Source organism: Lissotriton helveticus, chromosome 9, assembly GCF_964261635.1.
Source record: "Lissotriton helveticus chromosome 9, aLisHel1.1, whole genome shotgun sequence".
NCBI classification, from domain to species: domain Eukaryota; kingdom Metazoa; phylum Chordata; class Amphibia; order Caudata; family Salamandridae; genus Lissotriton; species Lissotriton helveticus.
This window is the reverse complement of record NC_136070.1, coordinates 1,229,782,353-1,229,926,531: the sequence shown is the minus strand read 5'-3', so window position 1 is coordinate 1,229,926,531 and position 144,179 is coordinate 1,229,782,353. Positions and strand designations below refer to the sequence as shown.

At 47.2% G+C, this 144,179-nt stretch overlaps 1 protein-coding gene across 1 annotated transcript; it reads left to right on the top strand.

Moving 5' to 3' along the window:
• Positions 1 to 25,718: 25,718 nt before the first annotated feature.
• Positions 25,719 to 131,995, top strand: TXNRD3 (thioredoxin reductase 3). Its single transcript, XM_078661727.1, has 16 exons — positions 25,719 to 26,083; positions 50,790 to 50,850; positions 60,014 to 60,123; positions 93,259 to 93,366; positions 94,777 to 94,849; positions 98,164 to 98,283; positions 98,712 to 98,854; positions 99,603 to 99,718; positions 103,170 to 103,395; positions 103,621 to 103,713; positions 106,268 to 106,344; positions 115,531 to 115,687; positions 117,252 to 117,359; positions 122,114 to 122,209; positions 126,039 to 126,173; positions 130,730 to 131,995. Exons 1-16 carry the CDS (start codon positions 25,988 to 25,990, stop codon positions 130,790 to 130,792), a joined length of 1,782 nt encoding a protein of 593 aa, XP_078517853.1. The 5' UTR covers positions 25,719 to 25,987; the 3' UTR covers positions 130,793 to 131,995.
• The last annotated feature ends 12,184 nt before the right edge of the window (positions 131,996 to 144,179 follow it).

The window sequence follows — 144,179 nt, the reverse complement described above, 5'->3', positions numbered from 1 at the left end:
TTTCTGACTCTCGGCGGTGGCGGCGTTACTGCACAGGTCTCCCCCGCTCTGCCGGGGTACTCCGCCTTTATGGGTTTGTCGTTGGCGCTCTCAGGGCGCTTCCGCGTCACTCTGACGCGCCGCCGCGGTGCCTGCCGGGATTTGCAGTCTCCCGGAGCGGCGGCGCGGAGTCTGGTGTATTATGACTCTTAGCGGCGGTGGCGGCGAAATGGGCTACGTCCTCTAGCCCTCAGGTAAGTTTTTCTGACTCTCGGCGGTGGCGGCGTTACTGCACAGGTCTCCCCCGCTCTGCCGGGGTACTCCGCCTTTATGGGTTTGTCGTTGGCGCTCTCAGGGCGCTTCCGCGTCACTCTGACGCGCCGCCGCGGTGCCTGCCGGGATTTGCAGTCTCCCGGAGCGGCGGCGCGGAGTCTGGTGTATTATGACTCTTAGCGGCGGTGGCGGCGAAATGGGCTACGTCCTCTAGCCCTCAGGTAAGTTTTTCTGACTCTCGGCGGTGGCGGCGTTACTGCACAGGTCTCCCCCGCTCTGCCGGGGTACTCCGCCTTTATGGGTTTGTCGTTGGCGCTCTCAGGGCGCTTCCGCATCACTCTGACGCGCCGCCGCGGTGCCTGCCGGGATTTGCAGTCTCCCGGAGCGGCGGCGCGGAGTCTGGTGTATTATGACTCTTAGCGGCGGTGGCGGCGAAATGGGCTACGTCCTCTAGCCCTCAGGTAAGTTTTTCTGACTCTCGGCGGTGGCGGCGTTACTGCACAGGTCTCCCCGAGACGACTCTTTTCACCCTCATAAGTTGTGAAAGTGGCAGATGTCTTTTGAGTGCTGGAGGATGAAAGCTGCCAAAACTTAATAGGTTGTTGCGATCTGTGCTTTTCCTATAAAGAGTAGTATCAAAGCTAGATTCTCCTCGGGTTACATTCACATCTAAGAAATTAATAGTTTTGTCCTGAATGTCCCAGGTAAACTTAATACGTTCATCTATCAAATTTAGTTTAGAGATTTCTGATGTTAGAGTTTCTTTTGCACCTTCCCAAACAATAAAAATATCGTCGATAAAACGAACATACAATTTGATATGTTGTTTCCAGATGTTTTGGCTCAAAATGTTCGTCTCTTCAAAAATCCTCATGAAAATATTGGCATACGTAGGCGCAGCCGAATTTCCCATGGCTGTACCACTCTTCTGGATGTACCATAGCTCACCATGCTTAAAGTAACTGTGCATGAGGGTAAACTCTAAAAGCTCCATCAAAAAAACTTTCATAGTGTCTTCATAATGGCTATGTAATAGCACTTTTTCCACTGCTTCAATGCCTGATAAGTGGGGTATTGACGTATAAAGTGCTTGAACGTCTATCGTAGCCATGTAGATTACTTGTTCTTTACTGATTTTTATATCCACCAATTTTTTTTAAAAATCTGTGGTGTCTTTGATGTACGAGTAAGATTCTACTGCGAATACTTGGAGGTATTTATCGAGAAATTTCCCTACTGGTTCATGTATGCTTTTGACAGTTGACACGATAGGTCTGCACGGAGGTTGATACAAATTTTTGTGGATTTTCGGCGTCATATAAAATGACGGGCTCCGTGGATCTGCTTGCGTGAGGTATTGTTTGGTCTTCTCTTTAATGGTGCCATTTTCTACTGCTTTCTGCAGGATTTGCATCAGGATATCCTGTATTTCTCTAGTGGGATTGTGTGTGATACTCATGTATAGGTTGGTGTCGTTGAGGTGTTGATTGACCATTGAGTCATAATATGATCGGTCCATAATGACAAGTGCGCCACCCTTGTCAGCTTTCTGGCATAGTATACTTTCATCCTGGCTGATGTTTCTGATGATTTTTAATTCCCCTGGCGATATGTTGCAATGTTTTTTACAGTGAGGGTTAATCGAAAGTAGATCCTGCTTACATAGAGTTTCGAATAAGTCAATGGTTTTATGGCTGACTGGTGCCATGTATTTACTCGATGTTTTGAGTCCTTTTAATTCATCTGTTTCTGCACCAGTGGTCTCCGTCACAACATTGTCAAAGAAGTTTCTGAGTCGTAATTTCCGAGTGAGCTTGAATAAACTCACTTCCAGTTCAAGGGTATCGGTTCCTGTGGTGGGAATGAAGGACATGCCTTTCTGTAGTGTTTGCAATTCTTTATTAGTCATAGATTTGTGTGATATGTTGATGACTAAATTGTTTTCATCCATTACTCCTGTCGTTATTTCCTCCTCTTGGGTTTGTCTCTCGTCGTTGGTTGGTCTTGCTCCTTTTCTACGTCTTTTGCCCCTCCTGGGTCTGCCCTTTTGTCTGGGCCTGACTCTAAAAAAGGCGTTTGTGCAGAGGTTGACGGTGTTTCCTTCGGTCCCTGTGCCTGTGTCTTCTGTTGGCCACTCCGTGTGGATGCCTCACTCCCTGTAGAGGAGGAATCCGTCTGTGAATTTTGTCCTCTATTGATCCTTCTTTTTGCATACACCTCCGCCCATGAATAAACTTCCTCAAGTTTGTAATCGAGGGTATCTCGGCGATACTTTCTGATTTTACGCTCATTCACCTCTTGTGTGTGTTTTACTAGTTGTTGGTTAATATCTTCCAGTGTCTTAGCCAGTTCTTCTGAACTCATAAATTTCTTCAGTTCTTCCTGAACTCCCTCAATTTCAGTGCTCAATTCTTGTAATATTTTCGACAACTCCTCAATGATTAACAGGATCAAATCTAGGCTGCATTTGTTCAAAATTGCATACCATTTGTCGACAAATTGCTTGCTATTTTTACATAAAGAGGGTTTTAGAGGGATCCTCAGTCCTCTTGGAATCCGTTGCGATTTGTGGTACCTAATTAAGGTACTGGCATGCAGTCTTTGATTTATTGTCTTTCTCGTTAAATATAATAGTTGTTTGATGTGTTGCTCTTTAGTTTTGTTGGTTGCGAATTCAGTGGTGTCTTCTTGTATCAGAGAGTATATACGTGCACTTGCATCTTCATCAAAGGCGAAAGTGTCCGCCCTACTTTCAGTCATGTGGGTAATATCATCGTATTGCATCTTTCTTGTGTGGCGTGCCTCGAACCTAACTGAGTAGGTACTAATCAAACAACGGAATCGGGTGATTCGAGCACTGCTAAGGTTAATAAATAATGTCAAGACGTTTACTGTGCTCCAGGAACGCCCTCTACTCTAGGGTGTGGCTTATACTAAATGGAAGTTACAAGTTCAATAATCAACTCGTATGCCTGGGCACAAGTATATGCTGCGTACCAGCAAAAGTTTTCAATGAAATGCTTAATCAAATACAGTTGTTGTGAGTTGCTTCTTTATTCGTAATCCATAGATTATCCAGACATCTTAATGTTACTCCACATTCAATGTCTTCATCAATGAATTTCTTAAGGTTTTAAACATTTAAATCGCCAAAAACATGGCCTCCAATGACCTCCCAATGCATTTCGGCGCAAGCCAGCGCCTTTGTCAAGGGATCTGCAAGTTTAAATGATAATAATTACCACCATATCTTAAGCAGTCAACAAAACTAACTGCACTAAAATAGTGCCACTCAACTGTTCCAAAATACCATAAATGCGACGATGTTTAAACAAGAAATGCATTGCATACTACACAAGAGGCTGTTTGAAAACGCGCTGCGTGTATCTAAAAATAACTCAACCATTATAAATACGGGGACACTAGCTGGGTGTGTCTACTAATGTACGGTACACCTAATCTCAATGTGGCGCGTCTGCAAGCCTAAATTAGGGCTACACAATAGCGGGTAGTTCTATGACAGTAATGGCGCGGAGCCGCGTTATCGGTTAAGATACATAACTCACTGCTGAAAAGACCACAGTACCTATTGTTCGTTGTCAAGCCTCTAAATGTGATTACGCTTGCCAGAATGAGTCGGAAATCCCGCTCTCGGAGGTTTGCTAAGCTCTGCTCAAACGCTTAACTCAATGCTTGAAAGGAATAAACTTCTAAGCCTATAAATGCAATTGCGCTTACCAAATTAAGACGAAGTGTCGCTCTCAACGGTTTGCTGAACTCCAGCTCTTCCAATGTCGAGTGGCGGGGACGGTTAAATAAATTAAGGGGAGGAGTTAAAGTCCTTGCCCAGCGCTGTGAATCTTGGTACTTGTAGGCATCAGCCTCACTACAAAAAATGTTATACTACGTGTAGGTGCGCTACGCAATGCATTATGGTATGAATCTTCAGACATTAAATCAAAGGCAAACATGCATAAAATATATACATAATACAGACAATCAAATTACAGATAACATTGAAACTCCACCCTTTCATTGAGCCCAAACGGTTTAAGGGTCCTAAGGCGATATATCCAGTGATTTTCTCTTCTAAGGAGCTGGACTTTGTTGTTGATTCCTTCATGTTTTTCCACATTTTCCAATATACAAGCTTTCAAATCTCTGATTTCATGGCCCAATTCCATAAAATGTACAGCGACCGTGGATTTAAGCTGTTTTGTACGGATGTTACTTTTATGCTCGTTCAAACGAGTTTTCAGTTTACGCTCTGTATGGCCAACATAGTGCAATTTGCAAGGGCAGCTTAAAACATAAATTACATTCATCGAGTCACATGTGCCGTTCACTCGTAGATTGATGTTATCTTTATATTCTGGGGGTGATAGCTGATTGCCCTTCTTTATGTTCCCACAATTACTACAATTCAAACAAGGTAATGTACCTTTCCAAATCCTATATGGATTAGTTTTAGTTTGAGTTTTCAACAATTGACCAATGTTTTTAGGGCGTGTGTGAGCAAACAAAGGGTCTAATTCAAAGGCTCCCTTAAAATCCGGTTCTATGCGCAAAATAGCCCAATGTTTCTTGATGATGTTTTTAAAGGCTGTACTTGCTGTAGAAAATTTACTTACACATGTTATCCGCTGCTCCTTCGAACTGGGTTTGCTACTCAACAAGGACTCTCTTGTTATTTCCTTAACCTTGTCTGTAGCTTCTTTTAGTATGGCTTGAGGATAGCCTCTTTTTTCGAAACGTGTGGACATTTCTGTCATCTGAATTACTGCTTTTTGTTGGTCCGAGACGACTCAGTCAGTCAAAGTTCTTTATTGCGATAACTTAATATCATACAAAGACAATGGCATAAAAAACAACAAATAACATAAATAAAAAGAAGCAGATTAAAAACAATTAAAAAACAGTTAAAACTTTAAAAAAGAGCATTTCAGATAAAAAGCAATGTACCATGTACAAATCATTAAGACTTTGTAATTGCGTGGTATTAAAGTACATTAATAGTAAAGTACATGATAAAGTGCAGTATCCCAAGGAATAATCCCCGAATAATTATTCTACTAAGATACACACTTTGATCTAAAATTCGTTAACCTGAAGTTGCCATCAGCCCGACTAGTTAATAAGCAAGTCTGCACTCTTGAGTCTGGTATTCCTGCTTCTTATTGCTCTTACCAGGAAATTTGCCACGAAAAACATGATCCTGGGAGTTTGCAACATTTGTAGGTAAATAAGAGCAGGTCGGACCAGAATGAATCCCGCTTCCTTAAGTATAGGAACGAGAAACTGCCTCCGGGCATCGTTATAATGGCTACAAAACATTATAAAGTGCATTGTGCTCTGATCTGAAAAAAGATCACATGAACATGGCGGGGCCTTTTCCGGGGTACTCCACTCAGAGTAAAAACCCAAGTTAAAATGAATTAGGTTAAGTCTAAAACGGGTTAAAATGAACCTGTGATAAGGGTTAGTCACCACATTAAGGTAGTTGTCAGGACCACTAGGTATAGCCAGCAGGAGGCTGGCCCTAACACAGGGTTTCTGTAGCTCGACTTCCTCCCTCTCCAAGGAAAGAAGGTCTTTCATAGCAGCCTTGATGAATACAACGTCATTGGATGTTATGGAGTCAATGGCTGTATATAGTTCAGGCCTCCCCAACCTACAAAAACTGTCCTTAATGTACTTTAACCATCCAATCTTGTGTACATTATCCAGGGTCAAACAGTCCCTTATTATGGAATGGTTTAGGGAAATTTCAGGATTAAGCCACAGCTTGAGCCATGCGATTAATGGGGCTATTCTAACCATATCGCTAATGAAGCCTTCTCCTATCTCCTGGTGGACAGTATAGGATGGGGTTGACTGCGGGACGCCCAAAACTAATCTGAAAAATCTGTTTTCCGCGGTCTGTATGGGGTCAACTCTTTTATGCCCCCAAAGGGAGCTCCCATATGAAGCTACAGAGATACATTTGGCTTTGTATATTTTACTAATAGCTTCAAAAGGCCTGCCCCCTAATCTTTTTGAAAAGCCATGAAGGGCCGCGGAAGTTCTAGCCAGTGTAGCTACTCTACTTTTTACGTGAGGGCCCCAACTACCTTTTTCGTCAAAAGTGATCCCTAGATAGGGGAAAGTAGTAACCCGAACAAGTTTTTCCCTTCCGCAGAGAAAGGTTTTATGGGCGAATTTCCTTGAGGCCAGACCCATAAGCATAATCTGGGATTTTTTTGCGTTAATTTTCAGGTCTAAGGAACCCATGAAGGATTCGAAAGCATCCAGCAGCCGTTGTAGCCCCACTCCTGTTCGCGCCAGAAGCACCGCGTCATCCGCGTACAGGAGAACTGGAGTACCCTGTTCCCCCGCACGTGGAATATCGCAGGTGACCCCTCTTAGGGCGGGCTCTAAGGCATTCACATACAGCGTGAACAGTAGAGGTGCCAAGATGCATCCCTGACGGACACCTCTTTCCGAAGCAAACACTTCAGTACATCTTCCATCAGTAGAGACTCTAACTTTAGCAGACAGGCCAGAATGCAGGTCGGACAGTAAGCTAACTATAGATCTGTCCAGACCCATCTCAACCAGTTTACCCCAAAGCTTAGATCTATTGACCATATCGAATGCAGAGGAGAGGTCCATGAACCCTAGGTACATGGACCCATCCTTAGCTCTGGTGTATTTCTCAATCAGTAGGTGGAGATTGAGGCACTGGTCCAGGGTGCTTCTCTTGGGTCTAAACCCGTATTGCACATTGCTCAAGATGTTGTTCTCGGAGGCCCATGTATTCAGCTTTGCTAATAGAACTCTCCCCAAGATTTTGACTGAGGAGTCTATCAGTGAAATGGGCCTATAGCATACAGGGTCCTGCCTATTGCCTTTTTTAAAAACCGGAATAATAGTTGAAGTTTTCCAGGACTTCGGGATGTTGTCACGGTTTAAGGCGTTAAAAACCCTGCAAAGCAATCTTGACCAGAAGTTGGGAAAACATTTAAAGGCATCGGCCGGAACACCATCCGGTCCCGGTGCCTTTTTTGTCAAAGTTCGACTAATGGCGTCTAAAATGTCCTCAACTTCAAAGTGCAAGTGGTTACCCAGTGTGATAGTAAACTCTTCATAAGCACTATTCTTAGCTAAAGACTGGCCTGAGTATATCTCTCTGAAGTGTTGAATCCAGTCCTGATCTGGAATATTTGCTTCCAGAGGGGAGTTATCCTCGCCTGTGAGAAGGGGTTGATTAACAATTCTCCAGAACTCCCCACTATTTTTTAATATGGCTGAATCTGTAAGTTGCGCCCAAGCTTCATCTTTAAGCTCTTTCTTTCTGGCTGCAATAGCTTTTTTATATAAGGCCCTACTAGTCCTAATAAGGTCACGATCCTTTGGATCGGATTTGAGGGCGTTAAGCAGCACAGAATGTGCTAGGGAACAACTGTGATCAAACCATCTTTTAGGAGGTTTTGTCTTGGTCTTACTGATCACAGAGAGCCTACCACTTATCTTACAGCATATATTGGTAAATGCGAGAATGACATCCCCATCATTAGCATCATTCGATAAGCAGACCCCAACCTCTTCCTCAGCGTCTAACAAAAGTTCCTGAATGAATGGTTCTGGGGTTATGCTGTCCCATTTGAGTCTGCGTCTTTGGTCCTTAACTTTAATTGGTCCATCCATAAAGGTTGAACCATGGATGCGTCCTAATAATCCACCCTCTCCTATATCCAGAGAAACTGGGTTGTGGTCACTAAAAACAGATATCACAGTTCTATACATAAAAACATTAGATAAAAAACATGCAGAGATAAAAATATAATCAATGATAGAGCCATTGTCTGAGCCCTTAAAAGTAGGGGCCCTATCCTCCTCCCCACAACTAGATTCATAAAGGTTCCATCTAGCAAGAAAGTTTTCTAGACATTCCCCCTGCTTGTTGTGCGCCAGATGAACCATTGCACTGTTCGGGGGGGATTCAACGTCATCACAAACACATGATAATAAGCACGGATGAATATTAAAATCCCCTAAAAAAATAATTTCAAATACATTAACATCCTCACTGTAGACTGACAGGAAATCATCCAATCTACCGAGACTATATGACGTACAATCGGCAGCATTGGGGTTATAAAAATTAATAAACAAAATATTAGGAGACTCAGCATGAGACAATTCAACGATAAGGCAGTGTTCTGAACCTGAGGCTAGTACCTTAAGGCATCCCTTAATATCAAGTTTAAACAGGCTAATCAAGCCCCCCTTAGCCCTTCCTGCTGAGCTAGCCACGGCAGGAATACTAAAGTAGCTGAAGCCATCAAGAGAAAAGGTGTTGTTAGTGTCCCAGGTTTCCTGAAAGGCGATAACGTCATACGTGGATATAAAATCTAACCAGGTTGCATTATCTGCCTTTGTCTTAATGCCAGCAATATTCCAGGTAAGGATACTAAAAACAGGCACATTGATCCTAGGCTTTACGGGTTGTTCTGGCTGAAGTCAATCATTGTGGTCTAAAAATGAAAGGGGTGCAAAGCGGTTGGACAGTGAGAGGGGTTGAGCAAAAGGATTCTGAAACCCTTGGGGTACAGAATGATTCACTGTATTGCGAGTTTGTTCAAACCCCCATCTCTGGTGTGTATCAGGGTTAGAATCCCAGGCAAAAGCTGGTGTTTTAGGGTATGTGACATTCTGTTGTTCACCATAAAAGAATGTAAGTGTCAATGGTACAACAGAACCCTGCCTGCGTTGTGGTGGGAGTAAGTTAATTAGGATGTTGGGTAACACCCCTGTGTGAGTAAAACTTACTGCTACGCAATCCCCCTTAAATTTTTTAGGGCGATTGCCCAGCCATGAGACCCTTTTGGCTGTTTTAATTTCCTGGGCCAGCTGCCGCCCACCCCCTGGAGCTAATCTCATATTTGTTGTTAGCCACTGTAGGGCTTTATTAGACAGGGACGATGGAAATTCCTCAGTACCAGCTTCTAGTGGTGGGACGTTCGCCAGAACTAGGACGACCGGGGAGGCTTCAACTATAAATTGAAGTGGGTCAGTTGGCTGGTCTTGAGCAGGGGGTATCTCAACCGTTAAGGAGCCCTCCCCTCTACTGGTACCTAAACTGCCAAAAGGTTGGTCAGGAAGCTGGGATGGTGAATTACTAGGGGCTACAACTGGAATCACCCTCTCTTGATCATCATCCTGACTTCTACTCTTACCCATATTTACCACAGCTGTCTTAACACAGTCAACCCCCTCAGTTAATTTGTTCATCTGCCCTCCCAATTTTTTAATCTCGGATTGAAGTTTATCGATTTTAGAAAGCAAAGGCTTGACGATGGTTTTAATTTTCACATCAATTAACTCAGTGAGTCTATCGAATAAGTCCTCATCAATGGTATTGGTAGTCTTTGCACGCCCCCCTCGAGTCTCCTTAGGAGGAACTTTTGGGGTATTAACCCTCTTCCTCCTAGTCCCAGATCTCAGACCACCTCGCCTAGGTGGATTTTTATTTTTCCCGGAATCCGAACACGAGGGAAATTCAGTAATAGAGGTGTCATCATCGGTGGGGGATGCAAGAATTTCCTGGTCCTCATCGCTGACCACTTGATTCCCAAGGTCCACTAAGAGAACCTCGGAGCCAGATCCAGATGGTACGTTACTGGTCATGGGGCTGGATTCCAGTGGTTTCGGACACATATAACTGGCATCAGGGAAGGTCTGTAAAGAGACTATATCATCCGGTAATGGGATTAGGGAGGGGGATAAACAACGTAGGTCAGGTGACTGACTAAGACCCAATGAATCTCTCCTTTGGGAGTTGATTTTTTCCACAGTCTGGACCAAATAGTTCTTCATATTATTAGCTTGTGGACCTTGATTCTTTTTCGACATTATAGCTAATGTAGCGCAGAGCCTAGGCAACTAAATAAAAAGTACGTAGGGCTGTTAGAAACAATACAGTCTTACTTGGTCCGTTGATTGCCTCTTGTGCTTCTGACAGGGATTCTGGCCCTGCCCCTGCCTTCTCCTGCCGATGAGGGCCGTAGAGGGCCCGCCCTTTGCCCGGGCTTCGCCCCGGGCGTCCCGCTCGCGTCCCGCGACGCGGGGGTACTCCGCCTTTATGGGTTTGTCGTTGGCGCTCTCAGGGCGCTTCCGCGTCACTCTGACGCGCCGCCGCGGTGCCTGCCGGGATTTGCAGTCTCCCGGAGCGGCGGCGCGGAGTCTGGTGTATTATGACTCTTAGCGGCGGTGGCGGCGAAATGGGCTACGTCCTCTAGCCCTCAGGTAAGTTTTTCTGACTCTCGGCGGTGGCGGCGTTACTGCACAGGTCTCCCCCGCTCTGCCGGGGTACTCCGCCTTTATGGGTTTGTCGTTGGCGCTCTCAGGGCGCTTCCGCGTCACTCTGACGCGCCGCCGCGGTGCCTGCCGGGATTTGCAGTCTCCCGGAGCGGCGGCGCGGAGTCTGGTGTATTATGACTCTTAGCGGCGGTGGCGGCGAAATGGGCTACGTCCTCTAGCCCTCAGGTAAGTTTTTCTGACTCTCGGCGGTGGCGGCGTTACTGCACAGGTCTCCCCCGCTCTGCCGGGGTACTCCGCCTTTATGGGTTTGTCGTTGGCGCTCTCAGGGCGCTTCCGCGTCACTCTGACGCGCCGCCGCGGTGCCTGCCGGGATTTGCAGTCTCCCGGAGCGGCGGCGCGGAGTCTGGTGTATTATGACTCTTAGCGGCGGTGGCGGCGAAATGGGCTACGTCCTCTAGCCCTCAGGTAAGTTTTTTTGACTCTCGGCGGTGGCGGCGTTACTGCACAGGTCTCCCCCGCTCTGCCGGGGTACTCCGCCTTTATGGGTTTGTCGTTGGCGCTCTCAGGGCGCTTCCGCGTCACTCTGACGCGCCGCCGCGGTGCCTGCCGGGATTTGCAGTCTCCCGGAGCGGCGGCGCGGAGTCTGGTGTATTATGACTCTTAGCGGCGGTGGCGGCGAAATGGGCTACGTCCTCTAGCCCTCAGGTAAGTTTTTCTGACTCTCGGCGGTGGCGGCGTTACTGCACAGGTCTCCCCCGCTCTGCCGGGGTACTCCGCCTTTATGGGTTTGTCGTTGGCGCTCTCAGGGCGCTTCCGCGTCACTCTGACGCGCCGCCGCGGTGCCTGCCGGGATTTGCAGTCTCCCGGAGCGGCGGCGCGGAGTCTGGTGTATTATGACTCTTAGCGGCGGTGGCGGCGAAATGGGCTACGTCCTCTAGCCCTCAGGTAAGTTTTTCTGACTCTCGGCGGTGGCGGCGTTACTGCACAGGTCTCCCCCGCTCTGCCGGGGTACTCCGCCTTTATGGGTTTGTCGTTGGCGCTCTCAGGGCGCTTCCGCGTCACTCTGACGCGCCGCCGCGGTGCCTGCCGGGATTTGCAGTCTCCCGGAGCGGCGGCGCGGAGTCTGGTGTATTATGACTCTTAGCGGCGGTGGCGGCGAAATGGGCTACGTCCTCTAGCCCTCAGGTAAGTTTTTCTGACTCTCGGCGGTGGCGGCGTTACTGCACAGGTCTCCCCGAGACGACTCTTTTCACCCTCATAAGTTGTGAAAGTGGCAGATGTCTTTTGAGTGCTGGAGGATGAAAGCTGCCAAAACTTAATAGGTTGTTGCGATCTGTGCTTTTCCTATAAAGAGTAGTATCAAAGCTAGATTCTCCTCGGGTTACATTCACATCTAAGAAATTAATAGTTTTGTCCTGAATGTCCCAGGTAAACTTAATACGTTCATCTATCAAATTTAGTTTAGAGATTTCTGATGTTAGAGTTTCTTTTGCACCTTCCCAAACAATAAAAATATCGTCGATAAAACGAACATACAATTTGATATGTTGTTTCCAGATGTTTTGGCTCAAAATGTTCGTCTCTTCAAAAATCCTCATGAAAATATTGGCATACGTAGGCGCAGCCGAATTTCCCATGGCTGTACCACTCTTCTGGATGTACCATAGCTCACCATGCTTAAAGTAACTGTGCATGAGGGTAAACTCTAAAAGCTCCATCAAAAAAACTTTCATAGTGTCTTCATAATGGCTATGTAATAGCACTTTTTCCACTGCTTCAATGCCTGATAAGTGGGGTATTGACGTATAAAGTGCTTGAACGTCTATCGTAGCCATGTAGATTACTTGTTCTTTACTGATTTTTATATCCACCAATTTTTTTTAAAAATCTGTGGTGTCTTTGATGTACGAGTAAGATTCTACTGCGAATACTTGGAGGTATTTATCGAGAAATTTCCCTACTGGTTCATGTATGCTTTTGACAGTTGACACGATAGGTCTGCACGGAGGTTGATACAAATTTTTGTGGATTTTCGGCGTCATATAAAATGACGGGCTCCGTGGATCTGCTTGCGTGAGGTATTGTTTGGTCTTCTCTTTAATGGTGCCATTTTCTACTGCTTTCTGCAGGATTTGCATCAGGATATCCTGTATTTCTCTAGTGGGATTGTGTGTGATACTCATGTATAGGTTGGTGTCGTTGAGGTGTTGATTGACCATTGAGTCATAATATGATCGGTCCATAATGACAAGTGCGCCACCCTTGTCAGCTTTCTGGCATAGTATACTTTCATCCTGGCTGATGTTTCTGATGATTTTTAATTCCCCTGGCGATATGTTGCAATGTTTTTTACAGTGAGGGTTAATCGAAAGTAGATCCTGCTTACATAGAGTTTCGAATAAGTCAATGGTTTTATGGCTGACTGGTGCCATGTATTTACTCGATGTTTTGAGTCCTTTTAATTCATCTGTTTCTGCACCAGTGGTCTCCGTCACAACATTGTCAAAGAAGTTTCTGAGTCGTAATTTCCGAGTGAGCTTGAATAAACTCACTTCCAGTTCAAGGGTATCGGTTCCTGTGGTGGGAATGAAGGACATGCCTTTCTGTAGTGTTTGCAATTCTTTATTAGTCATAGATTTGTGTGATATGTTGATGACTAAATTGTTTTCATCCATTACTCCTGTCGTTATTTCCTCCTCTTGGGTTTGTCTCTCGTCGTTGGTTGGTCTTGCTCCTTTTCTACGTCTTTTGCCCCTCCTGGGTCTGCCCTTTTGTCTGGGCCTGACTCTAAAAAAGGCGTTTGTGCAGAGGTTGACGGTGTTTCCTTCGGTCCCTGTGCCTGTGTCTTCTGTTGGCCACTCCGTGTGGATGCCTCACTCCCTGTAGAGGAGGAATCCGTCTGTGAATTTTGTCCTCTATTGATCCTTCTTTTTGCATACACCTCCGCCCATGAATAAACTTCCTCAAGTTTGTAATCGAGGGTATCTCGGCGATACTTTCTGATTTTACGCTCATTCACCTCTTGTGTGTGTTTTACTAGTTGTTGGTTAATATCTTCCAGTGTCTTAGCCAGTTCTTCTGAACTCATAAATTTCTTCAGTTCTTCCTGAACTCCCTCAATTTCAGTGCTCAATTCTTGTAATATTTTCGACAACTCCTCAATGATTAACAGGATCAAATCTAGGCTGCATTTGTTCAAAATTGCATACCATTTGTCGACAAATTGCTTGCTATTTTTACATAAAGAGGGTTTTAGAGGGATCCTCAGTCCTCTTGGAATCCGTTGCGATTTGTGGTACCTAATTAAGGTACTGGCATGCAGTCTTTGATTTATTGTCTTTCTCGTTAAATATAATAGTTGTTTGATGTGTTGCTCTTTAGTTTTGTTGGTTGCGAATTCAGTGGTGTCTTCTTGTATCAGAGAGTATATACGTGCACTTGCATCTTCATCAAAGGCGAAAGTGTCCGCCCTACTTTCAGTCATGTGGGTAATATCATCGTATTGCATCTTTCTTGTGTGGCGTGCCTCGAACCTAACTGAGTAGGTACTAATCAAACAACGGAATCGGGTGATTCGAGCACTGCTAAGGTTAATAAATAATGTCAAGACGTTTACTGTGCTCCAGGAACGCCCTCTACTCTAGGGTGTGGCTTATACTAAATGGAAGTTACAAGTTCAATAATCAACTCGTATGCCTGGGCACAAGTATATGCTGCGTACCAGCAAAAGTTTTCAATGAAATGCTTAATCAAATACAGTTGTTGTGAGTTGCTTCTTTATTCGTAATCCATAGATTATCCAGACATCTTAATGTTACTCCACATTCAATGTCTTCATCAACGAATTTCTTAAGGTTTTAAACATTTAAATCGCCAAAAACATGGCCTCCAATGACCTCCCAATGCATTTCGGCGCAAGCCAGCGCCTTTGTCAAGGGATCTGCAAGTTTAAATGATAATAATTACCACCATATCTTAAGCAGTCAACAAAACTAACTGCACTAAAATAGTTGTGCCCAGGCATACGAGTTGATTATTGAACTTGTAACTTCCATTTAGTATAAGCCACACCCTAGAGTAGAGGGCGTTCCTGGAGCACAGTAAACGTCTTGACATTATTTATTAACCTTAGCAGTGCTCGAATCACCCGATTCCGATGCCGGTGGGACTACCATAGAGGGCGAACCAGCCAGCGGAGTGCCCGGGACGAAGGAACATAAGATGGCGGCTTGAAAGTGATCGGCGGCGGCGGACAGACGGCGGTTCCATCCCGGAGCCCAGCTGCACGGGATTTGCGGTACTATAGGCGAACGTGCACAAGACTGGGCCCGATTTGGCGCTCCGGTAGATCCGAACTTTGGGGGAACCGGGGCAGAGCCCGAGCAGCCTGGCGAGATTCCGGCCCACAGAGGCCAAACTTTATGCCCCGGCTTAAGGGCCTACAGCCCCTGGGAATAGCGCCCCACCGACTGGAGAAGCGGCGAGACGACCACCACGAATAGGGGGGTAGCGGACCAGAGAGCCCGCGACATCTGCGGCGGTTAGCTGCGGGACTGCAGTGGGGCCGCAACGACAACGACCGGCAGCTATCGGAGGATCCGACCCCGAGGCTCTGGGACCCGCAGGTGAGAGAGCGGCGAGGGAGGCACGCAGGGATTGCCCGGGGGCCCGCCTGGCCCACTCCAACGCAGCCAGTGGGGGACCTAGACGACCTCAGCGGGATCCTACCTGACTGGGAACTATACTGTGTGCCCCGAACCTAGACCCAACTGCCCTGCGGGTGCACCCCGGTCCCGAAGACTGACAGAACGAAGGCAGGCCCACTACCGGACGGCTGGTGCAGAGCACCAGACGAGGGGAGCGCCGTCAAGCGGGGGCCCCGCCTCACCAGGGACAGTTACACCCGGACCCCGACATCAGAGCCTCCTACCAACGGGGGTGCGACATCAGCCTAGGCGCCCGGCGTGGCAACTGGGGTAAAGCTGTAGAGACCCAAACAGAGGCTCGAGGCCTACTACGACACCACCGGCGTGGAGCCCCTGCGCTTACCAGTGTCGTGCCCTAGGAGTGGGCGACGACAGGAGGGACTGCCCCGCCCCGGGGAAGAAAACTCGACTCCCCGGCTTTGGGGCCTGCTCCCCCCCTGCGCACGCAAGAACCCGACCTGAGGTCCGGCGCAGCAACCAGTGAGGCACACGTCCGCAGCGAGGAACCGCCTGGAGGAACAGCGCCCCAAGTAGGTAATCGGGAAACCGGAGCCAATCGTAAAAAGGGATCCGAACACAGCTGGGCTCCACCACTGAGAAGGGCGCCCACAGCAACTCCTACTGCTCCCCTGAGAGGTGAACGCACTGCCGCACCAGCGGGATCCCTGGGACCTAACGGACACCTCCGACAAAGGGGCGACAACCTCCGCAAAACGTGAAACGCAACCGCCTGGACAACGCGCACTTCTGCCGAGGGGCGCGCATCGGCCATCTGCTGCGAGAACCGGCTGCCAACGACTGCCTTAGCGGTGCCCGCTGATCCTACAGGGGCGCGATGGGTAAGCCGCGGGGCCCAAAAGGGGACGGCGGCCCGACCACGGACACTCCAGAGACCACTCAGCAACCCACGTCGGAGTTGCAGCTGATGCAAGACAAGATCCTTGAAGCCATTGCAGCCACGAAGGATGCCTTTCACCGAGACATTGCTCAGGTATCGACGGGCCTGGGGCTCCTACGGGCTGACCATGGGAAATTGGCCGACAGGGTCAAAGGGACAGAAGTCACTCTGAAGGAACTCGCGCCGGAACATAAAGCGATGACAAGGAAGCTTACTGAAGCGTTGGACCGCATACAAGCGCTGGAGAGGCGGGCGGAAGACGCCGAAAATCGCAGTCGACAGAACAACGTGCGCCTAGTGGGCCTTCCAGAGAAAAAAGAAGGGGCAGACATGATGGGTTACCTAGACGAATGGCTGAGGACAGTGGTGGGCCCAGAGGGCCTGTCCCCCTTCTTCACTTTAGAGCGAGCACACCGAGTACCAGCCAGACCCCCGAGTCCGGGCCTACCCCCTCGACCGGTGGTGATCAAACTACTTCACTACAGGGACAGAGATTGGTTACTACAACGAGCAAGAGAAGTGGGTCCCTTCCAAGTGGACAATAGTAAAGTCACATTATTCCCGGATTACACCTTTGAAACTCAAAAACTACGTGCCTCCTTCCTATCCATTAAGAAAGAACTGCGCACAGAGGGGCAACAATAATCGCTCTTATTCCCGGCCAGGCTCCGAGTAATAGTGGATGGAAAAGCTTTATTCTTCACGACATCGGCGGAGGCGTGGGCCTGGTGGGACACCTATAGGGTTGGGACGGACGGAGCCCGCATCGGAGCTGAAGACGAGCTCCAAAGGCGCCCACCGAGAAAATCCAAAAGACTCCGGAAGCGTAAGCAGGAACGGAACAAACCGACGGAATCTCAGACGGGAGAGGAGCGGAAAGCAGCACTACAAGCAGTGAAGGAGGTTTCGGGCGCAACATCAACGCCACTGGAGAGAGAATCGAACTCAGAGGAGTTAGGAACGGGCTCGGAGACTGAACTATCAGAGGTGGACAGCACTAGGGGTCCGAAAGTCACCCCACAAACAGCGGAAGAAATCTTCGGCAGCTGAAAGTGAAACGTGAGGGACCGGCTGTGGCAGAAATAACTGGTATGGCGCACACGAACACTAGAGCAGGCAGCCGTAAGACTGAATTACGTGAGTCTGGATGTATACTGAAGGGCGGGGGAACAGGGAGGGCAACTGAACGTAGCGGAAGCTAGTACACGCACCCAGAGGCCCATAAGGCCACTGCAGTACAGACTACGGAGTAAGAAGGATTGAGAGCACGTTGCTCACCAGTTTGGATGGGGATAACTCTTTTACAGTTAGGTCCTGTTCTGGGGGGGGGGGAGCCCAGGGAGGTTGGGGTGACTCAGGGCAAAGTTGGGGCAGAGGGGGGAGGGACTGAGCTGGAGGGAAACTGGGCTCAGAGAAGGGGATTTGAGGGTTTGCTGGGGGGAGGTGGGATTGATGTCAAACCTGTTATCTGGTCACAAAGGGACATGGACCTAGTCCAAAACCGACAGGACAATGGATAATGTGGGGTCGTTAAAATGTGTGCCCTGGAATGTGCGGGGTCTGAACTCAATGGCGAGGAGACACAAGATCCACTCCTACCTGGTCCGTAGAGGGGTCCACATAGCCTTCCTACAAGAGACCCATTTAACTAAAAAGGAAGGTATTGCACTGCAAAGGCGATGGAGGGGGCACCTGTTCTGCACCGCGTACTCAGCGTTTGCTAGGGGAGTGCTGGTTTGGATTCGTGCGGGGGTTCCATTCCAGGTTACTAGGCACACTGTAGACCCATATGGGAGATTTGTAGCAGTCGAGGGCTTACTCAGGGGTCGCCATATTGCACTCTGCAGCATCTATGCACCAAACGTGGAGCAGGCATCCTATTTCACTAGGCTTTCCAGAATGTTGGCTACCTATTTCACCGGCCTGTGCTGATGGGAGGGGACTTCAACTCTATTGCGGATACCACATTGGATAGATCGCACCCACCGCTGCATACCTCCCCAGTACACAGATTAGCGAGACATAGATCAGACTGGCAAGGGAAGTGGGACCTGACAGATGTATGGCGAGTTCAACATCCAACGGAGAGGGACTACTCCTTCTACTCCAGCATACACGACCTCCACGTTCGCTTGGATGCCTTTCTGTGCTCTCCGCCGGTACTGCCGATGGTAACCCGGACCGAATATTTGACACGCACGATATCGGACCACAACCCTTTGCTCCTCACACTAGATTGGATGAACGAAGTTACACGGATTCCGACGTGGCGGCTTCGGCCTGATACGTTGGATGACCCACCGTTCCGCGCAGCGTTGGGGGACAGGATCTCCCAATACTTTGCGGAGAATGAGGGTACTGCTTCCTCCAGAGCTACGGAATGGGACGCGCTAAAGGTAGTGGTGCGGGGACACTGTATAGGGAAATTCGCGGGTGCACGTAGGGCACTAATGGATGATTTAGACAAAGCTGAGCGGACGCTGAGAGTAGCAGAAAAAGAACGACCCAACCGCCCCGAACTCCAGGAAAGGGTATGTGCAGCGCGAGAGGCGGTAGCGGTGGAGGTGGAGCGCCTCCGCAGCTTTGACTACAAAACATACCTGACCAAAACTCTTGCTGAGGGGGATAAAACGGGGACACTCCTAGCCTGGCTAGCCAACCCCAATAGGGGCAATACCCCGATACTATCCCTAAAAGGGTCGAGTGGCGAAGTCTACAACACTCAACCGGACATATTGAATTGCTTTATGGCATACTATGAACGACTGTATAGCAGAGACCCGGAGAACCGACACGAGGCGATAGATGCCCTGCTGACCGAGCTACGGCTTCCTCACCTAGAACAGGAACAAACTGATGCCATCGGTGGCCCGATCACCTTAACAGAAATTAGGGGGGCCATAAAGGGAATGGCGCGCAATAAAACACCAGGAATGGACGGACTGCCCATCGAGTTCTATGGGAAATACATAGATCTACTGGCCCCCAGACTTCAAATAATATATAGTGAAGCCAAACAGAAGGGTGAGTTACCCCACTCGATGCGCGAGGCGATTATGATTCCCCTATTAAAACCACGTAGGGAGAACACAAACCCAGCTTCGTACCGACCGTTGTCAATGTTGACAACAGATTATAAAATCTTAAGCACAATCCTAGCCACTAGGCTGGTGGCCCATATGCGAGACCTGATCCATAGGGACCAGTCGGGATTCATTCCGACCAGAAACACGTCGCACAACATCCGCAGGCTGCTTCGGCTAATAGCGAATCCTCCACCAAACGCGAGAGCCCCCATGGTGTTGGCGATCGATATAGAAAAGGCCTTCGATAGCCTGGAGTGGAGTTACTTATACAAGGTGATGCAAAGTTTTGGCCTGGGCGAGGATTACATACAATGGACTAAGGTGCTCTATGCGTCGGCGGGTGCTAGAGTGAGGGTGGGAGCTTTGATATCAGATCGGTATGAGGTACACAGGGGAACCAGACAAGGATGTGCACTCTCTCCCCTATTGTTTGCTCTTGCGGTGGAGCCTTTAGCGGCGATGGCTAGAAGTGGTGAGTATTACCGCGGATTAGAGGTTGGAGGGACCCACCATTATATATCGTTGTACGCAGACGACCTCCTGTTGTTCTTGGAAAACGCCGAGGAGGCTGTGGAGGGTGCGGAGGAACTACTGGCGCTCTTCAGAGACATCTCTGGTTTAAAAGTGAATTGGGCGAAAACTTGCCTCTTCCCCATCCGAAAGGGTGAAAAGTGTTCCCTGGCCTGTCCCGGACTACGCTGGGAGCCTGACTGCCTGCACTACCTTGGGGTATATATCTACCACGAGCCCGCAGATTTACTGGACGGCAATATAGACCGCTGTATCAGAGCGCTGCAAGGTACCTTGTCCTTCTGGGCCACCCTCCCTTTATCCGTGACCGGCCGGGTATCATTGCTCAAAATGATAGCCCTGCCACGATTGTTGTACTACTTTCGGACCCTTCCCATATGGATACCGGGAGCGATTTTTAAACGCCTAAAGTCCCTGATGGTGTCCTTCCTGTGGGGAACAAGCAGGCGGAGAATAGCGTTGGCGACTCTGACCCGCCCGAAGAACGAGGGGGGACTGCAGTCCCTGACTTCGAGCTGTATTACCTGGCAGCACAACTACAGTTCTTCACGCAAGAGGTAGCGAGGGTATACCGGGGCCCGGAGCAGGAGAGGGACACTGGCACCCCCCGCCACGTGCTAGCTTATATAACCTTACAACAAAAGCTGGTACTTAGGGGACTGTCCCACGAGGAACGGACGCTGAGACTATGTTGGAACCGCATGCAAAAGCGTGCAGGCCCTGACCACCCATATGCACCCGAAATCCCGATAGGCATGATAACTGCGCTGCCACATGGCGGAGACTGGTCGAGACTGCGACTTTGGGAGGAGGCTGGACTACAGATGGTGGGAGGCCTCTATGACGACGGAATACTAACACCCTACCAGACCTTACAAGAGCGATACGACCTCCCAAAAGGCGACTATCTACTCCATGCAGCCGTGGTGAGGGCTATACAAGCGCACTGGGGGGAAGGACTGATGGAACCCAAGACAACGTTAGCCTGCCAATACACGATGATGGCAGCAGGGACGTTCAAGGCAGTTACATGCCTTTACTCCAGAATGCATACCGACAATCTGCAGCCTCTTACGCGCCTCAAAACTCAATGGGAGTCTGACATACAGAAGGAAATCCCAAATACAACGTGGTCCCAACTAGTTCAGAGAGTCAGGAAAAGCACCAGAAACGCCCGCTTCCAATTGATACACCTTTACATTCTTCATAGGGCCTACCTCACCCCGAACAAAATAGCAACGTATTTTGGCGCAGAAGACGCAGCATGCCCCAGATGCGCACAACTAAATGCAGACTTGTTACATATGCTGAGGGACTGTCCACATTTACATGACTACTGGAGAGGGGTGGGAGACACCCTGAACGAGGCGACAGACAGAGAACTGCACTATGACGGCGCGGTTGCTCTATTGCACTGGTTTCCGCACACACGCAAAAACAAATTATCGAGCAAATTCATAGACATGGGCTTGATTATTGCAAAGAGGGAGTTAACCAGGGGATGGAAATCAAGGGCGGCACCAACACACCAGAGATGGCTGAATGAGTTCCTGAAATGGGCTGCGGCGGAGAGCACGATTAGGTACCAGCTGGCCCGACGTGGATCGGATGAGAAAGCTCAGGAAGCAGCACTGGCGTGGGAAGTCCTGGTTCAAGCTCTCAGGGATAGTGCAGTGGAGAGCGAAGAGGAGGGGGAGGACGTAGATCCAAGGACCCTAGGGGAGGCAGCTCCAAGCCAAGCACCTACACCAGGCACACGAACACAATAACCGACTCAAGCCTCCTGAAACTCCAAGCACAGTTAGACATTCCGACACCAGACACAGGTACAGACACCAGGGGGGAGGGAGCGGGGAGTGGAGAAGGAGTGACACATCTCAGTTACGATAGCGGACACGATATGCGTTTAATGGGTGTTGGGGGGGGGGGAAGAGAAATGTTAAAAGCAGAAAGCGGTAGACCGCCTGGGTTAACTGCACTAACCAGTTGAATCTACAGGAGGCTGTCGAAGAGTGGAACGCCGCCCGGCCTCCGGGATGTGGGTTATAAGGCTGTGTGAATGCTAACCGGCTGGAACTTAAGGGCCTACGGTCCCGCAACGAAATAACTGCGAATATGTTGTATTACTTATACTGAACTCTGCAATAAAAATTGTTTTTAAAAAAAAAATTAAAAATTGCTGTTAGTCAGGCGGCAGCCTTTCAGGATGCCTGCCTGAAGAGTATCTGGCAAGTTGGATATTTCTGCGAATTGCAAATTGAGTGAGTGTTTAATGTAAATACATATCCCACCAGCGGGTCTGCCAAAAATGTTGCGCTTTTTCGCGGGTTTTCCAAACTCAGCATATCCTCTCAAGGAGAGAGGATACATTTGCCAGGTTTCTTGTGTGCAGATGATATCTGCCTCCTCCATGAATGACACCGCAGTTTGTTTAAGTAACAACCTCCGGAGCCCAGCAGCATACCATGACATGATTTTCAGGCTCACTGGAGGACGTACCTTCTCTGAGGGCTTTAGGTGCATGTTTATCGAGCATCGGTGGAGGTGGTCCCAGGCATTAAGACAGAGACCATTAGGTCTTGGAATTTAAAGCAAGCGGCAACCAGGACCAATCTTTGTACATGGATCCCAGTGTGGTGCATGTGCGTGTGCCCTGGATTGGATTCATAGTTATCTTTATAGGGGTTCTGATGGATTGACCAGTGTTTATGCCCCCTTTAGACCCCTGATGGATGGGCACCATTTTTGACGCATGAGTGGAAAGCGCCTGCACGCATGAACTCTCCAGCAGATTGAGCCATGTTTCCCGTCGGGGGGTATGCCGGCAGTGTTTTTAGTATAAGAGGATATTTTTGTGGGCGCTTTGGTTTTATCTTTATGCCCCAGCTTTCCAGGAGCTTGTGCTGGCTTTTCAAGGTCTCTGCCATAACCGTGCTCGTGAAAGTTAACTCCGTTGTTTCATTTTATTCTTCCTCAGTTGGGGCCCACAGTGCCCTTCTATATCTGGTGCTTGCAGCAGTTTTAAGATCTTCTTAACATCCTGTTTGGTACAGTTGGGTGCCACAGTGCCCTTCTATTTCGTGTGCTTTGCAGCAGTTTTAAGATCTTCTTAACATCCTGTGAGGTACAGTTGGGACCAACAGTGCTCTTCCATTTCTGGTGCTTTGCAGCAGTTTTAAGATCTTCTTTGTTATGTTGTGTGGGCCACCCCATGTTGGTGTTTCACAGAGGGGGGGTCCCACACTGTAAGCCTGTGTGTGCCGCAGTAGTGGTATGGGCATCACCGGAAGGGGAGAGAGATTAAAAGTGGTCTGCGCCAGAAGATCCGGGTCAGAGACCAAGACAGCAACCAGCGTATGAGTGCGATCATTTATCCACTTTACTGCCCTCACACACTGGCCCTGCAATTACGGTGAAAGAACCCCTACCGCTCACCGTACAACACAACAACTGGCGACGAGGGTGTCCATCTCTACAAGGACCCGCGGCGCCCGTGTCTGCTGTTTGTCTCGCCTGCCCCGGCATCAGAGCGTTGTCCAAGAGGAAGAAAGTGAAGCGCATGAGACCGAGGAGTATGTCAGACTAGTGGTTGAACGCTCTCGGCCCCTTCCCATACTGTTAAGCGACATCGTAGAAGCAACCAAGCTGGACGAGTGCTAGGAGGTGGCAGTTTCGGCTGTAGCATCGGGAAGGTGGCATCTCATTCTTGAGAACCTGGCATGCAGAACTGAAGAGGCACAAACGGTGCTCAAGGCTCTGCACAACGTCCGCTCGGAGTTGGCTGTGTCTCCGGAAGGCTGTTTGTTGAGAGGTATTCGCCTAGTCATCCCCAGGTCACTGCAACAGTGAGTGGTGGATTTAGCTCACGTCGCTCACCAAGGAGTAGTGAAAACCAAATCACGTCTGCGCAGCAAGGTATGGTTTCCTGATTTGGACAATATCTTATAGCGGACTGCCCGCTCATGCTCCGTCTGTCAAGCTGTTGGTCCAGCTGAACCGCCTGCACCAAATGTGACAGAAGACATACCTCCTCACCCCTGGCACAGGGCGAGTGCTGATTTTGGCAGCCTACCTGATGGCAGACACATGCTTGTCGTCATTGATGATTTTTCCAAATATCCCGAAGTGGAGGCACTAGAATCAACCACGGCAAGCAACACCATACCTCGGATCGAAAAGATAATGGCCACTCAAGGGCTCATCAGGGAGCTGCGCACAGACAATGGACCACCATTCTCTAGCCACGAATTCACCGAATACCTGCAGTCCTGAGATGTTCGACACCAGAAGATCACACCCCGGTGGCCCCAGGCCAATGGGGAAGCAGAACGTTTTATGCGCACTCTAAAAAAAATCCTGAGAATAGCTGTCGCCCGAGAACAAAACATGGAATGTGCCTTGTACATTTTTCTGAAAGAGTACAAACTAATGCCTCACTCTACGACCATGCTCAGCCCTGGGTCGCTGTGCAACCAATGGGTACTGGAAGATGTTTTCCCTCATGTGACACCATCCTCTGACTTACGTGATCAAGTTGCTGAACGACTGCGGAAGCGGCGTGCCAAGAATGATCACATGTCCAAACGGCGACATGCCAAGAGTCGATCGTTGGTAGCAGGTGACATGGTGTTGGTGAAAAATCGACATCCACAAGGAAAGTTCTCACTTCCATTCGAACTCGACCCCTGGGTCGTCCAGACAGTAAAAGGGCCAGGGGTCACCGCAAAGAAAGGCAGTGAGACAATCACAAGAAACATTTTGCACTTCAACAAGTATCAAAGTCCTGTGCCTCCGAGTGTGGTGACGCCAGATGCCGATGGTGGCGAGTCTACCTGCAAATCCAACACCGAGAACGACCGGCCGCAAGATGGCCTAGAGGGATCTCTACCCAGTGCGCCCTGTGACATCTCTCCGGGGACACCCAGAGCTGAAGTCTGCCTAGATGGGGATGAACGTCGAGGAGGACGCAGATATCATCTCCGGGCCAATCCTTCGGTGTCGTCTCGACTGAGAGGTTTTGTCATGGACTAAGTGTTATTTTCTCTCTCTCTCTCTCTTTTTCTTTTCTCTGCCCAGTCAGTCGTTTTTGATGTTGCTGTTTTTCTTTTGCATATTCATGACAAAGGAGGAATGTTAGGTTGTGTGGGCCACCCCATGTTGGTGTTTCACGGAGGGGGGGTCCCACACTGTAACCCTGTGTGTGCCGCAGTAGTGGTATAGTGGTATAGGCCTCACCGGAAGGGGAGAGAGAATAAAAGTGGTCTGCGCCTTAAGATCCGGGTCAGAGACCAAGACAGCAACCAGCGTGTGAGTGTGATCATTTATCCACTTTACTACCCTCGCACACTGGTCCTGCAATTACGGTGAAAGAACCCCTACCGCCCACCGTACAACCCAACATTCTTAACAGCCTGTTCGGTACAGTTGGGTCCCACACTGCCCTTCTATTTCGTGTGCTTTGCAGTTGTTTTAAGATCTTCTTAGAATTACTTTTTTACTCAAATGGGTATCATTTCTTATATTTACATGTTTTTCTCGTTTTCATTACTTGATTTCACTCGCGAGAGTGTCACTCAAAGTCGTTGAATTCCCACTCAAAATTACACTGAAATTATGAAAACGACACACATGAGCAATCTGAAACCTTGGCCGTTGATGCACATCTACATACCAGTAAAGTCTGTTTTCCCGTCTAGCGCTCTGATGTTTATAAATCGACTCGCAGCGCTTGGGAGAATTAAATGATCAAAAAAAACTAACACTATTTAACCATCAGTACATTGTTTGTAAAGTTGATTACAGTTGCTGAAGGGCGAGGGAAGCCGGGCGCAGCACGAGGCGAGCGGGCCGCAGGGCACGGGGCAGGGCTTGGGCTGAGGAGGAGGAGGGCCGCGGCCTGGAAGGAGGAGCCGCCGCCGCGCAGGGCCGGGCCTAGGCGGAGGAGGAGTCGCCGCCGCTCAGGGCCTGGGCTGAGGAGGAGGAGGAGGAGGAGGGCCGCGGCCTGGAAGGAGGAGCCGCCGCCGCGCAGGGCCGGGCCTGGGCTCAGGAGGAGGGCCGCGGCCTGGAACTGAAGGAGGAGCCGTCGCGCAGAGCGGGCGGGCGCACTGGAAAAGGAAGCGGCCGCCGCAACGCTGGCTCACTCCGCCTGTTCCTTCAGCCGCCGCGTTCTCGAGTTCCGGGTAGAGGCAGAGCCGGTGGTAGCCGTCGCCGCCATGCCGCCCGTGGACCTGAGGAGCCGCGTGCGGGGCATGATCGAGGCCCAGCGGGTCGTGGTGTTCAGCAAGACCAGCTGCCCCTACTGCCACAAGGTGCGCGGGCTCCGGCGGGAGAGGGGAGGCTGCGGGGCGGCAGGGATCCGGGAAAGGGAGGAAAGTGACAGGTGCCGGGGAGGGAGCGCCTCTCCTCAGCGGAGTCTGAGGTGACTCGAGGCACAGACGGGTGTGGGGGGCGCCCGAGCGGGGCATGAACTAACTGCCGGGGTGGGGGGAGCGGACAGGAAGAGCAGCGAGGGCCGGGAAGTGCTCCTCAGGCCGGGGACAGGAGGCGTACCTCAGTCCGGGGGGCACCAGGCGCTCCTCAGGCCGGGCGCGCACCTCAGTCCGGAGGCCAGGGGCGCTCCTCGGGCCCATGGTCTCCTCAGGCCCATGGCAGGCGGGTCTCCTCAGGTCGGGGGCAGGGCGCGCTCCTGCTCGTGACTGGAAGGCTCGTTGGCGGGTGACATTCCTGTCAGAGCTCAGGCCGACTTCCCGCCATTTGCTCCCCCTTCCCCCGCCTCTGTTAATGTGCCCGACTAGTGACTCTGAAGATCCTCGCTCTCTGTCACCATGGGGCCCCAGCCGTCGCACTGAATGTAGTTCTTGTGTAATCCTCTGCACTTTCTTGCTTCAGCATGCCCTTTCCCCGCAAAGGGTTACTCAATCCTTTCTTCCGTAGTTTGCACCATGCCTAGTAGTATGTCTCTCCCTCATCCTTCCATGGACCTCCCTCCCATCTGTGACCCACATATCTTTCTACCGCTTCAGTGGGGCCAGCCCTCCGCTCCTCCACTGTACGTGAATTCTTGCACTACAAGCATGTTTTCATCACCCTCACCCTTTAAGCGAATATATGATTTTTCAACGATTTCAAGTTCCACGCATGGCATAACCACGCGAATTTTACATCGCAAGTGGCTTTACCACGCTGGAATTTACAACGAAGGATTGTACCACGTCTTACCTGCACGTCTTTCTCCAGCAGCCCTTACTTCCATCTACCATGGAAACAAGCGTCAAAACACGTCTTCCAAAATAAATAAAGGACTTCTTTTTTGACGTACACTGCACGTCTTTGGGGGAGGCTCTTTCCTTTTACTTCATTAATACCACAGAGCGTTTTTTTTTTAAATCTAACTCGCTCCTTAATTGTTGTTATTTTTTGGGGGGAGAACCCTCCCCCAGCACGACTGGACGGAATACCACGTCTCCCCCCAACCCACGCTGAACGTACTTTCGTGGTATAGACGGTCGTGGAAGGCACCCACGTTGAAAAAACGTTTGCGTGGTAAGTGTACCGTGGTAAACGTTATGCGTGGGGATGCCTTCGTAGTAAATGATGTTTCCCCCTTTAAGCAGGGTTCATGCGCTGCCCTTCTGCAACAGGTTTCTCTTTATGCACTTTGCAAATGTTTTCGTCATCGTGGATGCAGCTAAAGTGAAAGCAAGTGCACGCCAAACAAACTAGAGTTCTGCCCTCGGACCTCTTAGTGTGTTTTATGCTGCCTCATTGTTAATGTGAGTTAGTGGGAAAGTTTTCAAAACGATTAAGTCGGGCAGAACTGGCACGTCACATGAAGTGTCACAGTATTTGATGTTGGGAAAAGATACAAATCAAAATAAATACAAGAACTTCAAAATACACGAATGCAGACCAGTGGTTTAAAGTATCAGAGCAGCACTTTCTCTCCAAAGTGGTTTCTCTAATCAAATACAGGGTTGTTTATGAGGGTTCATGTAGTTGGTTATATATGATCACTGCCTATTGATCTACAGCTCCTGGGAGGTGTTCTGCACACATCAGAACTCTGAAAGTGAACATATTTAGCTCTTAAATTCCTACTCTAAAAAAATGCAGGTCTGCTGAGAACCAACATACTGGGTGAGCTTTCCTTCAGGATCAGCAGGAGTGCTGGTTGTGATAGATTTGCAAAGATTCAGCTGGTCTTGAATATGGTGTATTGCTTGTAATGTGAGCCAAAGGAGTTCCATCAGATTGGGGATAAGATGTGCTGCATGTAGGATTCACCTACAGGATGCCAGTATGGAGTCTGTGAGGCCATGGATTACGTAATTACTTAAATCCAGATAATAGACTTCAAGGGCTTGAACAGTGGTTCTGAAGTTGCTTTCTGGAGGCTACAGTTTGATATTCCATTAGAAGGGAGAGCTGGTACCAGGCTTTCCTTGTGTTTTTTGGTTACATGTTCCTTGGTGGAGAGGTTGGTGTTCAGGGTGAATCAGTGATTTGGGTTTGAGTGAGTTTGGATTTGAAGCAGTGATTTGGGTTTCAGTGAGAGTTTGGGTTTGAAGCAGTTGAGTGTCATATCATTGAGAAAGGTTTGCACTGTATCTTGACTGTTGTTCTAGGCTAATAGCAGGCGTTCTGTCTTGGTTGGGTTGAGCTTCAGTTAGGCAGGTCTGGGTGATGTGCAAGCAGTGTTTGATGCATTGGATCTCCAAAGCAGAGGAGACTTAAGTATAGTTGTTTCATCAGCAGATTGGTGTTATCTGTGAGAAGAGAACAAAGAGGCTTCATGTAGAGGTTCAAGGTGGTAGGAGACAATATGGAGCTCTGTGGGACTCTACTTCTGATAGGGGTCTATTGGGACCTGGAGCTGCCTTTATGAAGAAACTGGTGTCAGTTGGAGGAGAACCAGTAAAAGACATTGATGACGAATCTCATTTGTAGATTATAAGTAGGGGGGTAGACCCAGTTATCGTTACGGGGACCTGGGTTGGCTATGCAATGAAGAGAGAGGGGTCCCAGTAACAGTAGAAAATGTAAACACAACCATGTAAAAATAATCAAAGAAACATAACTTGAATCCACACTGTTTTACTTCACAATGGGAATACGCATTTAAATATGCAATTAGTATATACAATAACAAATCGGTAATTTACATGGTGCCCCAAGAGCGGGAGGGGAGGGAAGTGGTGGTGGTTGTGGGGAAATCGTGAAGGAAGAAGTGAGATTTCAAAATGGACAGTAAAATCAACAATTGTCAATCATTTAGTAATGTTACAGACACTGTACATTGAAATGAGACAAAAAGTTCATGGGTTATTCGAAAGGAGCCATCCTCCAAAAAGTTCAATTAATGAAAGTAGTAGGGAGTGGAGTTGGCGGTGGAAGGTAGACGTATGTCGACGTTTCGACCCAGTTCGAGGGTGCAGACATCAATGTTTGTCTTGCCGGAGGGTCTTCATCAGGACAGGAGGGGCACACACCCGTGTGAGCAACAATAGATGTCAGGGCGTTAGTGGTAGGGGTCCAGGTGAACCGTGGACCAATAAGGTAAAATCAGATTGCCGTGATGCGAGAGCGTCCGGCTGGGGAACAGTCCGTGACGGATTTGGGATATATCCACAGTAATTGAATCCGAAAGAAGCCGTGCGGGTGCGTACGGCTTAGAGACGAGTCCGTCGGGATCAGGCAGGGCCGTGCTCGGGCTGGGATCGTTCGCGGAGTGAATCCGTATGAGAACGCGGCCGGCTGTCAACTCCCGACGGACTCGTCTCTAAGCCGTACGCACCCGCACGGCTTCTTTCGGATTCAATTACTGTGGATATATCCCAAATCCGTCACGGACTGTTCCCCAGCCGGACGCTCTCGCATCACGGCAATCTGATTTTACCTTATTGGTCCACGGTTCACCTGGACCCCTACCACTAACGCCCTGACATCTATTGTTGCTCACACGGGTGTGTGCCCCTCCTGTCCTGATGAAGACCCTCCGGCAAGACAAACATTGATGTCTGCACCCTCGAACTGGGTCGAAACGTCGACATACGTCTACCTTCCACCGCCAACTCCACTCCCTACTACTTTCATTAATTGAACTTTTTGGAGGATGGCTCCTTTCGAATAACCCATGAACTTTTTGTCTCATTTCAATGTACAGTGTCTGTAACATTACTAAATGATTGACAATTGTTGATTTTACTGTCCATTTTGAAATCTCACTTCTTCCTTCACGATTTCCCCACAACCACCACCACTTCCCTCCCCTCCCGCTCTTGGGGCACCATGTAAATTACCGATTTGTTATTGTATATACTAATTGCATATTTAAATGCGTATTCCCATTGTGAAGTAAAACAGTGTGGATTCAAGTTATGTTTCTTTGATTATTTTTACATGGTTGTGTTTACATTTTCTACTGTTACTGGGACCCCTCTCTCTTCATTGAATCTCATTTGTGACTCGTGGTAGGGATGCTAGACTGTTGAAGGCAACTTACAGAAATAAGAGAAGATGGGGGTCGACTTCATCCGTGGTCAAAAGTGCATCGTTTACAATATGTAACGGAGCGGTCCATGTGCTGCGGCATGATCTGAAGACAGACTGGCCGTCCATGCCGGAGATGATTAGCGTTGCTGTGATATTGGCGTTTACTATAGACTGCTTTTTCAGTGATCTTGCTTTTGAACGGTAGGTGAGTGATAGACTTTTAGTTCATGAAGTCATCAGTCTGGTGTAGGGTTCTTAGGAGTGGAATGATCTGGCAATTCTTGAAAGGTTCTGAAAAGATGCCTTGAGTGAGGGAGGCGTTAACAATGGTAAATAAAGGTAAGAGCTTCCTCAGTATTTTGATGAAAGACAATTGTAAGACAATCTTCCTAGGAAATGGCTTTGAGGTACTAATGTGCCAGCCAGATGTGTGAGCTGGCTATTGCTGATCCTACTGGGAGGAGTGAAGGTGATAGATGAAGCCGACTTGGTATCATCAATGTGCTGTTGGATCGTCTGTATTTTTTTTAATGTAGAAGAGGTTGATGGCATTGGACTTTCTATAGAGTGAGGAATAGACTAGCCTGGCAGGCGGACTAATGGAGTGGCAAATTGTCTTAAAGCATTTTGCAGATGTTGGTGTCTTAATTGGTGGTGATGGTTTTGTACTTTGCTTTTGGCTGATATGATGTGCTGCCCGTGAGTTGCTTTGAGGGCCTTCAGTATAACCAAGCCCTCTGGAGTTCTGTTTTTTCTTAATACATGCCTCTTGTTAAGGTCAAGTCTGTATATCCCTTATTCATCCTCTTGCTGATTCTTATATTCCACTCTCACCTATTCACATAGGTCTACTGTGTTTATCTGCCCAAAGTTTCACGGGTCTAGTTGTGCCCCATGTTAGCAGCTTCTCTTCCTACCCTGTTTGGATACTGCATTAGCTCACTCCTCACTGAGCGAAGTATGCATACATGTCCCGCACTGCCAACTGTCTCGGAATCCACCACATTTCTTCACTTCTCTCAAATTAATAATATTTCTATTTTATATAGGACACTGGTATGATTTGACGGAGTGCCAAAACATTTCACAAATGTCGCTACTTGAAAGAACCAGGCAGGCCAAAGAAAGCAAGTTGAAGATCAGACCTTTGTGGTGGCATTGGGGATTGAGTCAAGCTTGTGGTGAAGCAAAGTATGTAAAGTGCTATTCCTTGGGCAACATAAGGATAGTTGCCTTTAGGAGCTTGAGCAAAGATTGGTGATAATTGGTAGTCTGTAATTATTTGGTCTCAATTTACTAGTGCTTCTATTATTGACAGCTGCTAAGTTAGTGGTAACAACTGACCCTTGCCAATACTTCATAATTGTGTTTTTAGGTGAAAAACCATAGTGGTGCCCAATAAAAGACCTGGATTGTAGATTAAAGCGAAGGGTAGTTCTTGCGTAGAAGGGTGTAGCAGCAGGAAATGGAGTTTACATTTTTGTCTAATTGTTAGTACATAGTATAAGTGCCCCAACTTTCCTCTAACTTGAGATTAGCTTGTTGATATGTTTAATTTCAGTTTAGCACTGATCTAATTCTGGAGTAGATGAAGGAATAACCAATAATAAATAACAAACAGTGGTGATACCAGTGTAACTCCACATTGTAGCCTGGTTCCTGCTGATTCAGACGTACCATGCTGAATGAGAAGAGTACTAACTGCGAGGCTGTAAATCATTCAAGAACACCAATTGCCACTCTTGCTGTGAAAAGCAAGTCGAACAGAGTTCCATAGTCCACTGCCTTGAACTTGACCTACAGTACAAAAAGCACCCTCCATGTGCTGCATCTAAGATATCCTTCAGACTTCCCCGACAGCTTTGTGTTCCACCTGCCCTGCAGATAAATTAATGTGTTTTTCTTTGAAAGTGCACTGCTCTAGGTTTCTTTCAAAGTTAGAGGAATCCAAGGAATAGTGCAGTAGTTACTTGAGTTGAATGTATGGACATATGGTGTTTTCTGTTAATAAACTGATTGATGACATCACTTTTCTATAGAGGGAAAATATGTCTTGCAGAAGTGACTTATTTGCTCATCATTTTTGTTAGGACTGTCACTAACAGTTTGTCACTGTCTTGGACACTGTGATTCCGAGTTGGCTTCCGCTTCTCTTTGCTAACCTGTTTGCAATTTACCCTTTCTCAGTAACCTGCCACCCCATAAATTAGTGACCCAATAATCTCCTCTAACCTTCGTTCACATACAGAACATGTGTATGCATATCTCCTTCGGTGATAAACCTATCTAAAACAAAGTATTTGTTTACACCATTTTTGGTCTGACCACGAAACAGATTAAGGAGCTAACTCTAATATAATGTAGTGTTTATCTACAATTGCTTCACTATTGAATTATAAACCAATAAAATTAATTTTAATCCCTTGCGTGCGGCGAGAATTTTCGTGCTGTGCGGGGATTCTAATTAGTGGGCAGGATTCGGACGGCTGGGGTCTTTCCTCCGCACACGCCCACCATGACACGACGTGACGGCTGCCGGCCATCACGAGCATGCAAAGAGTTAAAGTACAACACTTGAAAGCTGGAGTTTATTTAATGCATCTTGAATCTACATATACGTCCTAACTTTATGCATCTATATATTTATGACTTTTCTTCAAATTCAGCATATCCAATGCACTACCCTATACCTCTCTCAATATATCCTCTACCTCAACTCTGACTCATCACAAACCTTTCTACTACTCTTTCCAATGCACTGCCCTATTTCTCTTCCTACATACCACTACTATAATCCCAAAATAACCCTTTCTAAACTCTTCCCTACTCTACCTGCATCATCTCGTACCTCTTTTACTATTCCAATCCCCCAAAAGAAGCCTTTATAAACCCTTTCCTATGACACTCCCCCCCCCGCCACATCCCTTTTACTTAACCCAAGCCTTCTCTTACTGCTATGACCTCCAAAACACAAACGTTGAAATCCTTCCCTCTTCCATCCCTCCAATATCTTTATTATAATACAAATCACAGACTAACATGTCCACCTCTCAAATTAATTTAATATTTTACTATACCAATTCGCCACGAATCCTTTATGGGTTCCGGAGTGCTACTCGCCGAAAAAGCGCTTCAACATCCCATCAGGAGTAGCAAGTGTTATATAAATTCAAACCTTTTCCCTCTATCCCTCCCCTTCTGAATACAAATAACTGATAAACAATGTCTCTTTGTTATAGCTAGCACTATATAATCCTTTTGATGTACCGTTTAATGCTATGATCCTCTGGTTAAGCGCTCTGATACCTCCGGGTCTAGACAGCGCTATATAATCTTCGCAATTCAATAAACTAAAACTGGTTTCCTGAATGCTGAGACCTGAGCATTATGGCTGATGACCGGTGGAGCTGCTAGACAGCTAATGAGGAGATTGGCCCTGGTTTCACCCTTGACAGTCACCTATCCAGCCGGACATTGGGCACAGTTCCTCGTCTCCCTGCTATTACTCCTCCTCCCCCCCCCCTTTGAATTCCTGAAACTTTGTTTTTGTGTACTGTACCATACTATGCTCTTGTTTCTGATGTAACTTTAACGCAACATTCCTAATGTAAAGCGCTCTGATACCTCGTGGGCCAAGTTCGTGCTATATAAAACATTATAAATAATAAAATAAACCTATCCACCACTCAAATTGCTTTCATATTTCACTTTACCAATTCACCAATAATCCTTTATGGGTTCCAGAGTAGCGTGCTACTTGCTGAAAAAGCACTTTGACACCTCGTCAGGGGTAGTAAACGTTATAAAAGTGCAATTACAATTCAATATTTAATGCACCTCCTATAATCTGACTGTTACAATTTATTGGTTCCAATTATAAGTTTTTGATGAATAACATCCTGACTTGGGTGCAAACTACTCCAAAATTCTCATGTTCTGGTCAATATTAGGCATTTTTCCACAATAAACATCAGCAAGTCATGATATTTATCACAAACTCATAATTGCGATATGTACGGTTACCACGCTTCACAATTGACTGGGCTACTCGTAATGAGGGCCAAGGGTATATATGATTGCTGGCCTTTATATGCTTGTTCTGTTGCCAGGTTTTTGGATACTATGTGGCTGAGTGCATGAAGGCCTTTCCTGAAATGACCGTTTGCTTTTTAAACTTGTTTTATGTCTCATTTACTATATTACACAGCTAAAATGTCTACGTTTGCTTGATCTTGTAATGCTTTTTATGAACTGTTTTACGTATTTTAATGTCACGCTTCCACTTTATTTGTGTTCCGGAATTTTAAAGTATTTTGCATGTACTCGTATGGCTTTAAGTAGCTGAAATAGTGATTTGGCTTTGACAAGCCCACCTGAAGATCTAACCTAGGGTGGCCATTTGGCGAAATAGCCCTATGCTGTTAAGGTGCTTATATTTAAAATAGCATAATTTTTCTTATGGCAAAAGAGCAAATGCTAACACAGAGTGGGACAGTTAAGCTGTTATAGATAAACATGGGCACCACCACATCTTCTAATTCCACTCCCTTATTCTAGGTATTAAAAACCTCTTGGTGTAAACATATACAACTGGGAGGGAAATTTACATGGGCTTATCACATAGGCAGCTTAACATTTTGCACGGGCCAAATTGACCAACAGGGAAACACCAGATGGCAAGTCTAAATCTAGTTAAAAGCACTCTATCTCTGGTACTGTCAACCCATACTAAGTATGGCTCTAATACTGTGGAGGTTTGGAGCTTAAGATAATTCCTGACCGTGATCCTTAGGATTTCAGTTTCCTCCCTTTGCTGTTTGCTCACAGTTTTAAAAGACTTCTTGACAGAAACAAGTTCGGATTTTGACTTTAAAGAGGGGCTGGAAAGGAGTTCCGTCCTCCCCTGATTCGTTAGTTCTGTCTTGATGTAGCGAAACCAGGAAATTTTCAAGCCTCTTTCACGAGAGGAAATCAAGAATAACCTCCCTATTGAAACTAGCCTACCTATTCCCACAGACCTCCACCACAAGGCAGGAGGGGCCAGTTTAATACTGTCCGCCACATACTTAACCCCAAGTTCTTGGTGTACAATGAACGTTGAACATTCCATGGGAACTCCCAAGAGACGCCTCAGCACCCGGTTCTGTTCACTCTGGAGTGAGTTGATATTCGAATAGCCCCATGTGTAAGATTGGGGAGGAATTTACTTGTAAAAACCTCCAACATGGGTGCAACAGATTTGCTTCTGATGCGGGAGGCTACGCTAACGATCTACCTAGCGCACTTGCCAATCCATGACGAGCTTTGAGCTTACAGGTCGTGGCCCCCCCCCAGCCAAGACCTATGTACAAGAAGTTCATGGTGGAAACCACAGGGTGTGTGCGAAAAATGCCTAGGCAGTCAGAAGCTTTCAAATAAAATAAACAAGTAAGGAACCCAAGTCAAGGACAATTGAATAGCTGTAGGGGTGATCTAAAATCATCAAATTTTAATAAAAACACACATATATTTGGTGTAAACAATAAACACATACAATATTCAATGAAAATAACTAAATGACACAATGCTAAAAAATCACAACCAAGGAATTACATTTAAAAACAAATTACAGTATCAATTTATAAAAGGAACACCAATCATAAGGGTGTCCAACCGAAATAACAATACAGTACTCGACGCGCGTTTCGGCGAATTAACGCCTTCTTCAGGAGCCACAAAGCAATCTGAAATAATACAGAAACATAACATGAGAAACGGTACATTTTACGTTCCTAAATGTGGCAGTAATAAAATCCACAGTTGCATATTTCGATTGACTTAAAAAGACCATTACATCATAACAGCTAATACAATTGCCTTGGGGCGGGGGGGTTTCGGTGATCTGAAAAACTTTGTTTATTTTATGTTCACTGATTGATACATATCGGCTAATAATGAGAGAGTACAACATACGCATTGTCTATTGGGTAAAAAATTAATAACACATTTTTGCCTGTCACATGTTTGATAGAACCATGCAATCAATTATACTGATGATACATTATCAACTTACTTCATAAGGACCAGGGATTTGCTCGGTCAATGCTCATACGTAAAAACATATATGGACCAAATTGAATCTAGATAGAGAGAAAAAAGGGATAATATCATCCCAATATTCCCAATAGTAGGAAAAAAGTGAATAAATTGAGCACAAGTGATGCCATCGATGTAGGCAGCCAAGGGCATTTGTTAGATTTTAATCACACAATTACAGTTGCCAAAGATCGATCTACAAAATAAAAGGGCTGGCTAGTCGGCTCTCTACGTGTTTAGGGAATACAAGGGCCGAAAGAAGGTAATGTACACTGCATGTTAATACCTGATGTGAATATACGTAGACTGCAATCCTAAATAGGGTATGCTGTCAGGTAGGAGTTCATATAAATGCCCGAATTGAAAAACTAATCTGTAAAAGGGGGAGAAAAGTCCATTTTATTCTCTATCCTACGGTCGTGTCAAGATTAATAAAGCACAAAAAAGGGGTACAAGATAATTCAATATACCTACAGAGTGATATCTCTGAACCTGGATATTTCTTATATGGTGCTGCCAAAGACGATAATCACGACATTCAGACCAAAGCGATAAAAAACCTGAAGGCAGATATAGATACATTACTAGATGTCTATCACAATATCGCAGTTTAAGCATGGTTCAATTGTAAAATAGCAAAGATTCAGTGCGTCTGATAATGCAAAAAATTGGGATTATGAAAAAGATGAAACACAAATGTTAACGAACGGGACTAAGACACGTGAAAGATTAGGCTTTAAAAATGAAAAGCAGTGGTCCCCTAGGTGCAAGCATACACAATGTGAAAGCATGCACAATATCTCTCTGTTATTGAACTATTTATAAAGACAATGTTTCTAGAAAATGTCAATAGTCAATACCTCAACAGTGGAATTGTGATGTTCGAGTTAGGTTAGAACCAGTTAAAATTGGTCAGGATCGGCAACGGGATGTCGGACCTGCAAAATAGAATTGAACTGTCAATATGTGCACCCTTCGCTGATAGGGTGTGCTAGCTAACATCGTCTCGGCTGGTGCAAGACTGCAGGAGACGTCTCTAGAGTGGAAAAGGCGGAATGGAGGAAGATTCTCACCTGACAATGGCAGGATATGCCCAGTAACTGCGCACTCTATAACGTGAATGATGCGGCTGTACAGGTGTCGGGTTAGATCCAGTTAGAAAAAATACACAAACAGAGTGAAATTTTGAAATGTCAGGATCCGTTGCGGGATGTCGGACCTGCAAAATACAAATAAACTGTCAGTATGTGCACCCTTCGCTGTTATCGTGTACTATCTAATAAGGTCTCGGCTGGTGCAAGGCTATAAGAGAGCTCTCTCGAGTACAGGCGGCGGAATAGAAGACGATTCTCACCTGACGTCGGCAGGATATGCCCAGTGAATGCGCACTCCGTGAAACGAATGATGCGGCTGTCCGGATGTCGGGTAATGATCAACCGACACCCGGATGGCGGGTTATTTAAATATCTTGCCTCACCTGGATGGCTACCTAGTAGGCGGGGCTTACTACAAAAAAAGGATGACAGACATAAATAAAAGACTCCGTCCGCCGCACTATTGCTGTCTGTGCTCGAGTTGGGGAAAAAAGGAAATTCGTACAAATTACGATTCCCATTTTGAGAAGGAACCTGTGTGGGATATCGTGAATCCCAATAAATGAAAGGGATCCTATGTGAATCGATCCGATAATCACATTGTTGAGGGTTTAGTGTGTATGGAGTCCCTAGTACAGAGAGGGCTCCTAGGAGGGAGGGGCTGACTTCACTATGGGCAAATTGAAAGAAATGGACGAAAGACTCAATTGAAACATTACTATAATGAAAAACCGGGGTAAATAATGTAATTGAATATACAATTTCATTATTGTTACTTATAATAAAAACGAACCCCTAAAGTGGGTGAACCTGAATATATACACTCCTTATCTTGTGGTGTTTTGGGCCGCAGACCGTAGTGAAGTTTTTTTTTTTTTTTAAGCGATTGGCAACCAGTCCCCATAAAACTGACAAACTCCCTAAACAGGATAATTACGCTGTTAAAGGTTCTTGTGAGTAACACTGCATCATCTGTGTAATGTAATGCTGGGACCTTTCCCATGCCTACTAAAGGTACATCTGCAGTTCATGCAGAAAGGGCTGAGCTTATCACATTTATATAAGAAAGGAATGCAATTGGGGCCAGGGCAGTCCTGGCGTACACTTTTCCCCAGAAGGGCCAAACCATACGGATGACAAAATGTCATGGTGCAAGGCCGGCAAAAAATCGAGCCCCCCTTACACCCCCAAATTAATCAGGGTTTGCCGCTATTTAGACCTGACCACACTTTCAAAGGTACAGGACAGGTCCATGCAGGCCTGGCAGATGGAGCCCTGCTTACCGATGGTATACTTGCTTATCACCAAGTGCAAATCCAAGCATTGGTCCACCGTACCCAACCCCTCCCGAAAACCATACTGCGACTTCAACAGCATGTCCAACTCCCTGATCCATAATAAAAGGAGCTCCAGCACAACTCTCCCTACATTCTTCACAGCATAATCTAGCAGGGATATTGGCCGATAGCAACTTGGAGATTGAGGGTCATCTAAAAAAAAAAAAAAAAAAATAGGGACGATGGTGGCGTTATGCCATGTTTCTGGGAATTCTGTTTTGGTAAAAGCGTTTAAAAGCAATTACATAACAGGAGTGCCCAAAAGTCTGTTAGGGTTTTGTACAGATCCATGGGGGCCCCATCTAGTTCAGGGGCGTGGTTTGAGACACGCATTCTTATAAACCGTGGATTACGCAAAGTGATACTGAAACTTTTTTTTTACCTTGCAGTTCAGATGTTCTCATACACTAAACTGATTTGTTTCTTTATTAACGTGTGTAACATAAACACTCACATTAGAGGTTGAGCCCATGTCACTAGTAGATGTCCTCTCATGACTCCAGAATTTCCTTAAGTTCGTATGGGAGGTTAGTGGAAACAGTTACATATTTGCTAATTTTGGTCAATTGAGGGGGCCATTTTGGTTTACCACATCTAATTATTAAATGCTTTAGTGGGTAGTTGCATTGAATTAAGTGCTACTTTTTTACCACAATTCGAGAGGGAAGCAGTGGAGAAAGCCACTTTTAAGGGGGTGATGAAATAATTCAACTGTAATTCTGAAGAATACTGCAACTCGCTTCTCCACTGTATGCCCTTATAAAGACGCTCACCCTTTGGCCTTGTTCCTTCATACAGTATCAAAACTCATTTGTGACTTGAAATTTCCCTATGTGCAGTTGGAGAGGTATTTTATGTATTTTACACGTTTGGGTGCTTTTAATGTCTAAACTGCAGTGATATAAAAAACGTATTTATCTGGACCTGTGAAATCGGGAAAATATTTCGCAGATCCCTGTTAAATAACAGTTTCATCATCATGAGTCGCCAAACCACTGCAGAGCTCTACTGGTGTCCCAGCCAAACGAATTATGTTAGTGGGAGACCATATCATTCAGAAATGTATTTAAAATATGCAGTAAGAAAAGTCCAATTCAGTGGCATATTCTCTGACACTTTTTTTAATCCATTTGACCTACAAACATTTTCTGTTGACAAATTCATACATAAAGCGCTTAATGTAACCGAATTGCATAATTCCATTCTCATTGACTATTCGTTGTATCACCAGTATTCATGAAAGGTAAACAAAATCTAAAAATTCGAATTCCAATTAGTACTTTTTACCTGAATCTTGAAGAGCACAGCTTCAACAATAAAAAAAGATAAGGAGCAAGCCTAAATAAGCCCTAGGGTTTCCAAAATGCCCTGTTGGTCGCCTTTTTGCGGGTTGCGTGTTTTAAAGGAGCCTGGCTCTTCTGCCTACATGTTTCCTGGTTGTTTGACACCTGTAGATAGCACGTCATGCTGCACACAACAGGGCATCATCTGGAGCTGAAGGATGCACGTTAAAGACTAGGTAATAAGAAACCTGTACTGGTTATGGCTTCCTTTGACTGCCTTGTTTAAACTGAGCTTACAAGTCCTAAAAAGACACATCGGCACCACTCCTGTGCGCTGCTACAGAGCTCTGAACCGATGCTAAGGAGATAGGAAGCCATCAAACCAAGAAAGCCTACTAATTCTGGTTGTCATGGGGAAAATCGAAAAACCGAGGGGGTTTGCACTGATGGTACTTCCTTTAGAGAAGAGGGCCACGATTTAAAAGTACAACAGGGTGCCTATTTTAGAACCAGGGGGAGCTGATATTCAGTGGCGTAACGAAACTTGAGGGGGCCCCCCTGCAAAGCACATGGAGGGGGCCCCCCCGCGGCCAAAAATGCCTCCCCCGGCGGCGCGGCCCACCATGTACCACTTTGCCCTACCAGGCAGAAATCTAGCATATTTTACTTTGGAACCTCCAACATTTATATGAAATGCCTCTATATTGTCTTTCTGTAAGTTCTAGTGAGAAAGTGGGAAACACTCTCAACATACACACTATCCCAGTGTGTGAAAAGCCTGCCCAGCTGAATACATTGAATCCGCCAGTAATAGGAAGCCTGTGTTCTACCTAATCCTCGCAGATAAGATGTTCCTTCCAGAATTATTGGCCAGCAATCTTCAAGGTATCAGTCTGAAAATGAAGTTCCAGACGGGTTTGATTCTCTATCCATAAACGAGGAAATATCTGAAGAATCTTTTCTCATTCCCACTCCCTTCCGAGCACGCTTCGGAAACTGACAATATTCTCCCCAGCCTATTCCCAACACTGCCTGGTCCTTTGACCTTTGGAATGAGGATACCTTCCAATTCACACACCCACCCCCTGCCTTCCAACTGCTCCCCTCCACAATTTACCTCACGAACAAACGTTCTGAGTTCTCCTCTTATGGCCTGCTAGAACTCTTTAGGTTTAAGTCCCAAGGTGCGCTTTTACAATATTTCTTAATTTAAAAAAACATGATATCCTTCCCAAAACATAGCAGCTGTTTTCGTCCAAGTATATGTGGAAGCGAAGGATGCTGGTTTGTGTGGCATACATGTGTAGGTGCTGCTGGTGCAGTTTGGGTGATCACCGGGTTGTGTGCCAGTTGTGTTGTGCCTTGTAGAGGGTTCGTAGCAGCAAGGCACGGCAGAAAGAAAATGCGGAAATGACGTAGCAAAAGGATGGCGGTTGAAATAGTGCTGCTCTTAAATTAAAAGCTCAAGTTAATCCCCAGTCCGAAATGTGGATCTCGAAGTTATGTTATGTTATATGTTATAAAGCCTTTTATTGCGCGCTCTATTACTCAGGAGTATCCTGGCGCGGCGAGTAAGTGAGAAAAAAACGGAGCAGCCAACATAACAAATAAAGAAATTACAGAGTGATATTAAACAAATGTGTTTTGAGTCCCTTCTTAAACTGAGAAAGTGAGGGAGCAGTGCGAAGAGCCAAGGGAAGAGCATTCCATGCTCTGGCTGCCTTAACAGAGATGGATTTGCCTCCTGTTCTTGAAAGCTTAAACTTAGGCTGAACCATCTGGCACAAGTTGGCGGAGCGGAGAGCCCGTTTAGGAGCATAAAGAGCAAATCTATTCCGCAGATATACTGGACCCAACTGGTGGATAGCACGATAGGCCAAAGCCAGAATTTTAAACAGAATTCGATTGGCAATAGGTAGCCAATGGAGACTACGCAGATGTCCACGAACACTAGATCTCCTGGGTAATTGAAACATCAGTCTGACTGCCGAGTTTTGAATCACCTGGAGTCGATGGACCATATAGTCTGGTAGGCCGCTAAAGAGTGCATTTGCATAGTCCAAGCGTGACAAGATCAGCGCTCTTAGCACAGTCTCTCTAGCCTCACCAGGAATGAGGGGGAAAACCTTCTGAGGGTCTTTAGAGTTGCATAGCAAGTACTGGTTAGTTTCTTAATATGCTCCCCGAACTTTAAATCCTGCCCGAACCAGACACCTAGGTTCTTTACAGGGTCTCCTGTTGAGTTCGGACAGGGTAGGTCGGAGGGCCAGATTTGTTCCCTGAAATTATCCGGGAAAGATCCATAGAGGAGGATCTCTGTCTTCTCCTCGTTACATTTAAGTTGGGCCAATGCCAGCCAACGGAAAACTCGCGACAAACAACTCTGGACGGTCGAGGGGTCTAAGTGGTTTTTTGGCCAAGTGAAGAGCAGCTGGGTATCGTCAGCATAAGCCATTATTTTGGCACCCAGCTGCTCAGCTAGATAGACCAGGGGGGTCACATAAACATTAAAAATTAAAGGGCTTAAGGTAGACCCCTGCGGAACTCCTGTAGTTAGTTCCTTAACCTTGGATGCATAGGGGGGCATCCACACTTGCTGTGATCTATCTTTCAAAAATGAGGTCACCCAGTCCAGAGCACAGCCTGAAATACCGATGGCACCCAATCTGGCCAGAAGCATCGAATGGGGCACCGTATCGAAGGCGGCAGAGAGGTCTAGTAAAATCAGAACCACCCTGCCACCTCCATCCAGGCACTCCCGAATAGCCTCTGAAACCTCAATTAATGCCGTTTCGGTGCTATAGGCCGCTCTAAACCCCGATTGGGCAGGATGGAGCGCGTGAGAAGACTCAATGAACCCTTCAAGTTGTCTAAAAACAATCTTTTCACATGTTTTCGCCAAAGCTGGCAGAAGAGATATGGGCCGATAGCTGGAGGGCACAGTCGGATCCAGGCTGGACTTTTTCAATAACGGGAGGAGCTTGGCTTGCTTCCAACTCAGAGGCACGGAAGCCGAACAAAGAGATAAATTAACAATCCTAGTTACCTCCTGGCAGACTATAGACGACACCCCTCCCAGAACTCTAGCAGGGCAGGGGTCGGAGGGCGATCCAGATTTAAGGGCAGACAGGATTGACAGAACATCCAATTCAGAAGCTGGGGAGAAGGAAGTAAACAAACCCTCCGTCGGAGCAGCTGTCAATATAGGCAGTGAAATGGATGTCTGGGACTTGTTCAAAGCAGTTTGGAGATCCTGCTGGATCTTCAGAATCTTTTCGGAGAAGAAATTTGAAAGCTCTTCGCACCATTGATTGGAAGAAGGTAGAGCAGGTAGCGCGGCTCTAGGAGAAAGAAAACTCTGGACTATGGCGAAAATTTCTTTACTATTATTACTGGCTTTTTCAATACGTCCAGCATAGTAGCTACTTTTGGCCGCCTTAATTTCATTGTAGTATTCCTTTTGGGAGCAGCGCAGCAGCTTCTTCGCCTCAGGCGAATAGTCAAGCCTCCATGCCTTCTCCAGTTTCTTACACTTCAACTTCTGCTCCCGTAGCCCATGGGTAAACCAGGGCTGGGAAGGCAAGAAGCGAGGTCGGCAGATACGATTATTCTGCAAGGAAACTGCCGAGCCGTTCGCCATCCAGGTGTTAAAAGCGTCAACCGCTGCATTGATTTCCATAGTCGGCGACGGCTGGCCGCCAGAGAGAAATTCGGAAAGGGATGCAACATTAATACGTTGCTGATGGGCCTGAGGATGAGTTGACATTGATCCGGAGTCAGTAGCCAATGTCCAGGAAAATCTAATCAGTTCATGGTCGGTCCAGGTCATAGGTTCTGGCCGCTCCATAATGATGTCAAAATTGGAACAGACTAGATCAAGGACATGGCCACCCACATGCGTTGAGGTCTCCACCCATTGTTTAAGATGGGCCATTGATAAGGTTTCACCAAATCTAATTGCCTCACTACAATCCGAAATATCCATATGGATATTAAAATCCCCCAAGAGGAGATATTTTGCAAACTGAAGTGTGCGGGGTATGATGGCTTCTTCAAGATCCCCTATGAAGTTGCCAACGTAACCTGGAGGGCGATAAACTAGCGAGCCACCTAATGTCCAGTGTGAGTTAAAAGCAAGGCTGAAGTGCAGGAGTTCCGCTTCACTAAAGCCTTCCAGGGGTTCACATACGAGGGTCCAATGCTCTCTGTAGATCACTGCGATCCCTCCCCCTCTACCACTGGGGCGGTCTACTCTAGTGATCTTAAACCCTCGTGGAATTGCAAGTTCTACCACCGGGGCGCATGAGTCATTCATCCAGGTCTCCGTAATGAAGAATAGATCAAGCCTATTCTCCCCTAGGATGTCAAAGATAGCCGCTGCGTGTCTCACTAGAGATCTAGCATTAATAAGGGCCGCTCGGATCCTGATGGTATCCAGGCTAGTTTGGGCTGGATGGACCCCAGGCTTGGGGAGGCGGTAGCTACAAGCCGAGCACACTCTGGCCTGGCTGTCGCTTACCACCCAAGTATTACTCTCCACGCAGCCACGGGATCTAAGAGCCATCAAGTCTGCATGAGTATAACTCAGTGCAGCGCGGGGCTGGTGCGAAATGAGACACACTGGGGGCCCTGCCCTGGGCCCGTCCGGGACACGGACGGGCACAGACGGGCCCTCCTTTGGCGCTCCTTCGGCGCGCCCGCTGCGCGGTCGCTGGCACATGACGTTATAAGCGGTCGGATGATCTGCCGACTAGAGCGTCAACCCCGGTGCAATGCGGTCCCGCCTCACTTCCGGGTACCGCTGGGGTCGAACGCTGAGGCCGGCGCTAGGAAAGGGGCGTGTGCAAAAGATGCAATACCAGTGCAAAATAAGCAGAAAAAGCACCCCACTAGCTGTCAAAGTGCAGCGATATGAAGCGGAGCCAGTACTCAGTAAGGGAAAGGGTCGGGAGGTTAAAAACATTAAAATGCAATTAATGAAAAACAGCTAAAATGCAGTTGATACAGCTACACTAGCAGTGTCAGGATAGCAGCAAAAATGGTTGTGCAATGTAGCAGCGTTCGTCTCGATATACTCACGAAGTACCACGTCGAAACCCAAACCCCACAGCGTCGATGGTTTACCACAGGAGTTAGGAAGAATTCTGCACTTTAAAGTCGGAGTGGGCGGGTCCTGTTTACTTCAGTCTCTGCTGACCTTCGTCGTTATCAAATCAGCCTTTGACGCTGTCAATCACAACACCCTCCTCAACATTCTTAAACAGAGAATGGGCATGGAGGGCACTTTACTTAAATGGTTTGCCTCCTTCCTCTCTCATAGATCACAAATGATCAAAATAGCGAACAGTCTTTCATCCCCTGTGGCGGTAGGTCAAGGTGTTCCTCAAGGCTCTATACTTGCACCCACATTGTTCAACCTCTATTTAGTACCACTAGCAAATCTCCTAAGTAAATCCGGGATCCACTATCATCTCTATGCTGACGATACTCAAATCTACCTCAAGGTTGCCTCTACTCACGATCTCTCTATCCTAAGCTCTACTCTTGACTCCATTCATAACTGGATGTTTACTCATCAACTGATTCTGAACCCCTCCAAAACCGAATTCCTCCTCTTCTCCTCTTCAATCTCTCCTCCCCCAGTGCAATCTTGGATGGATCAGCTGAATCTACTGAACACTAAACCCATCATTGCCGACAGCGCAAAATCCCTGGGTGTCATCCTCGACAAAAAACTCAATCTAACCCCCCACATCAATTCCATTGCAAAGTCTGCTCGTTATCATCTGCGCCTTCTTTGGGGAATCCGTCGCTTCTTCCCGGAGCAGGACCTTATAACCCTGGTGCAATCGCTTGTCCTCTCCAGACTTGATTACTGCAATTCTCTTCTTACTGGCCTCCCCAAATCCCACCTGTCCCCCCCCTTAAATCTGTTCTCCATTCAGCAGCTCGTTTCATTTATGGGGCCAAAAGAAGCGACCACATCACACCAATGTTATCCACCCTCCGCTGGCTTCCAATCGAGGCCAGAGCCATCTACAAGACTGCTTGTATCACCCACAAAGCCTTGCACTCCTCCTCTCCTCGCTACCTGGTTAATAAACTGAAACTCTCTGGAGGCTCTAGACCATCACGTAATGCGGTAATCTTCTGCTTGAACCTCCCACTTTCAAGAAGGAAAGAACAATGGCACAATCCTTTTCGGGCAATGCAGTGAGAATCTGGAACTCCCTTCCACCGCAGCTCCGGACCACCACCTCCTCCCAGGCCTTCCAAACTGACCTCAAAGCTCTCCTCCTTCAAAGACACTTCCAAATGTAACTCATGCCCTCTCTATTATCCGAAGGAAGCCCTTCCATTATAGAAAAATCTACTTAACATGACTATGGAAGTGTCTTCCCAGTGTGTTCTTGTGGTCTGAGAGTCTGCCATTTTGTGCAGTATTATCTTTCTACCTGTGTTTGGTACTCATGTGTAACTTGCACCCGTCACTTTCTCGTGTAACACACTGTTTTCTACCTCCTACATTTGTTTATTTTTGATACCTGCACAAGTGCCACCATTCCCTACGTAACGTTTGTTCTTGTGCTTGAGTGCCCTCCATATATTGCAGTATTATACCTTTATGATTACCTTGTATGCTTTTGTAACTAGCACACGTCACTTTTTCCTCCTGTAATGCACCGTTTGCTACCTCTTTTATTTTGTTGGTTCACGATTGTCACTTTTGTAATGCACCGTTTGCTACCTCTTGTATTTTGCTGGCTCACGATTGTCATTTTTGCTTCATTTAATGTAACGTTTGCATTTTTATTTGGTTCACTTGTAATGTTCTCATGTAGCAGTTCTCTTCCTATTGTGAAGCGCTCTGACACCTTCGGGTAAAGTCCGCGCTCTATAAAAATGCACAAATAAATAAATAAAAATAAATAAAATTGTCTTTCGCCATGGAATTATTTTAACTCCCCCCCCCCCCCCCCACCACCACAAACTCCCAGTCCCACCGCATACATTATGCAGCCTCTTCAGTCTGTAAACATTGCCACGTTTTTGACATATCGAATCGATAAGCGACAATGTATTGTAATGGCCTTTTTAATGGTAAACATTATAGAGCACAGGGAGTATTTCTGGAGGCCTCTGTGCGGGGGGGAGGGTGGGCGGCAGGATGCTATATTGCTACTACCCCTACCACCTCACAGACGCCCATAATATACCCCACTTGTGCTCCGAGGACTCGGACTCCACAGCGCCTGCAACGTTGCAGCTTCAACGCGCGCGTTCCATTGGACTGTATGAATTAATACAGTGAGGGAAGCAGCTGTATCATTCACTTGAAGGCTACTTTACCACTGTGGCTGTGCACAGGGATGGGAGGCATGCAGGGCTGCAGGAGTTGGTGGTCCGAGTTTGGGAGTGTGCTGGGCAGACCATAGGAATGCAGGGTAGTGGGAAGGTGGGCATGTTTAATAGGCATTTCGGACTTGGCTGGCGGTAGGCAGGATTAGAGAGGGACATGACAAATGATGCACGGGACGGTGATGCACAGATGCAGAACACCCGAGTCTGTGCTGAGGGTGGGAACAATGATCATAGGCGGAGAGTATTCAGGGCCGGGAGTCGGGACTCAGCCAGGGAATGCCATGGCATACTGGGTGGTGGATGCTTGCGCTGATGTACTTTAGAGAGAGTGATTACTCACCACATTCTCCTCTTATTATGGGCCGCCCGCTACCACACCTCATATACCCGGGTCGGATACCCCACTTGTGCTCCCACATTCCCCCCTGCCCCGTTCGCCCTATGCCATTGCCCATTTCAAAGCTCTACCAGTCCTGAGCTCTACTACCATCAGGCTGTGATGTGATGCGCCACACAGCCCCAGGGCACACCCAGAGCGCAAAGCCAGGGGACAGACAGGGGCCGGGTAATTTAAACTGGGCCCGACGGTGACGGGACCCGGACGGACTTACTTCGGACAGTCTGTCTGAGCGTGGGCGGCGGGCCTGGCTTTGTCTTCTCTTCTTGTCTACTCTTGACTATGGCTTGGACTATCATGCTATGCGGTCCCGCCACACACACCTTGCATTTTGCGTGTTTGCGCCGCCGGCGATTGGTTGCGCTTGTGCTGCTGTGAGGGCATTGGTCACTCACCAGCCAGCCCTGCCCCCGCACCCCACGCGCATACGCGGCGGAATTGAAAGTAAAAGTCAGAGGGCGTCCCCGGCACCGCCACCATTTACAATAATTGCATCAGAGTGCCCGCGGTGCCCCTGCCTGGCCAGACAGACTCGTGCCTCTCGCCCTCACTCACACGGGTCGGTTGACGGGCCCCTGCCGGGCCGGGGCCGCCCCCGCCCCCACCATTTCGGACTTGACTCTCGGGGCGGGCCCCCGCCCCGCACCATTTCGAAGACTCGGCCCGCCCACGCACAAGAACTGCTCACAGCCTCACACACACTCACTACTGACTCCCAGGCAGGGCGGGTCCCCCGCCCGCACCATTTCTCGCAGGGGCCCCGGCCGGGGCCCGCCACGGTGCACCATTTTGTCACAGCCTGCTGTGTGCGGCAGATCATCATGTATTACGTGAGGGGCCCGGCCGGGGCCCCCCGGAGCGCGTGGCCCCCCCGCAACGCGGGGGCTGCGGGGCCTTGTGTTACGCCCCTGCTGATATTCTTGTATTAGTCAGTCTAAAACGTTGATCTGCTCTGTCATTCCACGAGTGCATTTTTACGATTGTTAAACGCCCTTTAAATATTGGACTCTGGCTTAGTCACAACTCAGCTGTGCGTCGTGAAATGGCATTTTGCAATAGATAAATACTAGGTACATAAGACTGAAGTAATTTGAGAGCTGTGTGCAACAGCATGACTGTGCATATGCTACTGGATATGCGGGCCACTTGTAGGATTTTGGTGGGTTGGCGATGTAGCTAGTCTTGACATTGGAGTTTAATATGCGCCTGATAAGTAATCAGTGGAGCTGCTCTTACTCAAATAGTCAGTTATTGATAATTTGAGATTACATACGTTTGTATTTTTTTTTTATCACTAGAATAAATCTGGGCAAGCTCTTTCAAGAGGATACAAGTTAAAATGTAACAATGATCAAAAGTGGTTTAACAGCCTGGCAATGAGATAAACCAGTCACGTACACGCTATTTTCATGTATATTACAGAAAACCTATGTTTTACTTCTATCCGGGGCAAAGCAATTGGTATTACAGGGGTTGGGCACTGTGAGGCACGCGAATAGTGTTCCTAACTTTGTGCATCCAAATATAAGTAGTTGTACCACAGAGCTCGTTGGTGCAAACGCAGCACACTTATTCCACTTGATATACATGTCTCGTACTCCGCTGCTTCACTAAAAACATGGGAGGAACCATTGAATCTGTTTAGGTGGGTGACTTGTAAGTTTTAGGGTGAGGATTAAATGTAGCTGGTGAGTTGAATTTCTCAGTTTCGAGCATGTCCTCCCAAAAATGAATACCTTGTTTTTATGGCCTTTTCACGGGCGAGTAATGTGTTTTCCCACTTTGATTCTGTCTGTGTTCTGTGACATGGGTACTGGTCTCCTGGTTGCTTGCTCTGGTTCTCCAGGTCACACTCTGAAGGCCCCACTGCTAGAGTTGCTTCTGGTGTACTAATTTGTTAGTCTGTCAATGTAGCACTCGTGTTAATAATCTGTGTGGAGGGGACTGTTGTATAGCCTACGAATCTTACACTCCACTGACCTGTTTCCCCCGCCCCAACCCCCTGTCACATTCACGCTCCATTTGTTATCCTTTCTCCTCTTCCCTCACCTGGGATTATAATTGTATTTGTGAGACTCTGCAGCTGCTTACTTCTACTGGGCTACTCTGTCTATGCTGCATCTTTGAGTGAACTTTATTTCTTAACTTGAGTTTGCACATGGCTCGATCATCTCTTTAACAAAGTGTGACTTTTCAAAATATTACAGGGGTGATGTTAGAATAATTGATCAGCCTCCTGAACTATTTTGGGTACAGTTCCACTTTCCACAAACTTATAGGACATTTCGCACATCCATGAAACCTTATGTTCCCTGGAGGGTGCAACTAACTCAGTAGGATAACTGGGTGCTGATGTACCAGCAGCCATCTTTGTTTTCTTCTGAAAAACGTCATTAATAATTCTTTCAAGGTGCTGTTCAAGATAAAGAATACTCCTGGATGCGCTCGCACCCGTTGCCTGCTTGGAAAGCTTTTTGTGTGAGAAAAATAATCCTATGCATGCACAGCTATCTTGAAATGGGTTTCCCCATGAATTCCAAGAAATCCACTTGTCTATGATCATGTTAATACGGGTGGCAAACTTAGCATGTTTCTAAAAAAATAAGTTTTTTAGTGTCCTCCTGCGCTCCCGTGTCTTTTTTGTTTTTTTTTCTCGTAACACAATGCTAAAGAAATGAGAATTGGCAGAGCTGGTTACTACAGGAAAGACCGATTGACTTTGTAGTGCTTGTTGTAATAATTCAAATAAAGACACATGTCTTGGAATAGGTGCTGCCCAGTTTTAGTGAAAAAATTCCTTAACCTTGCAAACCAAAATATTTTTTAGGAATCCAGTGTTGACTTTTAGATTAAATTGAGGGCTTGACCTTGTTTGGCAAATGTAAAATTGAGTTGATCAGTTTTATTAAAACAATGTTTATAATTGTGTAAGATTTCCCACTCTCGCTATAATGAACCTTTTGTCTATTCCACAGGTTAAGGAACTCTTTAATTCACTCAGCGTGGAGTATAATGCCTTGGAACTTGATCAGTGCGGTAAGATATTTTAGTGTGAACCATGTGCGCTACTTGCATTTTGCCTCAGAAGAGATTTATGCCTGTGTGTAATTCTAGGAAATAACGGTTTTGGATTGTTTGTCATGGACCTGGAATGGGTAGTTGAGTTTATATGCATACATGGATGTTGTGGTGTGTGACGATGGAACATTTCATCGTGATAAATGAAAATAACAAAACCCTCAGTGTGTTGAATATTGTGCGCCCTTAACATATGTTATCACTACATTACTCAAATCTGCAACCTTGTATTGTTACTCACCTGACATTTCTTAAGTACCATGTGCGTTGATTTAGTATTGCTTTTTTGAAAGTGTAAGTGTTTCTTCAATTGTTAATGAGTACAGCACGTATTTCATTTTTTCACCACTATGCTCTGCTTTTGGCTGTCTCTGATCACTCTGTGAAGTAGAGATCCTAATACAGGGGCAATATGCGTTAAAAGATTGGTGTAGGAGATGGGTGCTTAGTTGAGTGAGTGGGATCATGGCCAGTACAAGTTAGTAAGAAAGCGAGGCCTTGACAGTCTGTCAAGCAGCACTAGTTGTTGAATTCTCTTACACTCTATGTAGAAATACATGATGGTTACGGGGCAAACAAGGATTGCTTGTATACAGAAAAGATTAAGAAGGACTTTGGCTATTGTCAAAACGGGCGAAGAGGAGATCGAGGCAGGTGGTGTCTTAACCATTGGAAACAAATAGTGGGGGAGGGTCATAGAGGGCAAATATTTAACGACCAAGGCTCATCATGCCCCTATAATAGCAACAACAGATAGAAGAAACCTGGTCAGAAGAACTGTAAGTATGTCAAGCTAAGTCTGAGACCATGAGTCCATTGATAACACTCAAGTGATATCACAGGGCTAGAAAAAATTCCCATCAGCCCACCTCTCTGGTGGAGTATCGTCACGTGGGAGATGTTTCATAAATCCAGTTCTTATAGCACCTGAAGTTGATGCACAGAAGGATTTTGAAATTCTATGACCACAGTGATTCACTCGTGATGCCAATGGAGTGCAGTGCGTGTGAAAAAGTGAGATAAAATTGACTCAAAGAACCAAAAATCGGTTTAATTGGTATGGTGCTTTGGTCAAAACTAAAAACAATACCTCAATAGTTTAAAATAATAACTATATAAAGGCAGGGTGTATTATGGTCGACATGTTTCAGCTAGATGGACAACTGGTCCTAGCTTTCTTCAGGACCCGGTGAAATACTGCGACTGCAAATTAACACAAATAGGAATCAAATTGTAGTGCTAAGTTTGTACACCAAAAAAATGGATAAATCCTACCAGTTGTTCTGAGCCCAGATAGCTACTGGTGATAATCCAATCTTAACGTCTATCCTAAAACAAGATAGAAAAGATGTACAACTCAAATAGTGCAAAAAACGGTCTCAACAGTACAACAGACAAAGGCAGACATACTCACAATACGGTTGAGAATTTCTCACCGTAACTCTGTAGTTCAGGATTATACTACTAGATGAGTGTATACAAATCACACTGAGTTAGCAAAATAACTAGACTTACCCAGCGTTATGTGGGATAATGCCTCACCTCACCCGGTCACCAACTCGGGAAAAAGGAGGCCCCGCTCTGTCAGGAGAAAATAAGTAAGAGGACCTCAGAACAATATCAGGGGTACCTAGGTGCTGTAGTCACTACTTGGCACTGTTCTGCTGACAAAAAACCTAGTTCTAATAAAGGAGATTCAACCTCCAACAACCATGGTGGGGACCCTGCAAGACAACCCTCCCTTTCATTTGGAAGAGAGCAGTGTTCAGGAGGTGTTTGATGCTATGGGCCAAAGGCAACCCAAACGAGTACCCAATATGTCACAGGCATACAAAATTAAAATTAAAAAGACATACAGAGACGCAGAGATATATATATATATATATATATATATATATATATATATATATATATATATATATATATATATATATATATATATAGCTCAAATGCCTGACACAGAAACCAGACAAGCCAGCGTCCTACCTGTCCGTCGGTACCTCTAGGTGTACATCCGAGCTGGAGTGGAGGTAAAAGACGGACAGGAGCGCCCGTCTTTATATATCCCCGTTGATAGGTTAATTAGTTAATCAGGTTGTCTTGCAGGGTCCCCACCATGGTTGTTTGAGGTTGAATCTCCTTTATTAGAACTAGGTTTTTTGTCAGCAGAACAGTGCCAAGTAGTGACTACAGCACCTAGGTACCCCTGATATTGTTCTGAGGTCCTCTTACTTATTTTCTCCTGACAGAGCGGGGCCTCCTTTTTCCCGAGTTGGTGACCGGGTGAGGTGAGGCATTATCCCACATAACGCTGGGTAAGTCTAGTTATTTTGCTAACTCAGTGTGATTTGTATACACTCATCTAGTAGTATAATCCTGAACTACAGAGTTACGGTGAGAAATTCTCAACCGTATTGTGAGTATGTCTGCCTTTGTCTGTTGTACTGTTGAGACCGTTTTTTGCACTATTTGAGTTGTACATCTTTTCTATCTTGTTTTAGGATAGACGTTAAGATTGGATTATCACCAGTAGCTATCTGGGCTCAGAACAACTGGTAGGATTTATCCATTTTTTTGGTGTACAAACTTAGCACTACAATTTGATTCCTATTTGTGTTAATTTGCAGTCGCAGTATTTCACCGGGTCCTGAAGAAAGCTAGGACCAGTTGTCCATCTAGCTGAAACATGTCGACCATAATACACCCTGCCTTTATATAGTTATTATTTTAAACTATTGAGGTATTGTTTTTAGTTTTGACCAGAGCACCATACCAATTAAACCGATTTTTGGTTCTTTGAGTCAATTTGATCTCACTTTTTCACACGCACTGCACTCCATTGGCATCACGAGTGAATCACTGTGGTCATAGAATTTCAAAATCCTTCTGTGCATCAACTTCAGGTGCTATAAGAACTGGATTTATGAAACATCTCCCACGTGACGATACTCCACCAGAGAGGTGGGCTGATGGGAATTTTTTCTAGCCCTGTGATATCACTTGAGTGTCATCAATGGACTCATGGTCTCAGACTTAGCTTGACATACTTACAGTTCTTCTGACCAGGTTTCTTCTATCTGTTGTTGGTGTCTTAACCATTCTCAGCTGGGGTTTTGGTAACTTTGAGTGCCAGGCATTTTCCCCCAGTGTTTGCCTGGACATTTGGAAAAAAGCAAAGCGGTGCGTCCAGCGCCATTCGTTACCCATGTCCACTATACACGTGTGAGGACCTGTATAATACAACTATATGGTAGCCATCTGATTAAAAGAAGTAGGTTGTAGTCACTGTGCTTTTGTGGGTGCGTTTGAGGCATAGATGTTTCAGGCTATGTCCCAAGCTTTGATGCTCTTTATTATAAAAACTAATAATAAAAAAAAAAACCTGTCTGCTCCTAGTGGTTTACACCACGGATGGCTGCAATGGAAAGAGATTCTCACCAAATGTTGGAAATTGGCTTGATCTTTATCTCAAAACGTGATGAGAATTGGTGTGCTCTGCAGGGTTGTTGCCATTTCATGTTTGTAGATGCAGAACACGTTTGTGCCTTCTACTAAGAACAATTAAAATGAATTGTTTCTGGTACGTGATCACTTTGAGCTGCAGAAATAGATGAGGCAAGCTGAGGTCTGTTGATGGGGATGTAGATTTTTTTTTAATGAATCCTTCTGTTCCATTTGTCCTGCCCTTGTTCAGGGTGTCTTTGATCCATCTACTTACTGCCTTTTCTCCAGGTGAGCAGAGAATACTTTAGGGGATAATGTGAGTAGGTCATCAGTGGTTGAGAGATCTTAAACATAACTAGGAGAGTTACAAGGCCTTCTTACTAAGGATTGTTTGTTCAGGCTTGTCATTGTGTACGTTATGACTCATCTCTCCTGGTTTAAAAAAATATACCCTGGTTTGATCTTACCAGCAAATAGGCTTGCAGCTAGCTCAAAATCTGGAGCCCTGGAAACAAATATAAGGAGGGGATGCGAGTGAGTTGACTTAAGTAGTCTGAAGAATCTAAGCCCATGTATTTAGATTTAGTTTTGGAGAAGTCATTTGGACATAAGTTCAGGTCTGCTTGGCTGATTGTGTATGAATGTGTTGCCACGTTTAGACTGTCTCTAGGTGAAGTGGATGTTGTTTGTGGGATGGTATATCGAGTTTAATGTAATTGAAGTGGCCTTGTGGTAATGCAACCTTCAGTAGCACATAAGCAAATGAACTGTGGAACAAGTCTTGCGTTTCTTTACAGAATGAAGTCACTTAGGAAAGTCCTCTACCAGCCTTTTCCTTTGGTTAGGATGAAATGGTATGAAGACTATTGACAATTTGTTTTGTATTTTCTCCTGTTTGCAAGAGTTCTCCTACCTCCACCACCCATTACCAGTCTATATTTTTTACTGTTCTTTATTTTCCATCTTTTTATCTGAATATTTGCCAATTTTAAATTTTTACAAAATTAGCTGCAGCTGCTGCCTTATACATGTTTATTTTATTGTATTTCTGCGTCAAATAGAAAATCTTTGACATGCGACGTGCGTGTTATTTCTAATGTGAAAAATAAGACCTCAAAGGAAAATGGATGTATTTAAAAATTTTTTTTTTTTTTTTTTGTAAACCCATTCGAAAATGTTAGTCTGGCCATCTGCCAAATACGCTCTACCGTACAAGACTTTGAATAGGTACTCCTCCTTCATTACTCAGTACTGTCTGAACCTTTGCACCTTCAGTTCCTTAGAACAAGCCGTGTATTTCTGCCCTTCCTAATTGCACGCAGATAAAGATATCTTCCTTCGTTTACGGAGTAGAGCTCTTTTTCGTGTTTACACTGCATTCGTAAAAGCAGGAATGCTTAGTCATTTCAGATTTGGCCTCCTTCCCAGGGTTTTGCTGTGGGTTTGATGCAAGGTACTTTGTTTTCTGAAAATAAACCCTCCTTGGTAGATTTTTATTATTCATGTTGACCAGCAAGCACTGTGTACATGTTGGTTTTGTTTAAATGTTATCTACCCTTGCATACTTCAAACATTATTTTACCAGTTCCAGCATTATTACTATGTTCCTGTTTTGAGAGCATGATGGTGTCGTTGTTGACTATTACTTTCTTTCCTCTATAGCTCTTCGTACTGGTCTATTTAATCTTTATACTAGTTATTAATTGCTGAACATGAACCTTCTCGCGGAATTTGGCCAACGGTGGCTGTAGTATAATTCAACAGTTTGCTTGCCTTTTTGTTGTTGTGGTGTGGGTATTTTTTAAATATTTTATAACTTTTTGGTATGCATAGCATAAAGGCTGTGGGGTATGTGTACAACTGCTGTTGGAAGAGTTACTGCTGCTTGTACTGCATGTTCTACTGTTTTGTAGGAGTGCGCTATGTTCTAGCCATTTGTGTGTGGTGTTATTTATTTTATAATTTTTCAAATGTGATTTGGAGATGTATCTAGCTTTGTGTAGATGACAATTTATGTCCGTTGTGAAGATGGTAGTGTACGTGATGAAGAGATAGTATTGCTTCTCGATGTTGTTCTGCTTAAAGCAGCAGAGGAATTATGTGAAGCATTTGAAAAGTCAATCAATCAAACCACTTGTATAGCGCACTACTCACCCGGAAGGGTCTCAAGGCGCTTGGGCAAGGGGTCCGCTACTGCTCCAACAACCAGGTCTTGAGTTGTCTCCTGAAGGCGGTGGTCCTGGGTCAGCCGAAGGTGGATGGGCAGGGAGTTCCATGTCTTGGCCGCCAGGTAGGAGAAGGATCTGCCTCCGGCGGTGGCTCTTCGGATGCGTGGTACGGCGGCGAGGGCGAGGCTAGTAGACCGTAGCTGGCAGGTGGGCGTGTAGAAGGTCAGGCGGTCGTTGAGGTACTTGGGGGCCAGGTCGTGGAGAGACTTCTGTGCGTGGGTGAGGAGCCTGAACGTGATCCTCTTGTTGACGGGGAGCCAGTGCAGGTCCCTCAGGTGGCTGGAGATGTGGCTGCGTCGGGGGATGTCCAGGATGAGTCGGGCGGAGGCGTTCCTGATGCGTTGGAGTCTTTTCTGTAGCTTGGCTGTGGTTCCGGCATAGAGGGTGTTTCCGTAGTCCAGCCGGCTGGTGACGAGGGCCTGGGTGACCGTCTTCCTGGTTTCTGTCGGGATCCATCGGAAGATCTTGCGAAGCATGCGGAGGGTGTGAAAGCATGATGAGGAGACGGCATTGACTTGTCTGGTCATCGAGAGGGAGGAGTCCAGGATGAAGCCCAGGTTGCGTGCGTGGTCTGTTGGCTTGGGGGCGGTGCCCAGGGCTGGGGGCCACCAGGAGTCGTCCCATGCGGAGGGTGATGGTCCCAGGATGAGGACTTCCGTCTTGTCTGAGTTCAGTTTCAGGCGGCTGTTCTTCATCCACTCTGCGACGTCTTTCATCCCTTTGTGTAGGCTGGTTCTGGGGCTGTCGGGGTCTCTGGTGAGGGAGAGGATCAGCTGGGTGTCGTCGGCGTAGGAGATGATGTTGAGGTTGTGTTGGTGTGCGATGGTAGCAAGGGGTCTGATGTAGATGTTGAAGAGGGTGGGGCTGAGTGATGATCCTTGCGGGACGCCGCAGATGACTTCGGTGGCCTCGGAACGAAACTCGGCGAGGCGGACTCTCTGTGCTCTTCCGGCGAGGAACGAGATGATCCACTCCAGTGCCTTCTCTTGGATGCCGATGTTGCTGAGGCGTTGAACTAGGGTGCGGTGGCAGACCGTGTCGAACGCAGCGGAGAGGTCCAGGAGGATGAGTGCCGCTGTTTCCCCGTTGTCGAGCAGGGCTCGGATGTCGTCGGTGGCGGGGATGAGGGCGGTCTCGGTGCTGTGGTTGGCTCTGAAACCGGACTGCGAGGGGTCAAGGGATCCGTTCGTCTCGAGGAAGGCGGCAAGCTGTCTGACGATCTTCTCGATGACTTTGGCAGGAAAAGGAAGAAGCGAGATGGGGCGGAAGTTTTTGAGGTCGGTGGGGTCTGCTGTTGGTTTCTTCAGTAGGGCGCTGAGCTCGGCATGCTTCCAGCTCTCCGGGAAGTTGGCGGTGTTGATGACGTCCCGGAGTTGGGGTGCGATGGTGGAGTCGGCCTTGTTGAAGATGTGGTGGGGGGCAGGGGTCGGTTGGAGATCCGGAGTGGATGGTGTTCATCGTGCGGGCTGTGTCTTCGGTGGTCCAGGTGCGGAGGGTGGCGGTGGGGTGCATTGGTTCGATGGTTGGGTGCGTGGATGTTGTGCCGAAACTGTTGTGGATGTCGGCAATCTTGCGGTGGAAGAACGAGGCGAGGGAGTCGCAGAGCTCCTGTGAGGGAGTGATGTCGTTGTTGCTGGTGCTGGGGTTGGAGAACTCCTTGACTATGCTGAAGAGTTCCTTGCTGTCGTGGGCGTTGAAGTCCAGTCGTTCCTTCAGTGATTTCTTCTTGGTGGTGCTTGCGGGTGGCGTGTTTGAGGGCGGTCATGTTGTCAGCGGTCTGGTTGAGGAGCCGGGCTTTTTCGAGGGTGCGGCAGGTCTTCTTGGAGTCTTTGAGTTCATCGGTGAACCAGGGGGCCTTCTTGCTCCTGGGCCTGCTGGGAGGGTTCTTGTGGTGCGAGGTCGTCTGCGCAGGCGGTCAGCCACTGCGTGAAGTTGCGGGCTGCTTCGTTGGGGTCCGTTGTGCTGGCGGGTGGGTTCTGGCTGAGGGTGGTGGTGAGCTGGTCGGCGGTGATCTTGCTCCAGCTTCTGTGAGGGACCTGTTGCGGGTGGTGGTGGGTTGTGGTTTTTCTGAAGCTGAAGTGGACGCAGCTGTGGTCGGTCCAGTGGAGTCCGGTGGAGTGGCTGAAGGTGATGTGCTTGCTGGATGAGAAGACGGGATCAAGCGTGTGGCCGGCGTAGTGGGTGGGGGTGTTCACCAGTTGCTTGAGTCCGAGGTTGTCCAGCAGGGCGACGGTGTTGCGGTCCTTGATGTTCTCCAGGTGGAAGTTGAGGTCCCCTAGGAGGATGTAGTCAGCGGAGGGGAGGGCGTGTGGGCTGATGAAGTCCGTGATGTCTTCGCTGAATTGTGTGCGTGGTCCCGGGGGTCTGTAGATGAGGGTGCCTCTGAGGGTCGTCTTCGTGTCGGTGTGAATCTGGAAGTGGAGGTGCTCGGCGGCGGCGAAGGTGTCGTTGGAGTCGGTCGTGATGCGGATGGTGTTCTTGTGGACGATGGCGATGTCTGGTTGCCGCGGTCCCTCCTGATCTTGTACCCGTCCGGGATGGCGATGGCGATGTCGGGGGCTGAGGAGGCGTTCATCCAGGTTTCCGTGAGGAAGGCGATGTCTGAAGTGGTGTCGAGGAGGTTCCAGAGTTCCACGGCGTGTCTGTGGACGGAGCGGGTGTTGAGCAGAATGCACTTGAGGTTGCTGCTGGTGTTTGGCTTGGTGGGCGCGGTGCGGGTTCGGAGGCAGGTGAACTTGCAGGTTCTGCAGGTGAAGGGTCCGTGAATGCGTTTCAGGGCGGCCCGGCAGCAGGTGGGGTTCCGGCCGGCATTGAGTGCGTTGAGGGCGGCGGCGTCGTAGGTATGTCGGGGCGTCTTGCATCGGTGGGGGCCAGGAGTCTTGGCGCTGGGCGTGGTCCAGGCGCGGACGGACGCAGATGGGCTTGCCTTTGGCGCGCCTTCGGCGCGTCCGCTCTGTCGCCATTTAAGGCTAAGAGGGAGGAGCAGCTGGGAAGCGGGAGCGGGGAGGGCACAGAACAAAAAAGGGGGCGTGGACGGCGGGGAGCGGGGCGGGCAAGGCACAGGGGGACAACAAAGATTATGCTAAAGGAAATACAAATACAGCAGAAACAACAATATACTGTGCAAAAACGGCGGAACAGGCACAGGGACCGCTACAGAGATTATGCTAAAAGGAAATGCAAATACAACATAGACAACAATGTACTACGCAAAAACGGCGGCACTGCAGGGCATGGAACAGCGAGGCAGGCAGCTAGGGCGGCAAGGCAGACGGTTCAACGAGGCTGCGAGCAGCAGCGAGGGGCACACACACAGCTGGTGGCCGTGCGGCGCGGGGGTGTCCTGAGAACAGGTCACAACAGTGTGTATCTTCAGCATGTTTTGTTGCATGATAACTTGGGTTTTGATTTTATTGTAGTATAGCTTACAGTATTTCATTTTCTTTCAGAGGATGGAACGACCATTCAGGAAATATTGATGGAGATGACTGGGCAAAATACTGTCCCAAACGTGTTTATAAATAAAGAACATGTGGGCGGATGTGATAAAACTTTGCAGGTAATATCTTTTTCTCCACTCATAAGGTTAGTGTTCTAATGGGGTGACTTACCCTATTGTTTGTGAATGCATATTTGTAAATCATTTTCTGGTGATAAAGTTGTTAAGCTTAGACCTCAACATTTGGTACAGATGGGCCATACGCCCATTTATGCTAAAGCAGTGTGATGGTGATCTATTTTTTCCAGGCACCAATATCCTGTCGTTTTCTTTGACTCTTCGAGGCAGGGCTCCATGTTGTGCCTCTAAACCACAACCAGCCCTACCGGCCAATTGAATTTCTATTTGCTATGGCTGACCTTATCTGAAAACGTTGCGTTTTCAGACATTGAAAAAAGTTTCTGTGAATGTGTACCAATAAGCAATTCCTACAGTCCTCAGAAGTTTTGAGCAAGGCCGTGTGTGCACAGTGCTAAACAGTACTGCAACTCCGAGTAATCTACACACAGGCATACAAGATTTGTTTTTCTTGTGACGTCTCTGTGGAGTTGCTTGACTGTCTTGCCATAGACCTGGTTATTCCTCCTCTGCCTGTCTAAGTCGGCTCAGCGAGAACTGTGATGCACATTTTCAATTCCTCACAACTACATATCTTCTCTCTCCAGTGATTCACAAATGAGCCTGTGTTTAGTTAAACATGGGCAGAATATGATTGCATGCAAAGCATTGCTGGGTACTTGGAGACCATGTCTGAGGGTTTTATGTTGGCGCTTAAGTGCTATCACCTGAGTTCTTCCTTCCGTCAAGAAATTGAAAATTATAAAGCGTAACCAGACTCTTTATGAATCACACATTCTTTCTACTTAAGTGGTTCTTAGCCGTTTTACTTCTGGGAACGCCACTTAATCACTACTAGAACCTGTGGACCTCCACTGAATCATTAGTAGAATCTTAGTACCCCACCAAAACATTACTGGAAGTCAGGAGCCCCGGCCTAAGCATTTACGATCATTTGAGTTACAAAACTATACATAAAAAATACAGAAACAAACATTCATCAAACAAATGCACAAATTATGGAATATTTTATTGAATTCACAAAAAAGAATCCACATTTTAATGGGAAAGTTGGAGCTTTTGTAAATTCAATTGAGACCACTCCTCATCCATGCTATGTCTATTATAATGCGCTCCCACAAATCAATATGTGGAAACTAGCTTAATTTTAGCCTCCAGTTTTACATTTTGCTTCTTTATTTATATACGCTTTAATAGTCCGTTAATACTTAATTTTCTAAGTAGTCGCAGACCATCAAGTGGTCCCTGGACCAAGGGTTAAAAACTGTTCTACTTGTCATAATCTGAAAGAAACAGGTTAGTATTAGATTCCTTACCTTAGAATATCCCCAGGCGTCAGTCTGGATCCGGAAACTTTTGCGTAGCAGTACCCCTGCGCGTCGGTAGGCGTCGTCTGCAGGCGTCCCCTGCGGCTCCGCGTCGTCGGCGTCGTGCGCCGTGATGACGTCGCTGGAGTATATAGACGCCGCCTCCGCGCGCTGACGTCAGTTCTTCTTTTTTCCGCGCCAGTTAGCGCAGATCCGAAGAGCAGTACTCCGGTCTTTTGACCAAGTTTTTTGTTAACTTCTTTACGGTGCCGGTAGGATGCCCGGTTTCAAGAGTTGTGACGAGTGCGACCGCATGATGTCGGTCACCGACCACCATCGACTCTGCCTCCGGTGTCTGGGCGCGGACCACGACGTGGAGTCCTGCGTCGACTGTCGGGCCTTGACTGGAAAAGCTAGGCGGGAGCGGTCCCGCAAGCTTCTCGAACTCCGGTTGTCGGCCCCGCGTCGAGAGCGGTCCCGGTCCGGTCGGAGGTCGAGGGAGCGGTCGAGGGAGCGGTCGCGGAGCCGCCATGGGCGCTCCGGGAGTCGCCACCATTCCTCCGGCTCGTCAGGTAAGCACAAGAAGTCGGGGCGTCGCCATCGCACCCCCGACTCCCCCCGACGCCCGCGTGCTGCGGCCGGGGGCTCGGGTGACCCCACCCCCGCGGTCCCGCATGGGTCGCCGACGCCGTCTGCCCCACACCTGTCGGTCCCTGGGGCAGGCGCGTCGCGTGAGGAGATCGAGGCCTTCCTCATTGCTATGAGGGCGAGGTCTTCTCCGGCGGGGCCTTCGGCGCCTGCGGGCCCGTCGGTCCCGTCTGGGGGCCCGAGCGGTTCGGGTGCTCCTGCCCCGGCGCCGCCGGTGGCTCCGGCCCCGGCGCCGCTGGTTCCCTCTGGTTCGTCGCCGGCTGGTCTCCCGGCCTCTCCGGCGTCGGTTCCTGTGGGCCAGCCCATGGTACCGCCCCCGCGTGGTGCAGCGACTCCGCCGTCGGCTCCGGCCGGCGTCGGGTCCCCGGCACCGACGCCGCGCGGCGCCACCCCCCTTTCCTCCCCGACTCCGGACTCGGAGCCGGACCGGCGTCGGCCGACGCCGGACCCGACGCCGATGGGGCCTGTTGACCCCGATGTCTATATCGTCGACCCAGAATATGGGTATGACGAGGAGGAGTATGGAGAGGGTTGGGAGGGGTCTGAGGACCCTCTATCCCGTGCCTGCCAGTACGATGTGGACTGGGTAGGTGATCTGGGTGATGCCAGTGGCCTGGACGAGTCGCCCAACCCTGGGTTTGTCTCTCCGTCCCCTGTGGCGTCCGAGGCGGGTGCTGCCTATTCGGTGGTCCTGATGAGGGCTGCCAAGGCCTTACACCTTGAGCTCCCCGTCGCGAAGGTCAAACCGAATATCCTGACGGAAGTTTTTAAACCGCAGTCATGCCCCCAGGAGCCTCTGCTGCCGTTTAATGAGGCCCTGACGGATGTCCTTCTGGGCACCTGGTCCAGGCCCGCCTCTGGTGCGCCGGTTGACCGGAACGTTGCCAGGCGTCACCGTCCCTGCGCGGACGACCCTGCCTTCCTGTCCACCCATCCCTCCCCGGAGAGTCTGGTGATCCAGGCCTCCACTTCGCAGTCCGCATTTCCGTCGGCTCCGCCCGACCGGGAATCAAAGAGGTACGACCAATTCGGAAAGAAAGTGTTTTCCTCTTTGAGTGCTGGGCTGCGGTCTTGTAACACCGCGTGCCTCTTGGGCCGCTACACCCACTCCCTGTGGGATACGGTCGAGGAGTGTTTGCCGCAATGCCCCCAGGAAGTGCGGGACAAGCTCACCCGGGCCTTTGTTGAAGGCCGGGATGCGGCGCGGTACTCGATCCGTTGTGGTCTGGACACCACGGACTCACTGGGACGGGCCATGTCCACTACGGTGGCGATTCGTCGCCATGCCTGGCTGAGATCTGCCAACTTCTCACCAGACGTCCAAAATACGCTTATGGACATGCCATTTGATGGCAGTCGCCTATTTGGTGACAAAGCGGACCACGCGCTGGAGCGCTTCAAGGACTCCAGGGTCACGGCCAAGTCCTTGGGTCTCTCGACCCAGACCCAGCGCCAGCAGACGGGTTCGTTTCGGCCCTTTCGTGGCCAAGGGAGAGGAGGTCCCACACGTGCTGCCAGCCACGCGGCGCAGAGCGCTCCCCAGCGCGGTGGCGCCCGTGGTTTCCGCCGTGGTGGCGGTAGAGGCCAGCGTCGTGGTCAGTCCACGCCTCCCTCCGCTGCGGCATCCAAGCCTTCCTAGTCCGAGCTTTCGGGCTCACGTGACGCCAGTGGGTGGCAGGGTTCGCCATCACCACTCCCGCTGGCGCGCGATAACATCGGACAGGTGGGTGCTGCAGCTTGTCCGAAGGGGCTATGCCCTCCCCTTCGAGTCCACTCCTCCAGCCATGCCACCGCAGAACCACCGTGTGTCGGGGGACCACTTGACACTTCTGCAGGAGGAAGTTACGGCCCTCTTGGCCAAGGGGGCCATCGAGCGCGTTCCTGGGCCAGAAGTAGGGTGTGGTTGCTACTCCCACTACTTTCTGGTACCCAAGAAGGACAAGGGAGGCCTGCGTCCTATCTTGGATCTACGGAACGTCAACGGCTTCCTCCGGAAGGAGAAGTTCAAGATGTTGACTTTGGCTCAGGTCTTGGCTGCTCTAGACCCACACGACTGGATGGTAGCGTTGGACTTGCAGGATGCGTACTTTCACATCCCCGTCCTGCCGGCCCACCGGCGTTACCTGCGGTTCACGGTAGGCCACGAGCATTTTCAGTTTATCGTGCTCCCATTCGGCCTTACCAGCGCCCCACGGGTGTTCACGAAAGTGATGGCGGTGGTCGCAGCTCATCTGCGCCGGTTAGGGGTTTCAGTCTTCCCCTACCTCGACGACTGGCTGTTGAAGGCGGGCTCGCCCCAGACAGTCGTCCACCACCTTCAGATGACGGCAGACCTCCTGCACGAGTTGGGGTTTTCCATCAATGTGCCGAAATCACACCTGTGTCCCTCTCAAAAGCTCCCTTTCATCGGAGCGGTTCTCGACTCGGCGCAGTTTCGGGTTTATCCCCCGGAACGGCGGGTCCGGGATATTCAGGCTCTGATTCCCATCTTTCAGCCGTTATCCCGGGTTTCGGTCAGGTTGACGCTGCGGCTTCTGGGGCTGATGGCCTCCTGCATCCTTCTGGTGCATCACGCCAGATGGCGGATGCGGGCTCTGCAGTGGGACCTGAAGTTTCAGTGGGCCCAGCATCAGGGCAACCTATCCGACCATGTCCTGATCTCGGAGGGCACTGCGAGACAGTTGCAGTGGTGGCTTACAGACCGCGATTGGGTCAGGGGCAGATCCCTCTCCCTTCCCCAGCCGGAGCACGTGGTTGTGACGGACGCGTCCCTCCAAGGCTGGGGTGGCCACTTGGGAGAGGCGGAGATCAGAGGCCTCTGGTCTCCGGCGGAGTCCCGGCTCCATATCAACATGTTGGAGCTGCGGGCGATTCGCCTGGCACTGAAGGCATTCCTCCCCTTTGTCAACGGGAGTGTAGTGCAGGTGTTCACGGACAACACCACCGCCATGTGGTACTGCAACAAACAGGGCGGTGTGGGGTCGTGGACCCTTTGCCAAGAGGCTCTGCGCCTCTGGCAATGGCTGGAACGTCAGGGCGTGACTCTGACGGTTCAACACCTGGCAGGTTCTCTGAACGCCAGGGCGGACGAACTCAGCCGTCGGTGCTCGGTGGATCACGAATGGCGTCTGAACTCGGATGTGGCGAGAGGCCTCTTTCAGCAATGGGGAGGGCCTTGGTTAGATCTATTCGCCACAGAAGAGAACGCGCAATGTCATCAGTTCTGCGCGTTGGAGTTTCCAAGACGGCACTCGCTCGGCGACGCCTTTCGGCGCGAGTGGAGTTGCGGTCTGTTGTACGCCTTTCCGCCTATACCACTTCTGCCCAGAGTGCTGAAGAAGATCAGGCGCGACCGGGCCCAAGTTATCCTTGTGGCTCCGGACTGGGCTCGAAGGTACTGGTATCCCGAGCTACTCAGCATGACAGTCGGTCCCTCGATCCGCCTGCCCCTTCTGGAGGACCTTCTGTCGCAGCAGCAGGGGACGGTCCTCCACCCGAACCTGTCCAGTCTCCACCTCCATGCGTGGAGATTGAGCGGCGACAGTTGAGGCCATTTGACTTGCCTCCTGAAGTCTGTGATGTCATTCTGGCAGCCAGGCGTCCCTCCACAAAGTCGGTATACGCCTGCCGGTGGAACAGATTTGTGGCATGGTGCACAGCAAAGGCTGTGGATCCCCTTTCTGCCCCTCTATCTGAGGTTCTCCTCTTCCTCCTTTCCCTTGCCCAGCAGGGCTCTGCTCTGGGCACTATCAAGGGCTATCTTTCTGCCCTTTCCGCCTTCTTGAGGCTACCTGATCAGCCATCTTTGTTCAAGTCCCCTATTGTGTTAAGATTCTTAAAAGGCATCACGCACATGTATCCTCCAGCTCCGTTCGTGATGCCTCAGTGGGACTTGAACCTGGTTTTGACTTTCCTGATGTGCGCTCCCTTTGAGCCCCTTCATTCCTGTCCTCTCCGTCTTCTCACCTTAAAGACGGCCTTCCTGGTAGCCATCACCTCTGCCAGGAGAGTGAGTGAGCTCCAGGCTCTTTCTGTTCAACCTCCTTTCTTGTCTGTTCATCCTGATAAGGTGGTTCTTCGGACCAGACCTTCTTTCCTGCCCAAGGTAGTCTCTGCTTTTCACATTGGGCAGTCCATCACCTTGCCCTCCTTCTTCCCGCCTCCGCATCCTTCAAAGGATGAAGAGCGGCTCCATCGTCTGGACCCAAAACGTGCGCTTTCATTCTATATGGATCGCACACGCCAGTTCCGGGTGGATGACCAACTGTTTGTTGGCTACGCGGGTGAGAAGAAGGGAAGGGCGGTACAGAAACGGACCATCTCTCGGTGGGTCGTCCTGTGCATCAAAGCATGCTACTCTTTGGCTCGGAAGGAGCCTCCTGTTGGGCTGAGGGCCCATTCCACTCGGGCCACGGCGGCTACTACTGCCCTGGGCCGGGGAGTCCCTTTGCAGGACATTTGCCAGGCGGCCACGTGGGCCTCGCTGCACACCTTTGCGAGGCACTACTGCCTGGACAGTCAAGTCCGGAGGGATGGCTTCTTTGGCCGTTCGGTCCTCCAGGACTTTCTGGTGTAGGTTGTATTGGTTCGCAGACCCACCACCGGGGTTGGTATTGCTGGGGTATCTATTCTAAGGTAAGGAATCTAATACTAACCTGTTTCTTTCAGATGAACAAGTTACTTACCTTCGGTAACGATATATCTGTAAGAAACAGTAGTTAGTATTAGATTCCTTACCGCCCCGCCCATCCTCCCCGTTCTGCGAACTGATACCTAGGGTTAGGGACATCCCTTTCAGGGCCCTAGTTTCAAATGGCACCAGTGTTGGTTCTCACATGGCTCTGCGTGTTCTGGCGCGGAAAAGCTGTGTGCAAAGAACTGACGTCAGCGCGCGGAGGCGGCGTCTATATACTCCAGCGACGTCATCACGGCGCACGACGCCGACGACGCGGAGCCGCAGGGGACGCCTGCAGACGACGCCTACCGACGCGCAGGGGTACTGCTACGCAAAAGTTTCCGGATCCAGACTGACGCCTGGGGATATTCTAAGGTAAGGAATCTAATACTAACTACTGTTTCTTACAGATATATCGTTACCGAAGGTAAGTAACTTGTTCTTCTCTTCTCTAGCTTTGTCACACAATTCTATCACTCCCAAAAAATGCCTTGGCAAAGCCAATAGGTTTTGTCTATGCAAGCTCTATTGGCTTTGTCACTGTTTTTTTAGATATTGCAATGCAGCACAAGTAGCTGTGCAACATGCTTAAAGTAAAGGGGAAAGAGCGGCATGATGGCACGGCTAGTGTTGACCACTTCATAGTTCTGTTATTTACTGTTGTTGCCAGTGCCCTCTCAGCAAAAGAATAGGTTTACTGAAGGACTTTAAAAAGCAGTCCATCACCAACTGGGAGTCCACTCTTCCTATCGCAGAAAAACTGTAGCTTCCCTCATCACCTGACACTATTTCTTAGCAGATGACCGATACTTTCAGTGACCATGGTCTCATAACCTCACCCATGTGGGATCACAGGATGTCTGCAAACACAAGAGGCACTTTCATGAAAATGTCTGACCTCCTGGCAGCTGGATGCTGTGAGGAGGGAGATGTAGCATACGCCGCTAAACCATGCCGGGTCGCCCTGCTAACATAAACACATGAAAACCAGGCTTGATTCCAGCACGGCTGGCTGAAAGAAAAAAATACTGTTGGGCTCACACGAAGAAGTCCGTAAAACTGTCAGAAATCATAATGTACGAATAAGCACAGATAGCAGTTTCGCCTATGTCATGCATAATAAGCTGTTTTTATTAATCACCGTCAGGGTCGAAGGAAAGGGCTCCCTCACAAGTATCACCAGAGTGGAGCGGGTGTGGCACAGGGCCAGAGCTGCTTACTTGAGACCCGTTGATCCCAGTTCGAGTCTCCGCGGCCTAACATCCTGTGATCTCTGGCATATCGCTTAATCTCCGAGTGATAAATTGCCCTATATAACTGTGCTGCAAGATGAAAAAGCAGAAGGAGACCAAACTTTATGGGAAAAAATAGTTCCACCAAAGCGGATGTTAACAGTATTTAGGCTACGGGAAACGGATAAGAGAAGCAGACTAGGAACAAGCAGTAAATGCTGGAAAATGTGCTATAGTCAATAGAAATGGAGGAAAAGTAAGTGGCATGTACAATAACCAATGAAAAGCCAGGAAAGAGAAGAGATGGGATATAAGCACATTAAAATGTTTTATTAAAAACCATAGATTTACAAGCGATGTGTAGGCGAAACCTAAAGTATTATTATAGCATTAATACTAGGCCTGGGTGGTAAATTCCGATCCGCTCGTGGAATTTGGGTAATGTCGCGTTCTGCGGAGAACGCGGGATTGCCAAAAATTCCGCAATGCACGGCTTCGCGGAATTTTTTGCTTGTTCGCGCTTTCAAAATGCGTGTTCGAGATTTCTCCCCGAGCGCGCAAACAGCATTTGCGAACAGGAAAAAAGCATCGCCAACAGGCGAAGCAAGCAATTCCGCATGTTCTCTGAACTTTTGCGTGCTCGTGGAGATTTTTTACCGTTTTGCAGAGCTTTGCGTAGCAAGACTACTTAAATTCCGCCCACCCCTAATAGAGTGCTGTGACAAAGCAGCGCTATGAGGAAAAAACATGCGGTATTAAAGTTCTTGCTTGCGAAGAAAAAGTAGCTACAGCAACAAAAGCAGTGGATAAACACCCCAAAAGGAAGAGGTACTAGTACACGCTACTGAGAAAATACAAAGGGAGACCTGAAACCAACAGGAAGTCGCACGCATTAACCAATGGAAAGCAAAAAAATACGAGGGACAAGAAAACCAACAAATAGTAAGTAATGGGCCCTTAAATTATTTTTGTTTTTTTTTGTTTCGTTTAGACCGATCCTGCAATGCACATGTCAAAAAATGAGCTATGATCCCGCCCATAGCTTACCATTTGTTATCATTGTCGCACTTCTTTGCTGCCTTTTCATTGGGCAGCGCTTGCTTTGTGTCCCTTTCTTTCCGTGGGCATTGAACCAAGTGTAGATTAGTGTCCCTCTGCTGTCTCGCACTGGTATTGTGCGAGACTGCTTCTCCTTTTTAGGTCGAGCTGACGTTAGCATTCATGCGAAGCATGAATGCTGTCAGCTCGACAACTAATGTGATCCGTTTTTAGGAGAGTGGACACCAAAGTGTTACGAGCGTTTTCAGTGCCGGATTTCACCTCGGGAGCGCGCAGCATTGTCTGCAGTGGCAGTGTCAGTTTCGCTTTTTTATTACTTTCGTTTTTCCCGAGGCTGGCTGAGGCTGGCTTGGAATGAACAGGCTTGCCCCCGCGCATGCGCAGAGTAACTCACAGCCCTTGTTTATATTTGTTTTAGTTCCGTGATGCTCCGATCTTTGCCCCTTCCGAGTGGAGCTTCCGAGTGGAGCTTCCGAGTGGAGCTTCCGAGTGGAGCTTCCGAGTGGAGCTTCCGAGTGGAGCTTCCGAGTGGAGCTTCCGAGTGCAGAGTGGAGCTTCAGAGTGGAGCTTCAGAGTGGAGCTGCAGAGTGGAGCTTCAGAGTGCAGAGTGGAGCTTCAGAGTGCAGAGTGGAGCTTCAGAGTGGAGCTTCAGAGTGGAGCTTCAGAGTGGAGCTTCGGAGTGCAGAGTGCAGATTCAGAGTGGAGCTTCGGAGTGCAGAGTGGAGCTTCAGAGTGGAGCTTCAGAGTGGAGCTTCAGAGTGGAGCTTCAGAGTGGAGCTTCAGAGTGGAGCTTCAGAGTGGAGCTTCAGAGTGGAGCTTCAGAGTGGAGCTTCAGAGTGGAGCTTCAGAGTGGAGCTTCAGAGTGGAGCTTCAGAGTGGAGCTTCAGAGTGGAGCTTCAGAGTGGAGCTTCAGAGTGGAGCTTCAGAGTGGAGCTTCAGAGTGCAGATTCGGAGTGGAGCTTCAGAGTGGAGTGGAGCTTCAGAGTGGAGCTTCAGAGTGGAGCTTCAGAGTGGAGCTTCAGAGTGCAGAGTGGAGCTTCAGAGTGCAGAGTGGAGCTTCAGAGTGCAGAGTGGAGCTTCAGAGTGCAGAGTGGAGATTCAGAGTGCAGAGTGGAGATTCAGAGTGCAGAGTGGAGATTCAGAGTGCAGAGTGGAGATTCAGAGTGCAGAGTGGAGATTCAGAGTGCAGAGTGGAGATTCAGAGTGCAAATTCAGAGTGCAGAGTGCAGATTCAGAGTGCAGAGTGCAGATTCAGAGTGGAGCTTCAGAGTGCAGAGTGGAGATTCAGAGTGGAGCTTCAGAGTGCAGAGTGGAGATTCAGAGTGGAGCTTCGGAGTGGAGAGTGGAGCTTCAGAGTGGAGATTCAGAGTGGAGAGTGGAGCTTCAGAGTGGAGCTTCAGAGTGGAGAGTGGAGATTCAGAGTGGAGATTCAGAGTGCAGAGTGGAGCTTCAGAGTGCAGAGTGGAGCTTCAGAGTGCAGAGTGGAGATTCAGAGTGGAGCTTCAGAGTGCAGAGTGGAGATTCAGAGTGGAGCTGCAGAGTGGAGATTCAGAGTGGAGCTTCAGAGTGCAGAGTGGAGCTTCAGAGTGCAGAGTGGAGCTTCAGAGTGCAGAGTGGAGATTCAGAGTGCAGAGTGGAGATTCAGAGTGCAAATTCAGAGTGCAGAGTGCAGATTCAGAGTGGAGCTTCAGAGTGCAGATTCAGAGTGGAGCTTCAGAGTTCAGATTCAGAGTGGAGCTTCAGAGTGCAGAGTGGAGCTTCAGAGTGGAGCTTCAGAGTGGAGCTTCAGAGTGGAGCTTCAGAGTGGAGCTTCAGAGTGGAGCTTCAGAGTGGAGCTTCAGAGTGGAGCTTCAGAGTGGAGCTTCAGAGTGGAGCTTCAGAGTGGAGCTTCAGAGTGGAGCTTCAGAGTGGAGCTTCAGAGTGGAGCTTCAGAGTGGAGCTTCAGAGTGGAGCTTCAGAGTGGAGCTTCAGAGTGGAGCTTCAGAGTGGAGCTTCAGAGTGGAGCTTCAGAGTGGAGCTTCAGAGTGGAGCTTCAGAGTGGAGAGTGGAGAGTGGAGCTTCGGAGTGCAGAGTGCAGATTCGGAGTGGAGCTTCAGAGTGGAGTGGAGCTTCAGAGTGGAGCTTCAGAGTGGAGAGTGGAGCTTCAGAGTGGAGAGTGGAGATTCAGAGTGGAGAGTGGAGCTTCAGAGTGGAGCTTCAGAGTGGAGCTTCAGAGTGGAGCTTCAGAGTGGAGCTTCAGAGTGGAGCTTCAGAGTGGAGCTTCAGAGTGGAGCTTCAGAGTGGAGCTTCAGAGTGGAGCTTCAGAGTGGAGCTTCAGAGTGGAGCTTCAGAGTGGAGCTTCAGAGTGGAGCTTCAGAGTGGAGCTTCAGAGTGGAGCTTCAGAGTGGAGCTTCAGAGTGGAGCTTCAGAGTGGAGCTTCAGAGTGGAGCTTCAGAGTGGAGCTTCAGAGTGGAGCTTCAGAGTGGAGCTTCAGAGTGGAGCTTCAGAGTGGAGCTTCAGAGTGGAGCTTCAGAGTGGAGCTTCAGAGTGGAGCTTCAGAGTGGAGCTTCAGAGTGGAGCTTCAGAGTGGAGCTTCAGAGTGGAGCTTCAGAGTGGAGCTTCAGAGTGCAGATTCAGAGTGCAGATTCAGAGTTGCATCATTGTAACAGGTGCATCAACCAACTGAGCTAGCTTGAAAAATTCCGGAGTGCAAACATACTAGATTAATAATGTAAGGTTCCTTTTGTAACACCTGCTTAGGACAGCTGCTAATCACCAAACATCTGATGCAGAGACACGCATTTTTTCCTTGACTGAAGCAACTATAACGATGATGCATATGTCATAAGTACATAGAAAGCTCACGAAAGTAAGCATGTGATGCTGAACATTTAAAAACATGATGGAATAACAATCTAGTATTTTAGCTATTCATCTTAACAAGACCAATGCATTGAACACCGTTACGTTGGCTGATAAAAGCGCATTTTATTTACAGTAGTCTAAAAGAGCAAAACTGCAGGAAAATGACCACTATACAAAATAAAAATAGCACTACTCTGCGCGCCGCCACTCCCGTGCACCATTTTAATTATGAAGACCCGGCCCGGCTCCAGTGCGTACCACTACCAACTATTTAATTAATTTTAAAAAGGCTCAGGCCAGGCCGGTAGGGCGTGCGCACCACGGCACCATAATTAATGTTTATAGGCCGGGGCCCGTTACCATCCGTCCCTGGCGTGCGTTGCGCACTGTAACTATTATAATATAGGCTTGCCTGCTTGCTTGCTTCAGCAGCAGCCGAGGGCAAATGGAGCAGGCGAGGAAGCAACAGGGGTTGGGGGGCTGGTTGAGTGCAAGGGCGAACCCAATATGGAGGGAAGCGGCACACAGGCAAGAACAGAGAGCAACACTGAGTGCGGCCCCGGGAGCAAAGAAGTACAGAAGCGAGAAAGCATGTTCTATAGGAGGGACAAACACGAGTGACAAGTTGGGACATAAATAAGAAGCAGGCAAATGCGCGACAGGAAAGCAACTAATTAGTGCACGCAGCAGGCCTGGAGGCAGGCAGCCAGCAGCAGCCCTGCCCCGCCGGTCGGTGACGGAGACGGAGTGACAGACTCTGAGTGACTTACTTTGGTCTTCGGACTCGGATTCGGAAATCGGACAGGGCAGCTCAGCGTGGGCGGGCCTGGCCGCCTGGCTGCTTTGTCTTGGACTTGGAAGGCAGTTAAGTTCGTAGTTTTCGTTGTTCTTCTCTTGTCTTCTTCTTTGGCTATGCGCGCCGCCTGCCGCGCCCCATATGCCACGCACAGGGGCTTACTGCTTATTGGCCCGCATAATGTTGTGCGTGCCCTGGGGCTGCCTGGCATTGCTCACCACCACTCAGCAGCAGCCAGCCCTGCTGCCCACGCCCCCCACGCACGCGGCACGCGCATACGCGGCGGCGGAAGTGCGGAACGGAAAGTGAAAGAAAAGGATAAAGGCCTGTCCCGCGTCCCGCCGCCATTTCATAGAATCAGGCGGGCTTAGACTAAGATAACAAAAAGTGCCTTACACACTGTGTAAGGCACGGTTTGTTATCATTGTCACTTTTGCCTCATGTAATGTAACGTTTGCCTTTGTATTTTGTTCACTAGTAATGTTCTCATGTATCAGTTCTGTTTCTATTGTGAATTCGCTCTGACACCTTCGGGTGAAGTCCGCACATCCCTTCTTACTCGGCTTGCTTAGCTGGCAGAATGGTGTTGCAGCGTTGGCTAGGAGTTTATTATAGTTGAGCTTTTTTCTTTCAGTCAAACAATAAAGTAACATTCATACAACCTAAATTCAGGATGCTGCCTCCCTGCCAATGTTTTAGTCATCTCTCTTTTTAAAGTCGGGAACATTCTGTTAAAACAGCTGTTTAGGATGTAAGGTATTACTTCTCACGAAACAGACTGATTTTTGATAATGTCCTGAATGCAGCAAGGACCGTCTGAATCAATGTAAAGAATTGCAGTGTTCCTAATGTTCTATATGCGATTTGCCTTCAACTAGTAATTACCATTGGATCATTGTGTGCTGTCTCACTCTTAATGCCTGTTTAAAAAGAGTGCTCTATATGCTGGACCCAAGTATGTTGCTATTTAAACAACACCAGCGATCAATGCACGCTTCCACCACACGCACACAGAACCAGACGTCGGTGCACGCTTTCACCAGGCGCACACACACACCACCAACCGTCAGTGCACACTTTCACCAGGCACACCCCATCAGCCGTCAATGCACGCTTTCACCGGGCACACACGCCACTAGCTGGCAGTGCACACTTCCACCAGGCACACACACCATTAGCCATCAGTGCACATTTTCTACAAGCACACACACACCACCAGCCATCAGTGCACGCATCAATGGTTAGCACATCCACAATTAACTATTGTAGCAATCGCAGTATGGCGCACTTTACTTCTAAACATGTCAGTGCACGCTTTTCCACCATGCACACACACCATCAGCCATCAGTGCACACTTTCAACAGGCACACACACACCACTAGCCATCAGTACATGGTTTCATCAGGCATACCCACCACCGGCCGTCAGTACACACTTTCAACAGGCACAGACACCATAAGTCATCAGTGCACGCTTTCACCAGGCACAAACACCACCAGCCGTCAGTGCACGCTTTCACCGGGCACAAACACCAACAGCCGCCAGTGCACCCTTTCACCAGGCACAAACACCAACAGCCGTCAGTGCACGCTTTCACCGGGCACAAACACCACCAGCCACCAGTGCACCCTTTCACCAGGCACAAACACCACCAGCCGTCAGTGCACACTTTCACCAGGCACAGACGCCATAAGTTGTTCGTGCACGCTTTCACCGGGCACAAACACCACCATCCGTCAGTGCACGCTTTCACCGGGCACAAACACCACCAGCCAATACAGAGTTTGGAAAAGAATTCATGCAACACATTGTCATATACAATGCCAATAACTCAAACTTGAATGCTGCGAGACCTATTGCATTGCAAATGCTTGTTTATTTATAGAATTCTTTTTGCTATGTTTACTTATCTGCGGTTGTGTTTTTAAGCCTTTTACATACCGATATTTTTGTGTTATCATGGGTTAATCTGTAGACACTACTGTATATTTAATTGCACACTTTTACCGTTTGAACATTTTTAATTAAATGCACATTCCTTTATTACCCAATATCTCCTTGTTTTTCTTTATGGCACTTTTCCCGATTTTCAAATTAGTCCTGTTCATTTTAGTGTTTCTTTGCAGCAGAGCTTTTCTTTGCAGCAGAGCTTTTCTTTGTGTATGTCATCAGTCCCCCACCACCACTAGCTCAACCATTAGGTTGTCCATTTCCGCTCTATTATCTTGTTTAAGGCCTCCTTGACCAATTCATGGTCCCGATGCAGCTTCCCGGACTCTCCGCTCTTTACACTACTTATTCTTGACCCCAATCGCTTCCTCTCCCGGACCTCCTTAATTTTGCTTTAAAAAAGCGCTATGTCATATCCTTGGATTTTATTTTAAAAAATATATATTGCTCTCCACCCCAACCCACCTCTTTCACCACCCTAGCTCGCCCTTGGATGAGACCTATTGGCTTTGCTAATACTTGTTTTATTTACAAAAGATTTCGCAATCGCTGTGCAGGAGAAACCTAAAAAACGGAGGCCAGATCTGAGTTTGGGAATGGCAATGGCAGCCACGCTTTCAAGATACTGTGGAACGGAGTTTGTTCTTTGCAGTTTAAACGCTTGCAGCTCTGTGCCCACTTTTTCTGAACACTGAAATTAGCACTTTACAATTTGGAGTGGATCTTTGCTAGAATCTTGACTGCTACCGATTTTTTCATATACTAGTCTGAAAAACAGTGCAAACGTTAAAACAAACAAAGTCTAAGAACACTGAAGCTATACTTTAGATTGTGTGCCGACCAGCAGCAGGTGTTTAGTGTGGGTCCAAAGAACTGCAATGTGAACAGTTACAGAATGTAGCCAAGAACCACTTCCACATGTTAAGGAATGCCGGGTTACTGTTGTACAGACTGAGCTGGGTCCCAGTGATGCAGGGTCCTTAATGTTGACTGGGTTTCTGAAAAAGTCCAGGACTGAGAGGCAAGTGTTCAATGAGTATTATCTTAATTTCTCTCAGTGTACTTGTTTGTTCCTGAACGTATTATGTAGCAACTGCATGTAATGTGGATATTAACTTCACATAACAAGATGACAATACACGTCAGTGCAAAGTTACTTTAAGACATTAGCTGCACAATCTCCGATCCTTCTCTGTAAATGCATGTGCTCGAACTTTGCTTTAAATGTTATTGCAAGACATGGTTGTGGGCAGTTATGATGTATTTGCAAACACTACCTGCAAAGCATGTATTTGAATACGCTTTAAGTTGTACACCGCACACATTGGAATAACACTCCAGAAAAATGTAATTTTTTTAAGGTGGGTGTTCACTTGGATCTTTTCAGAAGCTTGTTTCAGTAGTTTTTGCTTTATGTACGACACAGATACGTGTACACACCTGTCCTGGCACTTCATTGCTTGACTTTGTTAGTTTAGAAACGTTTATTTAATGCCGAATATGTGAAGGTTTAAACTGAGTAACGCTTGATCTGTGGCATATTGGGAAATGATAATCCAATTGTTTGATGTTGAATTTAATTAATAAAATTGCAACCTGGGTGTTAAGTAGTCCCAAATTAGTTTGCTTATTCTGGCTCTGTTCCACTTACAGTAGTACTTTAGATCGGAAACTAAAATACTTGCAAGAATTGTATAGAAGGTAATTTAAACCATACTTTGAGTGATGTAGACGCGTGGCACTAACTTTCATCAATGATTGGCACCTTGTTCTTCCATGGCCATGTGGCGAATGCTTTTTTTCATGCTTCTGGAAGGGTGATTAAGTGCGAGAGTGCACTTTAGAATTAAAAAAATATGCTCCGAATACTAGCTTTGCGTTCCAGACTCAGAATATGTAACTCCATTTGCTCCTATTGTATCTGCTTTGTCGTAGAATGAGATTTTGTTTGGACAAATGAATTATCTACGTTTGTAGATGTTAACCGTCTATCCTTAATAGTGCTGTCTGTGGTGGCAGGTGGTGCTTTAAAAGAACTCAAACCAAAGAAGCAGATTCCCTATAGTTGCTCTGAATGGCTGACATGGTTATTGCAAGCTGATGAGACCACTTATGTTCAGGACTGCTTACGGACTTGCACTGCACAACTTGACCAAAGCGGTTTAGTCTGTGCACCATTTCCTAGCGTTTGTGTATTTCTTGCCACATAAATCCTCAACATTCCTACAGTACTGTTCTCTGCTAAAGAACAGCTTGGATTCTGTAAAGGTGGTTGTGGTCAAATGGTATGTTGACAATATAACAAGAGAGCGAGGAATGGACTTCAGTACTTGTCCCTTTCCCCTTTTAATGTATAGAAAACAACGTGGACAAGTCCCTTTGCAATTTTAGGTCAGGAATGTTCTCCTGTCACAGGAAAAAGGAACGCTGACAAAAGTCATTGTTTTATGAAACCCCTCAACCACCTACCTGGTAGGTGGCATGCTTCATCATCGGGGTCCAGCTGGATTGCCAAATGCAACCCAGCTGTGCTTCTACGCCTGTTTACAGCAGAGCGGGATTTTTGTGAAGTGGAGTGAAATGTGAAATAATGCTAAACATGCCTATAGGAAATACCCTTGTAAATGTTTTAATTGAAGGGTCCTATGGCATGAGTGAAAACATAGGTGGGATATATATGAGGTTAAAATGTGCCTCAATATCCCTATCGGAAGTGTAGGTTGACTAGTTTCAGCCTTCTACGTCAATCGTGAGGCTTTCTTCAGAACCAATAGAGGTGTCGGTGACCAAAAAGATTCGAAGGTCCATGAAATAGGTTATGGCGGCAAGCGCGGAGACAAAGGATCTCCGAAGCTAAAGTCCACCGTGTTACCAGGTCCATGTATCCTGAAACACGGAAAGTGAAAATGCTTTCCACGATGGATCTGTTAGTAAATTGATCCACCACACTCACAGCGCACTTTAGGGTGTGCGCTGATATATACACCACAGTGACCTTCGTATCTTTTTGGTCACTGACACCTCTATTGGTCCTGAAGAAAGCCTCACGATTGACGTAGAAGGCTGAAACTAGGCGACCTACACTTCTGATAGGGATATTGAGGCACATTTTAACCTCCTATATATCCCACCTATGTTTTACTCATGCCATAGGACCCATCAATTAAAACTTTTACAAGGGTATTTCCTATAGGCATTTTTAGCATTATTTCACATTTCACATAGCATTCCACTTCACAAAAATCCCGCTCCGCTGTAAACGGGCGTAGAAGCACAGCTGGGTTGCATACGGCAATCCAGCTGGACCCCGATGATCAAGCATGCCACCTACCAGGTAGGTGGGTGAGGAGTTTCATAAAACAAACACACTTTGACAGCATTCCTTTTCCTGTGACAGGAGAACATTCCTGACCTAAAATTGCAAAGGGACTTGTCCACGTTGTTTTCTATACAAATGGTATGTTGGACAGAGTGAACAATTTCTCTGTTTCCCACAGAAGGTGGACTGGATACTAACCATTCTAACCCTAGCTTAGGGCCTTAAAGGATAATGGGGAAGATCATTTTCTCTCCTCTACTGCCCTGTGTTATACCTGTAGCTCAAAATGATATAGATGAAATTGAAGGAAAGATGGGAAAAACTACTTGTATGTGAAGATACTCTTCGATGGGGAACACGGTTTTGAACTTTGACGAGTTTCTCAAGCGAAAATGTTCTCGAAGGGCAACAGAACATCTAGTTTATTTATCTTTTGTGTAGTTACTTTTTTTATGCAGTCATCGTTTGCTTGGTCATGCTTACTGCAGAAAAAGAAAATCAATCACTTACCTAGCGGCTTCTGTATGCAGAAGCTATTTGCTTAATGGCTTTTCTCCGTTTGCTATCCCTTGGTATGTGCAGCCGAATGTCTTACTCAACACAATTCTTATCTTGAATAGAAAGTTAAAGGTTAGAGGTGCTGCCTTGGTTAGACTGAGCAATTGTAATTTTTACTCCGACGACCCGCTGTGAGTTGCAGAAATTCTGCCTCCTTTCTCTGTCTTGCCTAAGACCGTGCATGCTTAGATGCTTGCGAGACCCTTAGCTACCATACTGTGGGCTTACAGCCTGCCCATTTCTTACCTTTGTTGCCTTCATCATCGCATATTTGCTTGCTTCTCATTTGTCAGCTTGTGTCCGTTACTACATTTTATTGTGTTTGGCCCTCTCCTGGAACATGATCCAAGTACTTGTGCCCTTCCATCGCTCATGTTTTGGCTGCTCCCGTTTTTTTCCCTTGTTTTTGTTGAAGAACTTATAAAAATGCATGTGTTTGCAGGCTGTCTCCCTTATATGCTTCTTTGAGTTTAAGCGCTGTACATAGTGTATCTGGTTTTAAGTTGTCTCCCTTCTGTGATTCTCTCCACTCCATGTTTCTCCTGTTTGTCTGCCCTCCACCACCCTCATTTCTGTTGTCTGTGTTGGCTTGCTCCCGTGGTCTTGTCCCCACGATTGTCCCTCCCATTGTGTTTGTTGCCTCTCCCACTCACATTTTCCTTGTTTCTCTATCCCATTGGCATTGTCCCCCCCCCCCCCCCCACCCCACCTTTCCCTAAATTCGTGTTATACAGCTTGCTTTCTCCTACTTTTCTTCCCGATCCATGATGCCTGACACACACCCGCTTTAAAAATAAAAAGTCTGTTCTGGACAGCGCTTGCCTCTTTATTATATAGAAAATTCAGATCTGTTTTGCCAAATCTTGTATTTTAAGTGCCAGTGGCTTGACTGCCTTCTTGTAAGGGTGCATATATTGTATTCGGAGTATGTCCACTTTTGAAACTGAAAAGAATTTGTTTAAAAACATACTTACCTTTTTGCGAAGATCTTGGTCTTAATATAAATCTTGAAAAAAGCTTATTTTTATTACATGGGTGTGACCTCTTTTTTGAGTCGTGTCATTTATTGGTCATTGTGTGCACAACAAATGTGTTGCACTCCTCTGTTAGACCTAAGACTGCTCGCCCACACTACAACAAATAGAGCACTTAGGGTTTGCACTGAGCCCTGTACACTTCTGGGAGATTCTATGGACTCTGTGCACAATATAACCACCTAGTGGTGTACCATATACAGAGCCAGTTTCCTACAAAAGGCTAAAAGAAAGGGCAAATACCCCATTCGTAACCTGGTCAGATAATAACTAAATTGGACATTTGCTATGTATGTAAGATACGTTTTCAGCTCATGGCTAGGAGATGGGGCATGGTAATGAACCAGAGAGAAAAGTTGGTCTGCCTTGTACATATGGGTAAGCCGCACCTGATCATAGAAAACCGTTTATTTGTTTTTATCCAGGCTCTAGTTGTGCAGGGGATTCGGTCAGGGTAGATGGAAAAACTCTGGGATTCCCAAACTCATAAAATTACTCTTAAGATACTCTAGCCAAGTGTAGAAGGTAGGGTCAATTTCGACCAAGAACCCTTCAGTATTTGCCCGGCGTTAGCCGCCTCTCATACCATTCAATATTACCAAACAAAGAGGCAGGCGCTGGAGACTGGAAGGCAGGAAACAGGAGTTTATTCCGACGGAGCAGAACACATCAAATCAGACAACAGGGTATCTTCTCGAGGTGCTCTAAACGCATCCTTGAGGCCTGGCCTCTTATACACAGGTTTATTGCTTTATTACATGAAACACATTCTTGTCAATACTTTGATGTACGGAAAGACATCCTCGGGATCCTCACTTTGGGCCTGTTCCCACACACATTTACAGTAGAAGTCCCCACCCCGGTCACAGTAGGTGATGACTATCGCGCACCAGGACATTCCGTCGATTCCCGGAATGTGTGTCTGATCGGATCTCATGGGGTGGAGGGGGCTTTGATCAGTCAGAGATCCTTTGAATCGGGGCAGCTGCTTACTGTAAGGGGGGCCAATAAATGGTATCCGCAGGGCCAGGTGGCGCCCTGGGAACGGGCAGGACGATTGGGCACAGAGGAAAGGGGGGTTCATCAAAGGATGGGGAGGTGTTGGCCGGGAGCAGAATGCGTTTCCGAGGCAGCGTCGCGCTGGAGGGGAGTTTTATGGTTCAGGTATGAGAGAGCGGGGGCTATCAGCGCGCGGGTGCTTGCGAGGTCAGAGGGAGAGACGCGCTAGCTAGCGGTGCCGGGCAGGGAGACCATGGTTTTCAAAATGGCTGCCACTTACGTGCACGAAGGGGCCTAAAAAGGGACAAGATGGTGTGGCCAATGTTTCATGATTTTCACTTTACGCTCAACAGTGGCTATGGTGAACATAAATGAACGCCGCTTATGTATACCGATTTTAGTCATTTTCCAAACAAGGAATGGGGTCTGAATTGTCCAGAGCTAGGCAGTCCAAAAGGATACTATTCGAGACCTAGCTCAGGTGTTTGCCAGATTTTCAGCCGTAATCACTATGCAGCAAGCCTAAGAGCATCCTCTGTGTAAATTTAAGCCCACTTACGAATAACAAAAGAAAGTGGGTGTTGGACTTGGCCTTTGTCCCCCAAAATTTTTCGCTTTTGACCCCCTAATTTGAATGTCTCCCCCATGGGATTAAACCTGTATAGGCCATGAGTGGTGTGAGACCCCTTTTGAAAAATGTAATTACCTGACCTAATGTGAGCACTTGTAAAATCCCCCATTTTAAAACTGCACTCCCATTTTGGAAATGTACCTGACTGAAATGTATTGTTTTTAAAATGGATGCCATGGCCATGGGTTTTGCCACTGGACTGACATAGGTCAGCAGTCTAGATAATATTACCCAGCTACCCCTAGTTTTGGAGGGAAAGCCTGGCACCCAGGGTGCTCACCCCCTCCCCTAGAACCAGTTTAGGCTAGATGTGCCAACATTCTAGAAGGTCCTGGCACTGCCTGGGAGGAGGGTATAAATAGGGAGAAGTGTCACCAGAGAGTCAGTCAGCGCTGGGACAAGGAAGGGAGGGGGGACCTGCTGTGAGGTGCGACCGCCACATGGGCCTGTGAGCTGGGCCCTGCACCCCTATAAACCCCCCCCCACTGCTGTCCCCATGGGCCCCTGACAAGGGAGGACTCTTCATAGGTCCCTGACGCCGTGGGACCTTGAACTACGCCAGCGCTGAGGGAAAAAGGTGCCCAGAAGAGGAGGAATACTGTGGGCTTGAACCCCCCAGGAGGTGAGGAGTGTGCCCCTGGGACTGGCTGTGGAGCTGTTCGCCCCCCTCCGTGAGAAGCGCTATAATTTGGAAGCGCTGGGCTGTGAGGTGCCTATGGTGAAGGGCTGTGGACAGCTGACAGGCGTAAACTGCCGTATCACCCCATAAGCGCTGGATGTCTAAAGACTGTTGCTGCCTGTGGAGCTGCCTGGGGAGGATTGTGCCCCCAAGGGACTGTGCCCTGTGAATGATGTGGCCCCCGAAGTGCTGTTGGCCCTGAGGACTGTGTGGGCAGAGGAGGGAGTAGTGCGCTGTGAATGGCGCCATTCTCCTGAGGAGAATCACGCTGGAGGAGCCTACCCTCGTTTCAGCGCGCTGTCTGCCGCATTATTAATCAATTAAGAAGGGAGCCTACCCCTTGTCGCAGCCGGAGATCACCGTCGCAGCCCGGGTGCTGAGGAGACTGTGAAGGGACTTAATATCCAGAAAGGGAGCCTACCCCTTGTCCGGTCCTCGCGCTGTGTGGCAGCGCCGAAAATCACCGCTGCCGCCCGGCGCCGCCGTGAGGAGACCCCCCTGCTGGGGTGTGCATCGTCGCGGCAGCCCCCGATGCCAGGAGGGGGCCGCCGAAGTAGAGTGAGGGCCGCGCTAGGCCTGGAAGCCGTCCAGGCCCGTGTCATGTGACGGGGGCGCCTGGTGGCGTCATCGGCCACGCCCCCGCCACGCCGCGCACGGATTGGCTGCGCGGCCGAGCCCCCGAGAAGGCCGCGCAGGGATTGGTGGTCGGCCGGGAAGGCCAGAAGGAGCTGAATCGAAGCCCCGGGTCCCCGTGAGGTAGGAGGGGGGACCCGGGTGAAGAATCGTTGCAGAGCTCCGATCGGGAGTGACCGGAGCAGGAGCCTACCCTGCCGGTCTGCGCCCTGAGTGTGAAGCTGGGAGGATAGGCGGGGCCGGGGCATACTGTCGGTGCCAGCCCCGCCTCCCCAAACAAAGCCGGGAGAGAGGCCGGCGAAGGAGGCCAGCCGGAGCGGGTGCCCACACTGCCGGTGAGTCCCCCGCCCGGCTCGGGAGTAAGGAGAGGCCTGGGCGGAGGCAACGGAAAGGCTACGGGGCCCCCAGTGAGCTGAGAGGAGCCCCGCGACTGAGGGAACCGCATGCCTGTAGGTAGGCGCCAGAAGTCCACGCAAGGGGCCTGAAGGCCCGAAGATAGCAGGTAAAGCCCCGGGGAGGGCGGAGAACCGGCACAGAAACGGGGCCTTCCTGAAGCAAGTAGGGGGACCCAGAACTGCCCCTCCCCTCAGAAGGACTAGAGACTGGCCCCCTTAAGGTACCAGAACTGGGCCGGGTGCCTATTAAGGATTAACCCCGCGCTGGGGGTGCTGGTGATTGTAAATTCCTAAGGAAAGGTGCCTACTTACCTGATGTTTCCTGCCTGTTGGTTGATCCGTGACTATTGAAATGATGTGCAGGTGCTGGTTCCAGGAAATGCTAATTGAGCTCCTTTTTATTGCCTTTCTTGCAGGGGCGGGCTTGGTGGAATGTTTATGGTGAAGCTACCAGGGTCATAGACTTGCACCCCTGTGAAATGTTTTAATAGGGGAAGGTAGGGAGAGGTTGACTACCCCCCTTTGCTCCTGCGGTGGGAGGATTAGTAGACTAAGCTGCATTGTGATGAAATGCCCAGTGTTACGCCTAAGCTAGGGGATCGATGCCCAAGTGCAGTGGGATTCAAGCCTGGTTCAAATGTTATTAATGCCAATGCACTACCTGATGTTTGTGTTGCAGGTTGGGGGCTAAGGAGTCATGTTCCCCAGGTCTTTTCCCTAAGGCTATAGCACCGGGGTTCTGTATGCCCTGTAGAGCTTGCGAAAGTGGCTTAAGAGTCCTATGGTTATGCCCACCTGCTAGTGGATGCTGGTATGCCATGATGTCTTTCCTTACAGGGGTTATGCAGGATGCTGCCTGTTGTAATTACAGCCGCTACCGAGGATGAAGGCCTGAGTTGGCCCTGCCTGACGCATAGTTCCTTAGGTGGAGGGGGGGAAGAAACCTGATGTTTTATTACAGGTGTTCCTGCCTAATGTTGATGCCAGGTGATTCCTATTCTTTTTGCAGGAGTCGCCAATGCCAGCTATTTTGGGTTCTTACCCCTAATGTTTGATTGCATGTTTAATGGGCAAATGCGCCAAGTGCATTTTTCCCTTATATAGGTGTCACTGATGTTACATGCCAAATGCTAACCCTTTTATATTTCAGCTAGACACTATGGACTATGGACTAAACCCTTTTTGTCCCATGTAAATAATCCCCCACTGAAATACTTGGCTTGGGTGCCAGTTGGCGCCATGTTATGATTACCAGTGTATTTTTCCTTTTTACCTTGCAGGTTGGAGATAATACTAAAATTATTCTTTTCCAACTAAAGGTGGAGTTGCGTCTCTTTTGTAGTGTGCCTGGTGTGTCGTTTGTGGGTACTGCGTGAGTGCTTCACATGTCCTCCAAGTTTGGCCTGCCCGCTCGATGCCATGCTACCCCCTTTGAGACGTGGGCAACCCCCATTTCCAACATTTGGTGGCAGAGCGGTGGGATAGGACTTGTGTTTGCGCAGTACCACAGCGGCCACGGGTTACACTGCAAATAGAGCTTTGGAGGTAATTCGAGCCTTGTTGTGGGGATTATTGTTGCTTCCTCCTGAAAGTGTTTGACAATTGTGTCCCCTTGTTCCACTGGGAGGGTGTGTCCCGGGTGTATCTCGCCACGATGGGGTTGATTTACCAGGAAGTGGAACTGATGGAGTACACCGAACAGGAGGTGATAGACTTCCTCCTGGAGAGAGGGATACCCCCAGTAGGGAACATTAGGAGGAATTTGTTTCTCTATGAGGCCCTCAAGAGGGGAGAGCCCTTAGAGGTTAATGGGGACTTGTCTGACTACCCCCCCGAAGTGTTGAAGGGTCAGTGGGTTAGAGACCAGAGTGAGGGCTCCCCATCCAGAACCCTGGGAGGTAGTTGCTCCGATGAGGAGGAGGAAGAGTCTAGCAGGGCAGAGACGCCAGTAGCTGTGGAGGACACCGGAGATAGGGAGTCTCGCACTGGGTCCAGTCCCGGGGGCACTGCCCCATCCCTTTCCCTGTCCCCAGAAGAGTGGGTAGATAGGAGAGAAGAGAGGGAGTATCAGCTGGCGCTGGCAAAGCTCAGGCATGCCGAGGGCTTAGCGCAGCTGAGGGTAGAAGAGCAGCGACTAGAGACTGAAAAAGTCCTAGCGCTGGAGAGGATGGCAGAGGCGGAGAGGGCCTTCGCCAGAGAGAGATCAGCTCAGGTGGGTAGGTTGTCCCCTGAGAGTGGTTTTAGGAGTCTGGATTCACCGAAGAGGGTGGGATCCAGTGGTGGCAGCGAGTGTAGGTCCAGTGCAAGGAGTCCCACTCCCGAAGCCCAAGAGACTGTACCTGATTCCCCGGAAGAGGAGGACGGGTTAGTGTTTAGGGGCAGGGGAAAGCTGTTCCATCAGTCCTGGGGAGAGTTCGAGGAGGAGTGTTGGACTGTACTGGAGGATTGGGTGGTGAGGAGAGCAGTGGAGGATTGGGAAGGGCTGTGCCATGCCGTTATCCGGGAGCACATGCTAAGGAGTTGTGTCCCAAGACTGCGTCACCATCTGTTGCAGTGCGGGTTCTCAGACCCCAGGGAACTTGCACGGGAGGCAGACCTCTGGGTAAGTGCCAGAGCGTCTGGGAAGACATTGGGGAGTGATCCAGAAAGGAGAGGTGCAGGGATCTTCCGACCCAGCGTGGCGGGAGAGGTGAGAAGCCCAGCTAGGTCCCAGGATAGTGGGCGGGTTGTAGGGCCTCACATCCCATCTAAAGGAGGGAGTGAGACGGGGAGGTGTCCCGAGATGCCCCAACTGCAGTCACAGGGACTGGAGAGTTCTTTTAGGGAACCCCAGGTTGGGAGTCTAGGCTGTCCCGGTGTGCCTTCTCGTGGAAAGGATCCCCTCATGTCAGGAGGACCCGGAGCATCATTAATTGGAGCTCCAGTGGTTCGGGGGTTTGACCAGTCACAGGGTTTAGATCCTGGACTGGGGTTCCAGGTTAAGGGGTTGCCTGACCTGGAGGGTGGGGTACCTGTAATTCAGGTCCCTACCAATTTGACTCCCAGGGGTACTACTCCCAGTGGGAGGGTGCGGAACTCTGGGAGGGGGTGCAGAGGGAGGAAGGTCTCTTCTCTGTCACCAGCTCAGCCACAGGGCGCAGATCCTGGGTTGGGTGGCCAGGGACAGGGTTTGCCTGCTCTGGTGGGAGGGACCTCTGTAACCAGAGTCCCCCCGGAAGTGACTCCCAGGGGTACTACTCCAGTTAGGAGGGTGCGGGACTCTGGGAGGGGGTGCAGGGAGAGGGAGGACTCGCCCCTGTCACCGGTTCAGCCTGTGGGTTTTGGCTCCAGGTTGGGGAGAGAGTTGTGTGAGGGTGTCCCCCAGCGTAGGAGATGGAGGAACCCTAGGAGGAGAAGTAGGGGGAGGAGAGCCTCGCCCCTAAGGGCTGGTCAGTCTGAGGGTGTAGACCCCAGATGGGTGGACCAGTGGCAGTTTGGAGAGAAGAGAGTGGTCCAAGGGAATTACAAGCCTGAGGCTAGAGCCTCCCACTCTAGGAAGGAGAGACATCCCACTAGGGAACACCAGTGGGGTGGTGATGTTGGTGAAAGGAGGGATGCGAAAAAGAACCATTGGGTTCCCGAGTGGAGGAGAGACTGCAGGTGCTCCTGTAGTTGCAGGCCTGCGTCCACCTTTTACCGCCCCAAGCAGGGAAGCCCATCAAGGCATTGATATGTCTACCCTGGCTTTTGGCTGGGGGGGAGTCGTGTTGGACTTGGCCTTTGTCCCCCAAAATTTTTCGCTTTTGACCCCCTAATTTGAATGTCTCCCCCATGGGATTAAACCTGTATAGGCCATGAGTGGTGTGAGACCCCTTTTGAAAAATGTAATTACCTGACCTAATGTGAGCACTTGTAAAATCCCCCATTTTAAAACTGCACTCCCATTTTGGAAATGTACCTGACTGAAATGTATTGTTTTTAAAATGGATGCCATGGCCATGGGTTTTGCCACTGGACTGACATAGGTCAGCAGTCTAGATAATATTACCCAGCTACCCCTAGTTTTGGAGGGAAAGCCTGGCACCCAGGGTGCTCACCCCCTCCCCTAGAACCAGTTTAGGCTAGATGTGCCAACATTCTAGAAGGTCCTGGCACTGCCTGGGAGGAGGGTATAAATAGGGAGAAGTGTCACCAGAGAGTCAGTCAGCGCTGGGACAAGGAAGGGAGGGGGGACCTGCTGTGAGGTGCGACCGCCACATGGGCCTGTGAGCTGGGCCCTGCACCCCTATAAACCCCCCCCCACTGCTGTCCCCATGGGCCCCTGACAAGGGAGGACTCTTCATAGGTCCCTGACGCCGTGGGACCTTGAACTACGCCAGCGCTGAGGGAAAAAGGTGCCCAGAAGAGGAGGAATACTGTGGGCTTGAACCCCCCAGGAGGTGAGGAGTGTGCCCCTGGGACTGGCTGTGGAGCTGTTCGCCCCCCTCCGTGAGAAGCGCTATAATTTGGAAGCGCTGGGCTGTGAGGTGCCTATGGTGAAGGGCTGTGGACAGCTGACAGGCGTAAACTGCCGTATCACCCCATAAGCGCTGGATGTCTAAAGACTGTTGCTGCCTGTGGAGCTGCCTGGGGAGGATTGTGCCCCCAAGGGACTGTGCCCTGTGAATGATGTGGCCCCCGAAGTGCTGTTGGCCCTGAGGACTGTGTGGGCAGAGGAGGGAGTAGTGCGCTGTGAATGGCGCCATTCTCCTGAGGAGAATCACGCTGGAGGAGCCTACCCTCGTTTCAGCGCGCTGTCTGCCGCATTATTAATCAATTAAGAAGGGAGCCTACCCCTTGTCGCAGCCGGAGATCACCGTCGCAGCCCGGGTGCTGAGGAGACTGTGAAGGGACTTAATATCCAGAAAGGGAGCCTACCCCTTGTCCGGTCCTCGCGCTGTGTGGCAGCGCCGAAAATCACCGCTGCCGCCCGGCGCCGCCGTGAGGAGACCCCCCTGCTGGGGTGTGCATCGTCGCGGCAGCCCCCGATGCCAGGAGGGGGCCGCCGAAGTAGAGTGAGGGCCGCGCTAGGCCTGGAAGCCGTCCAGGCCCGTGTCATGTGACGGGGGCGCCTGGTGGCGTCATCGGCCACGCCCCCGCCACGCCGCGCACGGATTGGCTGCGCGGCCGAGCCCCCGAGAAGGCCGCGCAGGGATTGGTGGTCGGCCGGGAAGGCCAGAAGGAGCTGAATCGAAGCCCCGGGTCCCCGTGAGGTAGGAGGGGGGACCCGGGTGAAGAATCGTTGCAGAGCTCCGATCGGGAGTGACCGGAGCAGGAGCCTACCCTGCCGGTCTGCGCCCTGAGTGTGAAGCTGGGAGGATAGGCGGGGCCGGGGCATACTGTCGGTGCCAGCCCCGCCTCCCCAAACAAAGCCGGGAGAGAGGCCGGCGAAGGAGGCCAGCCGGAGCGGGTGCCCACACTGCCGGTGAGTCCCCCGCCCGGCTCGGGAGTAAGGAGAGGCCTGGGCGGAGGCAACGGAAAGGCTACGGGGCCCCCAGTGAGCTGAGAGGAGCCCCGCGACTGAGGGAACCGCATGCCTGTAGGTAGGCGCCAGAAGTCCACGCAAGGGGCCTGAAGGCCCGAAGATAGCAGGTAAAGCCCCGGGGAGGGCGGAGAACCGGCACAGAAACGGGGCCTTCCTGAAGCAAGTAGGGGGACCCAGAACTGCCCCTCCCCTCAGAAGGACTAGAGACTGGCCCCCTTAAGGTACCAGAACTGGGCCGGGTGCCTATTAAGGATTAACCCCGCGCTGGGGGTGCTGGTGATTGTAAATTCCTAAGGAAAGGTGCCTACTTACCTGATGTTTCCTGCCTGTTGGTTGATCCGTGACTATTGAAATGATGTGCAGGTGCTGGTTCCAGGAAATGCTAATTGAGCTCCTTTTTATTGCCTTTCTTGCAGGGGCGGGCTTGGTGGAATGTTTATGGTGAAGCTACCAGGGTCATAGACTTGCACCCCTGTGAAATGTTTTAATAGGGGAAGGTAGGGAGAGGTTGACTACCCCCCTTTGCTCCTGCGGTGGGAGGATTAGTAGACTAAGCTGCATTGTGATGAAATGCCCAGTGTTACGCCTAAGCTAGGGGATCGATGCCCAAGTGCAGTGGGATTCAAGCCTGGTTCAAATGTTATTAATGCCAATGCACTACCTGATGTTTGTGTTGCAGGTTGGGGGCTAAGGAGTCATGTTCCCCAGGTCTTTTCCCTAAGGCTATAGCACCGGGGTTCTGTATGCCCTGTAGAGCTTGCGAAAGTGGCTTAAGAGTCCTATGGTTATGCCCACCTGCTAGTGGATGCTGGTATGCCATGATGTCTTTCCTTACAGGGGTTATGCAGGATGCTGCCTGTTGTAATTACAGCCGCTACCGAGGATGAAGGCCTGAGTTGGCCCTGCCTGACGCATAGTTCCTTAGGTGGAGGGGGGGAAGAAACCTGATGTTTTATTACAGGTGTTCCTGCCTAATGTTGATGCCAGGTGATTCCTATTCTTTTTGCAGGAGTCGCCAATGCCAGCTATTTTGGGTTCTTACCCCTAATGTTTGATTGCATGTTTAATGGGCAAATGCGCCAAGTGCATTTTTCCCTTATATAGGTGTCACTGATGTTACATGCCAAATGCTAACCCTTTTATATTTCAGCTAGACACTATGGACTATGGACTAAACCCTTTTTGTCCCATGTAAATAATCCCCCACTGAAATACTTGGCTTGGGTGCCAGTTGGCGCCATGTTATGATTACCAGTGTATTTTTCCTTTTTACCTTGCAGGTTGGAGATAATACTAAAATTATTCTTTTCCAACTAAAGGTGGAGTTGCGTCTCTTTTGTAGTGTGCCTGGTGTGTCGTTTGTGGGTACTGCGTGAGTGCTTCACATGTCCTCCAAGTTTGGCCTGCCCGCTCGATGCCATGCTACCCCCTTTGAGACGTGGGCAACCCCCATTTCCAACAGTGGGCAATCCCTGTGGAACCATAAGTAATCTCAGAAACAAATGCTATACTTCTTGGAGTCTGGAGTAGTCCCGATACCCCACAGTCCCGCCCCAATGGTAGCAATTGAGCGCCACTGGTCTATGATCTAACTTGCATGCAAAACGGAAAATTGCTTCAACTGATCTGGTTAATTGCTGCACTCAACACTAGCAGAGGTTCATAGTTTAATTGTTCGTCAAATAGCAAGCCCAAGTAGCTGAAACTCTGTAGCGACTGGGGCACCCCCTATAAAGAATGTCCTAGTTTTAGTTCTCTTTGGTCCACAAACCATTACATAGTACTTTTGCTGATTGATCTTAGCCATAAATCCAGCAAAATTATTCAACTTCCTCAACAATCTCCTCACTGCTCAACAACCCCCCCCCCCCCCCCACACACACACACACACACATATGAGCAAGAGATGTTGTATACATTCACTAGTTTCATGTATAACCACTAACAGCTAGTAGGAAGTATGGCAATCTAGAACCTAAACACAGCAGCAGCATTCAAAAACAATGGAGTGCAGCTATGCATATTAGAATTGTTGTTTTTCCTTCCTCCCCGTTGTCACAGCTGACAAAGTTATTATATTAGCGCTTTTTCCCTCACGCGCCCTTCCGTGTGTGGACGGCTTCTTAATACATGAAATAAAGCATAAACACTATTTCCAGTCTGGCCAGAGTGTTCCTTTTTCCACCTCCCCATTTAGTTTAGAAGGGACATATTACATTGCAAATATTAAACTACGTTCATTTTCATCTAGCCAAACCGAGTAAAACCTTGAGCCTTGGAGTTTAGGATTACACAAGACTTATTTTGGGTTAATTCCTGGGGTTAGATTACGGGTGAGGTGACGGTGGCAGCTTTTATACCACCTTGGTTGTGAGACCGTGCTTGTATCGTGCAAATAACGAGACCGAAAGATTCCAAAAGGGTAAGTTCCTCAAGTGAGTCACTTTTCTGGTGTTATGAAGGTGTTTTCAGTACACTGCCTGCATGTCGAGCATTGTGTGCCTGTCAATTGGCGTCTTTCGGTCTGTCTGTGCTTTTTATTTTATTTTTCTGGCCCTTAATTTAGTAGCTTTCTATTAAATACTTATTATCCCAAGTGAACACATATCCTGGTTCTAGACATAAATAGAATGTTCCAATTAGGTTAAAAGATTGGAGCTTTCTAACGTGACAAACTAGCAAGCCCATACTTTGGTAGAACTTTCTCCTACTGACTAATCAGCCCTGTGATTTACAGACCTGCTGCTTTTGCCGAGCACAAGCTATTTTATTACCCTAAACTGAGTCGGCCCTGCCACATTCAAACCTGTGACCTGTTGCTCTTGCTCGTATTTCTGCAGCAGGGGCCCAACCCCCCCCCCCCCCCGCGAGCTCCGATCTTTCCTTTTTTTTATCATAACGTAAGATCTCATGATCCTGATGTATCCACACAATAAAATAAGCATTAGCGGTTTAATTCTCCTGCTTGCTTTAGGCAGAAGGATTTAACTTTAGAGCTATGGATAGAATAACCAGTTGTGCTCTTCTTTCCTTCCCCGAGGATTCATGCATGTCCTTACCTGTAATCTTCATTTTACAGGTCCACTCTATCAGCAAACATCTGCTGGGGACACTGGATAATTATGGGTTATTGTGTGGTTTTCCCATTAAATCTCCGGGTAATTTCCACAAAGATAGTGAAGCAGAATATATGTCCACTAATCAGATTACTGCTGTGCGACATGGCTAGGCCAATAAGTCCCAAAGGATAGATGGGGCTATTGACTTTGCCAATGCTTGTTCTAAAACGTTGTATAACTTAGCATGTGCATGTTGACCTGACCTGTGGATATCTTGGCACTAAATCTGTTTTTTGGATAAAATGACCCTGGCAGTGGATGCATTAGTCCACTGAACCATGGTCTCCGGTGTAATGCTACATGAATGCAGTCATAATGTAATATAAGAGGTGACTGGCCATCAAAGCCACTTTCTCTTTACTCTATTTTTACTATTAAGGTGTTTGATTTATTATGAAACGGGGACTTCATATTCTTTGAACGTCGACTACTTCACATTTCAGAAGTGGCACAGGCCCTGATAAAAACACCCTCTGGAAATGTGAAATATATAGTATTGCACAAACTTCATTATAGTCCAGCTTCTACAGTGGTGCAACATCCTTTTTCCATGCAAAAATCTGCCACTGTTCTCATGGGCATGATCTGATTCTTCCTCTGCCCTGCAAAGCGCAGCTGGAATTAAAATTTCAGCCATTTTTTTATTTTTTATTTTTAAACGTTATGGCGCGTGGGCTAACTTAAAAGGTTACTATAACACTGCATTTACCCATAAGTATGTAGGGAAAGAACATCTCCAGATCTGCATAACCGCAGAGAATCTAAGAACAGAAGATTTCCATTTTCTATCTAGAGCATTCACTCTTGTTAAATTCCGCACTAGTCTCACCCTCTCCCCGCTGCATGCTATACTCCCTTTTCGTGCAGCTTCATTTTGCTAATAGATGTTTAGCCTGTACCTTGTCAATCCTGAAGACCTTTAAGACCGTTGACCCTCGGGTAACTGTAGCGCTCTGTCTCCCCCATTCATCAGAAAGTGCATTAACAGCAATTTTTCTTCCTGCCTCATGCACCTGTTTGTTCAACTTAAAATTGTTTAATTTTTCTTGTCTCAGACAAACATAAAAGGTGTTTCTGTGAAGTTTTCACATCGATTGCAAACTAATTGGATTACTTGGTCAAAATCCTCTTTATCCGTCTTGAGCTCCCCTAGGCTTAATATCACTAGAACTGAAGATGTGCGACCATCCGTTCTTTGTAGCTTTAGGGTTTTTTTGTTTTTTTTGGTGCTGCGGAATTTCTTCAGATTTTGGGATGGATTTCTCTCCTTTTCTTCCTTATTCCTGGTTATGTAAATGAGCTATACATCTGCAGCTCGCTCTGTCAATACAAACTCAAAAGGCTGCCTCGCAGCCATCCTTGTAACATGGAATGCTTTGACCACTTTCATTACTGGATTCAAAAACTGTTGCTGAACAGCACCAGAAAGTAGACTGTTAAGATCAATGTCCAGATACAAACACATTTCCTAGTGATGTACCTTAAACTCACCAGATACCTATGAACGTACACTGCTGTGTATGTATTTCTTTTGTATCTCATGAAATAGGAGTACAGAAACCTTGAGCAGGGGTGGTTAGTTAAGGGCGGCTAGAAAAACTGACCCCATGACTCCAATCCCCTCAAAAACATCTGCAGCTCTTAAATTGGTGTTCCGACATTCATTATGCTCAACTTTCAGTGTTGAGCACAACACTCTTAAAATTGACTGTCTTTTTTTTGTCTTTTCATCTAGGCTCATCGAAATGGTTCCTTACAAAAACTCTTGAATGAAGGCAAAGAGGTGTATGATTATGACCTGATTGTCATTGGTGGTGGTTCTGGAGGGCTTGCATGTTCCAAGGTATGGAGAAAGACTCCTGGTCCGTTAATGGTTTTGTTTTTCTACATAATATTGAAGGGGTTTCATTTTAACTGATCCAACCAAATGTTTTTTCGTGTTCGAAATGGGTAGCATCCTGTTGACTGATAGACTACAACGTTCAGGTTGTTGTGGAAAAAGTGCTGCTTAAACCTTCAATATTATGAACATTTTGTGAGGAGTTTCCAAAATTTGTAATAGCACATTTAGGTCTTTGATCATTCAATGAACCTGCACTAGATGACTCCTACTTGCTGTAGAAAATCTGTTTGAATGGAGCAAGCCTAAAAAAAGTTTGGTTTGCTTTTATTCCCATTCAGTGGGGTCTTAACAGTACTGTCCCTCGGTTAGTCAGGACTGATTTTTCATATAGTTAGTCCTCTGTGGTATATGGGTACTACATAACTGCTAGTGCTTTCCCTCTTAGGATGACCTTGTCCAAGGTTGCCATGTGACATCTTTTAAAATAAAAATAAATCCAAAATTATAATGGCAAATCACCAATTTTAAATATGAAGATTTTATTTAAAATTCAATGTGGCGTAATATCCCATATGATGGATCACGCAGCTGCGGCTTATTGTGGTAAATTCATATCATTTTTGTGTAATCACAGTGGTTTTGAAATCCTTTTAAAAAAATGTGGCTTTTGATAAATACACATTTTTTATTTTTCCCGTAAAGACTTTTTCGAAGCAAAAAATCTTATGCAAAGTTGGTGTAGTTTGTATGTCATCTAATCCTCGGACATGGCGCTTTTGAGTTCTATAAAGAATTCCTGGCTTTGATGACCATTGGTTGGGTTACTGACTTGAGACCTAACTACAATTCAGGGTATTTTGTTCACATTTCCAGTGATAACAAGAACTAACCACCATGAATAAGATTGTTTTGATACCAAAATTTTGCATCGGTGAATTAATTTATAGATTCAACATTCTTGTCTTGCACTTTGTTAGTCCAGTCTCATCTACAAAATGGAAACCGACTTAAAACTGCTGCCTTGCAATTTTTCCTTGAAGGTGTTAGTTTATTAGAGAAAGCAATCGTACTCTAATTAGGAGGGAGCAAACCCTTGTCTTGTCAAAAAAGAAAGCAAATGTTAAATATGCTCCCACGCCCGTAGAGAGATTTCAAATTTCTGGTGCAAACTTATTATAAGTATATGTGCAAAAAGCAAACTTAACATTATTTCTCCCTCACTGAAGGGGTCTGATAGTTGGTTTAATATTGCAATGTTTTAAAGTTCTTATGTGAAGTTAAACTATATTTTGATTAAGGGTCTGAAACCCCCTTCACTGAGTGTTTTCAAAACGTGGCAATTAACCTTCAGAGTGCGTTCGCCAGTACGCACCAGTAAAGTCAATATGATACGTGTGTTTTATTTTACAGGAGGCTGCGGCGTTGGGTAAGAAGGTCTTGGTGCTAGATTTTGTTGTCCCAACACCTCAAGGTGTTTCATGGGGTAAGCATTTTAGCTCACTTTTAGTCTCTAATATACTATATTGAATGAGGGTGCTTTTATTTCCAGTTTGATTGCAAGATGGTTATGAATTTTAAGTTGGTTAACTTAACTTGTATATAGTTGTACTTCACATGAAATGAAAATGTCCGTGCGGAATATGGGAGTCCAATCTGAAAGTGATTTTGTTCAGTTTTAACTGAGCACTCATCCTGTGTTTTTTTTTTTTTTTAATCAGATTACTGGAACACCGTTTCTGTCCACAAACTACAGGAAATATTTTAGAAAATTAATATGAGACAAAAGCTAACAAAAAATATCCCCCCACACACAAGGACGGAACACAGGCCTCCCGCAGTGCGGGGGGGGGGGGCAAGTGCCAGGGGTTCCTTCGGCACTGCACTCTGGCCAGAAAGCTCCTGATTGAGCCTGGAGGGGGGCCCTCTGCGTACCATGCAGGGAGGCCCACTCAATCTTCGTTACGCCAGTGCCCCCACCCCCCCAAACAAACTAGCATTTGAAATGCAGTAGGTCTTGCGTTTGTGAAACTTAGAGCTATTGGCATTGTAAATGATGATGTTTTTTACTTATGTTTGTTTGCAGTAGAATGATTATTTAGAAAACGAGGGTTTGAGCTATTGGTGTTGTAAATGGTTTTTTACTTGTGGTGTGGGGCGGATGAATGTGGTGTGCAGTGGAATTATGTGGAGTGGGATTGAGTGTTCTGGAGAGGAATTGTGGAATGGTATTTTGTGTTGTGGAGTGTTATGTGGTGGAGTTTAATTCTATTCCATGCTGTTGATTTTTATGGTGTGATGTGGAATTATGTGGTAACTCATTGTGGTTTGTATTATGTGGTTTCTTGAATTGTGGTGTGGAATTGAAACGTGTTGGATTGATTTGTGTGGTGAGTGAAATTATGCTGGTTGGAATTATGTGGCATGGTGTCAAGTGTTTATTTGCATGGTTGCTATGTTGTATATATTGGGTTTATGCGGTATGTATTTGTGGTAGTAATTAGAGTATTATGTATAGTGTAATTATGCTAGGTGGTTTGGAATGCTGTGCGTGACTCCGCCTGAGTCTAGAATGTTACTTGTAGCTCGGAATCTGTATACTTAGCCAGTGTTAACTATAGGCTCTGACTATCAGCTGGTATCCATGATGGAGGATACAGAGTATTAATGAAGGGAGCTCACTAGATAGCCTATGGACATGTATGTAAAAAGTTCATTGTTACAGCTATATCATTGACATCACCATCTAGGAACGGAATATGTGCAGTAACAATTCCATTTCATATAGCTTGCACTGATGTTGGTGCAACCTGAAATCAACATTGGCGACCCCTGTAAAGGGGTAAAGGCAACATTTGCACCAACTAAACAATTAAAAAAATAACATTTTGCACCAGTAAAATTAATCCAATTGTCAAAGCAAAAATTAAAACTGTGCTGGTGCACTGTATTTAATCTGGAAATGTAAGCAACATATGTTATGTGGCTCCTGGAGATGACGGCAACTTTCAACTAATATTATTTTAAACTCAATGCAACCCGATTGTGTAAAACCCCTGTTTTACACAGGAAAAGCTCATATGAGATCTACTTAAAGGCATCCGGCGCAGCATTGAAAATACACTTTAGTCTGAATCTGTTTGCACTCTATTCTATACCTTCTTTATGTTCAGGGTGTCAAATATCTTATTCCTCCCCTTCAGCTAATGTGAGCTTTTAAGAAGCAGAGGTGGTGTTTAGGTTGGATGGGTCGGTGGAATGATAGATGTTTGCATGAATGGATGGATACCTGTATGAGCACATGGATGAATGGTCGAATGATTAGGCCAATGAACTGATAATGGATGATGCTTGAGTAGGATGGTTACATCTGGTTGGTATGGAAACCAAGATAAATACATAGACAATATATTCAGTAAAGGAAATGTTAGTACTTTTTTTGGACGTTTGGTATAAGTGGACGAATTCCAGATTGCACATTTTGAGCCCTAACTGCCTAACTGTGGGAAAAAAAGTTTGTTTTGAAACTATTTGTGTGTCGCTTTTTGTAAACCCACAGAGACCGTTATAAGAACAAGGTAATGTTATTTTTTTGTTCTTTGTGCATGGAGAGATTAAGCGATTTGCCCATAATTACAGGATATTTAGCCGATGCCAAGACTGGAGCCTGGTTTCCCAGTTCCAGTAGCTCTGGTTGTGGCGTCACATCCTCTCCCCAACGAGAAAAGTATGCATGTAGCAGTGTTTATACAAAGAATGCCCACTTCCATGCTGCAAGGATATGCGCTGTTCTCATTATCAAATTAATAAAATCCACTTTGGAAATTATCATGGGGAGAGCCCACTTTTCAACTCTCCACAGGAAAAAAATGCGTTTTCAGTATTATGCACAGATCGTATTTTATATTGTTAATGTGCAGGCTCGACACTTGTACACAGGCTGCAGTTTCCGCCTTTCTACAGATAGAGCTTTTTAATGTTCCTGCCAGGGGAGAATGCCCAAACTTCATATGATGGCACAGTGAATACACATCTATGTTGTGGCGGTGTGTGTCCACACTCGACATATTGTCACATTATCACAAGCTGCGTGCACTGTTCAAGGAGACTGCTCCAATTACAAAGCAGACTGAGTGCGATATGGAAGGGCAGCCCCCTCCGACGCGGGCACCACGTACATTACTGGTACACAGTCCTCCGAGAAAAGACCACCCTTTGGATTGTTTAGGCCTAGTTCATGGCTGGACGTGGATGTTCTGGTAGTAGGAATGAGTGTTCCTTGGCATTGTAGTAATTGCATCTGGTTAGGACTTGTAGTCTAAAGATTAAAACTAACTTTGCTCCTTAGCACACGCCTCCAGCTGCAGTTATCACACTTGGTTCCATAATGGACTTGTTTGAGCTGGAGTAACATTACTAAAGATACATATTTGTTGAACATACTACCATTTAGCTTGGTCTTAAGTGTGCTGTAGACTGTATGTCATATATGCTTTTTTTACTTCAATGTGGACGTTGCATAACAATATACTACCCCATGCTACATGTCTTGCTAAAAATGTGCCCAGAATAATACTTGCTAATGCAAGCAAGCTTTTTTGTTTGTTTTTTGTTTGTTTTCTATAATGTTTCTGCTGTCATGACTCTCAAACCCACCCCTCAGTTGATCCCTCATTTTTTTTATACAGTATCCACAATGTTTCATCTGTTTGGTTTTTCATTCACCATTTGAGTTTACTTTATGCAAACCGTGTGCCCAAAGGACACAAAAATAAATTAAAATTCATTCCTCTTTCCAAGGTCTCGGAGGTACCTGTGTGAATGTAGGTTGCATTCCTAAGAAGTTAATGCACCAAGCAGCACTACTGGGGCAAGCGTTGCGAGACTCCAGGAAGTTTGGATGGGAATATGACGAGCAGGGTAACTCATTTGGTTTCATTTTATTATTTGACCATTGTATATAATGTGAAGTAGCTATGGAGCAGGTTGTTTTTGTTTCGAAGACTACTCCCGAAAGCCATTTTGGTCTGTAGCGGTGCACTGGAAGAAACTGTGTGGCAAAAGCATGTCAATTGATGCAACCCTCTGTGTGAAAAGCTTTCTTCTGTATATGGAAACTGTTTATGCTGGAAAGTTTTTAACGGCATTTGATGTTTATTCATACAACAAACAAACTGCTCCCGTTTGTTAAAAAATATTTAAGCAGTGTCACAAAGTATAGTCGTAACTTGTCTGATTATCCCCACATTCTGTGGCTTAAAACTAGGCAAAACCGTTCCTTCATGTAATTTCTCCTCTTTATTCAACAAGTGCCTAGTTATTTTTCTCATCAAATACTTCTATTTTAGTTAAACACAATTGGCAAACCATGACCGAAGAAATTCAGAACTACATTGGATCCCTTAATTGGGGATACAGGGTGTCTCTGCGCGACAAGAAGGTGACTTATGAAAACGCCTATGCAGAGTTTGTAGAACCACACAAGATCAGGGTACGTAAAGCATTAATGATGCTGCTAATTTATTGGTTCAGACTAATATGCTTGTACTGTATGGTTAGTTTTTGTTAATCAAAATGTAGGAGAATGGCAAAATTCCTTCTTTTAAAAAAACATACCTTTGTGGTTTAGAGAAGTCCTTGGCAGAAGAAAGTGTAACTGCGTAAATCATGACCGTGATTTGCAGGACAATAACTGCCACTAGACGCGGTTTAATTTCTTTCTTACTGCTTGCCTTTTCTCTCCTTTTGGAGGGGATTTATATTAATTTGATGTGTAAATGTTTTTTTTGTTCATGCATTGTAATTGTCAAACTGTTCTATTTTCGAAATTGTTTAAACATAGCTTTAAATCGACATAATCAAAAACCTAAATTCCCTTGGTTCTCCTGCTGCCCAGATATTAACCAATTTAAATAATACATTCTGTGCTCCTAAGCCGGAGTGTGAAAGTCCTTATGTTCAATAATTTCATGCATGTGTTTGCACTGAAATATACATTGTAGTGTTGTTCTAATAATGGACTTTTTAACACTTAGCAACGTTCGTAGTCAGTGTAGTTTTCGGCTCGGAACTACTAAGGATGTAGATTAAAGCTGCCATTAAATTCAGACCTGAAGGCAATTGTTTGACTAAAAGGGTTTCTTCATGAACAGAAAAAGATGTGCATAATTAGAAGTGGTGAAAGGCAATATCTCCTTTATTGAAGATGTCTTGTAAAACCTCAATTTTCTGTATTTCAGGCGACCGGCAGGAACAAAAAGGAAAAATTCTTCACTGCGGATAAATTTGTGGTAGCAACAGGAGAGAGACCACGCTATTTGGGCATCCCTGGAGACCAGGAATATTGTATCACAAGGTAAGAACACTTCTACAGGGGAACCTAAATAATAATTATCAGCACTTGTATAGTGCAACTAACACCCTACGGGTACCCTGGCACTGTGATACGAATGTCTAGCTAAGTGTGGATACCGGTGGAATGACCCTTGCCAGAAAGAAGATTAACAAGATGTCAGACAGCATACTCTAGGATAAAGCCATGTTTTTATCCTTTTTCTAAACTGCAGGAGGTAATCTATTTGTCTGATATCAGGTGGAAGTTTGTTCCAGAGGCGTGAGGCTGCCGTACTAAAAGCCCTGCCTTCTGTTTTTAATTTTCCTGATTCTGGGCACCAGGTTGGCCGAAGAGGAGCGAAGCATTTGGGGAGCGACATACCATGTAAACTTCTCCTGCAGAGATTTGGGTCCATAGCCGTGCAAGGCTTTGAGCACAATACACGGTGCCTTAAATTGTATCCTCTGCGAGATTGGCAGCCAGTGCAACTCAGAGTGCCTGGGAGGTGGAAGAGCGGCGTGTTCTCAGTAATGCCAGCTTGGCCGCCATAGTCTGTATTCTCTGCAGTCTCTCGATCAGATACTTTGGTGATTCCAGTAGCAGAGCGTTTACAGTAGTCCAATCTACTGAGGATAGTGCTTCGGACTAACCGCGTTCTAGCCTGTTTAGAGAACATCAGGAAGATTTTCTAAAACGCTCTAATCAAAGTAAAGCAGCTCCCAACTTTTTTGTTGACATATTTTTCAAGTGTCAGTTTATTATCAAGCATGACTCCCAGGTTGTGTACCGTATTACTGGGAACCAATGGAGTAGTAGTGGAAGTGGGCCAGAAGTCCGACGGGATTGTGGGGGAATTCTACCTACTAACTACCCAGTATGAACTATGGGCGTATTACCGTTTCCTTTCTGCTGTTGATTACAGGTTTTTTCTAGTTATTGTGCACTTTCCACCTAAAACTGCTTTAGAGACTGTCACAGAATCGTAATCTTTACAATTTTATCTATTTCTATTCTATTAGAGTGCTTTGGTAATAGAAAGGCGCTTTGTGTCACAATTGGTGGTAAGAAGTGCAATGCATCTGTATGGAAGCAGTGGCAAATGTGCAGAGCACACCCCAATGGGGAACACTTTCTGTGAACAAAGTTTTTTACACCCATGGTCCCTTATGTAGGGCATCTTTGTATACCAGCCATTGCCCTTTAGTTAACATTCTCAAATTGGACCGTTAATGTCAAGCATTATACACTAACTACAGTGCATATTGCATTTGATCAGATCATCCTAAGAAAATTAAAGCACTCCTAACATCTGGGTGTTTTATCCCTCTCCCTGAATACACCAGTCAGTTGCTCCCAAACATCTCTTCGACGTGCACTCTGTATTCTGTCCATCTTTCCAGCGCCAATTTGGTTTCTTTTTCTGTGTATCGGTCTGCTTTAAGTTCTGAAATGCAGGCTGTAATCATTACGATTGAATACAATCTGTTGTACTGACTTGCCTGTCTTTGACAAATCTTCATGCCACTTTTCACCAAAAAGTGGCCTGGTGATTCTTGATGCGCATGGTAAGTTTCGGTCTGATCACTAAAGCGGGGGCCGAGAAAGGGGGGGCGTCAAAAAACATCCGTTTCCCATGTTAATTCCCAAAGGACATTAGTCCTTCCACAGGACCCTGCAGGTCCAAAAGAGCGTTTTGATTTTTATTTTTGGCAGGATCCGCTGACCACTGTTTTTTTTTTTTTTTTAAACGCGCTTTGTTATTGGCCAGGTCCCGGGTGCATTTTTATAGTAAGGTAGGGGGCGCACCGGGGCTTATTAATGCCTTGGACCACCTGGGGAATTATACATGTAAATGGGGGGGGGGTGCTCTCAGACTGCCCCCAGGCCCTGGAGTCCACCATCTCCCTGGGGCCATATGCCTGAACGAAATCTGTAGGGGGGAGGGTAGAGACTCTTGGACCTGTTCCCTGGGGACCACCACCAAAATGACCACCACCTCCCTGGGACCATTTTCTTTTAAATTAATTGGGAGGGGGCTGCGTGCCCCCCCCACCCATTTAAAAAAGTCCTGGCCCTGAGGGATGGGGTCCCCAGGGTTGAAATTGGCCCTGGGGAAAGGGGGGGGTGGTCATGTGAAAGCTGCTCGGAGCCCCTCCCCCCCACTCTGCCATCGTGACTACCAGTTAAAAAAAAGTCACTTAAAAAACTAAGGTTACAGGGACTCTGTTAGGCTAAGATTTCACAAAACCATGAAATTCAGCTGTACTAATTACCTGAGCTAACTAATGTGCGCCCTACAATTTATTGATTCTGCGGTTCCGTCTTGCATCACTCACTGACATCTCTGTTATCATTCACTGAACCCCTCGCACACCCACTCAAACCCCCCATAGATCCTCTTGTACTCTCACTACACCACCAGGACGCACATACCCACTTCCTCCTCCATCGAGGCACCCTCACACTGAGCCACCCACTCATACAACCTTTCATACAACCACTTATTTACCTAGTCACTCACACCCACTCGCCCATCTATATATCCATACAAGCTCCCACACATTGGCTCACTCACCCATACAGCCATTCACACAGACCCTTACTCTCCAATACAGCCAATCTCACACCAACTCACCTAACCAAACACTCACCCACACAGTCACTACACACCCGTTTATTCACCCATAGAGCCACTCCCACACTACCACCTACTAACCGACTCACCAATACGGCCACTCACAGCATCTCACTCACCCGCACAGCAACTTGCACACCCTTATACACCCATATAGCCACTTAAACACCCATACACAGAAGGATACAGTCACACAGCAACTCTCATAATTTTAGTAGTATCGTTCCATAGTTGCACCTAGTATATTCATTTTAACTTTTGTAGTAGGTTACTATACATGTTTAGCACCCATAAACTCTTAAACACCTAATCACTTGATGTCATCAGTGATGTCACTAACCATGGCATGAGTTATGTAATATGTGAGGTTATGAGCAGTGTATTGCAGGGGGTGTTAGTTAGAATTAGCTTCGCTAACTATAACTGCTGAATTTCATTGGTTTTGTACAAGTAAAATCTTAACCTAACTATAACGTCCTTGTAACCTTTTTTTTTTTTCTTCCCCCAGTGATGGTGTGGGTGTATCTGTATATATGTGTGTGTGTGTGTATAATATGTATCTAGTGGTGTAGGAATGGGTACCAAGGAGATCAGCAAGGGGGTGTGGCGGGTAGTTATCAACCTGCGTGTTTTCACCATATATAAATAAGAATTTCTATAACTCTCATTGAATTTGATGTAATTGTGGAATCTCACTTTTTATGTTAAGAAAAATGAACGTAGTAGAACATGTTTTTTTTTTTTTTTTTTTTTTTTTTTTTTTTTTTTTTCTCCGTAGGAGTGTAAAGTGAAATATATAAGCCTTTTTTCTTTTTTTTTCTTCTTTTCCTTTTGCAGTGATGACCTGTTCTCTCTTCCTTACTGTCCTGGCAAGACACTTGTTGTGGGTGCTTCCTACGTAGCTTTGGAGTGTGCAGGCTTTCTTGCTGGAATTGGTGTAGACGTAACAGTCATGGTGCGCTCCATCCTTCTGCGTGGCTTTGACCAAGAAATGGCAGAACGAGCAGGTTCCTACATGGAAAAGCATGGTGTGAAATTCATTCGGAAATTTGTTCCAACTGCGGTAAGAGTTTATTTCTGAGACGTAGGTCTGAAGAGGTGTAGGTGCAGATGACATGCGTTCAAGGATTTCACTGAGTTTTGCTTAGCAAAGCAGTTTCAACTGGCATAGAGCCATTTTGTTATGCAATTGCAAAGTTTAAAAGTACAGTAGCAGATCAAAGTGCACACAACCGTGCATGCAAGTATGTTTGTTTTGAATGACCCCTCTAATAATTTCTTTATACAGATTGAAAGGTTGGAAGAAGGCACACCAGGGAAAATCAAAGTGGTGGCAAAGTCCACAGAGGGCCCAGACGTAATTGAAGGAGAATATAACACTGTAAGTTAAGTAATGTTGTGTTTAGTAATCCAATAAATGTAGATGAATCTTGGTATAGCGTGTCTTTTCTCCATTATAGAATGTTTACTGATCTTTATGAGCTCCTTGTCGTTCTGTCTGTAGTTCTTTTTTTTTTGTTGTTTTTTTTTTTTTTTGTTTTTTTTTTTTTTTTTGTTGTTTTTTTTGTTTAGGGTACCGATAAACCAAAGTTAAGAGAGGAGGAGCAGCCTCTTAATATTTGAGTGCACTTTAGAAAATAAATAAAGTAGGAAAGGGAGCCTGCACTGTGCCATGAGGCCTTCAGGCCAACTTTTCAGCCATTGATGGCACTGGTGTATTTGACTAGTTCGTTTTTTTTTTGTTCTTTTTTTTTTTTCTCTGTGATGTTGCGATTCCCTAATTGTGAGCTCTCCCCTCATTTCTTATTACATTTTCAAAAACCTAACTGAAAATGAACTTCTTGCTCTGATGTGAGCTTTCACTGAGCATTTTTGCAAATTTTGCTGCTTGTTACGGTAGACAACTGTTCATAAAAAGTGCCCTAATAGTCCATCTTCACAATGCTACCCGGAGGTCAACCCAAACACTTCTTGGAGATTAATGCCCAGACTCCTACCACAGAACACGTGCATTAATAGGCAAAGCTTCTATGTAAAATATGTTTAGTACAGTTATTTATGACTTGGCTCGTCACCTCGTCTGTCCTTTTTGTCATGGTGTTTCCTCTAAGGAGATGCTTGTATGTTTGCTGTTTATGAACTTGCATGATTTGCGTGTTCTGAAGCATCCCTAGTGTGGGCTTAAATACTATTCCTAAAACCACATTTTCTTCATATTAGTCTAGCAGTGCCTTCTTGGTGTGTATCCTCTACAGCACAGTGCCAAGCTAGAAGCATCTCTGCCATTCTGTAATTGGGTAAAGCAAGTTTTTTAAATTTGTTGGGAAGTTAGGTTTCACTGGTAAGCTTCAGTAAGCGCCAGACTCCCTAACCCAGGTTTGAGATTCTACTAAAGGGATATACTGCCTGCAGAGTACATAATATACTATCCCGAAGGAGATGTTCAATAAAATTGATAGAGCGGTGCAGCTGTTACTATAGAATGGAAAACACCTTAGAGTGGCACTGCAGACGCTCCAGCTTAACTCTTAGAATAGCTGGGGGGGGGGGGGGATATCCATATCGGTTATTCTGGCTTATTACTGGGCATCACACCTGATACCCATCAATGACTGGCTGCTTGCGCCACAGGATCACCCAACCTACATGCTCTAAATGGCCCAGATGCACTTCCCTTCGCTGTGTGTGTATGTATATATATAACATGCTGGTTCTGGTAGGCTGCTCCTGGTGACACTGATGGTTTTGGCAGTGTGGCAAAGAGCTGCTTGAGGTTGGTGACTTGGTACTAGAAATTGTGGATACGGTGCCTGAAATGTTTGGATAAACTGGCACTCGTGGTGTACCAGGGGCTGCTTGATCTGCCTTGTTGAGTAATGTAGTCATTGATTAGATGTGTGTTGCTGGAGTTTGTCCTCCCCTTCCTGATGCTTTATTGCTTTTTATGTCTTGGATGTTGCACGCTTTCTACTGTGTATTATATGCGTTTTAGAAACGCAGCTTTAGATGCTTAATGTTTGATTATTTTGTTTATAAATTGCAAATGAAGATATTAAAAAAATTATACTGAAGGAAACTCTGATTTAAAACTGGCTGTCCTTTTCCTAGTTTTTGGGAGTTGTAAAATGTTTTAGGTTGTTTGCCACAGTCCGAACTTGGAGCCTTATTTGGAGTTTGACGGATGTCTGCTGTACTAAGAGTACATTGATATCAGTGGCATTCTAAATGTAGCAGATTGAACATATACTACTTTTTGGTGGATGTCCAACTCCCAAGTAATTCCCTTCGTCTCCTTTTGAGCTGGTTATGGAATAAATCTCCTGTCTTGCTATTGGGGAGAATACATTACTACAGACCTATTGTGATGCAGTAGCTACTGAAAGTTGGGCTGAGCGCATGTGGCATGTCCACTTTGTGCAAACCTGAAAATAATAACCTGACCATGTGGCCAATCTTTTGTGTTCCTTGATTCGCAAGTCTTTGGCCCAAAGGTGAGGACCGTTTGTCTGCACTCTTCCTTGTTTTCACCAATCTGGCTCTGGTTGACTTTTCAATCCATTTTCATATGCAAAAAAGTACTTACGCTGAAATTGTTTTTACTTGGAGTTTCTAAAATCAACACTTGCCTTTTTACTCATAATTTCTCAATTTTAGAAAGTCTTTGTGGAGGGCATGTTTAGCTCATTTGTGCCAACGTGTTTTTCTTGTATGTCTAAAGCCCATAAAAATGAAACTTTGTCTATGTAGGAGGCTCATGCATATAACGTTGTGTTGCAGATTGATAATAATTTGAAATAAAACTTGGACTGAAATGTTCACTATCTGTGCCAAATGAAAAGGGGCTTGAGCTGAAACAGGTCTCTTAAACTTTCCCCAAGTTAAAAACTGTTTTATTTGTGAGTGTAATATGTATATATATTTTTTTTATTAATTAGGTTTTAATAGCTGTTGGTCGTGATGCCTGCACTAGGAACATTGGCCTGGACAAGATTGGTGTTGAAATCAATGAGAAGTAAGTTTGTGTTTATCCATCCTTCAGATTACGAAGTACATTTTTCTTGTTATGGTATTAATGTGTTCTGAGTAAATAGTTTTCTAAAAAACGCTAACTGCACATTCAAATCTACCAACTTTGAAATAACATTTCTTAATTAAAATATTGAAGCAACAGGGTGACTTTCAATGTGTAAAATGTAAGCTATGGGGAAGTAGGCCAGTTTCCCTAAGCCTTTACTTGTTCCACCCAACAACTGACCACTCTGACTCCCAAAAGTATCCTGATTTCTGTGATAAATCCGTGCGCGCTATTGACAGCTTGGCTTATGTTGCAAGGCTTTCCCCAAAGAGATGCCAGTTACATATACAACAAACTTAAAGCAGTTATTTTAAATTTCAAAAGTATGTTGAACAATGAAAATCTTGCTGAGTAGAAGCCACAAAAATGGGGACCATCAAATAGGATTCACTTGTTACAGAAAAAACTAACGTTCCATTAAAATCTGTAGTAGCGATCAAACAGGCATTGGTAAGCTGTGACTTGCACATCCTTCGTCGCTGCCTGACAATGGACTGTGACTAATGCTTCATTCAGTGTGTTTTTTATTATTATTATTATTTTTTTACCACCATCAGCATTACAAACGTTTTGGGATCTTCAGAGCAGCAAGGCTGAAAGCTGTAGCCGATACCTTCAGGAGTTTGCTTAGATGTGTTCGGGATCCAACTTCAGCTTTATGCCAAAAAGCTCTAAGCCAGTGCTTCTGTCTTTTAGGTTCACTACCTACTTTTTAAAACACACTTTAGCAGCCCACCTAGTTTTAGTGGCCATGAAGTGGTCTATGTATGTATGTATGTATGTATGTATGTATCTTTATATGGCAGTGCCCTGTTTGCAGACAGCAATTTTTCCATTGAAGAGGCCACTTCTAAATTTGCACATAGATATTATGTGGAAATCTGATCTCCGTGAATACTCATCTTTGAAGTGTCTAGATTTGTTTTGATGTATTAAATTGTTGCTTCCATCACACTTCTGAATTCCAATTGTGCTTAATGTTTCCTTTCCTGGCTGCTGTGTGTGTTCTGTTCATTTACAGGTATTTACACTTTCTTGTATGATACAAAAAATGACATCCTACAGCCTTTCCTTTGACACACTCTGTATCCCTGCAAGATTGCAGAGAATGAAAAGTAAAGTGAACTATGACAAACTGAGAGGAGATTGTAAAGATCAACTAACTTGTTAAAAAAATAAACCTCAATTTGTCTAAGACCTAGTCTGACGTTTTACCTCTGTCTTTGAAGCGCAGAATTTAAATGCACCTTTATTAATTGCTTGGACTTTCATGACCCACCAAAAAGTGGCTTGCAAGTCGGGAACCACAGGTTAGGAAACCCTGCTCTAAGCAGGGAAACCACTAAGCTGATTAAGGTTGTGTGGTTTTGCTGAGCTTTGGGTCCCCAATGGTTAAAAATAAAAAAGGCATGATTTAGATGACTTACAGAGTCATAAAATGGTGGTAGTTCTAACAGCACTGGCTCGTCCGTGAAGCAAATTGTATGGTTGGGAGTGTTCAGTGAACCACACTACAGCCATATCACTTACCAGACCACCAGTACTCGAAGTTAATACCTTACAGCTGTGAGTTAATTGGTTAAAACTGGAGTTGTTCAGAAGTCGCTTCATAGAACAGACATTGCATTACCCAAAGCTGCCTGTGTGTTCTCTCCCTATCACAAGTATTAGTGGCTCGTTCTAAACATCACCTGTGAAAAAGTATTGGCAGTAGAGTACCCGAAGATCTTATTGGTTTGCCATGGCCAAGACTGATGTAACATACCTCCTGTTGCTCTGTAGTCTGCCTGATTTCTGACTTCTCCTTTAAGGATTGACTGAGGATGAGTGTCCAATAAGATTCTAACCAGTATCATTCTGCCTACTACTGCCAGCATTGCACATATAATCTCCATTGGCACTTTAAGCTCACAAAATGTTGTGGAATGCTTGACAGGACCTTTGTTCGCACTCTAGTTGTGGATGAAATTATATATACACACAAATACTGTGGGCTATGGAGTAATTCTTTAGACCACACCAAGTGAGGTTTCTTGTTAAAAATTATGTTCTATTTCTAAAGTAAAAGTTGTGTTTTGCATAGAAATGCAATCTGATATTTTACTTCAGTTATGATCTATATCATACATTTTTTAGATTACCAGAATAACCATATCCGTGCAGGTCTGTGTGGAAAGACACCCTCTATTATTTAGGGTATGTAAGAAATTGTAAATGTGGCTTGCCTTCCTCCTGACATATTTGCGTGTAAGGAGCCTTTTCCGTTTGGCTCAACCATTGGATCTTTGATTTTGCTGATTAGTGGTGCAAAATGTCTTAACCTGCATGCATGTGTGGGCAAGGAAAATCCCTGCCAAGTTATTAATAGCTTTTGATGCGTTTGGATTTATTCTTACTTTGAAATAGACTGTTAGTCCTATTTCTCCGAAAAGTAGTAGTCTAATAATGGGTTTTTTCATGAAAAAAGATGGTTGCCACGAACTAGAGGCCAGGTGAATGTGTCAAAGTTACTGCCTATAATATATCAGAAGATCTTATAATATTTAATGTTGTATTTCATTCAAGTATTTTCAGCTATATCGATACAGCAGCAGAAGAGCTGGGTTGGCTGCAATTATCTATGGCCAATAAAAATTCAACCGGTTTGTTGCCCAGAAATCACTTTGGATTCTAAATGCCAGAAGACTAAAGCATTCGTGTTTTTATCAACGATTGTCCGTGAATTTGGTTTGAATAGCACTATACTGTCAAAAGTAAATGAATACATTTGATTCATGTTATTCAAAGGAAATGTGTTGTGCAGCATAGCTGCAAGGAACATGTATTTTTATAAATAACATTGTGCTTTAACGTTAAAGTGGGGAAAGGTTTTCTTTCTCCCTGCCCTTCAAACAAGCAGGGAACAGAGGCACGAAAACCGGATCACAAACGGGGAACAGAGGCACGAGTAGGAAACAGAGGCACGAGTAGGGAACAGAGGCACAAAAAACACACGATTTTTCTTTTTTACGGTTTCACTGAGCTAATGGACAACAACACCGGACCCCATTCATTCACTCACACCAATGCCAAACACTGAGGTATCCTAGGTGAGGCCAGGCCACGCCCCGGTACCACCTCTCCCCCACCAAGATGGACATAACCTCTACCATGCCCCTAAACCTCAGCAGACCACCATTCTCTTTTCCCCCGAAGATTTACCTGCACATCCTCATTCCGCAGCTCGTTGATCAGCACGGCAATAGGGTAAAGCGAGTCTTCTCCGTCAGCACCAGCCATCCTGAGCCCGAGAGAAAAGCAGACCACTTCCGGCCGCAAAGAGGAAGGCGCGGGGTCTCCGGGAGGAAGCGGCAGCTGGAGATGGGGCGGGGAACCAGTTTTGCTGCCTTGGGCTTTCGCTTATTGGGCGTAGACGTGGAACGAGTATTCCAGCCAGTGGGAAGAGGAGAGAAAGAAAACAGAAAAGCGAAAAAACACGCCCCCGAATCCGAAAGACTGGGCTTAAACGGAGTGACGTCCCTCTCCTCCAATGGCTGGCCAGCATTTACGAGGCCAGCCAATGGAGAAGAGGGGCGGATTTAAACCCCCCATACTGTAGACATAAAGTCTCGGAGCGAGACTGCGCAAGCGCAGCCTTCGCTAGACCGAGACCTAATAAATGAGTACACATTTTGATTTTTATGAAACACCAAGTGACCAGTATTGCAACCTTGGACTTATTCTATAGAGCACGTCTTAGGCCTGCTTAGAAGCAGTTTAATAAAAGGAAGATGTTTGAAGAAGAAAAATACCCTGTTGCTTAGAAACCTGGCTCACAGATGTATCTTTGCTTTAAGTACCTAAAGCATGGAATAAAATAAACATATAAAATAAACATATTGCCCCAAATATCTGTTCTACAAAAACAGAGCAGAAGGCATAGCCATGTTTTGTGTCTTTTAACCCGTTGATTCTACTGTGCTGTAATAAGTTATTACAGTTGAGCGTCTAAGTCATTTCTTTCTGTAGACCAGGGCCGTCACAAGTGGTATGCATCATGGGTATTATCGAATACAGTAATATGATGAATAGAATTGGCATTGGGAATAGTATAGAGTATAAATACAATTGTGTTTTTTTTGTATTTTCTAAAATAATACTGGCAAGGGCAAACTTGTGAAGTGACTGAGCATGCCGCCGTCATTCTCTCATTGTGTATGGTTATGTTAAGAGCCTCTCTGAGAGGAAGTTTCTGCCAGACTAATTGTGCTTGTAAGTTGAATCATGTTCCTTTAACTTAGTGATTCAGCAGTTTTACTAATGTGCAATGAATGACTCAGCAGGTGTTGCAATGAGATTAATAGAGACCTGCACAGAACACTTTCCTAAGGAATGCATACTTAGTACTAAATCTTTTACAAATTGAATTGAAGTATACGTTAGTAGATCTGTTCTTGCCCAGCTGTTCAGCATAATGTTGGCCAGTTACTGTGAATTATTGATAAACATTCGGAGTCTTTGTGCCCTCTGCCTAAATAGCAGGGCCTTGTTCACATGGAAGGCCATTTTCACGTTGAATTCTATAACTAACACTTTGTTCGTTTTCTTTTTGTGTTTAGGTTCCATAAAATAATTTTGTGAACACTGATGGTCTCAGTCTTTAGTTAGCTTATTTCTGCTCGATTCCCTGCCTGAAGTCTGTTATCTGTAATGGAATGTGTGGCATTACTAACTGCCAACAAAAAAAATGCTGAGTTCATCATGGCTGGCCACTGCTTAAGTTTTGTCATTAACATGGCTTTACTCCGTTATTTGTGGATAGATCGGACATACATTTTGCTATGTTATTTAGGTCTGGTGAGGCATACAGTGACTCCCAGACCAGGTTTAGATTGAAAACATGAGATTAAATTTGATTTGCCCTAAGGAGTCTTGGCGCTGCCTGTAAAGTGAAACGGACTAGCATATAAGAAAGCTAGAAGGTGAGGGTGAACAGCCAGATTTTTAGTGACTTTCTAAAAACCAGATAGTTGGATATATTCCTTAGATCTGAAATTCTATTACAGAGGAGAGTGGTAGCATATGAAAGCTTCTACCTTCCCGGGAGGCTTTGGAGATGAAGGAGCAGATACTTTTTTTTTCATCGGAGGCTGATCTCTGAGATCTGTTTAGGATGTACTGCAAGAGCGACTGGGCCATTGTGGTAAAGTTATTTCTGCACTATACAGAGCGCCTTAAAGGCAACTCATTTTTTATAAATAGGTAGCCATTGTAGATCTTGCCTTGGAAAGGGGTACGAATTTTCTTTTTCAGAACCCGGACTGCTGCTTTTTGCAATCTCTGGAATCTACCCAAAACACTCTGTTTTACAGTATTACAGGTGTCTAACTTTGAATGCACCAGGGAAGTACCAACAGTCTTCTATAGGTCAAATGGTAAAAAGGGGAACATTTTCTTCAAAACTTTTAAAGAATGGAAATATGAGGAGGTCAAGAGATTAGCTTGATCCCTAAAAGACTGATTGGAGTCACAAAAGTATTCCAAGATTTCACGTTTTGACCACAGGGATTGAAAGGGTCCAAGGACCTGTGGCCACCAGGAGTTATTCCAAAAGGAGGTCTCAACTGAAAAGGAGAACATCTGTCTTTTCAGAATTCAATGTCATACTATGGGAGCTCCTCCAGTTAAAAATTGCACTTGTGAAGTTGTTAAAACAAGACACCGCCTCCTCAATATCATTTCTATGGGAGCAATAATTTGAGTGTCGTCGGCGTAAGAAGACACCGTCGAAAAATTGAATGACCTAATGAGACTCATAGAGGGAGCCACATAAATTGAAGACGAGCCTTGTGGAACACCGCAAGGCAGCGAGAACTGTTTAGAGCTGAAGTCTCCAAAGTTAACTGTTCGCTCCCTATCTTCCAGGAAGAGGCAAAGTAAATGGAGGGCAGAGTTTTGAACACCCATCTCCTTTTATCGCGGTTTCATAATCTCATGACTTATTGTGTAACAGGCGGGTGATGGGTCCAAATGGAACACCACAACCGTGTCACCTCATCAAGGATTTCCTGAACTTCTTCAGATACTGTGACCGTGCAGATCTGGTAGTGTGGGCTCTCCTAAAGCCCAACTGGGAGTTATCAAGAATTCCATTTAGAGCCGAAAAAAAGAAGTAAGAGTGGTGTGAAGATGTCTTTCTAGAACTTAAGCTAGGAATGGAAGTCTAGCTATCTGGCGGTAATCCTTTTCTTCTGTTGGATCCAAAGTGTTTTTGTTTTTTTTCAAAAGTAGAAGAATGGTAGCCTTTTTTCATTCAGTGGGATAACAAATCAGTGGTCAAAACAGATATAAACCCCATAATTTAATTGTTGATTAGGAGAGATCATCATGCTAGAATTATCCCCAGAGGTTCCCCTAGAATTGCGGGCCAATAACTCCTATCCAAGAGCTGATTTGTCTCCAGGAGCTGTGCTGAAGGCGTTCCTGACTAAATGTACAAATTCTCGCTCCCCCGGCTGATCTAGCTGTACAAAGGAATGATTTCCCATCCCTCTTCAGAAGCTAAATAGTTAGACTATCTGTTTAATGCTGTGGCTACAATTTTTAGCATAGTGCTTAGAAATAGTGTTAGGAACAGCCCTCCCTTGTTTAACGTCACTGTTCATATTTTATGCACTAGACCAGTGGTTCCCAAACCTTTGACTCCTGAGGACCCCCATTTAGTCACCACTCGAAGCCGGGGACCCCTAATTTGTAGGATTTAAATTTCAAACATTAAAACAGTAATTTAAAAAAATTAACACACGTGCGCACACAAAACAAATACTGAAATTACTAATGATTTTAGGGGCATATTTACACGCCCCTATCACCATGGGAACTTCACTTTTTGAGACGTTCCCGTGGCGATAGGGGCTTCGCCTTATTTACAAGGCAATGTTAAGTCACTTAACGTGGCTTAACGGTGCCTTAAGAAATAAGACTCCCTTTCACCCAATGCTTAGCATGAAAAGGGTGGGCGTTTCCCCTGCAACACCCATCGATTTTGATGCTGCCCCCTATTTACAAGGACAACAAAATGGGAGGCAGTGCCAAAATTAAGGCCAGGGAAAACCTGGTCTTAACTTGGCAAAACAAGGTGAAATGCTTCATTTCACCTCGTTTTTGCAAAACGCCTTGGATTATTTATGTTCAGGAAGGTGACCCTTCCGGCACATCAACAATCTTTAAAAAACAAAATGACATTTTGTAACTTCCATGTGTGCTGCATTAAGCAGCACACATAGAAGTGTCAAAACCACATTTCAAGATTGTTTATGTGCAGGAAGGGGGACCTTCCTGTACATAAACAATCTTCCCCTGTTAAGTGTAGCACCAGCGCAGGGGAAACGCAGGGCTGCACCATATTCTTGTACATATGATGCAGCCCTGCGTTTCTGAAGTGGCGGAGTGTGTTGTTAAGCCAAGGAAGCTAACGACACTCTCTGCCACTTCTGTTGTATTTTATATTGAAAGAATTTGCAAGAAAAAGAAAAAGGTTAATGGAAAGGTTGGTGCTGCATCTCCGTGACTAACCTTTCAATGGTTGGTTTTATTTCGCAGTACGAGGCTCCTGCTCCTGCCAGGGCCAGATTGGAAACCCAAAGCAGCCCTGGCAAATGATTTCAGACCAGTCCCCATAGGGTGCATACCAAGTGCAGTGAGTGAGCCTGACCACTACAAAGGGGGCTTTGGGATGTTCTTCCCTTAAGAAATGTAGGAAACAATGGTGCAGTCTACAACGCATTTATCATTATATATTGAAATGTATTAGATTTTAAAGAATAGTAAATAAAGACCCGACTATGCACCAGAATACGAAAATCTTTCTGGGGGTTCTTCAATGATTCCCCCACAATCACCCTCCAACAGTGCTTAGCCCCTCTGTCACGTTTATTTAATTAATAGCATCTCTCATACCAGTGTAGGATGTCAGAGCAATTTACATCACACACATATAGAGACTGTGAATCATACGTGTAAATCAGTGTAGAGAAAATGTTACATAAGGCACAGGGGACTACAAGGTGTAGAACTTACATGTCATTCATACTATTAGGCATTTTTAAAGAGTGCTCGGTCTGGAGAAGCACAAACTCAGGATTCAGAACATAATACAGTGGTTAGCATTGAATTTAACAATAACAATTTATTTCCACCCAAATAAACCTTTTTAGCAGCATCAGTATAATGAAAGACTGGGAAAAAACATAAGTCAGAAACTTGTACCTTGCAGTTTGCAAGCAGCTGTTTGATGACAGTTTATAGGTCCCTGTGCTAGATTATGATTGTCACTTATGAACTACACTTTAACAAAAGAATCTCTCTGACAAAAGCAGTAACCCACTGACCTATGCATATAAAATACTGTTTTTTAAAACGCATGGTGTAAGCTCTTAGCATTAGGCATATTAACCCTCTGCTACATTAGATAAGTCAAAGCTGCTACTAGACAAACTCATCTCTCTCCAGCAGGGACATTAATCACAGACGTTATCTTGACACTTTTATTGTTCTTTGAAAACTGCTAACTAAACATGATACTTTGCAGTGCTTTCAAAACTGCTGCCTGCGGACCCCCTGGGAATGTGTCAGGGACCCCTGGGGGTCCGCGGACCACAGTTTGGGAAACACTGCACTAGACTAAGGATTTTAATAAACCTTTTAATCTTCATGTCCCCGTTTCTTAGTGCTGTCTTTGTGTATAATGTTCACAAACAAAAGCTTTGTCTGAATTGCCACTGTCACTGAAGCTCGACGGACTAATGGTACTATGAAAACCCTGCAGACACAAGATTGCTGAGCGTCTGTGAGAGGACTGTAGTCCAACTGGTTTTTCTAATTTTGTGTTATTGCATTAAGTTCTTGTGTAGAGAACTAATGACTTGAGTTCTGGCAGCCATTACCACGATCTTGTTTACAAATGAATGTTTGGCATTGGTAGGGCCACCAAATATTGGCCAAATGCAGTCAATGTGTGGTCCTGGTTACATGTTGGGTGCCGATTTTAAGTGGTGAAGGCATTCTCAATAGGCGTAGAGGAGCGATTTTGTTTCACCATGTACCACCATTCTTATCTTTTAATCCTCTAATTTTTATTTCTAGGAATGGTAAAGTCCCTGTTAATGATGAAGAGCAAACAAACGTGCCCTATGTGTATGCTATCGGAGATATTTTGGATGGGAAGCTAGAGCTCACACCAGTTGCTATTCAGGCAGGAAGGCTGCTGGCACGAAGGCTGTATGGTGGCTCCACTAAAAAGGTAAAACTCCCATCTGTTTATTTTTCAATTTGGAATTATTTTTAAAAGGTTTAGAACTGAAAAATATTGGGCTGGTGGGAAGGACCGTCTAAAAGAGAAGAAAGTGAACGGTCACTTTAAGGTATCTGGGCTGAACATCTGCTTCAAAATGGAAGATCTGGAACACGAAAGGTGTAGGCACTTATTCCTGCTACTATGTAGCATAAGTGATCCCAAATAGAAGCATTTCAACCCATATTAGACCTGTAGAGAGCAAATAAATGAATCAAAAAGGGAAACTTTCAGGATGTGTGTGCTTGAACGAATCTACCCTCAGTTATAATAGGAGTATTTGATATGTGCACCCAGCAGACTGAATTCCAGTCTGGAGATTCTCCCAGGTTTGTGGACAACTTGAGGGATTGCTCACAATGTGAGGGTCAAGATTAAAGTGTGGAAAGTCTGTATCCGCACCATTTGCAAGTAATGATCCATGGGTGTAAAAGTCTGCACAAGAGGGTTGAGGTCGGGCTGTTCTATACTCTTGAAATGTCTTCAGGTTCAAGCAGTTCCTCGCCCAACTGTTGGATAGATATCCTCTCCTACTTTGCTTCTTGTATACTTATTGTTCCAAATGCATGACCCCTTGATGTTTGAGTGCCTAGAAGAAAAGTGGGGGTAGCTGCACAGGATTTTGAGGACAGGTTGACTTTATTTCATGGTGTCCCAGTCACTAAGTTTAAGGGAAACTGAATAGCAGAACAGTTCAGTGAAGGTCTACTTCAACTATGAAATTTACTTGGGATATCTGACAGTGCAAGAGAAGTAGTTGAGCAGAAATGTTTCCTATGATAAATATTAACGGGGACCCTGTACATGGGTAGAAATAATCTAGGTTCATGAATTCAAACAAAGATAGCCCTCAGATCTAGAGTAATTTTTGTACTTTTGCAAATTCTGGTGTACCAAAGTTTGTTAGAACCCCATAATCTGATTGCCTTGACTCCCTCATGGTGACATTTAGTTTGTTGGAAAACCTAAGGTCCCAAGTCTGTCTGCTGTGAAAAACCTTGATCCTTTGCATGCCCCAAAGCTAAGCCACTCCCTTTGAACTACTAGTACTGATTAAATCAGTATGTTTGTTCTGTTCTGTTGTAGCCCAATGGCCCTGTAGCTTTTCATCTGTTCCTGCCGGTTATTCCTTTCTTCAGGCTCCGCATGTGGCACACATCGGGTGCATTTTGTTCTAAAGATTTTTTTTTTAATTAAGCAAACTGGGTTGTTAATCTAGTCCGTGAGACCTATACATTGAGATCTGCTTCTACCATACTTCTGCCCTCCAATTTTCTGTCAGTTGAACTCCGTAAACAATTCCTGAATTTTCTTTACATGTCTGAGTTTTACAGACATGGGTCATACCGGTGCCTGGCTAAGAAAACATCTTGATCACAGTAGTAGCAATTGCATGGCATGTTGTACTTTAAGTCCAATGTAATATGGTGTTACCTGAATCTTTTTGAGCACATTATATTTATTTTCATACAAAGAATGAAACTAATTTCTTTTTTTTTTTTTCCAATTTCAGTGCGACTATATCAATGTTCCGACTACTGTTTTTACACCAATTGAATATGGTTGTTGTGGATATTCAGAGGAGCGAGCCAATGAGCAGTTTGGAGAGGAGAATTTGGAGGTGAAAATCAGATTTGTTAAGAATCTAAAGAACTTTGATAGCATTTTTTTTCTGGTTCCCTAAAATATCTATGCTCTTCAATATAGGTATCCTGCATTAAACTTGTTGTCGTTTTCCAGGAATTTAGCTCTGATCTCCCCTCCCACAATAACCACTAACCTTTTTCTTTTCGTTGTGCGCACAAGTGCATCATTCATTACAAATATTTGTATAAACTTGTCATGCTCTGTGGATTACTCTGTAGGTCATACTCACCTGTGTTTTATGGTTGATTTTATTTTTGCTTATTTCCCAATGTTCGCTGTCCTAGTCTCATTAACAGTACTTTTTATAAAGCTTTCTTTGTTGGTGTGTCCTTATCAGTGGATCATCTACATAAGTAGGAGTTATCTTAGATTATGTAAGCAAGGTTCTAAGGGTAGAAATTGGTTCCTTCCCCGCTAATAGATTTTCCTTGTCTCCTTCACTCATCCCTAATGTTAGTCTGTCTGGCTATTGAAGACTGAAGATCCTTTATTAAAAAGAGCAATCGTTGATAAATATTTTTCTCCAAGTCATCCTCCCAACTGCTATGTTTTTGTTGGCACTGGAACCCCCATTTTCTGTTGACACCTATTGTTTGTTCCTTTTATTATTCATATACAGTCTCCTCTTCTTGGAAGAGGCAGGCTTTTTACATATTCGATCCAAGCTTAAGTAGGGATTTCCTCCCTGTATCTTGCATTTGGTTTACCAGCAGTTTGTTTTAAAGATCTCATCCAGGTATACTCTGGAATCAATCAACACTAAAACCACCTTAATTTTAGATCAAGTAAGGTTTCACTACTGCATGAGACCTACACTCTGCCACAAGACGGAAGGTGTCTTGGTGCCTTAATGGAATCACTGGCTCCACATTTTAAAGCTAAAGAAGATTTCATTCTTCTCGGAGATTTTAATATCCATGTAGACCTTCTTAATCATCTAGACACGTTGTCCCTGCTTTCCGATCTTTCATTGTTGGGGCTAGCAATACAGAATAGTGGCCCCACACATATATGGGGACACACTCTGGATTTTTTTTTTTTTTCGAACTACCCCAAAATTAAATGCCGGTTAACGACCCAAGTGTACTGGTCAGACCATTTCATGGTTGAATTCTCCCTTCTAGGCTTTGACAAACCAAATCTAAAACCCCTTCCTGCCTTTTTGCGAAGACAGTGGCACAAAGTGACATTGGACGAGCTACAGAGGGTATGGAAGGAACCCACCATCTTAGGGACAGATAACGTGGAATCTGGTCTAACTAAGTTCAACACAGCCCTCTTAGAGGCTGTTGAACTGTTGGCTCCCTTGAAGCTACATAAACAGTATCTCTCATCTAAACAAGAGGTGTGGTATACTGAAGAGCTCAGGGTGAAGAAACAGGGGTGCAGAAAGCTCGAAAAAACCTGGAGAAAGTCTCCTACGGAAGAAAGTATACTCGGATGCTTTGGCCACCTATCATAAAAACATTAAGTTGGCCAGGAAGAATTGTCTCACCTTACAGCTGGCTGAAGCAGGTAATTCCTCCAGAGAACTTTATAAGATCTTACAGTCCTGTGTGAAACCTGTGGCCTGTGAGAGCCCTGATGACTTTCCCAAACTCTGTGATGACATCTCCCTGTTTTTCGAGAATAAAATAAAGCTAATCTATGGAAAAATTACAAAGGCCGAAATTCGGCAACATTGTTGCTAGTACCACCCCCCTCCCCCCCCCCCCCCCCCAATATTAACAACGCATAAATGTAACCCATTGACTGTTTCCAGAGGTCAGCCAATCTGATGTCATCTCTCTGATCAGTCATATCAAAACTGGATCCCCTATGGATCTGCTGCCTGCGAAAATGGTTGCCTCTTTAGGTAATCTGCTTCTGCCTGGTATTCAAACCGTGATTAATCTCTCCCTCAAGGAAGGGCAAGTGCCCCGAGAATGAAAGAAGGCGGTAGTGAACCCTATTCGAAAGAACGCAGCCCTGCCATGGTCAGACCTTTCCAATCCGCCCCATTTCCCTTCTGCCATATTTAAGGAAGATGACCGAGAAGCATGTGAACACCCATTTGTCCAATTTCATCGAGGCAGCGGGAGGTCTTGACCACTCTCAAACTGGGTTTAGACCCAACTACAGCACCGAATCAGCCCTCCTCTCCGTGACAGATAACATCAGGATGGCACAGGATAGTGGTGGCTCTATGATTCTGGTGCTGTTAGATCTGTCCGCTGCCTTTGACACGGTGTCACATGATATTCTTCTCGGTCGTCTGCAGAAGGTGGGGATAAGCGGTTTGGCTCTGTCCTGGCTTGAGAGCTTTCTCTTGGGCCGCTCACAAAGTGTCCGGTTGGGCTCCCATCATTCCATCTCTAGGGTGCTCACCAAGGGAGTCCCACAAGGCTCATGCCTAAGCCCTACACTTTTTAATGTTTATGTGGCTCCCTTGGCTGACATTGTTAGAGAATATGGGTTCACTCCAGTATCGTATGCTGACGATACTCCGCTTTTGTTTCCATTCCAGACCCTCACACCGGCAATCAAACATGCATTCGCCGCAGGTATGAGAGCAGTATCTGATTGGATGGCCTCCAATTGCCTACAATGTAATGTGGGCAAAACAGAGGTCATGCTTTTTGGGGAGGCCCCTCTCCTGTGGTCCCCTGAATGGTGGCCACCGGATTTGGGACCAGCTCCCTGCCCCAAACAGATAGTGAAGAACCTAGGGGTACGACTTGACCAGGCGCTGCTATTAAAGTAGCACGCAAATCAGGTAGCTGTTTCCTAGTGAAGAACCTAGGGGTACGACTTGACCAGGCGCTGCTATTAAAGAGCACGCAAATCAGGTAGCTGGTTCCTGCCTTCGGGTTATCGGACTCCTGAAGCACGTGTTCCTGTTTCTGGCCCACAGCTACAGGAAAACTCTGGTTCAGACACTTGTGGTCAGTAGGCTAGATTACTGCAACGGGCTCTTTATATCTGCCAATGAAGAACAGCTTAGTAGATTGCAGGTAGCCCAGAACACTGCGGCCAGACTGGTTCTTAATGCTCCAGCCAGGTCTCCTTCACGCCCCCTCCTGGACAAACTTCACTGGCTGCCCATCCGGCAGCGGGTTACATTCCAAGTTTGCTGCATAATACATAAAAGCCTTTTTGGCTCCGGTCCCAAATATGTGGCAGAAAAATGTAATCTCTATAAACCTGGCCGTCTCCTGCGCTCTAGCAACCAATTGCTGCTTCAGATCCCACGTGTCAAGAGGGCAAGACAGGGTAGTCGAGCATTGTTATACAAGGGCCCCACCCTCTGGAATACTCTGCCCCTTCCTTTGAGGCAAACCACCAACCTCCAGGCTTTTAGGAAATCCCTAAAGACACACCTGTTCTTGACATCCTAAATTTGCGCACTGCATGCTTGCTGATTTAGACACCTTGGGAAGACCATAAGCGCGGAGATACCCCTCAGGGGGTCGAGTCCTGCGCTATATAAGCACATAAATAAATTGGGTAAGTAAGAGAAATTCGGGACTTGCTGCAATTTGTCGGTAGCACATATCCATATGTCTTTTCCCCTGTTTCAAGGCCCTCAACTGCTGGTTCAAGAAGTTTTCTGCTGGCCCACACTTGTGTATCTTAAGAGCACAGGACTTGGTTGTAAGACATGTAGTCCTTTATTACCAGATGACCAGCTCACACTGGATTTAGTAAGGAAGGTACTCGTGCTGAGGAACCTCAATTTGATTCATGCATTCTTTAGATTCCTACAGCAAAATAGTCAATGGAGATAGAATAGGCCTTCGACAAAATCCCAAAGCCTAATTTGGAGTTAGTTTACACTCCGTTTTTTTATACCAGTTTGGTAATATTGTGTTTTTAGCACTAATGCAGCTGCACAGTTCTTACAAAAAAGCACTATGCTACTTATGGCACATTGGCACCGGAGATGTTGGCGTGCCATTCAACACAGCCGAATGCCAATATCTGTCCTTATCTTACACCCAGCTTGTTCAGATGCCAGCCATTATAGACTCCATGCTCTTACAACTTTGTACCACATAAGTCGGTTAATCCCTAATTTCGATTGGGTTAGCCCACTCTCCCCTCTTGTACCATTAACAAACAAACTCCACCTAAGTGTGCGTGCAAGCATATGAAATCTTATTAGTATGAGCGCTTTATAAAAGGAAATTGATTGAATGATTTATCTATTGAAGATGTAGATTTTGACAACTTCTGTACAAACTGGTTGTTTGAATCTTGCTATAGAATGTTGTCTTCTACTTCCAGCAGAAGTAGAATTCAATTCCCAATCAGTAGGGAAGGAGAGTGTCTGAAGAATGAAAAATAAAAATCACCTTAGTTACGTTTCCAGTACTGTTGGCTCTCTTCTGACCTTCATGACGTCATCCAGTTAACACCTAAATTTGTGCAGGAACTACATTGTCTTTGCTGTACGGTGAGTGGGGTGGGGGGGATTGATTGCTGTGCGAGGCATCCACATGACTTCCTACACCTTCAATTCTCCAGGGAATGTGTTCTTTTACTAAGCTTAGCTGGTTCTATTTTTGGGCAGAGAGTCCTCTAATTGTACTGGATCACTATCCAGGTGTATTTTTTGTTTTCACTTTAGAACACTATATTGATGCGACAGGCGGATGCTGAATATGAAACATCTCCTCCGCCAAACATGGTGCACTGCCTGGAGTTGAGAGATGTTTAATTTTACCACTTTTTAAATTTATTTTTTAGGTATACCACACATTGTTCTGGCCTCTGGAATGGACAGTGCCTGGGAGAGACAACAACACATGCTATGCAAAGATTATCTGTGACAAGAGAGATGACGTAAGTTTCTTAATTGAGAAGCAGTTACTTTAACTCTCATTCAATTATTCTTCTCTGGCAGGGGACTGGAGTATAGGATGGGTGAACCTGTGTACATGGCGAAAGTAAACACTGCATATTACATAGAACAGAGTTGAAACAGGAGGAATATGGCTTACTCCTGAGCAAGGGTAGAGTGTCTGTAATCTTAGTATGTTAAAAGTATTAGTAGGAGCATGGGGGACTGAGCACTGCAAGCAGACATTTCTCTGTCTAGAGGTACTTTTGGTCCTTCTGAAACTTGAGGGCAGACTTGGATGAGGAGGCACATTTTACTTCAGAGGCAGGAAAAATCTTAAGGTACCCTTGCCTGATGGGCACCCTGAATGTAAAGGCAAAATTGGAGACCATGGATAAATCTTAGTCCCTCTGCTCGGGCGAGCTTACCTATACTAGTCTGGTTTAAAGGCTTTTGTAGATGAAGCAGTTGGGTTTCAGGTAAGTAACATGGTAATATTGTCTGTGGCCAGTGCCTAGGTGGACGACCAGATAGAGTGCAACCTTCAATGATTTGAGTAAGTTGCCGTTAACACCATCTCAATCAAACTTTTGTGAAGCACGCTACTTGCCTGTGAGGGTCTCATAGCGCTGGGGGGGAGAGCAGCTACTGATCATACCGCCAGGTCTTGGAGTCTCCTGAAGGTCAGCAGGTCCCGGGTCTGTTGTAGTTTAATGGGGAGGGAGTTCATGTCTTGGTGGGAGAAGGATCTGCCGCCGATTGTTCGGTGGATGCGTGGAACGTTGGCGAGGGCGAGGTCAGCGGAGCTGGTGGTTGGGGGTGTAGAAAGTGAGTCGCTTGTTGAGGTATGCTGGTCCTACGTTGTGGAGTGCTTTGTGAGCATGGGTGAGGAACTTGATGGGGATCCTCTTGTTGACGGGAAGCCAGTGCAGGTTCTTCAGGTGGGCGGTGATGTGGCTGTAACGGATTAAATACAATTATTTAGATTGAGTTCTAAAGGTGGGGACAAATATTGTTTTGAAGACGAGAACCCTCACTCAAAGGTGACATGCTTCATCATTGGGTTTCCTCTTACACACTGCGACTGCAAGGTGCACAGTGTGGGCTACAACTCTCCCGTGGGAGAGGAGCGAGCGTTGTTTTAATCATCCACTGGTGGTCAGTGAGGGACCGAGTGCAAAAAAAAACTATTAACAAGTGAATTAAAACTATCATGTGAGAGCAAAAAACTTTAAACTGTGTCTTCACAGGATAGACATGTAAAACAGTGTGAGAATAGGGGTATGGATATTCCCTATTGGGTCAACATGTTTCTGCCTTCTTGACCACAAAGTTTCGTGGCATTCTTCGGGACCATAACAAGTCACTGCTATTATTAGTGCAAATTAAAGAATGTAAAAATTACCATTTTTTGATGGATGGAAATTACCAACAACCAGCTGCAGTCTAGTCTGTGTCCAACACTAGACACCTTGTCTGCCTCCGCCTTCACACGGTTCTTTACACCGGAGTCCCGGGAATTGACTTAGCCAGAGTCCTACGCTGTAAGTGTAACGGTCAAAGGGAACCAACGTCTTGTACTATCCATTTATGCTGGATGGTACAAGAAATTGACAATGGAGTAGGATGTTATAGTTTTAAGAATTGCAGTGAATTTAGTTGATGCCCGGTGGAGTGCATCTTCCTGTTTACAGTTTTGAAATGCAGATTTCTAGACTATGACCACCAAAGGATTCCTGCTAGTGTGAGTGAAGACCCAGAGCCGCATATGTTACTATGGGATAGTACTAATTGAATTTGGGCTCACTGGGTTGTAAAGTACAGAACACTTTCAGTTTTTGTGAGGTTTAACTAGGTGTAAGGCAAACATCCATGAATCATTGAAGGTGAGCCATGATCTTGCAGGGTAAACACCAGGAAGTCCTAGGAGCAGATTAGACCTCTGCATATTGTTGGATTGTTGTCGGCCGTGACCGACAATGTTTCCATATACAGTCTTAACCCTGTAATGAGTGACTGTGTGGCATGAAGGGATCTGGATCACATTTGGTCGACTTTACAGCAACCAGAAAGGTTCACTGATCCCTTTGTCCATGTCAAAATAACTGATTTAGAGGGGCGGTAAGCAGGATCTTGACTGAGCCTTGAAAAACCGTAGTCCAAATCTAGTACACAAGTGTGAGGCGAGATTCCAGGTTAAAAGCTCATGGGTTTATACAAAAAACATTATCACAGAAACCAAAAAGTAATTGGGGGGGATTAGCGGAATCCAAATATATTTCTAAAAGAGGACTAACCTAAAGTCTGCATCTGAACAAAACCCAAGGAATGACTAAGTACAAATCAGTAAACAGACTGGTAGCTTTTTATACTTGTTTGGAGAGCAGACTAGAAGTATAAATCAAGTAACAGACTTTCTATGGCTTTCTAATTGAGCAGACTGTTAGTCTAAGTAGAAATCATATCATATAGGCAAACCTAGTCAACTTCAGCAGAAAAGCAAAAAGAGTCTCCCTCCAAAGAAATAAGACATTTGACTGGCACATCTCTAAAATAACACAGCTTTTTAATGTTCGAGGGTGCAGAAGCCACACACATTACATGGTATGATATGGCATAATAGGGCTGGACTAGCAATGTTGCAAACACATAAATTATATAATATATATATATATATATATATATATATATGTATGTATATATATATATATATATATATATATATATATATATATATTTTAGTAAACCAGATACTTTTACAGACACATACTTTCTAATGCTAATGCATCTCTTTAGTTAGGTTATTCTAGACTAATAAAAGAAATAACATTGACATTTTAAGTAACAGCAGGACAATGGGGTGTTCAGCTAATGAGTGACCTACACAGGGCCTCAGTAGGTAACTTTGGAAAGCTACTAAATAAAGGACCATCCTGAGCATTGCTTCTACGAACACAAATATTACATTTTATGTTTGGAAAGGACACCACAGTTAAGATTTCGTTTTTGTTGTTTTTCCAGAAAAGAGAACGCAAAAACACATGCAGTGAAAGGCTTACAAAAAATGAATGTGCACTTTTATTATGCAAATATAAATAGCTGTCAATGCAAGCTGACTGCAGCATTGTCATGACTTATAAAAACTCGCCTATAGCAATGTTGGAAAGGGAGGTTAGTAGGACGTGTTGGTCAAGCAGAAAGCTGAATTAGTGTGACTTCAAATTAACATTGATTTGCAATTGAAGTTACTACTTTTCCCAAGATTTTCCTATGGATAAGCAAACCGGCAGGGGACAGTAATTAGCTTGTCTGGGCCCAGTCTAGGTTTGTTTTTGATGTACAGCTAAATGTGCCTGGGGTATAAATGGTGTTTAGAAGAGAAGGTGAAGTTCGAATGAAATTAGTCAAAGGAATGGGCTATGAATGTGAAGACTGGGTTGGAAAGGTAATCTATGGTAAAAGGATTAAAGATGATACCCAAAACCGACTGTAAGGACATGTGGATTGCGTTACAAAATCCCAAGTAAATCAGTAGGCCCATCACACTGGTTATCTTGGAGGTTGGACAGCGGAGTTATTACTCAGTTGCTCAATTTGAGTTTAAAATGCATGTTCATGTGTTGGAGATTATTTGATATACACAGCACGTCCTAAAGGTATTTATTGCTTCCCCGCTTCATATTTAGCATATTTGTAGGCTTATCCCATTGATGGATGATGTCATGCCTTTAAGTTGTCCTTGTTAAGAACGTTTGTATTAAATGCAAGTAGCACTACTTTATAACATCATATGCTCCTTGTGGATATTAACTACCCAGTTAACTTTTATAGGATCGTGTCGTAGGATTTCATGTTTTGGGACCAAATGCTGGTGAAGTTACTCAAGGTTTTGGCGTGGCAATGAAATGCGGGCTTACTAAGCAGTTGCTTGACGAGACCATTGGTATTCACCCTACGAATGCAGAGGTACGTGATCTGTTTTTAAACAGCACATGATGAAACTTTCTTAGGTTTTCCTGCAAAGGGAAAATGGATTCAAAACATTTAAGGTTACATGTAGGGAATTGGAAGATCCGTTCATTTTTGGGTCCCGGTTTCGAGGAGGCGTAGAGCCTTCAGGTGCCGACAGCCCGTACATTTGTTTGCTTTGTCACTCATTTGATTGCTTCTTACTCAATGACTTTCCTTGTCTTAGCTTGTTCATATTGTGCTTCTTTCACCTGCCACTCCCTTTCTTTACCATCTCTAATCTACTGGCTGCTGTCCTTCCATTCCTCAACTATTGGTGATTTTATAAAGTTTTCTCTTTTGCTTTCCATCAGAGTTGTTAGAAGGGGCGATCTCAGAGGGCCGGGTTGTGCTCACCCAACCACCCCAGGACCCACCTCTCCCACAGATCTTGCCGAGTCTTATCGGGAGGTCCTCACCGGGGAGGATTTCGAGTCTAGGATCGTACACACTGAGCTCACACCACACTTACGAACAGACACCACAACATTGAGTTTCAATGACAAGTTCTTTATAAGCAGTAAAAAGAAGGAAGCACTCTTATGTACAGAAATGATCGAGGGATCACAGAGTCTCTGAGGATTCGGGAAGAGGGAAGCGGGACAGTCTTTAGCCTTTGGGCCAGTACGAGGCGTACCCCACGCACAGCTCTCAATCCTCGAGCCGGGGGGATACGGGATGATGGTTGTACTGGCTGCTTCACTCACGTCGAGTCTGCTCGGGTCGTGATGGTGGTCTCGATGGTCCAGCCGGACCAGAGTACTCTTCGAGCCGCGACGGGGTCAGCAGGGCTTGATCCAGAGATAGTCTTGAGGAGCCGCGTCAGCGTCGGCAGGGCTCTGGTGGTCACTTAGTTCAAGCTTGAGCCGCGACAGCGTCAGCAGGGCTCCGAGGTCTTTGCAAGGTCGAGCCGCGACCGCGTCAGCAGGGCTCAGATGGTTACGAGTTCAAGCTCGAGCCGCGACCGCGTCAGCAGGGCTCCGATGGTTGCACGTTCAGCTTGAGCCGCGACAGCGTCAGCAGGGCTACGGTGGTTCAGTTCCTTGTTGAGAAGAGGGAGCCGCGACGGCGTCAGCAGGGCTCAGGGATGCGAGGTTGAGTTCGTCTCAGGGTCAGCCGCGATCAGATCAGCAGGGCTTCAGGTCCAAGATACAACTGCCCGCTAGTTGTCGAGCGGGCCCAGATATACTCCATTGGCCCTTTGATGTCCGGACCCTCGCAGGCGGAGGTCTCGTGCCCTGGGGGCTGGTCGTTGGCGAGGTCCGGCGGTTGGTTCTTTGATCCTTCGACGATGGGTCCAGGACGCCAGCGGGTCTGGAGCCAGCACTGGGGGAGGCCAGAGGTGTGAACGAAACTGGCCCACACGGAAAGGCCAGAGGTGTGACAGATACCGGTCTCTCAAGGGAGGCCGGAGGTGCCATCGAAACTCCCTGGCTTATCTCACTCGGGGAGCCCTTTACCCCCCAGCTGGGACTGGCGCGCCTTTAGAGTCTGGGTTTCGCTGGGGCCAGGGTCACGCTAGGCCCAGGGAGACAGGGATCTCGGGGAGGGAAATGGCGGCCGGGCCTTGTGGGGCATGCAATGGTTAGGCGCTCCGAGCCGGGAGTGGGACGGGATAGTCGGGTCTGGTCGTTGGTTACGAGGGTCGGGCTTATCGGGAGTAGGACCACCAGGCTCGGGGTGCAGGTTACGCTAACGGGGAGGCTGCGCAGGGGACTCGGGGTGCAGGCCTGCGCTCGCAGGGTGTGGAGGGACAGAAGCGGACCGCGCCACGAGGCCGGGTCCAACAAGAGTGCATGTGTGTTCCACCTATTTCCCTCTTGTGCTGATCTTCACTCCCCATGTCTGTGTTGCTCTCTTGTTAGTGTGCTTCTCCATAACCCCCGCATTCCCTACTTGTGTACCTCCTCCTTCTCCCCCTTTGTTTTTTTCTCCCTCGTGCTTCAATCCCCACCCTCTGTGTTGCTTTTTTTTTATTGTGCTTCCTTCCCACTCGCGCCCACCCACCTTTAGTTTTATTTAATTCCTCCTGTAAGCCCCCTCCCCAACTTTTTATTTTTTATTTTTTACTTTTAGGATAGCCTGCCAGCTGCTATTTACTGCCAGACCGCTCCGCAGTGCGTTAAGCTTTTTTTTTTTTTCTTTTTGCAAATCCATGGGGTGTGCCTTCTTGGATCTGTAAATGAAGAAAATGCGGTCTGTCTGTCATGACACTGGTGTACGCTTGCGCAGTGACATTTATTAATTTATCCCCCCACACACAATGCTGCACAGCAGCAACCAAACTCCTTTTGCTTGTTCCCAATGCTGTACAGTATCAACTAAAAGCATTAGCAAAGCTCATAGGTAAACTAGGTGAGAATGCTTGACTTTGCCTCTGTTTGTTCTGTATGCTAGCAGGTGGTCAGAAGTGTATTGGGATCAATAAGAATTTTTATTCTGCTTCATTCACAAAATACTCTGCTAGTGGGTTAAAAAATTATGTAAACTGTAGAGCAGATTGGAACGTTCACCATCCTATTTCTATAAGGGTTATAACATTCTTCATAGAACGTATTAAATTAATTCGCAACTATTGCGAAATGCAGAATTTATTTTTTCAAACTAATTATGCATGTAATACTGGGGAGCTTACAGTCCTTGTATTAAAGCCAGTCTACAGTTTCCTGTTAACAGTTGAGTTGTGAAGTCTCTAATCACCTGTAATAAAGAAATAATGTAGCTGCTGAACAGTAATAACGTATTACGTAATATGATGCCTCCTAAATAGCCAACAACTAAAGTTGTTGGCTACGCTAGCTACTGCAAGATTGGTATCTTTTTGAATCAATACGTTAGTTCTGGATCCAGCCTATAAAACGTTGCTTTCCATTTCCGACTTGCGCATTGTTCCTATAACCCGGATGCAAACTCTATCTGGCGTGTATGACTGACTGTGCCTCCACCTGGCAATGGAAAAAAAATCTGAATAGTGTGGGCAGCTACTCAATATTACTTTCCCATTCTCGGCTTGTGGCCACTCTTGGTACCTAGTGGTAGGATCGGAAACTGCTTCTGACTAAATTAGAGTTGTTTGGTTGACCCACATACGCCTGTGGGTCCTTCATGGCATTCCACATTCTCTGCACACCCTAAGTAGTTCCATTTGGTGCTGTAGGTGTGAGGAATCTGCTTCTCTTCTGCCCAACCTTATGGTAAAAAGGGGAAATTGCTTCGATTACTATTGCAATATGTGCAGTTCTTCCCACAAGAAACGGTGTAAGGGGGGGGGGAAGTAATCTGAAGCTGGTGCCTACAGTGCGAGATACTGTTGGCTACATCGAAGTCTTTTTTTCTCTGCCTGCTTAGAAACCATTCCTATAAAGACAAGGCTCTTCTTAGCCCAACAACTAGATGGCCGCATGATTCACTGCATCCAAAACTAGTCCCAAGTTTCAAGAATGTTACTACAGATAAGTAACTTTCCACCCGAAGGACTCTACTGACTTGCTGCCACACAGAATGGACAATCGAGATCAAAATAGCGTGGCACTTCTATTCCAAAATTGCCCGTTACCTTGCCATGGAGCAACAGGCAGGCGCATCAGAGAATGCTTTGAATCTTGAGAGGAAGTTTGACTGTTGTAGGAGCTCGATATTTTGCTAATGTTCAACTTACCTAGCTAGAACCGTCTTTGCTCCTTCCTTGGTCTGAACCAGACAATTATGGGACTTCAGTACACTTAACTTACAGTAAAGTTCCCAGTACCTGCTGCTTTAGTAACATTTTAATCAACCATTTGTGCTCCAGTAGAATTTGATATTTTTTCCAGTTTCATCCCTGAAAAGATTAGTCTTCTTTCTTAGAATCCTTAAAGGCATTTATGCATCGTCGCCCATCATACCACTTTTTTTTTTTTTTACTAGATCTTGTGTTTAAAAGTTCATGCCCCAGCTTTTAAGGTGGACAGGCAAGTTCAGGTTGTCGTTAAAAGCCTGTAGTTTTGAAATCTCATTTCTCTGATCATTTCCCTTTTAAATGTTCACAGCTTGGTACACCAGTTTAAACATGCACACGTCAAGTTGTCTTGCCAGAAACGTTTCCTGCCCCATTAGAGGCTCCGAGCACTATCTGCAAATACAAAACAAAGTAATGCTGGAGTGATAAAGTACTCATACCTGTAACAGTTAACAAGATGGTATCTGCTTTATATTCACATAGCACCCTCCCTCTGATTAAGGCGCATACATGTTTGTCATGCTAAAAAAAGGAAAAATGGCGAAGCTTGGTGGCTCTTAGTAAACATTCAGGTTGTAGCTGTAGCCTTTGGGTGCCTACTTAACAATATTACGTTTGTGTAGTCCTAAGAACCTTTGCGGCATCGAGTGACATCTTAGCCATATTATTACATAGAGTCCATACCGAAGTACTGTTCTAGATGTGTTTTTAAGACCCTTGCCTAAATGTAAGAACCTGCATTTTATGTTCTAAATGTAGTATGAACAAATTTTTAACAAATGTGTTTTCTTTGCAGGTCTTCACCACCATGGAGGTTACCAAAAACTCTGGCGCAGACATCTCCCAAAAAGGCTGCTGAGGTTAAGCCCTGCTGTTAAATATGTTTCCAGCCCGTGAACCTTTGTCTTTCTGGATGGTTTACAAATTCTCTTAATATACTCCGGTTAAAACTAGACCCCTCCTGATAAGTGAGGTGTTGAAAGTGCAAGAGGATTTGAAACTATTCATGCAAGATAAAATTATGCGGCAAGGGAATGTTATAACAGCAGGGTAACCTGGAATGTGCTGTCTTGACATGCATGGTGGCGCATCAAAGTGCGTTTTTGAAGTCTTGGCTTGGAGCCTCTTGAGGTGGGCTTTGACGGATGACTACCTTGCAGGATCAAGGAATATCCTCTTTTCTGACTGAGCTTCTGCAAAAGAAACTTCATAAACTCGTGCAGTTTAATCCTATCGCTGACATTTGCCAGATGTGTGCAGTGTAGCATAATGCTACGCAGGAAAACCTCATTTCGCGTGTCCAAACAGGGTGTCTCTGCCTTCACATAGCAACATTCTCCGGACTGCTTTGTGCAAGCATTTTAAAATGTTTGCCGCTGTTCCTATCTTTATTGCAAGGGCCAGTGCTTATGTAATCAAATAGTACATAATACAAAATCTGTACATATTAACTATACTTTATCTTTAAGGATACCTGAACCTAATCGTATTTGCAAAAGCAGATTGTCTTTTAAGCTGCACCTTACTCAGAGAACACTATGCTGCAACTTCAAGAGAATGTGCCCTCTAGTTACTTGTCCAGTGTATTCTTTAACTGTACAGCCGTCCCCTGTTTATGCATACTTGAACAGTGGCTTCTCTGTTTTAGGGTTCCTTAAGTAAACTGTATATTGGTAATCATTAAAGGGGGGTTTCCATAAAGGAAAAAAATACCCCTCCCACAGTTTCTGGACACTTATTTTCATTGAAGTTTCACTTCATCTGTTCTTAGAATGTGTATAGTGCTCTACACCCCAAAGTAAGCGAATGAAAGAAGCTGTTGGCATTCTTATTCAGAATACGTATCATGTGTATGTAAATGATAGTCAATTTCATGTTACTAAGGTCCATAAACCAAAAATGTTTTATCTACTGAATTATGGTCCGGATTTGTTTGTCCAATGCCATGTTTCGGAGGATTGTATATGAATGCACTGTATCACATGCCGACTTAAAGCATTTGTAACTATTTATCTGCAGTTTACCTCTTTTGGAGTTTAAATAAAAGACTGTGTTTAAAGGATGTCAGTGATTTTAAGTAATTGTTCAATGTGGCTGACGTGTAATGTCTGTCGTTGATAAGTGGCCCTTCTGTAGTAGGGGATCTCTGTGTATAGTCATAATCTAGTGAATAGTCCCGCCCATGTGCGTGGACCCCGGCAATCAAAAATAATCTTCTAAGTTGTCAGAAAATTGCAGAACTGCAAAGACACTTAAGAGAAAATTTAAAGACAAATAATGCAGCCTATATCCACAGGCTACACTGTCCAGTACTTCAACTAGAAATTCCACCAAAAATCCACAAACAGCAAAGCCTGTCCAGATTTCCCTTGTTTTCACTGCAAAACCCCTCAGAATGATAGAGAGGAATGCCTGGACAGACAAGCCCCATAGGCTGCCATTATGTGGCTTAAATAGGATACTGTGCCTTTAAGAGAACCTTCCAGAACTTTCTCTCAGTATCCCAGAATGCATAGCAGGTCCAACTTACTTTCAGTTCTTTTTTACGGCTCCTGCTTACAGGACCCTGTGCATTGAGCTCTCCCTTTTTCAAGGGTTTATTGGAGTTTTTGACACTTTTTGGATTTAAAAGTGTTCTGATTTGATTCTTGGTGTTTCCTGTTCACTTCTGTGTGTTTGTTCAGGCCTTTTAGGGATCTAAAATGCCTGCCTTATTCGACAAGTGCCCAGCATGTGGAAGGAAGAAGGCCAAGACTGATCCACACGACGTCTGCATTATTTGCCTCCCTGATGAGCATGTCCCTGAAGATTGTAACATCTGCCAGGCCTTTTCTACAAGGACCCTGAGGGAAAGACAGAAGATTAGGCTCCAAGGCCTGGAAGAGAGGCGTCTGCAGGCTGCAGGTGGGTCTGGGCAGGCTGGGAAGGTTCCCTCTGCCCCTGCTGAGGCCTCCGGGGGGCTCCCCAGAGGCAGGAAGACCAGCAAAAGGTCCCGGTCTCCGTCGACGTCGATAGCATCGACGTCGAGAGGGATGACGGCGGTGTGTTCCCCTTCTCCCCGGGGCTCCGGGTCGAGACAGCGTGGGAGATCGACGTCGAGAGGCCTGGCCAGGCTGCCGTCGAAGTCACCGCCGACGTCGTCGTCTAAGTCGAGGCATCGCTGTAGACTAAGACACCGGCGCTCGCCGTCGAAGCGACACCGCCGGTCGCCGTGGACCAGTTCGACGTCGAAGACCGTGAGGAAGCGGTCATCGAGAAGAAAGAGTCGACGCTCGCCGTCTAGGTCTGACCGCTCGTCGTCGTGGGGGCGTCGAGGAAGAAACACTCGACGTCGAGGAGACGACGTTCAACGCCAGAGTCGAGAGATCGCCGTTCCACGCCTGAAAAACTACGCTCGACGTTGAGCAGGAAGAGATCAGCGTCACCAGGGATCTCAACCTCCTCTAAGAGGCGCAAGAGGGATTCTGGCGCCGAAAGTCACGCTGGATCTGGTGACGGACGTAGGAGGCGTCGCTCTCGCTCTGGAGGGTCTGGATCACAGGCCCCTCCCTCGAAGAAGTCATCGGGCACGAGGTACTCGGTGGTATATACGCCGCCCAGGCCTTTGACCCCACCTCCTCTACCGAAGGAGGCTCCACCGGCTAAGCCGCCGCTCCCCTCCCTCCGCCATCTCCTGAGGGGCGGCCTCTGCCGCCAGTCCCTCCTCATAGGCCACCGAGGTCGGTGTCCCTGCCTCTGCTTCCGACACCTCCTAAGGGTACGCCTACCTCGAAGCCCCAGGACAAGCCACGGATGACGCCTCCACGGAAACCGGTGGAGCGTCCACGTACTGGGAGGTCGCGCTCCCGCTCCAGGAGAAGGGACCGTTCGCGTCATAGATCTTCAACACGATCTAGACGGCGCCACAGGAGACACAGGTCTTGTTCATGAACCAGGTCGTCTGGGACCAGGGACTACTCCCCGACCTTGTCGGATTCACCGGACACGAGGGTTTCACCGGTCGACGATCTGGTGTCCTTCAGGACGTGCTGTTACGGGGTGCAGCGAAATTGGGCATTACTTTGACGGTGCCCACTCCGAAGACTTCGGTCATCTTTGAGACGCTCCATCAGAAGCATTTGTCTCGGCCGTTACTGCCACTGGTGCCGGGCCTGGAAGAACCAGCCCTGGATCTTTTCCTCACTCCTGCGGTGACTAAGGCGGCGCCTTCCAGACTGCAGAAGAAGTACCGGGCTCCAGACTCTGACCCGGCCTTTCTAAGGCTGGAGCCCCCTCTAGACTCGGTGATTGTGACGGCGGCGCGCAAACAGCATGCCACCACGCCTTCCTCCACAGTTCCGCCAGACAAGGAATCTAGGTGGTTGGATTCTTCTGGGAGACGAGTTTGTGGGACCTCGGCGACCTCAATGAAGGCAACAACTAGTGCCACGGCCTTGTTGGGTCGGTATGACCGAGCCCTCTGGGAATCTCTTCAACAATTTGTGGAGCTTCCAGGAGGTGCTTAACGAAGGGATGTTGGTGGCGAATCAAGTCATCAGCGCTGCAGCCGACTCCTCTCTTCTGGCGGCGCATGGTTTCTGCCACGGAATAAACCAGCGACGACATGCCTGGCTCCGCCTTACGTCTCTGAAACCGGACGCTCAGCAGAGGGTTGCCAATCTGCCATTCTCTGGCGAAACCCTGTTCGGGAAGCACGCTGACGACGAAATGGCCCGCATGAAGGCAGAAGCTGAAACGCTCACAGCGGTGGGTTTGGAGAAGACCAAGAAGACGTACCGTCCATTCCAACGCTGGTTCGGTGGTCAAGGCAGAGGGCGTGGCCAGTCTTCTGGACAACAACAGCAACAACAGCAGCAGTTCAGGAGACCATTCCAGAGGCGGCCATCAGTCGGCACCAGCGACTAAGGGCCAGGCCTAGGCCTTGAGCACTTACTTCCCCGACAACTGTTACCCGCTCCGGTGGGGGGAAGCATTCAATCTTTTCTGGCAGAGTGGAGAAAAATTACTCAGGACAAGTGGGTGCTGAATATTGTTTGCAATGGATACAGTCTTCGGTTCACCAGCCCGCCTCCATCGATCCCTCCGGTCGGCTCGCAGTATCAGCTGCGCGAGCTCCAGGCGGAGGCCGATATCCTGTTAAGGAAAAGGGCGATCGAAGTCGTACCTCTGTCTCAAAGGGGAAGAGGTCTGTACTCCCGATTCTTTCTGGTTCGATAAAAGGACAAGAACGAGTTCTGGCCCATTCTGGATTTGCGACAAGCAAACAAGTGGATTCGCAGAGAAAAGTTTTGCATGCTGTCGTTGCATCAGATTTATCCTCAGCTGCAACGGGGAGACTGGCTGTGTGCCATCGACCTCCAGGATGCTTACTTCCATGTGCCCATTGCACACAAACCCAGGAAGTTCCTGCGGTTCCAAGTCGGCGCCAATCACTATCAATACACAGTACTGCCATTCGGACTGAAGTCTGCGCCGAGAACATTCTCAAAGTGCATGGCTGTGGTAGCCGCACACTTAAGTAAGAACAAGATGTTTGTCTATCCTTACCTGGACGACTGGTTGATCAAGGCCTCCTCCTTCGCGGAAGCGCAAGCACACTTCCAGAAGACGTGCGTTCTCTTGAACAAGCTGGGGTTGCACATCAACATGTCCAAGTCGGTTCCGACTCCAGTCCAGTGCATTCAGTACTTGGGAGCCTCCATCGATACGCTGTCAGCAAGCGTGTCTCCTTCGGAGGAGCGACGATTATCACTGCTTCGGAAGGCTCGGGCTCTCATGTCCGCTCCATCCACGACAGTGAGGACGGTGTCTTCTCTACTGGGATCGATGGCTTCCTGTATCTTCCTGACGCCACATGCACGGCTGCACATGAGACCGTTGCAAGAGTGCTTGGAGGATCAGTGGGATCAGAGGAGAGGATCTTGGGACGACAAGATACGTCTATCTCTGCATGCTCTTCAGTCTCTGAAGTGGTGGTGTTCAGCGGAGAATCTCCTCAGAAGGGTTCCCTTCCACAAGGACATTCCCACTCAGGTTATCGTGACGGATGCTTCTCTCCAGGGCTGGGGAGCGCATTCCGGAGACCTACAGATTCAAGGGACGTGGTCCCCGGCGGAGTCCACGTACCACATCAATTTCCTGGAACTCAGAGCTGTTCACTTGGCACTGAAGGCCTTTCACCCGTCTTTCCAGACCGACTCTCTCCTTGTGCAAACGGACAATACGACCACAATGTATTACCTCAACAAGCAGGGAGGATCGAGGTCACGCACCCTGGCGCAGGCGATCTGGCGCTGGCTTCTGGCTCGAGGACTGACGATAACGGCTACCCATCTACCAGGTGTGCAGAATGTTCAGGCAGACGCGCTGAGCAGACTGATTCAGGAAAACCACGAATGGGTCATAAATGACGAAGTACTAGGAGAAGTCTTCGCAAGGTGGGGAACTCCAGAAGTAGATCTGTTCGCCACCGCTGAAAACAGCAAATGCCGAGGCTTCGCCTCCAGGTACTACCAGCCGGGGACGCTGGGGAACGCGTTATGGATCGACTGGTCGAACAGCTTTCTGTACGCTTTTCCACCCATTCCCCTGATTCCGGCGGTTCTCATCAAGCTGTTCCGGTCCAGGGCGCGGATGATACTGATTGCCCCGGAATGGCCCAGACAGTGGTGGTTCACGGACCTGCTTCACCGGTCTCTCCTTCCTCACATTCGGCTGCTGTGCAGGCCGGACCTTCTCACGAAGTTCGGGGGGCTGATGTTACACCCCAACCTCTCGACTTTGAGTTTGGCAGCATGGCTCCTGAGTTAGTGCAATATGGTCATCTGAATCTCCCTGCAGATTGTATGGACATACTGAAGGAGTCTAAGAGACCTACCACTAGGACTTCCTATGCTTACAAGTGGAAGAGATTTTGTATCTGGTGCAAGTCTAAGAACTATGATCCGACGACTTGTAAGGAAGATGTCATCCTTCCTTATCTTCTCCAGTTGGCGCAGTCTGGCCTTAATGTCCATTCTATTAAGGTTCATCTTGCTGCTTTGACTGCCTACAGGAAATGCCCTTCGCAGACTTCCTTCTTCCAGATCCCTGTGATCAAAGATTTTTTGGAAGGCTTGAAGAAAGTGTTCCCTCCTGTCAGGCTTCCTTCGCCTTCATGGGAATTGAATGTGGTGCTGTCCAGGTTGATGAAGGAGCCTTTTGAACCTATTCATAAGGCTTTGTTGCAGCACCTGTCCTGGAAGGCAGCGTTCCTAGTGGCCATTACATCGGCCCGCAGGGTGAGTCAAATTCAGGCGTTGTGTTGCCAGGAACCTTATACTATATTTCATGCTGCTAAGGTTGTTATGCGTACTCACCCTAAATTTCTTCCCAAGGTTATTTCTGATTTTCATGTCAACCAGACTATAACTTTGCCTACGTTCTTTCAGAATTCTTCCTCTCCAGCGGAAAGGTCGTCACATTCCCTGGATGTTAGGAGGGTATTGAAATTTTATCTGGATAAGACCAAAGATATTTGTAGGTCTGACCAATTGTTTATCAATTATGGATCTGTCAGGACGGGTCTTGCGACCTCTAAGCAGTCTATCTCTAGGTGGATTGTGTCCTGCATACAGTTATGTTACCAAAAAGCTAATAAGACCTTAGGAGGTAAGCCTACGGCTCATTCCACCAGGGGCAAAGCTGCCACGACGGCTTTGCTCTGTAATGTTCCTATTGCAGAAATCTGCAAGGCGGCCACTTGGAAGTCGGTTCATACCTTTGCTAAGCATTACTGCCTGGACACTGATGCCAGGGCAGACGCTCAGGTTGGGCAGGCTTCGCTGCGAAATCTGTTCGCACAATAGTGGCGTTAATTCTCTTTTCTCCACCACTGCTTTGGTGTGGGGATGGGCTTGCCATTCTATTCACTAGATTATGACTATACACAGAGATCCCCTACTACAGAAGGAGTAGTTTCTGTCCTGTAACTCCAGTTCTGTAGTAGGGGTTTCTCTGTTATAGTCATAAGCGCCCTCCCGCCTCCCCGGTGGAGAGAGATGTTCCTTTCAGGAATGCGACAGGTCTGGCATGTTACGCCTTCAAAAAGAACTGAAAGTAAGTTGGACCTGCTATGCATTCTGGGATACTGAGAGAAAGTTCTGGAAGGTTCTCTTAAAGGCACAGTTATCCTATTTAAGCCACATAATGGCAGCCTATGGGGCTTGTCTGTCCAGGCATTCCTCTCTATCATTTCTGAGGGGGTTTGCAGTGAAAACAAGGGAAATCTGGACAGGCTTTGCTGTTTGTGGATTTTTGGTGGAATATCTAGTTGAAGTACTGGACAGTGTAGCCTGTGGATTTAGGCTGCATTATTTGTCTTTAAATTTTCTCTTAAGTTGTCAGAAAATTGCAGAACTGCAAACTTAAGAGATTTTTGATTGCCGGGGTCCACGCACATGGGCGGGACTATTCACTAGATTATGACTATAACAGAGATACCCCTACTACAGAACTGGAGTTACAGGACAGAAACTACTCCTTACAAGGTGTTAAAGTATGACTGAGCAACTTAAGAATCGATTAACATGTTGGGGCTAAGAAAGTTAACCTGTATTGAGTCTTTCTTAATACATTGGTATACTATTTAGGGAAAGCCCAAACTATGTCGAGTATTGGTTACTGAAAGTTTGATATCCTATAATGCATTCTACATTAGTATTGACTGCTTGCAGTTGATTCGTGTATTAATATTATTATTTTGTGACTTGGAAATAACATTTTTTTTTATTTAAAGCAAAGAGACCTCACTAAGTACAGATATGACTGGCTAGGCAGGCGCTTTACACCAACTATTCTGCTGCCTTTTGGGTCTGGAGAGCAGTAGCCCAGTTTAGTGCCCATGGACAGTGTAAACTTCTCATCTGACCTTGTTTATCCTGTGGAGGCAGTTCCAACGGTCACAAAATTAGTATCCGTGTTTTTGAAAAGAATAGCCGTTCCAGGCCACTGAAGGCAAATTTCCTGGTGCATGGAAGAGTGCATAAGGTGTCTGCTCAGTTCATCAGGGTAGGTCAAGGGTAAAACTACATCTGAAAGAAACAGGTTAGTATTAGATTCCTTACCTTAGAATATCCCCAGGCGTCAGTCTGGATCCGGAAACTTTTGCGTAGCAGTACCCCTGCGCGTCGGTAGGCGTCGTCTGCAGGCGTCCCCTGCGGCTCCGCGTCGTCGGCGTCGTGCGCCGTGATGACGTCGCTGGAGTATATAGACGCCGCCTCCGCGCGCTGACGTCAGTTCTTCTTTTTTCCGCGCCAGTTAGCGCAGATCCGAAGAGCAGTACTCCGGTCTTTTGACCAAGTTTTTTGTTAACTAATTGATCTTTTACGGTGCCGGTAGGATGCCCGGTTTCAAGAGTTGCGACGAGTGCGACCGCCTGATGTCGGTCACCGACCACCATCGACTCTGCCTCCGGTGTCTGGGCGCGGACCACGACGTGGAGTCCTGCGTCGACTGTCGGGCCTTGACTGGAAAAGCTAGGCGGGAGCGGTCCCGCAAGCTTCTCGAGCTCCGGGTGTCGGCCCCGCGTTGAGAGCGGTCCCGGTCCGGTCGGAGGTCGAGGGAGCGGTCGAGGGAACGATCGCGGAGCCGCCATGGGCGCTCCGGGAGTCGCCACCATTCCTCCGGCTCGTCAGGTAAGCACAAGAAGTCGGGGCGTCGCCATCGCACCCCCGACTCCCCCCGACGCCCGCGTGATGCGGCCGGGGGCTCGGGTGACCCCACCCCCGCGGCCCCGCGTGGGTCGCCGACGCCGTCTACCCCATACCCGTCGGTCCCTGGGGAAGGCGCGTCGCGTGAGGAGATCGAGGCCTTCCTCATTGCTATGAGGGCGAGGTCTTCTCCGGCGGGGCCTTCGGCGCCTGCGGGCCCGTCGGTCCCGTCTGGGGGCCCGAGCGGTTCGGGTGCTCCTGCCCCGGCGCCGCCGGTGGCTCCGGCCCCGGCGCCGCTGGTTCCCTCTGGTTCGTCGCCGGCTGGTCTCCCGGCCTCTCCGGCGTCGGTTCCTGTGGGCCAACCCGTGGTACCGCCCCCGCGTGGTGCAGCGACTCCGCCGTCGGCTCCGGCCGGCGTCGGGTCCCCGGCACCGACGCCGCGCGGCGCCACCCCCCTTTCCTCCCCGACTCCGGACGCGGAGTCGGACCGGCGTCGGCTGACGCCGGATTCGACGCCGATGGGGCCCGTTGACCCCGATGTCTATATCGTCGACCCAGAATATGGGTATGATGAAGAGGAGTATGGAGAGGGTTGGGAGGGGTCTGAGGACCCTCTATCCCGTGCCTGCCAGTATGATGTAGACTGGGTAGGTGATCTGGGTGATGCCAGTGGCCTGGACGAGTCGCCCAACCCTGGGTTTGTCTCCCCGAGCCCGGTGGCGTCTGAGGCGGGTGCTGCCTATTCGGTGGTCCTGATGAGGGCTGCCAAGGCCCTGAGCCTTGAGCTCCCCGTTGCGAAGGTCAAGCCAAACATTCTGACGGAAGTGTTTAAACCGCAGTCATGCCCCCAGGAGCCTCTGCTGCCGTTTAATGAGGCCCTGACGGATGTCCTTCTGGGCACCTGGTCCAGGCCCGCTTCTGGTGCGCCGGTTGACCGGAACGTTGCCAGGCGTCACCGTCCGTGCTCGGACGACCCTGCCTTCCTATCCACCCATCCCTCCCCGGAGAGTCTGGTGATCCAGGCCTCCACTTCACAGTCCGCATTCCCGTCGGCTCCGCCCGACCGGGAATCAAAGAGGTACGACCAATTTGGTAAAAAGGTCTTTTCCTCTTTGAGCGCTGGACTGCGGTCTTGTAACACCGCGTGCCTCTTGGGCCGCTACACCCACTCCCTGTGGGATACGGTCGAAGAGTGTTTGCCGCAATGCCCCCAGGAAGTGCGGGACAAGCTCACCCGGGCCTTGGTTGAAGGCCGGGATGCGGCGCGGTACTCGATCCGTTGTGGTCTGGACACGACCGACTCACTGGGACGGGCCATGTCCACGACGGTGGCGATTCGTCGCCATGCCTGGCTGAGATCTGCCAACTTCTCGCCAGACGTCCAAAATACACTCATGGACATGCCATTTGATGGCAGTCGCCTGTTTGGTAACAATGCGGACCATGCGCTGGAGCGCTTCAAGGACTCCAGGGTCACGGCCAAGTCCTTGGGTCTTTCGACCCAGCGCCAGCAGACGGGTTCGTTTCGGCCCTTTCGTGGCCAAGGGAGGGGAGGTCCCACACGTGCTGCCAGCCACGCGACGCAGAGCGCTCCCCAGCGCGGTGGCGGCCGTGGTTTCCGCCGTGGTGGCGGTAGAGGCCAGCGGCGAGGTCAGTCCACGCCTCCCTCCGCTGCTGCATCCAAGCCTTCCTAGTCCGAGCTTTCGGGCTCACGTGACGCCAGTGGGTGGCAGGGTTCGCCATCACCACTCCCGCTGGCGCGCGATAACATCGGACAGGTGGGTGCTGCAGCTTGTCCGAAGGGGCTATGCCCTCCCCTTCGAGTCCACTCCTCCAGCCATGCCACCGCAGAACCACCGTGTGTCGGGGGACCACTTGACACTTCTGCAGGAGGAAGTTATGGCCCTCTTGGCCAAGGGGGCCATCGAGCGCGTTCCTGGGCCAGAAGTAGGGTGTGGTTGCTACTCCCACTACTTTCTGGTACCCAAGAAGGACAAGGGAGGCCTGCGTCCTATCTTGGATCTACGGAACGTCAACGGCTTCCTCCGGAAGGAGAAGTTCAAGATGTTGACTTTGGCTCAGGTCTTGGCTGCTCTGGACCCACAAGACTGGATGGTAGCGTTGGACTTGCAGGATGCGTATTTTCACATCCCCGTCCTGCCGGCCCACCGGCGTTACCTGCGGTTCACGGTAGGCCACGAGCACTTTCAGTTCATCGTGCTCCCATTCGGCCTTACCAGCGCCCCACGGGTGTTCACGAAAGTGATGGCGGTGGTCGCAGCTCATCTGCGCCGGTTAGGGGTTTCAGTCTTCCCCTACCTCGACGACTGGCTGTTGAAGGCGGGCTCGCCCCAGACAGTCGTCCACCACCTTCAGATGACGGCAGACCTCCTGCACGAGCTGGGGTTTTCCATCAATGTGCCGAAATCACACCTGTGTCCCTCTCAAAAGCTCCTTTTCATCGGAGCGGTTCTCGACTCGGCGCAGTTTCGGGTTTATCCTCCGGAACGGCGGGTCCGGGATATTCAGGCTCTGATTCCCATCTTTCAGCCGTTATCCCGGGTTTCGGTCAGGTTGACGCTGCGGCTTCTGGGGCTGATGGCCTCCTGCATCCTTCTGGTGCATCACGCCAGATGGCGGATGCGGGCTCTGCAGTGGGACCTGAAGTTTCAGTGGGCCCAGCATCAGGGCAACCTATCCGACCATGTCCTGATCTCGGAGGGCACTGCGAGACAGTTGCAGTGGTGGCTTATGGACCGCGATTGGGTCAGGGGCAGATCCCTCTCCCTTCCCCAACCGGAGCACGTGGTTGTGACGGACGCGTCCCTCCAAGGCTGGGGTGGCCACTTGGGAGAGGCGGAGATCAGAGGCCTCTGGTCTCTGGCGGAGTCCCGGCTCCATATCAACATGTTGGAGCTGCGGGCGATTCGCCTAGCACTGAAGGCATTCCTCCCCTTTGTCAACGGGAGTGTAGTGCAGGTGTTCACGGACAACACCACCGCCATGTGGTACTGCAACAAACAGGGCGGTGTGGGGTCGTGGACCCTTTGCCAGGAGGCTCTGCGCCTCTGGCAATGGCTGGAACGTCAGGGCGTGACTCTGACGGTTCAACACCTGGCAGGTTCTCTGAACGCCAGGGCGGACGAACTCAGCCGTCGGTGCTCGGTGGATCACGAATGGCGTCTGAACTCGGATGTGGCGAGAGGCCTCTTTCAGCAATGGGGAGAGCCTTGGTTAGATCTATTCGCCACAGAAGAGAACGCGCAATGTCATCAGTTCTGCGCGTTGGAGTTTCCAAGACGGCACTCGCTCGGCGACGCCTTTCGGCGCGAGTGGAGTTGCGGTCTGTTGTACGCCTTTCCGCCTATACCACTTCTGCCCAGAGTGCTGAAGAAGATCAGGCGCGACCGGGCGCAAGTTATCCTTGTGGCTCCGGACTGGGCTCGAAGATACTGGTATCCCGAGCTACTCAGCATGACAGTCGGTCCCTCGATCCGCCTGCCCCTTCAGGAGGACCTTCTGTCGCAGCAGCAGGGGACGGTCCTCCACCCGAACCTGTCCAGTCTCCACCTCCATGCGTGGAGATTGAGCGGCGACAGTTGAGGCCATTTGACTTGCCTCCTGAAGTCTGTGATGTCATTCTGGCAGCCAGGCGTCCCTCCACAAAGTCGGTATACGCCTGCCGGTGGAACAGATTTGTGGCATGGTGCACAGCAAAGGCTGTGGATCCCCTTTCTGCCCCTCTGTCTGAGGTTCTCCTCTTCCTCCTTTCCCTTGCCCAGCAGGGCTCTGCTCTGGGCACTATCAAGGGCTATCTTTCTGCCCTTTCCGCCTTCTTGAGGCTACCTGATCAGCCATCTTTGTTCAAGTCCCCTATTGTGTTAAGATTCTTGAAGGGCATCACGCACATGTATCCTCCAACTCCGTTCGTGATGCCTCAGTGGGACTTGAACCTGGTTTTGACTTTCCTGATGTGTGCTCCCTTTGAGCCCCTTCATTCCTGTCCTCTCCGTCTTCTCACCTTAAAGACGGCCTTCCTGGTAGCCATCACCTCTGCCAGGAGAGTGAGTGAGCTCCAGGCTCTTTCTATTCAACCTCCTTTCTTGTCTGTTCATCCTGATAAGGTGGTTCTTCGGACTAGACCTTCTTTCCTGCCCAAGGTAGTCTCTGCTTTTCACATTGGGCAGTCCATCACCTTGCCCTCCTTCTTCCCGCCTCCGCATCCTTCAAAGGATGAAGAGCGGCTCCATCGTCTGGACCCAAAACGTGCGCTTTCATTCTATATGGATCGCACACGCCAGTTCCGGGTGGATGACCAACTGTTTGTTGGCTACGTGGGTGAGAAGAAGGGAAGGGCGGTACAGAAACGGACCATCTCTCGGTGGGTCGTCCTGTGCATCAAAGCATGCTACTCTTTGGCTCGGAAGGAGCCTCCTGTTGGGCTGAGGGCCCATTCCACTCGGGCTACGGCGGCTACTACTGCCCTGGGCCGGGGAGTCCCTTTGCAGGACATTTGCCAGGCGGCCACGTGGGCCTCGCTGCACACCTTTGCGAGGC

Excerpts from the sequence above, each read along its gene's own strand:
- TXNRD3 (XM_078661727.1), top strand. The coding sequence starts at position 25,988 with ATGCCGCCCGTGGACCTGAGGAGCCGCGTGCGGGGCATGATCGAGGCC. Across the intron at positions 94,850-98,163 it reads ACCTCAAGGTGTTTCATGGG|GTCTCGGAGGTACCTGTGTG; the intron begins GTAAGCATTTTA and ends CCTCTTTCCAAG. Across the intron at positions 103,714-106,267 it reads TTGAAGGAGAATATAACACT|GTTTTAATAGCTGTTGGTCG; the intron begins GTAAGTTAAGTA and ends TTTATTAATTAG.